Source organism: Schistocerca piceifrons, chromosome 7 (genome assembly GCF_021461385.2).
Source record: "Schistocerca piceifrons isolate TAMUIC-IGC-003096 chromosome 7, iqSchPice1.1, whole genome shotgun sequence".
NCBI lineage: Eukaryota > Metazoa > Arthropoda > Insecta > Orthoptera > Acrididae > Schistocerca > Schistocerca piceifrons.
The window spans coordinates 190,937,627-191,055,291 of NC_060144.1; the positions used below are offsets into that span (position 1 = coordinate 190,937,627).

The 117,665-nt window shown below is 39.5% G+C and overlaps 1 protein-coding gene across 1 annotated transcript; it reads left to right on the forward strand.

Annotated features, from left to right (window-relative positions):
- The first annotated feature begins 42,847 nt into the window (after positions 1 to 42,847).
- Positions 42,848 to 95,136, forward strand: LOC124804878 (cobalamin trafficking protein CblD). Its single transcript, XM_047265243.1, has 6 exons — positions 42,848 to 43,111; positions 52,685 to 52,818; positions 72,414 to 72,477; positions 72,567 to 72,712; positions 73,272 to 73,494; positions 94,455 to 95,136. Exons 1-6 carry the CDS (start codon positions 42,970 to 42,972, stop codon positions 94,520 to 94,522), a joined length of 777 nt encoding a protein of 258 aa, XP_047121199.1. The 5' UTR covers positions 42,848 to 42,969; the 3' UTR covers positions 94,523 to 95,136.
- The last annotated feature ends 22,529 nt before the right edge of the window (positions 95,137 to 117,665 follow it).

The following is a 117,665-nucleotide window of genomic DNA, read 5'->3' on the forward strand; positions in this document are numbered from 1 at the left end:
ATTGATGTTTCTGTGTGTGGTTATACATCTTGCAAGCCACACAGTTTTGTTGCTTAGTATTTTGTGAATTGTTTTTGAGGATGTAGCTTGTGAATTTGTAATTAAATTCTTGCAAAAGATCCTCTTATCTCGTTGTCCAGAGTTTATTTTTCTTCCTTTCGCAGTTGACAGAAAAGAACAGTACTGTTGTGTTCTGCATTCTGCAGCCCATGATGGTCAGTTACTTTTCCTACTGTTGTTCTTGCGAAGTATACCTTATAATTTGTAACTTTACTCAGTTTTAAATGATACTTTCAGTGACCATAAAATCCACTAACGCTATAAATTTGTTGACCACAGTCGGGGTCATACTTTTGTTAATACATTATTCATTTCTTCTCAGATGGAAATCTAACTTTTTGTTGTATAACTACTAATCAGTTGTTTGGTGAAATGGACATCCACATACAATGGCAATAATTTACAGAACTTCTTGTAATGTTGCAGTTATTACATGTGAAAATGTAGTGTGATGTTTAATTGTAATTAATTTCAGTATTCATAACACTAATTCAGTAGCATTTTTGAAGTAGCTCTTATTTCTTTTTAAATAAAACCTATCGTGCTGTTTCTTCTCTCGATTTGCTTTATACTTATTGAAGTTCCCATCATGCTTTCAAAGTAACTCAAACATTTTGTGTGATTGTATTGGTTATAATACAGAAACATCCCATACTTCAGCAATATCAAATCTGTACTTGTTTCAATTTTCGTTGTTTTATTATTTGGTATAAACAGCATTGTAATTTAGAGGAAAGAGGAAAATTATTTTGTGACTTGGAGATTCACACCTTTGTGCAATATAGAAAAAGTACAAGAATATTACATTCTTTAAAACTCAACAATATACATATTTCCAGCAAGGAGCAGAGTATGTTCTTTATTGTGTGTGCAACAGTATGTGTAATTTAGTCAGTCAGTATTTATTTGAGAGAAATGCCTATTACATGTGTTCTTAAGGTAACTGCATTGTGTGATTTTTAAGACAGTGTAACAATTTCGTTGTATGTTTTTAATTAAGGAGTGGATTTGGGAACTTTAGTACAACTTCAAATAGTTATGTCTACTTTTTTTACACAAAGATATTTCAGATACTTTTTGAAAGAAATTATACATCAGGGTGCCTATGACTAGTCACATATAGATATAACTGAAGAAACTAGAGGCTTATGCCAACTTCCAGTCTGATAAATATAAGTAAATGACTAGGGAATTTATAGATGTGTTCTCAACTGTCTCATTTTAATTCTGCACTCTTTTGTGTGTGTGTGTGTGTGTGTGTGTGTGTGCGTGTGTGCGCGCGCGCGCGCGCGCGTGTGTGTTTTGAAAAGCAAGAGGAAAAGAAATTATGTCTATTTATATGTTGTGATAATGTACTTAAAATGATTTTGTACTGCTAACTGTGTTACTGATGGAACTGACACAAGTCTTGAGAGAATATTCAAATGTGGCCACCATACTTGCATCAATTTAATGAAACATTAATAGTGAAGGTGCTCTAATTTGTTATATAGAACTTCCTATTTATATATTTTTGTGGTGTTACATTGAGAATATTCTCAATTTGTTCCTTTTTTTGTATTATAGCATGTACGTCAGTATTCACCATTGTAGTTATTTTATACAAAATACATGTTGTTGTGGTGTAAAAATTTAATTGATGTTTACTTTTTGTTCATGGCACTTTTTTATTTCTAGAATGTCTGAACAAATACTTCTGTGGCTGTGGATGAGATGAATGTAACAAGAGAATGCTAATAAAAGTAGTCTCTGGTATATTTTATTATTTTGCACATTATTTTTTATGTAAAATATTGAGCATAAACTGGTTGCACAGTTATCAGTTGTTTAAATGACCAGCTGAAACAACACATTTACTAATGAAACCCGATAATCTTTCTCCACTTCTCATCTTACTTTTTTTAGGATTATTTGTTAGTGATGTGCTGTGATTGGAGAACTGATTACACATTTTAATTAATGACCCCTAGATTATTCAAAATACAGTAAGAACAATAACTTGACTAAGAGCTGGAAGGAACAGAAATTAATAATTGTGAGAAAGAGAACTAGTGAAAGAGAATGAGAGGAAAATCGCTGGAATAATACGGACACTACAATGTGGCAATCAGCGGTGAGTGTAACACCCAAGGGGTGTGGAGCAGTGCAGGTGAACAAGCCCCACCCCTTTCTTGTAGTGTTGCAGGGTACACCAATATTTTGTGCCTCTACAAAAGCAGAATTGACAGATAGTCATAATGATCACCATTCTTTCTGGTTTTGTGAGAGTTGTATTTAAACCCCACGAACGACCAAGATGAGTCTCTCCACTCACTTAAATAATTGGGGGGAAAAAGTAAAGAGGAGTATGCAAAGCACGTACGATCACATGCTAAGGTTGGCAGTGTCATAAATGAAAAATTCAGGTTCGAGTTCTACCAATGTCTCCTTCAACCATAGTTCAAAACACCTCCACCCCATCTGAAACTCCTGCGTTAAAAGTATCTGCAAAATAGTTAACATAATGATTGCTGCTTATTGTTTTACTGTGTGGAGATAACATACAATTGCTTGTTTCGAATTATTACACAATGTTCTTTTGATCATAAAAATATTGTGGAAGCTAACTTATAAAAAGTTTTGCACTACTTCTTCACATCTCTCCACACTATGACTACACACACTATGGACATCCTGTGGTAAATGCAGGATGACAAACATGCGGCTCTACACACTGCACTCCTTCAGATCTGTACAGGGTACTTAACTTCAGGACCATACACATACTACAGTGTCCCATGCTCATCTCCATATCTTCCATTAATTCCATCTGGAAAAAAGTCTGCATCCCCCTTTTGATGAATGACAATAGTTGCTGAGCTCAGGAGAATGACAAGACAGAAGTAGTAAGCTCTATAGATCTTGGGCACATGATTTGCTTGTAAACTGCGTTCCATTGTCATCATGTAAGTAATCTTGAATTTAGTAGTATCCATTACTTACAAACTATTTTTTAACAGCCTTTGTACATAGAAACATATTAATTATGTTTTTCATGTCCTTGGACAATTTATTATACGATTTTATTCCCTGACAGGAAATGTTTTTAGATTTTTGTCTATTTCCCTTCATAAATACATTTAGGTCCAAACTGGTTTTTGTTCATGTTCCATGATTATGTATAAAACTATTAATGAAATACTTGGTAACGTTTTACCTTATAAGCACAGCAGAGTGATAGAATTGATAGATGCATTCTCTTGGTGCAGGACACCACACACACACACACACACACACACACACACACACACACACACACACACACACACACACACACACAGACAGACTGCAGTTCAGCTCAGCTGATGGAATGGAGTGAGGGTTTGTGTTGGATGGGTTGGTAGAGGTAGAAAGAAGAGGAGCTGGGGAGGGGTAGCTAGCTTTTGCACAGATGGAGGTGACAGGTGTGGGGGATATGAATGCGGGTGGGAGAGGCAGTGTGTGTATAGCATCAGAGCCATTGAGTTCATGTTGCACACATTGGTGGCGACGTGGAGGCATGGATGGCAAGGGGATGACAGGACAGAGAGGCTGTTGGATAGAGGATGGAGATGCAAGCTGGTTAAGCGGAGATAGGTGCCAGAAGGGTTACGGGAGTAAAGGACATATTGCGAGGATAACTGGCACCACATACATTGGTGGAAAAAATTTGCAACACCAAAACATAATGTAGAGGGATGGAATTTCAGGAATGCATTTGAAAAGTGATTAACATTGCGAGATTACAGGTTAATGTAAATGCAAGGTAAGCCACTGCAAATGTGAAATGCTGGTACATTAATAACCAATGCACCATTCAGACTGTTGAATGCATGCATGCATTGCATTGTACAGGTGCCAGATGTCAGTTTGTGGCATGGAGTTCATGTCTGTTGCACTGGGTTGGTCAATACAGGGATGGGTCATGCTGGAGTTGTCGTTCAATGACGTCCCACGTGTTCAATTGGAGACAGATCTGGTGGTCGAGCAGGCGAGGCAGCGTGTCAGCACTGTAGAGCATGTCGGGTTACAACAGTGTTATGTGGGTGAACATTATCCAATTGGAAAACACCCCCTGGAATGCTGTTCACGAGTGACAGCATGATTGGTAGGATCACCAGATTGATGTACAGTTTTGCAGTTGGGGTGCGTGGGATAATCATGAGAGTGCTCATGCCGTCATACGAAATCGCACCCAGACCGTAACTTCAGGTGTAGGCCCTGTATGTCTAGCACTCAGATAGTTGGTTGCAGGCCCTCAATTACCTGCCTCCTAACCAACACTCGGCAATCACTGGCACCAACGCAAAACCAGCTTTCATCAGAAAACACAGCAGATTTCCGACCTACCCTCCAGCCCTCACCTGACACCACTTAAGTCATAAATGGTGGTGGTTTTGGGTTAGAATGCACTTTACAGGGCCTCTGGCTTGGAGCTGTCCTTGAAGCTACCTATTTGTAACAGTTCATTGTGTCACTGTGGTGTAAACTGCTGCTCAAATTGCTGCTGTAGATACAGTATGATGTTCCAGAGCCATACGCTGAACATGATTATTTTCCCTCTCAGGAATGGCTTGTGACTGTTGGTAGCCCAGTTTTCTTGCAATTCTACCCTCTCGTGACCGTCACTGCCAGCAGTCATGTACAGTAGCTGCATTCCTGCCAAGTCTTCCTGCAGTAAAGCAGAAGGAACATCCAGCTTCTCATAGTTCTATTACATGACTCGTTCAAACTCTGTGAGGTGATGATAAAGGCATCTTTGTTGCCTTAAAGGGATTCTTGACTAAGTCAACTCGCCGTGCCCAGTTTCAAAGGTAGCTAATGCTCACAACAGTTACAGCATGTATTTAAAGTAAAACTGATTTGCATCCTCAATGGTGGCATTACTAGCGCCACTCTTATCCGACTGGGGCAAAATTTGAATAGACATCATCTGTCAGATGTATAAGCACACCTACCAACTTTGTTTGTCACGCAACTCATTCTTGGTTTTGTGATTTCTTTTCCATCACTGTAGTTCAGAAAAGCTATTACTTGGAGAAAAATCCAGATGGCACAAGTAGCCACTGAACTCTCACATATTGTCCTCTGCAGTGTGTTCTGTCACTGGGTGGTCATGTTGCTCTTGACCACTGTTTGGCAAGGGTCATTCATTCTGATGAGCTACTGGTTGGTGGTTAAAAAATTGCAGCAGAGCTGATCCATGACATGGGTGCTCTCACAGGTGGCCCTAACTCTGGAGGGACGGAATAAGCATGTGATACGACTAGATTAGGAGGTGCTCTGTGGGTGAATTGGCAGGTTTTGCATCTTGTTTTCCACAGGGATATGACTGCTGTTTCAAGGGATTGCGTGCAGCAGTAGCCGAGGGATGGGTGGCCAGCAAATATCACTTGAAGCCTCTTGGGTAGGGTGTCTCTCATATCTAGGCATGATAGTAGATAGGCAAAGCATCATGCCCAGAAATGAGAGGCATTCTACCCAAGATTCTTCCCACTCCTCCTAAAGTAGTATTCTGCCACCCATCCAATCTACAAAACATTGGAGGATAATGCTCACCACGTCTGTGTCATTTTATAAGCCCCTGGGTCATGCTAAATGATGATAACCTCAAGGAAATTAGCCATCATTTGGTGGTTATAGGTCTACTGAGCTGGGAACTGATGACTGCCACTAGTGCACTGTAACCGTAAGCTATGGGGTTGCTTCATCAACTGCCCTGTGGTGTGATGGTTGAACTTTGTGTGCCACAGGGAAAAGGGATCGTGGCTTAACCATCCAGATCGCAAGGTTGGTAAAATCTCTATTAAAAACCTTCAGTCTGAAGGTGTGTTGCACACTGATGAGATGTATGACTGTTGAAGTGGAATGGTCATTACAGGCAACGTCTGGGAACCTGCTGCACCTCAGTTGTCTAAGGCTTACCCACACAAGTGAGGCTCTGTCTGGTTGAACACTTGATTCCCTAGCTGTTTGTGGGACTGTCATTTAGGCTAACGTACTTTCCTTTACTTTCAGTGATTCAGGTGATCATAGTGCCGTATTAATACCCAAAACCTGAAGAGGTATCTTGTGGCTTGTCTACCTGAGATGCCTGTGAATATCAGTGCATTCAATGACAGTAATGGACCACATCCTGTGGTAAATAGTGAACTTATCATTGATAAGCTTGTAGAAGGTTTGTTTGAAAAATTGTCACTTTTCTATATCAACAAAGTTGTGGAAATAGTTGCGGGACAACTTAAATCTATCAAGAGGCTGATAAATGGCATGCTTCTGATAGACATGCCGAAAGCTACCTGAGGAAACAAGTTCTTAAATGCCAAACTACTTGGAGAACATCATATAAATAGTGAGCTCCACACAGATCTCAGTTGTAAAGGAATTGTGATGTGCCAGGACATTATGGATATGAATACCAAAGAACTCCAACAAGAATGGGGAAGCACAGGGGTCACTGAAGTTTAGAATGTCGTGGAAAGGGTTGGCTCCTGAGCTCCATGAGTCTGCATTTTGTTTTCTGATATTCAGTACCAAAATTGCCAGAATATATTAAAGCAGGCAATCTCCACATGAACGTTAGACCCTGTCCAATGCGGCACTTTAGGTATCAACATTTTAGTCATATCGCCGTAGATTTCAATGGTCAGATTACTTATGGAAGAGGAGAAAAAATTCAGGATATTAAAGTGATTAAATGCATCTCATACTCCAACACAAAGAATACATTTAAGGCCTCACAGACACCAAGTGCAGTTGTTCACCTTGGTATTGAACCAGCTTGTACAAAAAAAAACTTGTGTTGACACCCAGTAATTGACAGCCGAGCAAAATACATTTATCACCAGTTGTCAAGGTAGCTACAAATGTACGCAGCAAGTCAAAAAATTGAGCTTTCTTACATCCGAAATAGTGGTAGCAGCTGAACCTAATGTCAGCAAGAATAACAGTCCCTCACAGCAGGCATAAGAAAAGAACCAAGTACATATTTTTGTTAAAACAGATTAAAACCTACAGCTCAAAACAATCTGGTCCAAAGACATCAGACAATGTAGCCTTGGTCCTGTCTGATAGATTTGATGATGACCATACTATTGATGGTACGGATGACTAAGCCTCCCTGAGGGAACCAGAGTCCCCCCCCCCCCACGAGTAATCTCTCACCCCTCTCTTTCCGGTTCAATCTCCCCACTTTGGGTGAATGACAGAGAGAAAGACAGGAAAACCTCATTGTTAAGATGGCTTCCATAATTCAGCGAAACTTGAAAGGGTCCAGGATACATTTGGGGGAACTACGTCTCTTAGTGTGGTGTAGACCAATGTGTGGATACAGGGTTGCTACAAGTACTGGAAATCAGGGAATTTCAAATGTGTCAGGGAAATTGGAAAAAAAAGAAAGAAAAATCTTGTTTTTATCCTAAATGTTTTGCTTACTGAGACGTCCTGCATCGTCACTGGCTGGGTGCAGCTGAGTACATGTGCCGCTTCCCTGCTCCTTCATTCCTACTGCTTCTCCTCCCTACCACTCCCCTCAGCTTGCTGTCAGCACTGCCACCACTTTTGCTGCTAGCCTAACAGCTGCTGATGAGAGGCCGGGAGGCATGAGGAGCGGTTTATTTGTATCTGATCCTCAGAGACTAGACGCAGCAGCTGAAGATGGCAGCTGTGTGCGTGTGAGTTGTGTCCGAGGGGTCATGTAAATGTGTATGTGCTCTCATTTTCTGACAAAGGCTATTGCTGAAAATTTTGTTGTGAGAGGGTAATTGTCTTTTCTACATATCTGTCTGCAGCTCAGCGATACTCTTTATGGTGAGTTGCTACCTATCCTCATTATTATTGATTCTCAGCGTATTTGCACAAGTAATCTGTTGCCTGTATTGATCACCGCTTTCTCATTTCATCAATGTGCTGTATGTGACTAGTGAATAGCTGGCCACATAAGTGGATTTCAGCGACGGGCCAAACCTGCAGGCCATTTTTGCGGTTATCTCTAATGGATCGGGCCTGCTGATCTGAAGCTCATCATATCCCACCAATGTGCAGGCCCTGCCTTTCGGATTTAGTCTCACCAATCTGCCCGCAGGCTGGGTCTGCTTGTATGTGGTGTAATGCGACTGATTTTCATGGTTTATCCAGGAACCGAGGTCTGCGGTGCTCCTCGGCAGGCCAGATGCCAAGGGTGATGGATTTCTAGAATTGCGATTGTCTCACTGCAAGTACATTGTACAGTGCGGCGTTGTATAAACATTTTATTTATTGGAGTACATTTTGGCACTTTGAAAATAGTTTATATATTAGAAAGTATGGATGATAAGAAGATTGTGGCAGTCACTGGTGGTTTGTACACTACGTACTCGTATGTTTCTTGAAAGAAAAATCTCACAATACCTGTAAAATAATAGATATAACACAGTGGGTAATAACTAATAATAACAAACATAGTAGAAACAATATTTTATTTGCAGTCACCTATGGTGTTGGTTTACACAACTCTTCCATGTCTCATACTCTTCTTTCAAGAGGCCTACTTTTTTCTGAGGTTATTTCTGAAATCACTGGAGGTATTTTAAATCAGTCCTGCGACTCCAAGGAAATGCATATTTCTGCCGAATGTGTTTTGTTTTATTGAAATAAAATAACATAGTGGTCTTAATGAAACACACACACCATTTGACGTGCTTTCTTCGTTATAAAAGATGTTAATGTTAGTACTTGTTTGTAGATGTTTGTTCACATCGGGAAATGCCATCTGCTTGCAATTTTTTTTTAGATTTTTGGTACCATTTTTTAATTCTACTGGAAGATGGATTTGAAACACCTACACTTATTATAAAGCAGCCACATACAATATGACCACACAAAAAAAATTCTGAAACTTCATTTCTGATTTTATTGATTAGTTTTATAACAACACTGTAGTCCACAGTTGGAATACTGTTTGGAAATTTTTCAACATCTCTTCTTACATTCTTCTTTGTGTAGTGTTCGTGTGTCAGTTTTCACAAAGGAGGTATTTCACAGTATAGTTGAATGTTTTTCAATATGGTCACTGGTCCAGCCCCTCCATTGTATATGTAGTGTTTAAAACTTGCTGTCTCATAAAGACCACTCACTCAGAAGCGGCTAATTTCGAATAACAGCTACATTTCTCATGTTTGCTTGTTAAAATTTGCTTCCTTAGGCACAACAAGTCAGGGTTTGCACAATGCAACCACATTACAATCCGAATGCACTTGCAGTTGTGTCAGAATCCTGAAACTGTGGTTTATTAAATGAGTAAATGTGGTCAATTCAGATCAAAATTTTGTGAAAAATCACATTTTTGGTATAAAATAAATGTGTAATTTTGTTACTTTCTTGTTGCAAAGCCACACTAATTCTCATTTCAGCACCTACCAAAAAGATTTAAAAAATTATGACATTCCATTACATAAGTCTACAGTTACTCTTATACTGCGGTAGATAAAGAAATTCCACATGCTTATAATGTAGAAAAATACTCAGATATTTCCATGCTATTATTTGCTGTTTATGAGGCATGAGAAATGCTGTGAATATTTTGCTCTCGCATTCTGTGGGTGCAGTCTCAAGGCCTTCACAAACACGCAGGCAGGATTGCAGGTGTCAGTACCTGCCAGAAATATCTGTGGCTCGTGGGGAAAATTCGTTTTTTTTTTTGTGTACCATCTCGCCTTTAAAGACGTGCCAGTTTTTGATTGTTGCAGGAGTGTTTTCAACAAACAGCTTTCCGTCCTCAGTCATTGGGAACTCACACAATGTTCTAGTAGTAAATCATGGTAAAATCTAGCAAGGTAAAATTCAGTGCTAAATCACTAGGGGTTTGAGGGCATCAAGGCCCACAAGAAGATATCAAGAGTTCCAGCCGTATTGCACAGTATGCAGCAAGTCTTTTGCTCTCAGCAACATAGGGAAGATGGCCATAATCTGCCATGTGGGAGCAGCTAAGCAATCCAAGGCAATCAAGAAGACATTGGATATTTACCTTATCCATCAGTCCTCAGTAAGTTAACTGCTACAGCTGTTAAGTGATGCGTAGACTCTTAAAGGCTGCACAAAATCTCACCGATCATAAAGGAATTTAATTTTCAATGACTGCATTGTTTTTATAGCCTGCTGTGTTGGTGGTGCTTTTGGCTATAAGAGGATATTCCAATAATGCATTGTTTGAACTGGAAAACCTTACACTAACAGAGTGGTGCTGAGAAATGACCAACAGACTTTGGCATTTTCAATATGCCCTTGTGCAGCTTGATGTAACGTATCCTTTTCAAATGTCAAGTTTTGGCATTCATTATGGAAACTTGCCACTGGTTTTTGAATGAAGAGGGAGGATCAGCAAGGTACGACTCACCGTGCTGCTTTCCCAATGTTTCTGTTCTTTTTGCTTCCTCATTAGATGAGGGGTCTGATTTTATTAATCTCTTCTTCATCGTGTGTGCATTCTGAAATCAGACATACCCATCTATTGACAACCACTGTGTTCCCCTGATAGTACATACCTACCCTCTCAATTTAGGCGAGAGACTCCTGATTTTTAGCTTTTTCTCCCGCCTCCAAATTATTCCATTACTTCTCCCAATTTTTGGCTAATGATCATCAAACTTAAGATGGTTGTTTGAAAACCCATCATTTTCATTTTTGGCCAATGTGGAAAGTCCTTTGCTTATTAGTCTTTTTAATCAATGTACTTCTCTGAGTTTGTAGAAATCAGAAAGTGCAACCTGTTGTAGACTGTATTTTTTTCCTCTTTGCTGCACAGTTTGTAGAAAGTATACTCATATTGCTCAGTTTTGTGCTCTATTTGGACTTGCGTTTGTGTGTTGCCATTGTGCCAGTGATGCCGAGTTAGTGGTTTTCCCACTAAATCTGATGGTTTTGAGTACCTGTCTAGTGGCAAGTGGGCATTATGGTAGGTTTTCAACATATTAGCCTGGTTTTATGGTAAAATTACTTTTAAAATCACTTGAACCATTCAGCATACAAAATGTAGCACTATTTTGTTTATTAACTTTTACTAGCTCCTGAATTTATATCACCTAAACATTTACAGTAAATGGTATTCTGTCTTTGTTCTTGTATTGTTCTGCATTCTAGTATTATTAATAAATCTGCAGCTGCATGCATCGTGCATACCTATAATACCTGGACATTGTTTTAGCAGTAAAGTAAAGGCCAGTATGTCCAGAAATGGTTTGCTGAATGGCTACGAGATAGTACATTTGCAAACTGGTTAGAAAGAATTTTTGGCAACGACACAAGAGCGTATTGCATATTTTCTCATAGTACTTCGCTAACGCCTTATGCTGACATATAAGCCATAGTGACACAAAAAACCTCAAGACAGCTGCAGCATCATCAACAAAAATACCTTTCAAAACCTTGAAAGAATCTTACGCTTCACTTGCATTTTTTGCCATTGTGTGATCATATTGTGTGGTCACTTAAGTGAGTTGTATGTAAGTAAATTGAGACAATGATGTTGCCAGAAAACTTCAGATATGCATAACAAAATGTACTGCAGTTATAAAACATATACTAGGTCCCTATTTTGTGGAAAATTTGCAGAAAGATATTAGAATATGAATAAGATTGTAACTGATGAATTAACAGACATTAGTGTGACCAAATTTTTCAAGAATAACAATAATATATTGCAGTGCTGCAACCAATGCAATTATTTCAACATTTTCATTCTGTTTTCTTGGAGCAATATTGCAACAATTTCCATGCATTATTATGCCAAGGAAAGAACCATTGTTTGCATTTAATAATCTTTATCTACATGACTAGCCTGCCATTCACTTGTAAGTGCCAGGCAGCGAGTTCATATACCATTTTCAGATTATTTCTTTACCATCCACCTCAAACAGTGTGCAGGAAAAACAAACACCTAAATCTTTCCATTCATGCTGCAATTTATTTTATTATGATGATACTTTCGCCCTATGTAGGTGTGGGTCTAGAAAATATTTCCCTATTTGTAGGAGAAAGTTGGTGATTGAAATTTCATAAATATCTCTCGTTGCAACAAAAAATACCTCTATTTTAATGATTGGCACCTCAACTCATGTACCATTTCTGTGAAACTCTCTCACCTACACTGTGATAATACAAAACAAGCTCATGTACCATTTCTGTGACACTCCCTCCCCTGTATCGTGATAATATAAAACAAGCTGCCCTTCTTGGTCATCTCTGCTGTTCTCTGTCAATCCTATCTGGTAAGGATCCCATACCATGCAGCAATATTCTCACAGAGGGCAGATAAGTTTAGTGTAGGAAGTCTAATGGATTTGCTGCATCTTCTGAGTGTTCTGCCAACAAAGCACAGTCATTGGTTCCTTTTCCCCACACATTATCGGTATAGTCTTTCCAATTAAAGCTGTTCATAACTGTAATGTGTAGGTATTTGGTTGAATTTACAGCCTTGAGATTCAAATTATGTATCTTCTAACTGAAATTTGATGGATTTCTTTTAGTACTCATGTGCATGTCCTCACACTTTCCTTTATTTGGGGTCAACTGCCACTTTTTGCTCCATACAGATATCTTGTCTTTGCTCACTTGACAGTTGAATTAGGAGCCAAAATAAAAATTCATGAGATTTTGAAAATTAGACATGAAAATAAAATTGTGGTAAACCCTGTTCAGATGTCAAGTTGTTTCAATGAATTCTTCCTAAATGTAGTAAGATCAGATGTGGATGGGACATTCTATCAAGGCATCACAAATTTGGAGAACGGCCAGAACACATCTTTTAAACAACTGCAAAAATCACCCAAAGGGATGTGGAAAAGAAAATATTGTCTCTAAAAAACAAACCCTCACGTTGGTGGGATGAAATAACATCATCTGTAATCAAGTGGGTGTACAATATTACTTCTCAACTACTGTCAATTATTATAAATCAATCTTTTGAACAGGGATGCTTTCCAAATGTATTGAAATATGCTGAGATCAAACCTCTATTCAAAAAAGGATCGACAGAAGATATGGGGAATTTTACTGCCCTCTCTCTCTTTTTGTCGGTATTCTCTAAAGTGTTTGAAAATATTGCAGTAAAACAAATTAATAAATTTCTTACTGTAAATGATATAATTTTTAAAAACCAGTTTGGATTCCAACAGGGTGAAAGGACTGTGAATGTTAGAAATGAGTTTATCCAAAAAATATGCTCCACGTTAGATAAGGGTAGAAATCAATTCAGTGAACCATGCTTACCTGTCAGGTAGGAAACAAAGAGTAATTTCAACTTCAAATGAAACCAATTATTCCTCAGACTGGAAAACAGCTCCCCAAGGAGCCCCACAAGGTTTGATATTGGGTCCCTATCTGTTTCTTTTTTACGTAAATGACATAGCACTTGCTATTGATGTTCATTCAGTCTTATTTGCTGTTGATACATCAGTTCTAATTGAAAATGAGGTATCTGAAAATATTCCAGAAAAAAGCCAAAAATACTTTAGAAAAACTCGACTCTTGGCTCTATCAAAATGAACTAAAACTAAATGTAACTAAAACCAAAATGATGCAATTTGAAGCTAAATCAGTAGAAAGGACTGAAATAAAGATAACTTCCAATGATCAGGATATCACAGAAGCAAACCACGTGAAGTTCTTAGGCCTAAATCTTGACAAAAATTTAAACTGGAAGGTACACATAGATTACTTAGCAAATAAACTGAACAACTTAGCATTTGCAATGTGTATTTTGTCAGGTGCCACAAACATGGATACCAGAAAGATAGTTAATCACTGCTACTTTGAGTCAGCTATTCGTTATGGCATAATCTTCTGGGGAAATTCAGCAAATGTCACTAGGCTCCCAGTATTACAAAAAAAAGTAGAAACGTGTGTTGAAAAATCCTGTTGGCCACTGTTAAAAAATTTAAAAATACTATATATCCCCACTTTCCATTTTGACCACAACTACAGCACTCGCCACAGAGATAACTTTAAACTTCCAACACATTGTTTAAAACTTTACGCCCAAATGCCAGGGTATATGAGGTTAAAAATTTTCAATAAAGTAAAAGGCAGTAATATATTTAAGATGGAGCTTGGTTCACTGAAAAGAATGCTCTTTTACTCTTCTGGTGGAAAAGTGTTGTTAGTTCTGTCAATGAATTCGTTGAAGACAGCTTCGCAGTCTCGACACTGGGATTGTTTTACGTGTATTATTTTATGTACATGTGTAGCTGTAACTTAGAAATGTAAAATATAATTTAAACTTTTGTATTTCTCTTAAAAAAAGAGAAAAAAGTTTCTTTTGTAAACCTTGACATGTCTCCTGTACATCAAATCAAATGATTTGAAAATAGTACGTAATGAAATGAATAAATCACATATCACATGGTGGGAAAATTGATGTTTCAAACCACCAATAATATGTTAAGTTTGTGAGTAATTTAAAAAAATGGAATTCATTGCTAGAAGTAATTAAATCATTAACAGTTTACCAATTAATCTCACTGATCATTTAGTGAACTGATCAGGAAAATGTTACCAGATAGCAATATAGCGAAAAAATACAGATCTCCAAGAATGAAAACTGTTGCAATCATACGAGAAATGGCCAAAAAACATCCCAACCTAGTACCACAATTGAACTACGCCACAGATAACTTGTGTGCAATTGATGTTTTTGTTAGTTTCAGTGTCGTTATTTGTATTTTTATGGTCATTATATAGTTTTTGATGTCACAGAAAAAGACTTACATCAGTTGTCTCAGGGCTATACTGAAAATGAGCTACAATTTTTGATCATTTGTACCTCCAGATTTTTTTTAAAAACTGCATCTCCCAATTTTTTTAATTTTAGAGGTTGGCAGGCATGTAGTATCACAAGGGTCATGTCATAGTTCTATTTGGGTATTTGATTGTTTTAAGGGTGCCTGTACTTCTTGATCACACTCCATGTCATGTGGCGAAATAACTGGGCAGAATGAAGATGCTCCCTTGATGTTTGATAAGATCGCAGTTATTGGTGAATCGAAAAACTGGCAGTTGACGGTCAGTTTGTTGACCTCCCAGCTATTGCAGCCCAGCATCACCTCCACCACTGCCACTTGTGTTGAGTCACTAACAGTTGTATTGTCACTTCCACCACTACCGCTAATGCTGCATTGGATAGCAATCATATTTCAAAGTACCTGATCCAGGATGATGATACAAGGGCTGAAATATTACGGACTCTCCAGGCTGTTGAAAATCATATGTCCTTTCCTATGGCAAGGAAGCAAACTGCTTTGTTTCCAGTCATGTTCCCTAACAATAATTAGCTAGTAAGATGTAGCTTGGGCAGACCAAGACACTATACAGTATTGTTCATGGATTAGCTCCACACATCAGGAAACATGTTCTTGAAGATCTTGAAGGGGATGTTCCTTTTGTAATCTTTATTTGATGAGAGCCTTAACAAGGTGGCCGAGCTGCAGCAAATGGATATTGCTCTCAGATATTGGCACAAAGTTAACGAACAAGTTGAAATGCACTATTTTTCATCTGCATTTTTAGGCCATATCACTGCAGCTGATATGTTGTATGGTTTCAAGATAGAAACTTCTGATCTGAATCTTACCAACATGTTTCAGGTATCAATGGATGGGCATAATGTCAATAGGACATTCTTGAAGGATCTGTGTCTTGATCTGAAGAGTATTCATGGGGACAGCGGTCAACTTTTATTGTTATGAGATCTTGTGGTCTTCGCACAATTCATCAGGGTTTCAAGAATGCAGCCTTAGAAACTAACTGAGGTGTTGTATCTTTTATGAGATCAATTTATAATGTGGGCTCCTTGAAATTACTGCAACCAGTCACCTTTCATTTTGTTCTCGAATTTTTACTATCCCATTACCTGTTTTGAACCACCTAGTGATTTACTGAATCTGCCACAAAATCAGTGTGTAATATAAAACTTGATAATAAAGCTGCTCTTATTCTTGCAAGAGACATGAACTAAGATCATACTGTATGGCCTGAGCTCAGAAAAGTAAAAGTGCCTGCCAAAGATATTTTAACTTATAGGACCGAGTACAGGGACTTCCTGATCGAATCTCCTTCTAAACTCAGTTTTGACATACAGCATGTGTAGATATATAAGCTTTTGTGACCCTGTTGTGATAAGTAATAGCCCAAGAACTAGCAAGTCTAGAATCTTGAATGCCTTGCAGAAATTCTCTTCACAGAATTGATTAAGTGCTAAGGACTGTGATTTAAGTTGAGAAGGTCTTTATGCATCTTCATGATACTGAGGTATTTTTGAATATCTAGGCAAACTATGGGAGGACTAAAATGAGAATTGATCACTTTTTGATGGTAGTACCACCTGTCAGCATTTGTATAGCTTTCTTCAAAAGATTCTCATTCTGAGTCATAGTCAAGTATTTGTAGAGCAAGGTCTTTCCATTAATAAAGAGTGTATGATAGTCAACCAAGAAAGTGGGTCATTGGTAGGCATGTGTCAAATATATGACAACCTGAAATCGAACTGGTGCTGTCTTCAAGATCAATGTTAACAAGAGAATGATTCTGGACTATTGGAATGCTCGAGATTGGTATGGTGAGGCTTTAAAGCAGAAGCAACATGAAGAAGATGAAGAAGCCAAAAGACCTAGATGGAAGACGTCCATCGTCCAGCAAGTTAAAGAACCGAGGTCAAAAAGGTATGGATACTGACCGAAAGGGCCACTGCACTGAGTGGAACTGAGGAAGAGATTCCTTCTCTCACAAAGGAGTTTTGACTGGTTTTCATTTATTGATTTGAATTGTTTGTTTGAGAAAATACAGAGTATTGTTATTTGCTAGAGAAAAGTCACTAAATGTACCCCAGTGCTCTTCTTATTTTTTAAACTTTAATGTTATACAACATCTTTCTTTTATGTCCATTTTGTCTGATGCATCATCTTGCCTAGAAAGTTCGTAAATCCTATATGGTAGGAGGAAGGTACTACCAAAGTAAGAAACCTAATGAAAAATGTGACTGAAAAGACCTCTGTCTACATTTTCATGCTCAGTTTATCAGGCTTGTCAGGATATGAATATGTGTTTTATACACTTTAGTTTGTGTTCATTTTTTTAAAACCCACATGTAACATTTACTACCAGAATCTTGACTGTAGCAGGCAGCCCATAACAATCTGTACTAATTTAGGGAAATAGTGGCCAGGCAGCTTATGTGCCAGATGTAGACTGCATACAAAATAAAGAAAATTCATAAAGAAATTAGTTACAAAATGTCTGACATAAACTGATACCAAACAGAATTTCAATGCATGTATTTTGAAACATTTGTTACTCCATTTCCATTAGTTGTGAAGGAGCCTCTCAATCATTTTGTTTTACTTGACAGCCTTTTCAAGCCCAAGTTGTTACTGACATCACTGCTTCTGTTTGTCAGTATGCATCTCAACTTTCCAAATTCAGTTGAAGTTCTGTGTGAAAGTGTAGATTTGTGTCCTAACCCAATAGACACTCTTAATCTGTCAGGAGGGTGTGTGATAACCGATAATCTTCTGTGAAAAGAGAGATGTATTCTGAAGAATAATTTTTGATGCCATCTCAGTTGCAATATTTTTCCTCAGCCCATCATTTGAAAAATGACATATGGTTTGAGGCATAAAAAGTAGTAAATCAGCATTGTTAATGCATAGGTGAATTTCCATTCCCAGCAATGTGTTACAAAGATGTGTACTATAGTTATGATTTGAATTGTTGTTAAAAATTCTTATTTTCTTCCTTAACAACTTTTCAGATGTATGATGATGAGCAGATAAACATTCAATATAAATGAAACTTAACTTCAAGTACAAATTTTAAATTTCCTATGCCTGCACCTAATAAAATATGTGATAACCCTTGTATACAAAGATGAAGAAATGTACTGTTATTATTTTTATATATATGTCCTCTTCCATTACTTTAGCACTTGTGTATAGTTGTTCCATTTGCTTAGCCCTCCAGTCACAGACGGTAATTATTGGGGTTGCTTGTAATTATCGGGGATTGCAGCTATGTAAAAATACACACACTATCTTTAAGACTGAATATAATGGCTGAATCCTTTGCTCATTTTATATATGCAGTCTGTTTTCTGACATCTTAAAATTTGTTTGAATTTTACGTGAAACGACTGAATGTGTCACATAATTTGCTGAAAATAACAGAATTTTCACATATTGTAACACCTAATGAAACGGAAAAACATTTGTTTCATTTTCATGTAGTCATAAGATTGTCAGCACTTTAGATATAAAAGCAGTTTTGACTAACTTCAAATTTGTTATTGATTTGAATCTCGTGAACAGTTTTCTGTTCATATTAAATTCTTTCACTGTGATTCAAACAATTCATATGTTGATTTGATGTCATCATGTGTGTTTAAAAGTTTTAATTGTGTAGAAAATATGTTTTATCTTTAAAAGCATTGATGGAAGCAATCACATGGTCTGAATATAAACACCTTAAAATCGAAGTGTTCAACATGATGTAAGAGATTTTGTAGTGATAAATTGTAATTAAATATTGGATTCTGCCATAAAAGTTTCCTTTAAATGTATGATTTCATAATATGTCACTGCTATAGCTAATAGATGAAAAACAATACAGTCCAAGTAAAATTTCTGTACACACTTTAATTCTTTGCTTTGATAAATGTGTGTTTTTAAGAATACATCATAGATATCCAGATGTGTGTCAATATTTGTTCTGTACTTGAAGAGGATTGGTATTTTTGTAACATTTTTCTAGAGTTTTTTACAGTATAATGTTCACCATCTGTGTATTTAAAAATTGAATAAATCAACTAAAAAAGTAAGCTAATAGTAACAGAAGGAAAGTTATTGAATAAAATATTTTTGTATCAATTTTTTTTTAATTGTCAGCAATTATGGGATAGCTGTTAATTCGAAGTTAGAATTAACTTGTTGATAAAAACAGAAATTGTTCATCTAAAATGGCCTTCATTTAAGTAACTTACCTGTTTACGTACCCTTCAGACCATAAATCTTGTAAAAGAAACAACTTGCTGTTCATTCAAAACTAGAGGGTTAATAACACATTTAGAAATACAGAAGCCCTTACCATTTCTTGCCAACTTAACATCTTTACTTACCCTTGATATCTCAAACTTTGTCAGGGAAAAATGCTAAAACTTGTCTGAAAATCAGAGAATTTCACTTGGGGAAACTTTTGGCAAACCTGGAATGTATCTAAGAAACAAATTGTAAATTCCCTGACACCCCTGAATTACATGGCTACACACTCTACAAATAGAATGACCTAAGTGGAGAGAGAGCTGAAAGAGGAGTGACTATTTTTTTAAACAATCCATTCCACTTGTTACTTCTCTCCCTCATGACCAGTGTACAAGTGGCTGCTGTAACCATCCATGTGTGTCGTTTGTAGACATTATGTCCACTCTACCTGCCCCCATATGAGGTGCTACACGACCAGGCTCTCTCTGACCACTGTAGTCTGATTCCCCCACTCCACACTGCAGCCTCTGTGGTGATTTTAATGCGTATAATATGCTTTGCAATCACCTACCCCAGGGATTAACCGAGAGCTATCTCATGTGCATGTTTGTTGAACAAGGGACAGAGCATGCACTTTTGTGCTGCAACAGGGCCATTAACTGCTATTGATCTCTCACTATGCTCTCCAGCCCTCATGCACACTACTCTGTGGGAACTGGTTGTTGATTTGTACTCAAATGATCATTACCTGAACTGAATTCAGAGCCAGGCAGAGTGGTGTATGGGGGGGGGGGGGGGGGGGGGGGAAGAAGTCACAGTGGTGCCCTGTAAAGCAGACTGAACTATTAACTACCAACTTGCTGTGTTTCAACATTGTGACGATGTCCAAGAATGACTGGATCATATTACCCAAATGATCCACCATGCCACTGATGCATTCATGTGTTACGCTTCAGGCCTGCTAAAAAGTAAGCTGTCCTTTGGTGGAGAGATGAATACCACATTGCAACAGGTCAACGTGGGTGCCTGTGCATCTGTTCAAGTCCCGGCCAACTGGAAAGAACCATGCAGCCTCTCGGGTAGTAAAAGAGAAATGTCAGCAAATTATTAGGATAGCAAGAAGAGATCATGGCAACAGTTCCTGACCACCACCAAACAGTCCCACTAAAAGTACAATTGTGCGGGAGGCTATGAGGAGGATCTGTGGAAGAGGTGGTCAGTGCCCAGTGGCTGCTGTAATAGGGAATGGAAGTCTCCAAACCAGTCCCCAAGATGTTGCTAAGGCTATGACGGTCTATTTTGCCATAGTTACAGTCACCACCAATCAGGATACAGCTTTCTGTAACTGCAGAGTGACTGCTGAGGGGAGCAGTTGAGACTTCTGTTCCACCACTGATGAAGGGGACAACTGTCCCTTTTACATGTGGAATCTGGATCTGTGCTGTGTGCAGCTTGTGACATGTCCCCCAACCATGATAGGATCCATTACAGTATGCTGTGACACCTGACAGGGCAAAGCAAAGACATCATCCTCTCTCTTTTTAATGTCATTTGGGCATCAGATCCATTTGCAACTCGTGGCAAGAGGCAGTGTTAATGCCTCTTTTAAAACCTGGGAAAGATCACAAATGCCCAAGTAGTTATCACAGAGTTTCCCCTCACTAGCTGTGTGGGGAAAACGTTGGAGCAGATGGTCAACTGTTGCTTGTCTGAATCTTAGACTCCAGGCAGCTCCTTAGTCACTTTCGGTGTGAGTTCAGGAAGTGTATCTCTGCCTTTGATTTTGCGTTTTATTTTTTGACCAGCGGGTTGCAGCTGACTTGCCGCCAGATCTGCCATCTCTTTTAGGAAATACTCAAATGAATGTGTTAAATGTTTTAAAGTTCTGTGACTTGTCCAATGTATGTTTTTACCAAGGTTTTAGGGAGAAGGTCTTAATTTGTTCATAGGGTGACTGGCTCGCCCATATTTTATGTAAGTGGTCAGCCAGTGACAATTTCCTGTGGCATCCTTGATGCTCCTTCCTCATTTTCCTTACATTTTATTTTCTTATACATCATTTTTCATCTTTTCCCACTTTCTTTGCGTGTATGCTTCCATTTTACTAAATTTCATCACATTCGTTTCTTTTAATGTGTGTCAGGGCGCTGATGACCTTGACGTTGAGTGCCCGTAAGCCCCAAAACGCGCCCACAATTCAGTTCAATTCAATTCAATTTTTATTATCACATGACATGCCTTATACAATCAAAGATTGTGATATTGGTGACTTGTCAGTTTTACACTATATATAACAATACTAAAAATAGACAATAAACTAATAATATATATGGTGTAACATCTTCAAAGAGGTATTTTAATTACAATTATAATGCATTGTCACCATTCATGAAATCTTCTACACTACAGTAACATTTATCTTTCAGATATTTTTCCAGGTCTCTTTTGGTACCTTTTACATTTGGGTCATCCATATCTTTCCATATTTTATTTACAAATTTCATGCCCATATAGTATGGGGTTTTTTTCATATGATTTTAAACGGTGGGTAGGTAACATGTAGCTCGTTCTATGTCTAGTATCATATTGCTCGGATGATTCTTTTTTGTAGTCTAAAAGCTCTAAGTAAATTTGTTTTTTCAGGCCCCCATAAAATTATACTATACCTAATGACTGAAACAAAATATGCATTATATACAGTTTTTCTTACAGCTAAATCAGTAATACTATCCAAGATATTCATAATATATATACAAGGCTATTCAGTCGACCCAGTATGTTGTCCACATGACACACACACACACACACACACACACACACACACACACACACACACACACACAACTTAGCCATATTGGAGGCACCTATACAACACACTTTCCTGCATTGTTATCACTTCCTGGGTAATTTTTTGACATTGAGGAGGCATATGATACCACTTGGAGGCATATTATTGTCAGGCAGCTCCAAGAATGGGGTTTTTGAGGATGTCTTCCCATCTTCATATGGTCCTTTACCTAAACCCGCTGTTTTAGAGTGGTGACATCCTCTCTGACTGCTTTGAGCAGCAGAATGGTGTTCCTCAAAAGAGTCCTTTAAGTGTGATTGTCTTTGCCATTGCTATTAGTATTATCACATCTGTTGTTAAATATCCTGTCCAGCGTTCTTTGTTTGTTGATGGGTTCTCTTTCTCTTGATCCACTTCAATCCTTGTAACAACTACTCATTAGTTGCAACTGACACTTCAGTCATTGGATGAATGGAAGTAGAAGAGTTGTTTTAAATTTTCAACCAAGAAGTTGGTGTGCATTCTTTTTAGCTATTCAGACCATGTTTTAAACTTTTCTGAGTTGAAGATGAGGGACACTATTCTTAATTTGAAAGACATAATGGGGTTTTTTGAGCTCCATATGTAACTCTAAACTAACATGGTTGCTAAAAGCACTCATTATTTTAAACTGTATTGGCTACAATTCTTGAGGATTAGATTGGGACTTGCCTGCTCTATTTTTACAGGGCCCTTGCATGATCTCAGCTTGCTTATGAATGCACGGTGTATGGTTCTTTGTGACACGCTTATTTAAAACTGTTGGATGTGGTGCACCATGAAGAAATTCAGCTGGCCACTGTGGCTCCCGCAAACCAGCTCCGTAGTGAGCCTTTGTGCTGAGACTAGTGACCTGCAACTTCACATCAGGCGACAACTTCACGTGGTGCATCTGGAGCAGATCATCACCTTTGCTCCTACACATGAACTGATGAATTTGATGAAAGACTGCACTCGAAATTTGTTTGTCTCCGTTTTTTAACTTTTTTGATACACATCACTGTTTCAGGGTTGTGTACACTAATGAATCACAACAAGGGGCTCCATCATGTGTTCAGTCATGTTCCACAACTGTGTCTTAAGAATTCGCCTTTGCTGTCACTAAACTGTATTTTCCACAGAGCTACACACGACCCTAAAAGCACTGGAGCAGATGAAACATCTTCAGGTGGACATTTTCTCATCTGCTCCAATTCCCTTAGTGTCCTACAATCATTGAAGCACATGTATGCATCAGAGAGAATAGACCATCTCATACATGACCAGCTGTACATCCTACGGCAGTAGGTAAGGAAGTGTCATTCTGTTGGGCACCACGTAGGAATCTGGGGAAACGAACAGGCAGAATAAGCCACCAAGGAGACCCACAGGGCCCATAACATTACAGAATCTGCCATTTCCCTGCAGATTGTCATCTTGCTGGTGAGTCACAGAACCATGCAATTGTGGCAGGAGGAGAGGCTGGCAGCGATGAAGAATAAGCTGACAAAGCAAACTACTGGTGAATGATGTAGGGATGAAGAGGCCCTTGCCCATCACAGAAGTGAGTACTGTCCCTTGATGCATGGCTTTTTACTCTGGTGGGAGGACTGGAGTGTCCTCCAGTCTGTGATGCCTGTGGCATACAAGTTTCTGTATGCCCCATTTTAACTCGGTGCATTTTATTTTGTGATAAGAAGACAGAAGAAAACTTTGAAGGGGATTAGTCCTCTACTTTAGACAAGTGTGATCAAGCTTTCAAAATTTTGTGACTGGTCTTGACTATGGCCTAGCCTTTTATGTTGGGAGAACGAGAGAGAGATCTGACAATGAGATTTCCATGCAAGATCATAAGATGGACTTTTATGTTTTTTATTTGCAGTTGCCTTTTTAATAAGTTTGTGACCTTTACCCACACTTGTCTCATTACAATGTAGGAGGGGCCCTGAAGACCATACTGGCATATCCCCTCACCACCATATTATCATCATCATCATAATAATAATCATACAAAACATCCTTGACCATCCCTACACCACTTCCACTCCCAGGGGACATATTGCAGTGAAAGACCCAGGGTACAAAGACTTGCCTGATTCATCCATCAAGCATATTCTGTTCTAGTGCTGATACAGGCTCATCCTGTCCCATCTGAGGCCAGGCCAACTGTGAAGCAGCCTTGTCATATACCAGCTCTGCTGCAACCTCTTACGACATTTTATGTGGGTATGACCAGCAACCAGCTGTCCACCAGAAGGAATGGCCCATGTGAAACTGGTCTCAATTGCAGAGTTTACTGCCCAGTGGCAGAACATACTCCAAAGCATATCATGCTCAAGTTCAATGACTGCTTCACAAGCCTGGCCATATGGATCCTTTCCTCAGCATCAGCTTCTTTTGAAATACATAGATGAGCATTATCACTGCAATACATCTTTCACTCCTGTAATTCTTCTGGCATCAATCTCTGCTAAACTACTTACACCCACACCCTCTAACAAACAGTCACCCCTGCCTCTGTCCTGTCACCCCATCCCAATCCATACACCTACATCATCACTACTGTGTGTGCAGCTTGATCACTGGCTGGCTCTGGCACACGTGTACCCACTGCCTTTCCCTCCCACATTCCTCTCCCATACAACTTCTACTGATTAATTAATAATTTTAAGAATAATAATTATGATAGAAATTTCGTGGCACTGTACAAGAGGCACAACATAGTGCATTCACTCGGGAGCATTCTTTCTCAGGTAATTTACGCACAGGATGCACACTCCAGACAGTCAGGCTTATGATTTCATATGTAAACAAAAAATATGTAACACATATTGGATGATATTTCTTCTAGTCTTCAATTTATTTAACTCTCCTTCTTCTTTGAAGACAATGTTACAGCACCCTGCTTGCTCTGCTTAAATTTCTTGCTTCACTGCAGTATTACAGGCACTGGTGACACGGATAGATAGATTAGGTGAGATAAAGAACTAATAAATGACATTGTCTTATTACTATAAGAATTAATATATTTCACATTATTAGTGAACTAAACAGAAATTCACGTCCTCTCTCTATCATGGCTGAGAGAAGACAGACAGTACAAGATCAAGGAAACATCCAAGAGGAGTTTTTACAAATCACAAGAAAATTAATGTTCTTCATTCTTTTTTCTCGGTATCTTAACAGGATTGATGACTGTGGATATACAGCATTTTAATCTTTGCCATAAACTACTTATATGAATTAATGGATAAAAATAAACAGAGAAAAATAAAACTTATACCCATACATGAAAACTAGGGTAAGTCCCAATACAACTGCCCCCTACAGCATACTGGTGTCGTCCACAATTACTGGACAACAGTTCACAGTAGTAGTGTCCTTCCACATACAGTCATACCAAATTAAAATTTATTTTCATTTATAACTTACATTGTATCTTTGGCGTGACCTATCTATTATTTTACAGTTTTATTTACATATTCTGAAAGCTTAATTTTCCAAGTCCCTGCCAAGACAAAGAGCATGTTCAAAGTTAGAGCCTGTGGCTCCATTATTGCGGAGTAATCACTATACACCTCTTTCAGGGCAGTGTTCACACACATTAAGTCATTTTTTTTATGCGCGCACACCTTGTTGAGTCTGTTGGTGCAACACAGCTAGACAGCATAGTTTGTATTTACAGTTTTGAGATAGTAATGAATTTCACGTTTTCAAAATAGCTGCTCTGTAGGATAATGCGGTAGGCGACTGCGTGATTGAGAATTTCCGATGCTGCAACAGAAAGGCCATCATTTCCGACCTGTTGCACTGGAACCACATTGTGTATCATATATTTCAGTGTCCAAGGCTAGTCCATACATTCAGAATAACATTGAGATCTCATCAAATTTCAGGTGAGTCCATAAATTTTTTCACCTTATATGGTCCCTTGTAACGAAATCTAGTATCTCTCACTGCTGTAAATGAACTGAAAATATTTGGCTCACTGTAAGCACCCACACTTTCACTCACTATAACATACAGGGTTATTACAAATGATTGAAGCGATTTCGCAGCTCTACAATAACTTTATTATTTGAGATATTTTCACAATGCTTTGCACACACATACAAAAACTCAAAAAGTTTTTTTAGGCATTCACAAATGTTCGATATGTGCCCCTTTCGTGATTCGGAAGACATCAAGCCGATAATCAAGTTCCTCCCACACTCGGCGCAGCATGTCCCCATCAATGAGTTCGAAAGCATCGTTGATGCGAGCGCACAGTTCTGCCGCGTTTCTTGGTAGAGGAGGTTTAAACACTGAATCTTTCACATAACCCCACAGAAAGAAATCGCATGGGGTTAAGTCGGGAGAGCGTGGACGCCATGACGTGAATTGCTCATCATGATCTCCACCACGACCGATCCATCGGTTTTCCAATCTCCTGTTTAAGAAATGCCGAACATCATGATGGAAGTGTGGTGGAGCACCATCCTGTTGAAAGATGAAGTCGGCGCTGTCGGTCTCCAGTTGTGGCATGAGCCAATTTTCCGGCATGTCCAGATACATGTGTCCTGTAACGTGTTTTTCGCAGAAGAAAAAGGGGCCGTATAAACTTTAAACCGTGAGACTGCACAAAACACGTTAACTTTTGGTGAATTGCGAATTTGCTGCACGAATGTGTGAGGATTCTCTACTGCCCAGATTCGCACATTGTTCACTTCAACATTAAGAAAAAATGTTGCTTCATCACTGAAAACAAGTTTCGCACTGAACACATCCTCTTCCATGAGCTGTTGCAACCATGCCGAAAATTCAAAGCGTTTCACTTTGTCATCGGGTGTCAGGGCTTGTAGCAATTGTAAACGGTAAGGCTTCTGCTTTAGCCTTTTCCATAAGATTTTTCAAACTGTCGGCTGTGGTACGTTTAGCTCCCTGCTTGCTTTATTCGTCGACTTCCGCGGGCTACGCATGAAACTTGCCCGCACGCGTTCAACCGTTTCTTCGCTCACTGCAGGCCGACCCGTTGATTTCCCCTTACAGAGGCATCCAGAAGCTTTAAACTGTGCATACCATCGCTGAATGGAGTTAGCAGTTGGTGGATCTCTGTTGAACTTCGCCCTGAAGTGTCGTTGCACTGTTATGACTGACTAATGTGAGTGCATTTCAAGCACGACATACGCTTTCTCGGCTCCTGTCGCCATTTTGTCTCAATGTGCTCTCGAGAGCTCTGACGGCAGAAACCTGAAGTGCGGCTTCAGCCGAACAAAACTTTATGAGTTTTTCTATGTATCTGCAGTGTGTCGTGACCATTTGTCAATGAATGGAGCTACAGTGAATTTATGAAATCACTTCAATCATTTGTAATAGCCCTGTACATAAATGTAAACTTTTTATAGCACGCATCAAACATTTGATAATTGAATAGTTCCTCTTGATGTCTATTTTGTCAATATGTATGTGGTTTCACATAACATATACAAAATAAGCATTACAGTTCAACATCATATGATTTAAACTAAGCATACACTATCTTATATCTACATGTTGCTGACACTTAAAGTACATATACGATACAATTTATACATATTCACATCTAGATTCACTATAACATTTGTAACTTGTGCCTACATAAGCCTATATGTAAGTGTTGCTGACATGTCAGGCACATACAGGGTACAGTTTAAGCATATTCACATCTAGATTCACTATAACATTTACAACTTGTGCAGAAGACATTTCAGTATGAACGTATATCCATCAAGATTTTACTTTCGCCCTTAGCGGACATATATCATCATCTTATAGCATTTTAAATACACAATAAATCTAAAAACAAAGATGATGAGACTTACCAAACAAAAGTGCTGGCAGGTCGATAGACACACAAACAAACACAAACATACACACAAAATTCAAGCTTTCACAACAAACGGTTGCTTCATCGGGAAAGAGGAAAGGAGAGGGAAAGACGAAAGGATGTGGCTTTTAAGGGAGAGGGTAAGGAGTCATTCCAATCCCGGGAGCGGAAAGACTTACCTTAGGGGGAAAAAAGGACAGGTATACACTCGCGCACACACACACATATCCATCCGCACATACACAGACACAAGCAAATGTCTGCTTGTGTCTGTGTATGTGCGGATGGATATGTGTGTGCGTGTGTGTGTGCGAGTGTATACCTGTCCTTTTTTCCCCCTAAGGTAAGTCTTTCCGCTCCCGGGATTGGAATGACTCCTTACCCTCTCCCTTAAAACCCACATCCTTTCGTCTTTCCCTCTCCTTCCCTCTTTCCCGATGAAGCAACCGTTTGTTGCGAAAGCTTTAATTTTGTGTGTCTATCGACCTGCCAGCGATTTTGTTTGGTAAGTCTCATCATCTTTGTTTTTAGATATATTTTTCCCACGTGGAATGTTTCCCTCTATTATATAAATACACAATAATGTGCATCTAATTTTACTTTAGATGTTTACGTATCGCCTTAACTGGAGAAAGTAAAACATTTATTTGATTTGATTGCATCTTTTGTGTAAGGAAAGGTAGTGTTGTGAGAATAGCCACAGGACTGCACAGTTGTGCCTGCCGCAACCAGTGAGCACTGTAAACATCCTTTTGCATGTTTGCGGTCGCACTGTAATGAAATAGCTCTGTCACTTGTGTGGATCCTGTCATGTACCACTGACAAGGCACATGCATTCTGATGAAGTTTCTAAATTCCTGTGGATCCTCAGGACTTAATTCTTCCATTAAGAGGAGGTGGGGTGTTTATGCCCTGCCTTCACCCCTTCTTCCCAGGCAGTGTCTAATCCAATTTGTGCACTTGGCAATACGTCGTCATTCTACCCTTTGCTTAACCAATAAGGGGAACACTGTCATGGCAAATGCTGCAGAGATGACTGTGTCATCAACATCTAAAATGCTGTAAGACGTAAATACAGATAATCATTTGCTAGTACCAGCAAGACATAAAATGAACACATTGTCCACAATTCTGGATAATTGTAGTGTAATTTCATTACAGCTGCACAACATAACAATAACTGATTATTATGCACAAAGTTAGGTTTCTCAGAAGTTTCAATAATGTGGTAGGTGTGTCATGTAATATGATGATGATTGGTTTGTGGTGTGCTCCATGGCGCGGTCATCAGCGCCCGTACAAAGTCCCAGTTTCTACAAAGTCCATTTTCTTTTTCACAATCCAATCTAGTCATACTCACAAATGACGATGATGATGAAATGATGAGGACGCCACAAACACCCAATCCCCAGGCAGAGAAAATCCCCAACCTGGGCGGGAATCGAATCCGGGACCCTATAATCCAGGGGCAGCAATGCTAGTCCCTAGACCACGAGCTGCCTGCAGGCATCGTGTAATATGAGCTTTAAGCTGGTATTACACGATGATCCGCTGTGAATGGTACTGGTCTAACGCAACAGCCATCTAGCAGTAGAATGGATGAAACTACGAAAATTAGCAGACATATTGGGTCATATGAATAAAAATGAGAACACTCTCCAGAGTTGATACTCAGAGCAAAAGCACATTCTCAGAGAAAGTTTTCAGTTTCGTATGAATAAAAACTAGGAAGCATAAACTCTGACCCGGGAGTATTTTCTCTCTAACTCCCCTCCTTACTAAGTAAGTTCTCAGCAAAGAGATTAAAATCAAACATCTTTGGTTCTCAGTTTGTTTCATTTGTGTGTGTTTTATGATACCGGAAATGTTTCTCATGTTATTTCTGTGCTGAAATGGAAGATTCAGAATTAGCCTTCATGAACATTATAAAAGATTATCCAGCAATCATCAGCAAATCACAAACTCCAGCTGCAAGAAGAGAGAAGGCATATTGTATTAAGGAAATACAACACCGTTACAGGGTTATTTTTGGGAAAGAAATTACAGATGGGCAGATTATGAAGAAACTGCACAATATGAAATCACGCATAAAGGCCAAGACGGATATAAATAAGACAGGAAAAATTAAGATTTCCCTGAAAAATTGGGAACAAACATTTTTGAAGTATTTAGATGGAGATGACTGCAACCCAACTATCCAGAGTTCCTGGTAAGCCCCATACTTTCCAATTTTTTTTTACTACGTGCTTAATGCTTTGAAATTGTGATTCAGAAAAATACTTATTTTTAATGTGTGAAAATGAAACAATGTTTGGTAAAATTCGTCTAATATTTGACCACTTTCCTGTAAAAGTATCACAGCATACAATGCATCAAATTAGACAAACCCCTTCCACATTTCTGCGTAAACCTGCTTGCTATATATGTTGTTGTTGTTGTTGTTGTTGTGGTCTTCAGTCCTGAGACTGGTTTGATGCAGCTCTCTATGCTACCCTATCCTGTGCAAGCTTCTTCATCTCCCAGTCGTCATACTGCAACCCACATCCTTCTGAATCTGCTTAGTGTATTCATCTCTTGGTCTCCCTCTACGATTTTTACCCTCCACGCTGCCCTCCAATGTTAAATTTGTGATCCCTTGATGCCTCAGAACATGTCCTACTAACTGGTCCCTTCTTTTTGTCAAGTTGTGCCACATACTCCTCTTCTCCCCAATTCTATTCATTACTTCATCATTAGTTATGTGATCTACCCATCTAATCTTCAGCATTCTTCTGTAGCACCACATTTCAAAAGCTTCTATTCTCTTCTTGTCCAAACTATTTATCGTCCATGTTTCACTTCCATACATGGCTACACTCCATACAAATACTTTCAGAAACGACTTCCTGACACTTAAATCTATACTCGATGTTAACAAATTTCTCTTCTTCAGAAACGCTTTCCTTGCCATTGCCAGTCTGCATTTTATAGTCTCTCTACTTCGACCATAATCAGTTATTTTTCTCCCCAAATAGCAAAACTCCTTTACTACTTTAAGTGTCTCATTTCCTAATCTAATTCCCTCAGCATCACCCGACTTAATTCGACTACATTCCATTATCCTCGTTTTGCTTTTGTTGATGTTCATCTTATATCCTCCTTTCAAGACACTGTCCATTCCGTTCAATTGTTCTCCCAAGTCCTTTGCTGTCTCCGATAGAATCACAATGTCAACGGCAAACCTCAAAGTTTTTATTTCTTCTCCATGGATTTTGATACCTATTCCGAATTTTTCGTTTGTTTCCTTTACTGCTTGCTCAATATACAGATTGAATAACATCAGGGAGAGGCTACAAACCTGTCTCACTCCCTTCCCAACCACTGCTTCCCTTTCATGCCCCTCGACTCTTATAACTGCCATCTGGTTTCTGTACAAATTGTGAAGAGCCTTTCGCTCCCTGTATTTTACCCTTGCCACCTTTATAATTTGAAAGAAAGTATTCCAGTCAACATTGTCAAAAGCTTTCTCTAAGTCTACAAATGCTAGAAATGTAGGTTTGCCTTTCCTTAATCTTTCTTCTAAGATAAGTCGTAGGGTCAGTATTGCCTCACGTGTTCCAATATTTCTATGGAATCCAAACTGATCTTCCCCGAGGTCGGCTTCTACCAGTTTTTCCATTCGTCTGTAAAGAATTCGCGTTAGTATTTTGCAGCTGTGACTTATTAAACTGATAGTTCGGTAATTTTCACATCTGTCAACACCTGCTTTCTTTGGGATTGGAGTTATTATATTCTTCTTGAAGTCTGAGGGTATTTCGCCTGTCTCATACATCTTGCTCACCAGATGGTAGAGTTTTGTCAGGACTGGCTCTCCCAAGGCCATCAGTAGTTGTAATGCAATGTTGTCTACTCCTGGGGCCTTGTTTCGACTCATGTCTTTCAGTGCTCTGTCAAACTCTTCATGCAGTATCGTATCTCCCATTTCATATTCATCTACATCCTCTTTCATTTCTATAATATTGTCCTCAAGTACATCACCATTGTATAGACCCTCTATACACTCCTTCCACCTTTCTGCTTTCCCTTCTTTGCTTACAACTGGGTTTCCATCTGAGCTCTTGATATTCATACAAGTTGTTCTCTTTTCTCCAAAGGTCTCTTTAATTTTCCTGTAGGCAGTATCTATCTTACCCCTAGTGAGATAAGCCTCTACATCCTTACATTTGTCCTCTAGCCATCCCTGCTTAGCCATTTTGCACTTCCTGTCAATCTCATTTTTGAGACGTTTGTATTCCTTTTTGCCTGCTTCATTTACCGCATTTTTGTATTTTCTCCTTTCGTCAATTAAGTTCAATATTTCTTCTGTTACCCAAGGATTTCTACTAGCCCTCGTCTTTTTACCTACTTGATCCTCTGCTGCCTTCACTATTTCATCCCTCAGACCTACCCATTCTTCTTCTACTGTACTTCTTTCCGCCATTCCTGTCAATTGTTCCCTTATGCTCTCCCTGAAACTCTGTACAACCTCTGGTTCTTTCAGTTTATCCAGGTCCCATCTCCTTAAATTCCCACCTTTTTGCAGTTTCTTCAGTTTTAATCTACAGTTCATAACCAATAGATTGTGGTCAGAGTCCACATCTGCCCCTGGAAATGTCTTACAATTTAAAACCTGGTTCCTAAATCTCTGTCTTACCATTATATAATCTATCTGATACCTTCCAGTATCTCCAGGATTCTTCCATGTATACAACCTTCTTTTATGGTTCTTGAACCAAGTGTTACCTATGATTAAGTTATGCTCTGTGCAAAATTCTACCAGACGGCTTCCTCTTTCATTTCTCTCCCCCAATCCATATTCATCCACTATGTTTCCTTCTCTCCCTTTTCCTACTCTCGAATTCCAGTTGCCCATGACTATTAAATTTTCGTCTCCCTTCACTACCTGAATAATTTCTTTTATCTCCTCCTGCCACTGAACTTCACTAATTCCCACTATATCTAACTTCAACCTATCCATTTCCCTTTTTAAATTTTCTAACCTACCTGCCCGATTAATGGATCTGACATTCCATGCTCCGATCCGTAGAACGCCAGTTTTCTTTCTCCTGATAAGGATGTCCTCCTGAGTAGTCCCCGCCCAGAGATCCGAATGGGGGACTATTTTACCTCCGGAATATTTTACCCAAGAGGACGCCATCATCATTTATCCATACAGTAAAGCTGCATGCCCTCGGGAAAAATTACGGCCGTAGTTTCCCCTTGATTTCAGCCATTCGCAGAACCAGCACAGCAAGGCCGTTTTGGTTAATGTTGCAAGGCCAGGTCAGTCAATCATCCAGACTGTTGCCCCTGCAACTACTGAAAAGGCTGCTGCCCCTCTTCAGGAACCTCCTTTTGTCTGGCCTCTTAACAGATACCCCTCCGTTGTGGTTGCACCTAGGGTACGGCCATCTGTATCGCTGAGGCACGCAAGCCTCCCCACATCAGCAAGGTCCATGGTTCATGGGGAAGGTCCATGATTCATATACTAACTAGAAACTGAATTGTGACACACACTACTATTACTTTTTTTTGTGCAGTATGTGGTTCCACCACTATCATCTCTTCTCCAGGGAGTGGGAGTTCGGAGGTAACTGGTACAGACTTCACATTCTAAGAACCAGTATCAATTTTGCAGCTACTGCAAATTGTTGCAGCATATCATACAGATCTGAAGGGGTTCCAAGTCCTCATACCTGCTCAATCGCCCGGTTTGGGGCACGAGAGAGTGTCTAAATGGTGGAGATTGAGTATGGAAACTGATGAGACAGTTAATTTGTCCAATTCAGAGCTGCAAAGCCTGGTGCTATTATACCAGTCAGATATACTGAAAAGAAAGCAGAAATTGATGTGTGAAGATAAACAATAGAACAAATTGTGTAATGTCCTATTACAGCTGCAACTTTTATTAATAAAAACATGTTTCCTAAGTGAATGTTCATTTACATTCCTTATTTACCGAATTCCATTTCCTCTTACAAAAATTATTCAGTACAAATTTCTTTTCAATGAAACAATAAAGAGTAACATAATCCAATGTGAAATGTTAAAAAGTGTATGCACTTATTTATTGTTGTCAGGCAAGTAGGTTCACCACATCCTTGAAACAATTTTTGGTAAAGTAAAGCAAAAAGAGTAACTTGTTTCTATTTTAAGTGCTGCAGTTTAAACAGTTGTGCACTTATTTACTGTAGCGTCTGTCAAATACCTTCACCACATCCTTGAAACAATGTTTGGGGAAGTAAAACAAAAAGAGTAACTTGTTTCCACTTTAAATTGTGCAGGTCAGACAGTTTGTGCACTTATTTACTATAGCTCCTGGGAAATACCTTCACCACATTCTTGGAACAATTTTTGGGAAAGTAAAACAAAAACTTGTGGCCATCAATCTGCTGAAGTTACAGTACAAAAATGATATTAAGGTTCCAGCAATTTAAGTTAACCTGTTATGTCCAAAGCTATTTACTGTAGTATCTGAAAATTCTGTTCCACTTTGAATTGTTACATGTTAAACAATTTTTGTTGAAAGTAAAATCGATGATAGAGGATGAAGAAAAACACTAAACTGTATTTTATGATGTAGCATCAGGGCACTGTTTTTTATTTTCATCAGGAAATATTATTGTAATTACAAAACACACACAAATCAGGTTTAATTATGCGATGTTTTGACAGACTCCCATACACTACGGTTGACATATTACATTAACAATTTCCCGTCTTCTATTTGTTCATAGTACACGTACATTTGCTGCTTCCTCTTCTCCCAATACTGGAAGATTGTTGTCATCGTCATCACTAGGACCCTCAAAATCCTCATCCCCTACATATTTTGCTACGTTGTCCAAAACAAAACAGGCTATTATCACACTGGGGATTTTTGTTTGGGCAAGCCTTATTTTATTTTGCAGAATTGGGAAACGCCTTTTTACCTGTCCAAAGCACCACTCGATTATCACCCTTTCCTTAGAGCAGGGCTTCCCAACCTGTGGTCCGCGGACCCCTTAGGGGTCCGCTGGCTCTTTCTAGGGGGTCCGCGGCCACCTTTCACCAAATCGTGTAAAATAATGAGTAAAATTATGGAATAAAAATGTGAAAATCAAATTCATCACTTTTTTTTTTTTTTTTTTTTTTTTTTTTTTTTTTTTTTTTTTTTTTTTTCCGTGTGATAAACGTGTACTTTTACTTCAATGTTAAACTTGCCTTGTCAGTGCACTACCTTTTTCATAAGTCGATTTTTGACCAGTTTATTACTTCTAACATGGATTGGTGGCTGGAGTCAGGATCATTGAAGAAGGGTGCAGTTTCTCCATCGCCTTCACATCAAGGGAAGATTCCAGTTGAAATGAATGAGGTGGGAGGACGACCAAAGGAAGACTCTACATTGAACATTTTTCTTCCGATTTCACAAAAAACACACACACACACACACACACAACTGTTACAACTATTACGAAATATGCATGCTCCTTACACAACAGTAGCCAAATAGTGGAAGTGAACAGATCATAAGCGACAGCTTGTCAACAGTGAACAGTTTGGACGTGACGTTGATTACTCTCGGAGGAAGAAAGCTCCATCGTGTGAAATTTCAACTACCAAGTAATTTTAATCAGGCCATAGTGTGTTGAACAAAGGGAGTAAATCCACTAGTAAGTGTCTGGATACAGTGGAAATTCAAATTGGATCGTTAATTTCAAGTTGCTTTCATTCATCTCTAAACCAAGACTATCGATACTTCGGGAGGGGGGGGGGGGGTGTCATTGGGAACATGGCATCTGCATTAAGAAGCTTTCAGTTCCCATGGGTTTCGCTCTGAAATTTGAAGTTACTGTGCTCTTGACTGATTAGGGGTCCGCCATGGATTTTTGACTGAAGAAGGGGTCCGCCAGCTGAAAAGGTTGGGAAGCCCTGCCTTGGAGTGAAGTCAGTTGTACGCACTCTCATCAGGTGTTTCGGGATTTTGAAACGCTGTCATTAACCACGGTGCAAGTGCCATATCCTCCGTCTCCTAAAATTAAGGCATTTCACTGGTTCTCTCACAATATATGGTACACACATGAGTTTCTCCTTATCCTAGCGTCATGTACAGAGACAGGCCATGAAGCATCAACACTATTAAACATTTCACTGTTATCTCACGTCGCCTGCACATTTATAGATGGAAAGCCCTTTCGAGTAACGCATTTGTCTCCATGAGCAGAAGGTTTCATTATTGGTATGTGAGTGCAGTCTAGGGTCCTTACCGCACATGGAAACTTATATTTCGATTGCCAGTTCGTTAACTTTTTCGGAAGTCGGATTCACAATGGTACTTTTCTGTTAACCTGTTACAGAACGTATGAAAATGTTAGTGATGCTGTGGTCTGGTGTATTCTGAGACTTTTCCTACACCAATCTGAAAGCCTAGATACGCTAAATAGTGCAAAGCTGTTTTCATTTGGCATTAACTGGAAAGGGCGCCGCCTCTTGTTTCGTGATTTTCGGGAAGAATGTTATTCGCCAGCCTAATAATGTGTTCATTGTTAAATCTATATAAACTTCTACAGTTCCTTTCTTCTGCGTTCCTTCGAACTACATATATCTTTTTTTTTTTTTTTTGCCTTTCAAGAAACATAAATTCCGCCATTTTCACTAAAATGCGTTAATCTGCATAAACTACAACAGGTTATGGGCCCAGGTACTGGATTATAGTGAAATAATAAGCTTTAAGGTGACGTGTATTTGCGCAAAAGGTGCGCGGAAGTTCGTATAAACTTGGATTGTGTACGCTATACGAAGAAGAAAATAACCGTAAAATGAGTACAACACAGATACCGAAAATAGAACGGCTTGCAGGGCGCGAAAATTACGCGACCTGAAAATTTGCCGTTGAGGCGTATTTGCACTTGGATGACATATGGGACGTCATAAACGGTAAATTGGCACCTACGGAATCACCTTTTGCTACTAAGGATCGAAAGGCGAAATCAAAACTAATCCTTTTGATTGATCCAGTGAATTATGTTCACACAGAAAAAGCTACATCAGCAAAGGAGGTATGGGAGAAACTGAAAAACGCATTTGAAGATGATGGTTTAACCAGAAAAGTAGGATTACTGCGTGAGCTGACAACCACAATATTCAGTAAGTGTAAAAGCGTGGATGAATATGTGAATAAAGTAAGTTCAATCGCCTGAGGAATATTGGTTTTGAAATTGCAGATGAATGGATTGAAACTTTATTGTTAGCTGGACTACCAGAGAAATATTCGCCAATGATTATGGGTGTGGAAAGTTCGAGAATATCCATTAAAGCGGATAGTGTTAAAGTAAAGATTCTACAGAACCTGAAGAATGAACCAGATTCTAATGCTTCAGAAAAAGAAACCTCGTTGGCTTTATACACTTAAGTACAAGAAGACGAAGCGAATAAGATGTTTCAGATGCCATAAAATTGAACATATTGCTTCAAAATGTAACAGAAAGTTAAGTATAAAAGAAAAGAAGCATGTTAATTCTAGTAGTCCTGAGAGAAAGACTACCGATAAAGTTAAGGCATTGACTGTTTTTTACTCTTATAATGAAGCGAGTAACGATCATGCAGAATGGTTCCTAGATTCAGGAGCATCTGTGCGCATTACCAAAGCTCCGTCAGGTTTGTATGATGTTCAGTTAAGGACTGACATTGGAATTTCTACAGTTGGCGAATCTAAGTTAAGGTGTGAACTTGCAGGAAAAGTGGATCTTAATTTGCTTATGAATGGGGAAAAGAAATTGTTTCTGCTCATGATGTACATTATGTAAAGAATATTGCAACTAATTTGTTGTAGGTAAGCGAAATAGTAAAGAAGGGTAATAAAGTTATCTTCGATATAGAGGGAGCCAAAGTGATAAACTCTTGTGATGATATTGTAGCTACTGCAAGTCATGTAAGAGGTATTTACAAAGTGAATACAGTTCAAAATACTGCTGAATCAGGAAATCACTCTGTTTATGCTGCAAAAGGTTTCTTGTGGCATAGGATGCTTGGACATTTGAATAGGAAAAGTATTACTTTACTGAAGACTATGGCAACTGGGATGGAAAATTATGGAATGAATAATGTTCAATGTGAGGTGTGTTTGCAAGGGAAGCAGGCTAGATTGCCATTTAAATCAAGTTAGAGCAGATCTACTGCAGTCTTGCAACTCATACATTCAGATCTCTGTGGACCTATGGAGAATGAATCCTTAGGAGGTAGCTTCTATTTCCTGACTTTCATAGATGATTTTTCTAGATACATGCATGTTTATTTTATAAGATATTGCAATCATGGCCATATGGGTAGATGATTTTTTTAAATTTTAACCAAGTGAAAGCCAGATGGCCTTTTTAAAGAACAGTTATGGTCAGAATTTAATATGCATGATTTAGGGGAAAGTAATCAATACTTAGGCATGAAGATCCTAAGGAGTGCCAACAGAGAAGAATTATGGATTGATCAATCTCTCTACACAAGGAATATCTTAGAAAAGCTCAACATGGAAAATTGTAAACCTATTTCTACTCCTGTGGAAAACAATGCCAAACTGCCAATAACTGATGATGGCAATAAATGTAAGGATAGTGTGCCCTATTTGGAAGCTGTAGAAAGTCTACTGTACTTAGCACAGACTTCCAGACCAGACATCGCATTTGCCACGTCAAGAGAATATTCAGATATTTAAATATTCTAAAACTGGAAATGTAAATTTGGAAGGATACAGTGATGCAGACTGGGGAAATAAGGTGGAAAGCAGACACACCATCACTGGAAGTTGTTTTAGACTAATGGGAGGATTGATATCATGGTCTTGTAAGAGACAACGAACTGTTGCTTTGATTACTGTAGAAACTGAATATATTGCCTTGTCCTCCACTATCCAAGAAGCTCTTTGGATCTGTACACTGATGAGTGAATTAGAATCTCCTCCACCATTAAAGCCAACTGTGGTAGTTTGTGACAATATGGGAGCTATTAAACTTGCAAAAAATAATGTCACCAGTGTAAGATCCAAACAGATTGACTTTATAAGACATCATGTGGAACAGGGGAATATAATTCTCAGTTATCTATTCACGGAAAAAAATGTTATCTGATCTCCTAACCAAGCATCTCAGTAAGAACAAATTTCAGAAGCAGGTGAAACATTATTGTTTATCCTGGGATGTATAGTGTTGAGTGTCTGAAAAATATTTGTTCAAGGAGGAATGTTGGGGATATGTGAACAAACATTTTCCAGCGTGCATAGTGGCGCACAAGATATGATGTGCAGAGTGCATTAGACTCTGTGGAATACACATGTTCCGTGTTTGTTGATGGGGCAACGTAATAGAGTTTGGTAGTGAAATGTATTAATATGTGTTGTGCGAAGAAAGCATAAGTTTATTTTGTCCCTTAAACAGTTGTTACATGTCATTTAGCTGCGTTAATCTGCATAAACTACAACACAAACTCGCTTTATTCATGCCAACCAGAGAACTTTCTCTTAACTACTGAGAATAAAGTATGTTCTCCATTTTATTCATACGACCCATTATCCGTGAGCCAGAATAGAGAGCAGCTAAGTCTTGCACAAATCTTGTCTCTTTGCGAAGATCCACTTAACACGCTACGAAGTGTTCGCACATGCAAGTTGTCGTGTGTAAACTGTGGACTAGTGGCAGGCACACATGCAAGTTGTCGTGTGTAAACTGTGGACTAGTGGTAGGCAGGAAATCGGGGTCTAGTGTAGCAGGGGATACAACCCGTCGGCTTTGGACAATGACGTCACAAGTCGCCAGAGAGCAGTTTACCATTTTCGCTTTTTCTGTTATGTTTCAGTTTCGTTTTTTTACTGATTGCTTAATAAAGTGGATCTGTTTATTCTATCTCGTGAGATTTTTTTTAAAAAAGCCAAAAAACACTTATCAGCTACGGAAGGGAGCTACAACACTAAGAAGAATCGCTTCTCGTTCGGCGACTTGTGACGTCATTGTCGAAAGCCGACGGGTTGTATCTGTTAGAAATCACAGTGATTGAGAAGTCACAGATATCACAATAACAACTTTACAAAATCTAACTGCGATTTCAGTCACAGTTAGCAGTCGCAAGTAGCATTTCACATTCAACGCCGTGAGCCATCTGTTGGCCGAATTTCGTACTGCTTTCTGCGATTTCAGTGACAAATCGCGACTAAGGAGTCGCAAGTAACAACTAAAAAGCGCAGTTAACATTCTTTTCCTAGTGCCATCTGTTGACCGACGTACGTACTTCGTTACGAGAGCCTTGTGCCCCACGAGATCGACGTGCTGTGTGCATAACACTGAATATGAAGGGCTTATTTCAATAGTGGTACAAGTCCAGTTTTGTTCATTTTGAGATACAGACTCGTAAAGTTAAATGAGTGCTGAAAAATCTGCAGTTGAGATACCAGAAATATTCAAGCATATGGCTTCTTGCTAGAGATGAACCTTTATTTATGTTTGTTTGGATCATTAATTTCAGAAGCATTATAGACAAAAAAAGTGGAGGTAATGGACTTGTACCACTATTGAAATAAGCCCTTCATATCATATGACGACATGCACATTCAGCATCAGTTATGGTTGGTCAAACACAGCTGTGACTCTAAATGTATTATATTAATAAGAAGCAACATTGCCTTTTTCTCCTGAAAATATCAAGTAACGTAACAAATGTGTTTGATTCTGCTTCCAATATGACAGTTTTGGTTAATACTCCACATGCCTACAGGACTTTGCAATGTTAACACAGCAGAACTCAGACACCTGTATAAGTGTAGTGAAATAAAAACAGTATTATTGTGTCATATGAATGCCTCACTTTTGTTCCGACACAGTTCAAGACTCGGGAGAAAAGTTTTACACCTGGTGTTCTACATGGCAACTTAACACACAAGAACTTTTTGCCGACACTACTACCACCTACATATGTAAGCTTTTCCTGTGTTACTTTCAAGTAATTCACTTAAGCTATTCCTGATTTAACTGTAAGATCTGTACTTCCCACTTCCGTATCAACAGCCTCAAAATGCATATTGTAGACTTAGGGATATGTTACAGGTCAGTGGTGAAGTGTTTACCAATAAATATGTGGCGGAAAATTACGGGTATAGGACGGCTTAACATGTGGAAAATGAGATTTTCATTATTCGCTCACTGTATTTAACATTTATTATTCCTTTAAAACCGCACAACAACTTCAATAAAACACAGTTTAATCACTCATCTGCACACTTATTTCGCAATAATGTCACTTTTAAACTGCAAATCCTCTAAGAGCGCTCTTGAATCTTCACGAGTCTCTCCCAACAGCCTTGATGTGGATAGATACGTACAGCAACCAGAACTGTGTCTGCAAAATCACAAGAATTATTAAACAATTTTTGCTGTCACTAATTACAAGCAATATAATTGACAGAGTATTGCTAATATTTGCTGTAATGAAAGCCACTCAATGGGGTATATTTCACATTTGCAAGAACGATCTCACTTAAGTAATTAAGTCCATCGAAACACTTAGAAACTAACCTCTCGTCTGACGAAAACGGTCTAAAGATGCAGTGGCAATTTCTCCAGATCTGCTGACAATGATATTTTGAGTTACCACTTTACTGAGTGACTGAAATGTAGTTCGGGTACCTGAGAACATAACAATATGTTAGAATTCATTTTCTAAACACGAACTATTACGGTACTGTATGGCTACTTACATATGAATTACGCTATTAATATTTCCACAGTTGTTTCTTTAATACAAGATTAAATCCAACGGAAGAACAAACGTAAAACATACTTACCAATGACAGGTTTGTTGAGATGCAATTTTCTGTGTGGACAGATTTAGCTTTTTCATACGGTGGTAAGTCGCAGAAGTCACAGAAGTCACAGAAATCGCGGAAGTAGCAGAAATAGCAGTGGCGGAGGGATACGCGACTTAGGTTCCTTAACTGCGACAAATTACAGTTAAGAATAACAGATACTGAAAAGTAGCATTCACAGAAATCACTGATATCGGAAAATCGCAGTTTAGCCCAACACTACAGGCCGGTCCACACGCAACGATCTGTCTGCGCAGACATCGGCGCAGATGTCTGTACATGCAAAAGATCGCTGCAAATATGGTGTGTTCACACGACACAAACTCCAATCTACTACTCGCCCGCCATCTGTCGGTGTTGAAAAGAAATATCAGTGGCAAGCGACTACGCTCCCCGTAAACGTCAAAAATTTAATTAAGCTATTTTGAAATATAGAAATGGAGGAAGTTCTGTTGTGGTCTGTATTCGCAACTTGTGTTGCAAAAACCTTCAGACCAACCGCAGGAAACATAGAAAGCGGTCAAAATGGTGTAGACAGTGGCTGCTAAAGCGTAAGCAGTTTTCCCACGTAAATTTACTGCGAGATTTGCAGGGCGATGCTTAAGAAAGCCAAGCAGATCAAAATACCATTACGTTGGCTGGTATACTTGATCTACTCCTACACCAAATCTTCTAGATTTCTGAACTTTGGATAACTCTTTTCGGTAAACAGTTCGCAACAATTTTTTTTTTTTATTACTGTTTCTCTGTTTGCCGAGGCGTCAACTGCCCGCAATTTTTCAATTACAGCACTGTATGGTGCTGTCTTTCTGTCGCGGTCACTATATTCTTTACTTTTAATCTTCCACAAGCATGGGTGGTTTCTATATATTTCAATGAATTCACTATCAAACTCTCGAGAACACTGACGAGTATCAGCCATTTCACTGCCCTGTGCGCACAAATAAAAACACTAGACTGAGCAAACAGCTGTTTCGCGCCAGATTTGGGGCGATCTCCTGTCCACACCCTCCAACTTGTCTGCGCAGATGTAGTCTGAACCCACAGATTTGAGAGGTTTCGCTCAAACCTCCAACTCCAACTTCCAGGTTTGCACACACCTCAGGTTGGTGCAAATCTTCTGTTCACACGCAACGATCTGTCTGCGCAGATGTGTTGTGCGCAGACATTTGCGCAGACAGATCGTTGCGTGTGGACGGGCCTTTACTGTGGACCATGGTCTTTCACGATGACCAAGGATGATAGAACAAAGATATGTTTATCGTGCTGCGTTGAGGATATTTGGATTTTGTTCGGAAATTTTTTTCATGTTTGTTTCGATGCGCTTTTGTTAGAAATAACAAAAGAACTGTTATTTTGATTAAGTATTATGACAAGTTAAAGCAGTAAGTTTGGTTTCCAGATGCAGCAATCGGTGAGGTTGTTTTTGGGTCGGAATGGTTTAAAAAGGTTGAATTGTACGTCTGTTACTCACTATTCAAGTCGGAGCAATTCGGATACGTCGGACGCATATAAAGTAATTAAACCCCGTAGATCAGCAGAAGGTAATACATCGCTAATGTTTTTTTACGCAATAAAAGTATTCTGTTTTCAAACTTATGTTTTTGTGACAGTAAGTAACTATGAACTGCATATTTTTTATATTTTAGTTGCTGTGTAATGTAAACAATTATTTGTACATAGTAGGCTAATATACGTGAGTTGTAAAAAATACAAAGAAATATTGAGCACTCCGCGTTAGTGTGCGATAATGTACTTCCCCAATACCTTGACTATGGTAAGAGACTGATTTGCAACGTAGCACGATGTCCTTGTTGGGTTAGAAGATGATTATTTGGCTGTGAACTCGGGAAAGCAACGAATATGGTTACCAGGTAAAAGTTGTTGTGATAGACTGACCATTGTTTATGTTTGTTTTGTATTCAAACGCACTTTGCCGTGCATATACCGACTGTTCGTCATAGAAACTAAAACTGTAACGTAAACTGAGAAAACTTAATAAATTTGAACAAGTTTTCGATTTGTATTTTAATGCATGTTATGTACGTTTGTCGAACACAAACCCCGAAAAATTTAGAAGTGCTTAGAAGTGAAACTCTTCTCAATAGTCTTTTAGGTAGGCTTACATGTTCAAATGGCTCTGAGCACTATGGGACTCAACTGCTGAGGTCATTAGTCCCCTAAAACTTAGAACTAGTTAAACCTAACTAACCTAAGGACATCACAAACATCCATCCCCGAGGCAGGATTCGAACCTGCGACCGTAGCGGTCTTGCGGTTCCAGATTGCAGCGCCTTTAACCGCACGGCCACTTCAGCTGCCTAGACTTACATTTCCCGCCAAGATGGCACTGCAGATTCAGCAATTTCTGTAGTAATATGCAAGTACTGTTGTTTGTATTTTTCTCATTTAAGGGGACTATGTGGAAAGAAAGATGTATAAGGTGTACATAATTCGTTTAAATAATAAATAAAGCTACTATCAGTTTTAAGTTTGGTTGAAATACCATAGTAGATTACTGGGCATGGCCCTATTGGGACAACTGAACCTGCCAGTGTTGTCTTCTTTCTGTAATTTAGTGATGATTTGGCATGTGATATCAAATGCATGCAAAAAAAAGTGAATATAAAAATAATAATATTTTTTGCATCTATATTTTATTGTATGTAGGTTATGATGACAGCGTGATCTGCAGCGCAGATTTAGGTATAGGTTAGTTGAACATTTGGTTGTGTGTTGGTGGAACAGTATTGACCGCTTCACTTAATCAACAAATTACTCTCCTGCTATCTTTGTTGTCTACACAACTTTTAATGTGTCCTGGTAGTTTGTTTAATATAGTTGTACCCATCTGATAACTTCGTGTGCTAATCTTAGCCACCTCAAAGTCTTCTTACGCCACGCAGTGACCGCACGATGTGAAGCGTCATGTCACGAACTGCGCGGCCACTCCTGCCGTAGGTTTGAGTCCTCCCTCGGGCATGGGCGTGTGTGTAGTTCGTAGCATAAGTTAGTTTAAGTTAGTAGTGTGTAAGTCTAGGGACTGATGACAGCAGTTTGGTCCCTTAGGAATTCACACATATTTGAACATTTGAAAGTCTTCGTAGAGTTTGTTTTTGGTCCTAATGTTATACGCATGCTTGCAGTACTTTTAGTGGAAAGAGAAATATTGATAATAATGAATATGTATCTTCAGAAGGCATAATCCATATTGCTTCAGGCAAGGGTGTTACCTTCATAGTCTCGGATGTTATTGAACTTAGCATATGTTAAAATTTAGGAGTAAGAAAGAATGACACATTTTTTTGCTTTCTTCAAAAAAATTCCTGCCCCAAGATACAGGCCTTCAAAGATGACACTGCAAACACCCATTTTCAAGATGCGAATTTCGTAAAAATTTTTGAAATGCTGTATATCTGTAACAGTTTCAGATATTTTGTTAGAGTTTTTTTTATTTGAAAGATAATTGCTTTATGGTTACAATGGTATCCTCCGTTTGGACATATCTGTCGAAGTTCTGTTACTGTCGCCTTTTGATTTCTTTTTATAATTTACAGAAAAAAAAAATTTCAAAAAGGCCAATCCAGAAATGTTAGATTTTTTTTCTGTTGATTAGTACCATTGGGCAGGTTTTATTATAAAAAAAAATCTTAAAGGATAATGTATGTCTTCACTGAAATTTTTTCTTACTAATTTCTTTGTTACGATGTTTATTTCTGTTGTCTGTGTTGCAGTTATTTCTTTTCACTTTCATTTTCGCAGAGATTTCGTACACTTTGTTGTAGTTTCTTGTCAGTTTCTTTGTCGTGGTTGTTCATTGCAGGTTTCTGTAGTGCAGTTGTTCATTGCTAATTTGCTTACTGCAGAGGCTTCTAAGAAATCTGAGACCATCCAGTGAGTTCTGTGTTTTCGTGATGAATTTGCCAGTTGACACATTTTCGGTATGTTTTGTGAAAAGGACTATTTGAAATGTCTTCTGACCGGGGTCACAGGAGAGTGAAGTGTGCTGACTGTTTGCGTATCCATAAAAGAGTGATATATCGGAAAAACAAATAAATAGACTTTGTTCAGGTTGGGAATAAGTGTTCTCATTTGAAGACTCTGTTTCAAAGTGAAATAGTTTGCAGTGTTGACCTTTTGTGTTCTAAATGTTTTGACAGAATAACAACAGTAATAGTATCTGAACGAGGTGCAGCCTCCCTTGATGCAGATTTTGCATCAATAGACGAAGAATTAAATACCCTGAATCACTCAACTTCAGAGGCAGATGTTAGTCCTATTGAGAAACTGTGGTCATTGAAGTCGAGTCATAAGCTTCATGCATCAAGAAAGTGCAGGGATATTACTAAAGCCATGGATGATTACACCACAGTAAAACTGACCACACTCTTCAAAGTAGAAATTCCATCTTCAGAAGAAAATGAACCAAAGCACTCTTGCACCTCGTGCCAGGAATTTTTCACAAATACGAATTCAGCTGTTGAATATTGTGCATCCTACAGTGAAAATGTGCAAGTTTTAACTATTATTCCAGAGGCATTTTCAAAGAAAACAATTTTGAACCATGTTCCATCAGTTATGCGCAGTTTAGTCGCGTATGAGCAGAAGCTGCTCCCGCTCTTGGCTGCTTGGAAGTACGACTGTTAGCTGTATCAGCAGCTGGCAGCCAGACACTAGGTGGAAAAATCTTCTGCCAGATTTGCGCATGCGCAGAACAGTCTACTTACAACTCTCATGTAAAATGAAAACAAAATGGATTTCTGTGGCCGAGAGCTACCAAGTGAATTAAAATGCCTTGCAGAACGCTAAATTTATCTTTGTCAATTTGCTAAAAAAATTTGGATTTTATTAATCTTTTCTGCAGAGGCAGTCAATTTATTTGAAACAAAATGTTTCATTCCACAGTATTGGCTAGTGTCAACTGTTTGCTGAATTACAAGTGCCCGTTTTTACCTACTGGTACGTACGGCGTTATGCCGTAATAACCAAACACGAGGTAATACAGGACTGGTACTCCAAGAAAATTTGCAGCCCGTAAACCACACTGAAAAGCTTAACATCAGGTTGGGTCCTACTCCTTTGTGAATCTGGACATATGAATGTGTACGTTCAGCCGAATTATGCATTTTAGTCTGGTTTATGAAATTTCAATGCTGTTGGGGTGCCCTCTGATGTTCTGTTTCATTTACGATGTAATGTAAAGATCTCGTAATGCTATATAGGTACAAACATACAGGATTCCTACGTCATCATGGCTGCACACGCACAGTAACGCCATTTTCTGGTGCTCTCTGACGACTGCTGAATTAACAGGTTTGAGAAAAGACAGACGTGAACCCTTATTGAACGTGCCTGGGATAGATTGAAAAAGGCTGTTTATGGGCGATGTGACCCACCAACCAGCCGAATCGCCGTTGAGGAGTGGGACAATCTGGACCAATAGTGTCTTGATGAACTTGTGGATAGTACGCCATGATGAATACACGCATGCATCAATGCAAGAGGACGTGCTACTGGGTATTAGAAGTACCGGTGTGTACAGCAATCTGGACCACCACCTCTGAAGGTCTCGCTGTATGGCGGTACAACATGCAATGTGTGTTTTTCATGAGCAGTAAAAAGGGCAGAAATGATGTTTATGTTGATCTCTATTCCAATTTTTTGTACCGGTTCCGGAACTCTCAGAACTGAGGTGATGCAAGACTTTTTTTTTTTTTTATGTGTGTAGAAGATTCAGATATACTGAAGAGCGGTATGCAACCCGTCGGGTTTGACAAATGTCACAAGTCACCATAGATGATGCATTCCAAAGATTTAAAAGCATAGATGAGTGTTGAGAAACAAACAATCGTAGTACAGAGAAAACATATCGGGACATCCATATTTCGTATGTAATGTTACGTATATCATTTGTTTCACATTAGAAAAGCATAGTAGCCTGTTCCTCAGTTGACCTACTCAGGTCAACTGAAGGATCGGCTACTAGTGCTAGCGAAAGCAAAAAAGAGTGACATACATAACACTGGCATGGAGTACCTCAGTCTACATACATAAAATTTTTTTGTGTATTGGTTTTCTTCACCTTCACTATTACTAGTATCAACTGGAGTATAGGGTAGTAGTACTAATGCAGGCGAAAAAAAGCGTCCGACATAAAATTTGTATCCTGTACTTTAGCTGACAGGATGCCAGTGTTACTACTTCGCTTTTTTTGCTTTCGCTAGTACTAGTATCCTATTCTTTAACAGACCTACATAGTACAAGATATGAATTACTTGCAGAGGAAACAGCAAATGGACCGACTCACTATCAGGAAAATTTATAATTCAAAACATGTCCACAAATGATTTAAATTACCACAAGTGACAAAAAGCGTACTCAGTATCTGTCTCATAACAACATGTTCATTTATTTCTATTTACAATTATGATGCTTTACCACAGAAGATAACTGATTTAGTATCTATGGCTTGAAAATAAACAAATTAATACCTTTGACCAAAATATGATGTCATTGGTCAAAGCCAACAAGAAGTTGTATCCCATTCTCCAGCTGATCCAACGATTCTTACATGATTCTAGGTTCCTTCATTTTAACAATAACGAGAATGCTGATCCTACAAACTGTCTGAACGAGTTGCAACCTGTTACTGACCATCTCGAACAAAATTTGCAAAGTGTTTAATATCCTGAAGAAGATATTACAGTTGATGAAAGCCTCATGAAATTTAGGGGTAGGCTCTGCTACAAGTAGTGGCTACTGTTTAGGATTTGAGATGTATACAGAGGGGGTGGGGGGGCGAGCCAAGCAATAAAGAAATCCTGATTAGTGAAGCTGTTGTTATGGACTTCATGCATCCGTATTTGGAATGGTCGTACAGTGTTTGTTGACAACTGGTACACTTCCCTGTTATTGTTTGTAAGGCTCACTGAAAAGCGCACAGATGCCATAGGCACAAAGAAGTAAATATGCTATCCGTTATCCATACACGTGTGAGTATGACAGCAAGAGGAAAAACTGATAGGAAAACCATAACCCCAGTCCAGAATCTGCAAGCAATTATACAACATGATAATTTAATGAACACAGTTGACAGACAGGACCAGCAGTTGTTAACTTTCCCTGTCATGAGAATATATGCCAGAGGTTATAAGAAAATTTTCTTTTGCCTTATGAACATAGGGATTTTCAATTAATGTGTCCTAATGAGCACAGTGGAAGGAAAAAATCTTGTTTCAATCGGTTTAGAATTCAGGTGGCTGATGACATAATAGAGCAGGTCACTCGACGAGACTACCATAGACGTGGACAGCCCCAATCTGGAATTTCTGCTGTTAGACTGCAAGCAGCAAATTGGGCATGTTTTGTTAGCCTCCCCCCCCCCCCCCCCCCCTCTCTCCTGCCCCCAAATATCATCAAGAGAACACACTTCAGAAACTGTGTAGTGTGCAAAGCAAGGAGGCAGTGACATGGTATGATTGTGAGAAATGCCAAATGGCATTGCACATGCCTGTTTTTGAGTATACCTCCACACCAACAAAAACTTCTGAAAGAGTATCATATTCACTCCTCATCAAAAATAGTAAAGTAAGATTTATAAATAATTCCTATCAAAAAATTACATGATTTTGAGAAAAATGTGTTAGACAAACTATATTGATGTTCGTAAATGTAAATGGTAAACATAGGGTTGACTGTGGGGCAAAAATGTTAGTAAGTCAGTGCTTTAAGGGGGGGAGGGTATAAAAATGGTACATCATTTGCTATCATGTTCCAGCTTTTGACACCCCTGTCAGGCATTGGTGATTGGTCCCCATGGTTTTATATTTACATTGAGTTCAAAACTTATCAATGGCCAATTTCAATTACATTGCAAATTTCCCTCTTGGAATTTTATTTATGTGAATATGCTACCAATCTTTGACACAATGTCAGTCTCTGGAGCATCTTGCACCAGATATGAGGCCCAAGAGAATGACAAAAGCTATAAAAGCTGTCTTGGTAGGCATCCTAATGGTTGCTGCAGCCAAAGAGCTGGATGTACTAAGAGTGGTATTGTGTTACAAAGTAAGCAGCAAAAGTCCCAAATCAGACAACTGATGCCCTTCCACTAGACTGGCTTTTCTCAGCTAAAAAAGTGGACCATCCAGTAACAAAAGAAATATTGGTGCTCAGTGTACGTCAAACAAGTGAAATGAAAAGACAAAAACCCATTTGCTAGAGGAAGACTAGACAGAAATAGCTTACATAATTTGTGGAAAAATCCAGATCTGAAAGAAAGACTGACACACAACTTGATAATGCCCTGTAAATATGTCGCTGAACAAGAAGTCCATCACTGGTGTACAGAAATGGAACCAATTTGAAAGGAAAAAAAATTGAAAACGGCAAATAATGCAGTTAGATTTTCAATTCTGATGGTAGTCCATTTTTTGCAGTCTTAAGGGCAAAAATTGATCTCACATAAGGGTAATAAAGTTGTATGCAATGTTGAGAATGATAGAGAGAAAATCTAATTTACTTATTACAGCAAATGCCACTGATAAGCCTGTTCCTCCCATAATTGTTTTTTCATATATGAGAATTAGTGGGATAATAGCCAACAGCATACTAGGAACGAGGGGGATTATACGAGGGCAGTTCAATAAGTAATGCAACACATTTTTTTTCTCGGCCAATTTTGGTTGAAAAAACTGGAAATTTCTTGTGGAATATTTTCAAACATTCCCACTTCGTCTTGTATAGTTTCATTGACTTCCGACAGGTGGCAGCGCTGTACGGAGCTGTTAAAATGGCGTCTGTAACGGATGTGCGTTGCAAACAACGGGCAGTGATCGAGTTTCTTTTGGTGGAAAACCAGGGCATCTCAGATATTCATAGGCGTTTGCAGAATGTCTACGGTGATCTGGCAGTGGACAAAAGCACGGTGAGTCGTCGCCGCAAGGTCAAGCAAGACTGTCTGATCTCCCGCGAGCGGGCCGGCCGTGCACAACTGTGACTCCTGCAATGGCGGAGTGTGCGAACACACTCTTTCGAGATGATCGACGGATCACCATCAAACAACTCAGTGCTCAACTTGACATCTCTGTTGGTAGTGCTGTCACAATTGTTCACCAGTTGGGATATTCAAAGGTTTGTTCCCGCTGGGTCCCTCGTTGTCTAACCGAACACCATAAAGAGCAAAGGAGAACCATCTGTGCGGAATTGCTTGCTCGTCATGTGGCTGAGGGTGACAATTTCTTGTCAAGAATTGTTACACGCGATGAAACATGGGTTCATCACTTCGAACCTGAAACAAAACGGCAATCAATGGAGTGGCGCCACACCCACTCCCCTACCAAGAAAAAGTTTAAAGCCATACCCTCAGCCGGTAAAGTCATGGTTACAGTCTCCTGGGACGCTGAAGGGGTTATTCTGTTCGATGTCCTTCCCCATGGTCAAACGATCAACTCTGAAGTGTATTGTGCTACTCTTCAGAAATTGAAGAAACGACTTCAGCGTGTTCGTAGGCACAAAAATCTGAACGAACTTCTTCTTCTTCATGACAACGCAAGACCTCACACAGTCTTCGCACCCGAGAGGAGCTCACAAAACTTCAGTGGACTGTTCTTCCTCATGCACCCTACAGCCCCGATCTCGCACAGTCGGATTTCCATATGTTTGGCCCAATGAAGGACGCAATCCGTGGGAGGCACTACGTGGATGATGAAGAAGTTATTGATGCAGTACGATGTTGGCTCCGACATCGACCAGTGGAATGGTACCGTGCAGGCATACAGGCCCTCATTTCAAGGTGGCGAAGGCTGTAGCATTGAATGGAGATTACGTTGAAAAATAGTGTTGTGTAGCTAAAAGATTGGGGAATAACCTGGTGTATTTCAATGCTGAATAAAACAACCCCTGATTCAGAAAAAAAATGTGTTTCATTACTTATTGAACTGCCCTCGTACATTCTGATAGTGGTTGTAAGGGTGGTCTCTCAGTCTGTGAATGCATTAAAATCTTTCTACCATGGATAATTGAATAACAAATCCAACAAAATATTATTTTTCATTGATGATCAGACACCTCATGCGACCTTACACTTGTTAGTTCTGTTCTGAGAATGATGAAGTCCATATTGCAGTGTTGCCTAACTCAACAACACTGGACACACATTCTGGAGGACGATGCTTCAAATCTGCATCTGACCATTCTTCATTGAGTTTTCCCATAAATTGATGTGGAATGGTGCCTTTGAAAGGGCATGGCAGATAGCCTTCCCCATCCATGAAACAATCCAAGCATGTGCTCAGTCTCTAATGATCTCACTGTCAATGACACTGGAACTAATGCTCCTTTCATCCCAACTCAACAAGCCAGTGGATGTTTCTGTATTTTATTGTGATGAAGCAAGATCCCATCCTCAGCAAGTTAAAAGTTATCAGCAGTTGTCCAAGCAGAGCAAGGCTGAAGTAGTAGTTTCACAAGCTTTGGATATATTTGAAAAGGCTTAAAATTTGTCTCAATTGTGAAAAAAATTTCAACACAGCTTTATTGAGCTTTTGTCTGATTTCTGTTATTTTCACCAAAGCTCCTCATTTGTTTCAGTTCCCTCTAAAGTCGTAAAAGTGGTGCAACAGATGTACTTGACAGAGAAAATGGGCCTAAATAAACAGAAGACACATCTGGAGCTAGAATAGCTAGAGATGTCTAGCAGTGTGCAAGGCACCAGGCAATAGGAAACTCAGGCAATCAAACAAGATGACCTAAGAATCGAGAAGTCCCATAGGCAACACAATGTCTCATTCTAACAGAAGCTAAGCATTTAAGTTGGTGGATTATGCAAAACAATATTTTGTTAAAATATTAGTTTATCCAATTTTATATGACACAATTGTATTATCACGGATGTGGCGTAGACTGTGTTGAACTGTATTAAGTTTTGAACTTTTTTTAAATTTACACTGTTTTATGTACACCAAATTTTTTTGATTGCACAGGAAGAAATAAAAGTTATTTCTCTCTGATAGTTTTCAGTTCAGGGTTGTAGCAGATTTGACAATTTGTAGCATTGGTAGCTTTATGTCACGGTTAGTGTTCATCAATGTTTATTTTTGTCAATCTGTATGTTTCAGAAATAGATGACAGTCAGGTACCTAACTGGGAGCTACTAGCACCACGTGGTTATCGCTTCTATCTTCCAGGTGGCCTGGGCCCTGCTTGGTATGATTCTACTTCCACTCCTTTGCCATATGGTGCAATTGCTCAGGTACAGGACTTTCGCAGACTCATATCCTGTTGGTGTAAATGCAGAAACTAAAGAAATTACAAAAAAACATGAGTTTTTATCACATTTGCACCTGGATATTTACATTTTTATCAAAAATTAATGGTACATTCTTCACATATTGCTAAAACCAGGTCTCTACCTCACCTTTGTGGTACATAATTCCCAGAAGCATACTTCAACATATTCTTTGTCCTAGGTGGTAACATTGGATACAGCTTAATGCGAATTACCATCAGTGTCAGCACACAGACTGACTACTGCAGCTACCTTAGGTGTTCACACAAATATCTCATTGCTGTTCATGTTGAAGCTTATGAGATTCTATGTCGATTTAATCTGCTGGAGGCTGAAAAGTTTGGTTTCTGCACAAACAGAATCAAAGCGTATTTTGAGATATTGCATGTTATATGTTTAGTTACATTCAAAGACAAGAACTAAAACTTAAGTAAGACAAAAGAAATTATGTAGTAGACATATCTTTTTAGTAGTACATAAAGAACTAAGTGCAACCAGAATGTGATGCATTCAAAAACACAACAGATAATGTGGTTATACTAATCCTTTGTGAACAGAGTGTTTACACTAGATTCTGTGGCTTATAACTCTTGACATGAAAGCGAATGTATTTTATTTTAATTCATAGTACTGCAGTCTCTTTCTTAATGCAAGTTGTGCAGACTGAAGTGATGAATGAAAATTTGTTCCAAGGTCAGGATTTGAACCAGTGTCTCCTGCTCGCTAGGCAGATGTGCTAACCATTAAACCTCCCTGGCACAGTGGCTTTGCACAACAGCATGGATTATCCTAGCGTGCCTCTGACCTCATTCGAAATTCCCATTCGTGCCTCAACCCACTTGGTATTCCCCTTAAACTCAAACAGCATTTTAGAGGCTCTCCAACTGCACCTCAGCTTCAAACAAAATGGATGCTGCCTGAAACCTGGACTGGCTGTTTTTAATCAAATGAAACTGTATTGTTCCAGAGACCTTTTCGAGTCTCAAACATCATAGATGGAGGCATGCTGGGGTAGTCCGTGCAGCTGTGCAGAGCCACTATACAAGGTTGGCACAGTGGTTAGCACTTCTCTCAAGTGAGCAGTGACCTTGTTCAACCTGACAGTTGGGAGCTCCAACATTAAGTGCGTTGTGGGGCTCCTTAGGGACATGGCTGCCCATGTACATACCGGGTGGAGTCATTCTAGACATTCAGTGGGTCCTTCTGGATGCCTGAAGAGCACAGGGTGCAGCCAACTGCAAGTGGTGCCTCACCTCAGTACCAGTGGTGTGTGTCACTTTGGATCAGAAGAGATTCTCTCTGATTTCGAGCGGATAACAGAAGTGGTAAAGGCTGCCAGTCTTGCTTGCAAGATGAAACCAGAGCTGACCATTTACAGCATAGTCAATAGGACTGATTGCGGACCTCTGGTACAGAGCCAAGTTGAGGGTCTGAATCAGAGATTCAGATGGTTCTGCAACCGTGTAGGCTGCAGATTCCTTGACTTGCTCCAAAGGGTGGTTGGGTTTCGGGTTCTGCTGAACAGGTCATACGTCCACTATACACAGGAGGTGGCTACACGGGCTGTGTGGCATAGACTGGGCAGTTTTTTTAGGTTAGAGGGTCTCAGGAAAACACAAGAAGCACTTCAGTCACAAAGGGTGTAGGCCGAACACAGGAAGAACGTAGGTACAGGAACCATCAGTATAACAGTTGTAAATTGTCATAGCTGTGTTGGGAAAGTACCAGAGCTCCAAGCGCTAATAGAAAGCACTGATGCTCAAATTGTTATAGGCACTGAAAGCTGGCTAAAGCCAGAGATAAGCTCAGCCAAAATTTTTGCGAAGAATCTAACAGTGTTTTGAAAGGATAGGCTAAACACTGTTGGCGGTGGCATATTTGTCAGTGTTAGAAGTAGTTTATCTTGTTGCAAAATTGAACTAGATGGTTCCTGTGAGTTAGTATGGGCAGAGGTCATTGTTGGCAGGTGGAATAAAATAATAATTGGATCCTTTTGCCGACCTCCCAATTCAGATACAATTGCTGAAAGATTCAAAGAAAACTTGAGTTTGATTTCAAACACGTAGGCCTACCCAACTCACACAATTGTAGTTGGTGGTGACTTTAATTTATTCTCGATATTTTGGCGAAAATATATGTTTAATTCCAGATGTCTGCATAAAACATCATCCAAAATTGTCCTAAACACATTCTCCGAAAATTATTTCGAGCAGTTAGTTAATGAGCTCACCCGATTACTAAATGGTTGTGAAAATACAATTGACCTCATAGCAACAAATAATCCTGAGTTAATAACAAGCATCAAAATGGATACAGGGATTAGTGAACACAGGGTTGTCGTAGCGAGATTGAATATTGTAACACCTAAATCCTCCAAAAATTAACAAAAAATATACCTATTCAAAAAAGCAGATAAAAATTCACTTGATGCCTTCCTGAGAGACAATTTCCGCTCCTTCCAAATTAACAATATAAGTCTATACCAGATGTGGCTTGAATTCAAAGAAATAGTATCAGCAGCAATTGAGAGATTTATACCAAATAAATTAAGATGACAGAGCTGATCCCCCCTGGTACACAAAACGGGTCAGAACACTGTAGTAGAAACAACTAAAAAAACATGCCAAATGTAAACAGACGCAAAGTCTCCAAGATTGGTGATCTTTTACAGAAGTTCGAAATTTACCGTAGACTATAATGCTAGATGCTGATAATAGTTTCAGCAGTGAAACTTTGTCTTGGAACTGGCAGAAAATCCAAAGAGATTCTGGTTGTATGTGAAGTATCTTAGCGGCAAGACACAATCAAAGCCTTCTCCGCGCAATAGCAATGGAGATACTATTGAAGACAGTGCTGCCAAAGCAGTGTTACTTAACACAGCCTTCCAAACTTCCTTCACCAAAGAAGACGAAGTAAATATTCCAGAATTCGGATCAAGAACAGCTGCCAACATGAGTAATGTAGAAGTAGATAACCTTGGCGTATTGAAGCAACTTAAATCACTTAATAAAAGCAAGTCTTCTAGTCAAGACTGTACACGAATTAGATTCCTTTCAGTGTGTGCTGATGCAATAGCTCTTTACTTAACAATCATATACAACCGTTCGCTTGACGAAAGATCTGTACCCAATGACTGGAAAGTTGCACAGGTCACACCAATATTCAAGAAAGGTAGTAGGAGTCATCATCAGTTTTCTGCTATATTAGCACGTCCTTTGCCTCTCCATTTTCTGTGCTCCATTGCTTCCTTCTTAAGGCTGCTGTATGTTGTACCGTCCATTATGTCATCTAGTATTTGAAATCTCTTGCTTTCTCGCTTCCTTTTCCCTTTTATGTAGCCTTCTGAAACTGTTTTTATCAGTCTGTCATTCTTTCTGAATATATGCCCAATCCAATTTCTCTTTCCATTAGGAGTAGGAGGAGTAAGCCACTAAATTACAGGCCCATATTGTTAATGTCAATATGCAGCTGGACTTTGGAACATATATATTGAAAAGAGATTTCAAATGGATTCCATATTTCTGGAAGCTTTTGACACTGTACCACACAAGTGGCTTGTACTGAAATTGCATGCTTATGGAATATCGTGTCAGTTATGTGACTGGATTTGTGATTTCCTGTCAGAGGTCACATTTCGTAGTAACTGACGGAAGGTCATCGAGTAAAACAGAAGCGATTTCTAGTGTTCCCCAAGGTAATGTTATAGGCCGTTTGCTGTACCTTATCTGTATAAACGATTTGGGAGACAATCTGAGCAGCCGTCTTAGGTTGTTTGCAGATGATGCTGTCGTTTATCGACTAATAACGTCATCAGAAGATCAAAACAATGTAGAAAAGATATCTGTATGGTGTGAAAATTGGCAATTGATCCTAAATAACGAAAAGTGTGAGGTCATCCATATGAGTGCTAAAAGGAATCCGTTAAACTTCAGTTACACGATAAATAAGTCAAATCTAAAGGCCATAAATTCAACTAAATACCTAGGAATTACAATTTTGAACAACTTAAATTGGAAAGAACACACAAAAAATGTTGTGGGGGAGGCTAACCAAAGACTGCATTTAACTGGCAGGACACTTAGAAAATGCAACAGATCTACTAAAGAGACTGCCTGCACTACAGTTGGCCGTAGTCTTTTAGAATACTGCTGTGTGGTATGGGAGCCTTACCAGGTAGGACTGACGGAGTACATTGAAAAAGTTCTACAAAGGGCAGCAAGTTTTGTATTATCGTGAAATAAGGGAGACAGCGTCACTGAAATGATACAGGATTTGCGGTGGACATCATTAAAACAAAGTCGTTTTTCGTTGTGGAGGAATCTTCTCATGAAACTCCAATCACCAACTTTTTCCTCTGAATGCAAAAATATTTTGTTGACACTGACCTACATAGGGAGAAACAATCACCAGGATAACATAAGGGAAATCAGAGCTCTCACGGAAAGGTATAGATGTTCTTTCTTTCCGTGCACTATATGAGACTGGACTAATAGAGAATTGTGAAGGTGGTTTGATGAACTCTCTGGCAGGCATTTAAATGTGATTTGCAGAGTGTCCATGTACATTTGCATATAATTCCCTTATTCTCTTGGTCTTCACTGCATGTTACTTGTTGCATGACCTTTACTCCTTTTCTCAATGATGATGAGTGAGTGAGTGAGTGAATGAAGGAAGGAAGATTGAATAGGTTGTAACATCTCATCAGCAGTGAGCACCGAGAAAATGAGCGCAGTGCCTAGCACACTGGACTCGCATTCGGGTGGATGACAGTTCAAACCTGCGTCCGGCCATCCTGATTTAGGTTTTCCATGATTTCCTGGTATTGTTTAAGGCAAATGCTGGGATGGGTCCTTTGAAAGGGCATGGCCAACTTCCTTCTTCATCCTTCCCTAATTGGAGCTTGTGCTCATTGTCAGAAGGGCGTTAAACACTAATTTCCTCAACAATGAGCATATTAGAGATAGCCCACAAAAATAAATTGGACAAGGCTCAAGAAGGATATTGGTCTTGCCCTTTACATAGGAACTGTTCTGGCAACCACCATTTTTGTTTTAGTGCAGCCATAGAAAACCTGTCTAGATTTTTGTACAAGGATTCATTGTTTAGCCTACCTTAGGTCACATTTTCTTCATTTATAGGTAACGACTGCCATCTTATAAAAAATGACCCGGAAAGTATACACATTTTGAACTCCGCAGTACATTCATTCTGTTGGACCAGTGAGGCCAAAGTTAACATGGCCGTACTCCACTTTTAATAATAATGGTGGGCACTATAAGATAGTGTTTTGCCGAAAATACATTACAGCTGTAATTTTGGGTCAGATTTTACATTCAATGCATCCACAACATAGAATCTGGTATAGAAATTTGCTATCTAGAATGCTTTGCTATCCAGAATGCTTTGTGCTCATCAGTTTGTTGAAAATACTATTGACACAGGTGGCAGTCCTTCCAAATGTATGGAGTAATGAATTTCCCAGAGTTCAAAGCAATTTGTACTAGTTTCTGAAAGGTAATCAACATCCATTTGCCTGCAAGAACCAGTTGATAGCACTTCCAGCTGCTCAAATAAGAAGTGTGTGTGAATGCACCCTCGTACTCTTACTCACCACACTAACCACAATCACAGTTGCAGTTACTTTAGCATTGGATGCAATGCATAAAAGAACAATCCAGAAACACTCTAAATTAGCCAATAATTAAATTATGAAACCAGAAATTAAGTTTCAAAAATGTAAATATATCAAAAAAAGAAAGCCATTTCTTTGTCGTAACATCAGTTCTTATTAGATGATAGATGGAATTTATTAAGCTAAGAGACATAGCATCAGAATTTCAGAGAACTATCATCCACTCTGAAGATGACAAAGGAGATAAATATGAGCAGTATTATTCATTCAACATAATGGCTGATTGCATCCAAGTTACTGACAAGAACAATATGGAAAAGAATGGAAAAGAAAGTTGACGCTGTGTGAGATGGCAATTGGTTTGCCTTCAGGAAATGTGTAGGCACCAAGAGAGGTTGTTCTAATGTGGTACTTGATAATGGAGGCAAAACTTAAGAAATATCAAGACAGCTTCAGGGGATTTGTCAATATAAAAAAGTGTTTAGCCGTGCTGAATAGTGCAGAACGTGGAAATTCTCAGAAAAAATATGTAGAAACTACACTGACGGAAAAAAAATCACAGCACCAAGGAGGAGTTGTGCAACATAAACGAAAGTTGGTAGGTGTGTTAAAATTAATTTAATTTAACTTATAAGTCCCCCCAATGAACCATGGACCTTGCTGTTGGTGGGGAGGCTTGCGAGCCTCAGCGATACAGATGGCCGTACAGTAGGTACAACCACAACGGAGGGGTATCTGTTGAGAGGCCAGACAAACGTGTGGTTCCTGAAGAGGGGCAGCAGCCTTTTCAGTAGTTGCAGGGGCAACAATCTGGATGATGACTGATCTGGCTATGTAACACTAACCAATACGGCCTTGCTGTGCTGGTATTGCGAACGGCTGAAAGCAAGGGGAAACTACAGCCGTAATTTTTCCTGAGGACATGCAGCTTTACTGTATTGTTAAATGATGATGGCGTCCTCTTGGGTAAAATATTCTGGAGGTAAAATAGTCCCCCATTCAGATCTCCGGGCGGGGACTACTCAGGAGGGCTTCGTTATCAGGAGAAAGAAAACTGGCATTCTACGGATCGGAGCGTGGAATGTCAGATCCCTTAATTGGGCAGGTAGTTTAAAAAATTTAAATAGGGAAATGGAGAAGTTAAAGTTAGGTATAGTGGGAATTAGTGGAGTTCGTGGCAGGAGGAACAAGACTTTTGGTCTGATGAATACAGGGTTATAAATACAAAATCAAATAGGGGTAATGCAGGAGTAGGTTTAATAAGGAATAAAAAAAATAGGAGTGCGGGTAAGCTACTACAAACAGCATAGTGAACACATTATTGTGGCCAAGATAGACACGAAGCCCATGCCTACTACAGTAGTACAAGATTATATGCCAACTAGCTCTGCAAATGATGAAGAAATTGATGAAATGTATGATGAGATAAAAGAAATTATTCAGGTTGTGAAGGGAGGCGAAAATTTAATAGTCATGGGTGACTGGAATTCGAGAGTAGGAAAAGGGAGAGAAGGAAACATAGTAGGTGAATATGGATTGGGGGTAAGAAATGAAAGCGGAAGCCGTCTGGTAGAATTTTGCACAGAGCATAACTTAATCATAGCCAACACTTGGTTCAAGAATCACGAAAGAACCTTGTATACATGGAAGAATCCTGGATATACTAGAAGGTATCAGATAGATTATATAATGGTAAGACAGAGATTTAGGAACCAGGTTTTAAATTGTAAGACATTTACAGGGGCAGATGTGGACTCTGACCACAATCTATTGGTTATGAACTGTTGATTAAAACTGAAGAAACTGGAAGAAGGTGGGAATTTAAGGAGATGGGACCTGGATAAACTGAAAGAACCGGAGGTTGTACAGAGTTTCAGGGAGAGCATAAGGGAACAATTGACAGGGATGGGGGAAAGAAATCCAGTACAAGAAGGATGGGTAGCTCTGAAGGATGAAATGGTGAAGACAGCAGAGGATCAAGTAGGTAAAAAGACGAGGGCTAGTAGAAATCCTTGGGTAACAGAAGAAATATTGAATTTAATTGATGAAAGGAGAAAATATAAAAATGCAGTAAATGAAGCAGGCAAAAAGGAATACAAACGTCTCAAAAATGAGTTTGACAGGAAGTGCAAAATGGCTAAGCAAGGATGGCTAGAGGACAAATGTAAGGATATAGAGGCTTATCTCACTAGGGGTAAGATAGATACTGCGTATAGGAAAATTAAAGAGACCTTTGGAGAGAAGAGAACCACTTGTATGAATATCAAGAGCTCAGATGGAAACCCAGTTCTAAGCAAAGAAGGGAAAGCAGAAAGGTGGAAGGAGTATATAGAGGGTCTATACAAGGGCGATGTACTTGAGGATAATATTATGGAAAAGGAAGAGGAGGTAGATGAAGATGAAATGGGAGATACGATACTGCGTGAAGAGTTTGACAGAGCAATGAAAGACCTGAGTCGAAACATTCCGTTAGAACTACTGACAGCCTTGGGAGAGCCAGTCCTGACAAAACTCTACCATCTCATGAGCAAGATGTATGAGACAGGTGAAACACCCTCAGACTTCAAGAAGAATATAATAAGTCCAATCCCAAAGAAAGCACATGTTGACAGATGTGAAAATTACCGAACTATCAGTTTAATAAGTCACAGCTGCACAATACTAACACGAATTCTTTACAGACGAATGGAAAAACTAGTAGAAGCCGACCTCGGGGAAGATCAGTTTGGATTCCGTGGAAATATTGGAACACGTGAGGCAATACTGACCTTACGACATATCTTAGAAGAAAGATTAAGGAAAGGCAAACCTACATTTCTAGCATTTGTAGACTTAGAGAAAGCTTTTGACAATGTTGACTGGAATACTCTCTTTCAAATTCTAAAGGTGACAGGGGTAAAATACAGGGAGCGAAAGGCTATTTACAATTTGTACAGAAACCAGATGCCAGTTATAACAGTCAAGGGACATGAAAGGGAAGCAGTGGTTGGGAAGGGAGTGAGACAGGATTATAGCCTCTCCCCGATGTTATTCAATCTGTATATTGAGCAAGCAGTAAAGGAAACAAACGAAAAATTCGGAGTAGGTATTAAACTCCATGGAGAAGAAATAAAAACTTTGAGGTTCGCCGATGATATTGTAATCCTGGCAGAGACAGCAAAGGAATTGGAAGAGCAGTTGAACTGAATGAATGGACAGTGTCTTGAAAGAAGGATATCAGATGAACATCAACAAAATCAAAACAAGGATAATGGAATGTAGTCGAATTAAGTCGGGTGATGCTGAGGGAATTAGATTAGGAAATGAGACACTTAAAGTAGTAAAGGAGTTTTGCTATTTGGGGAGCAAAATAACTGATGACGGTCGAAGTAGAGAGGATATAAAATGTAGACTGGCAATGGCAAGGAAACAGTTTCTGAATAAGAGAAATTTGTTAACATCGGGTATAGATTTAAGTGTCAGGAAGTCGTTTCTAAATGTATTTGTATGGAGTGTCGCCATGTATGGAAGTGAAATATGGACGATAAATAGTTTAGACAAGAAGAGAATAGAAGCTTTAGAGATGTGGTGCTACAGAAGAATGCTGAAGGTTAGATGGGTAGATCACATAACTAATGAGGAGGTATTGAATAGAATTGGGGAGAAGAGGAATTTGTGGCACAACTTGACAAGAAGAAGGGACCGGTTGGTAGGACATGTTCTGGGGCATCAAGGGATCACAAAATTAGCATTGGAGGGCAGTGTGGAGGGTAAAAATCGTAGAGGGAGACCAAGAGATGAAAACACTAAGCAGATTCAGAAGGACTTAGGTTGCAGAAGTACTGGAAGATGAAGAAGTTTGCTCTGGATAGGGTAGCATGGAGAACTGCATCAAACCAGTCTTAGGACTGAAGACCACAACAACAACAACAGCTTATAAATGTAAGTACAAAATGCGATACTTGAAATGTATCATGCAGTTCTAAAAACACGAATAGATGAAAATGCAGTAAGATTGATGACAGTGACTTGAATTTCAGTTTTGCATGTACTACTGTTGAAAATGAAGAACAACCAAAATGTGTCATTTGTTTCAAAGTTCTAGCTACTGAAAGCATGTTGCCTACTAAAATGAAATATCTGTTGAGGCAAATCATGGATGTTTGGTAAACAAACCATGAGAATACTTTTCCCACAAGTTAAAAGATGGCAGAACAAAAAACACTTTCACTAAACAAGCTAAGATTCTTACAAAGGCTCTTCTTATATCTTACAAAGCTGCCTACCTTGTAGTAAAGAGCAAGACACATCACAGCACAGAGGGGAGGAGATGTTATTTTATCAGCTGCTCTGGACGTGGAATCTCTTATGTTAGGTGAGTCAGTTGCCAAGCAACTGACAAATATGCTTTTGTCAGGCAGTAATATTAATTGTTAAATACTCAATATGGCTGACAACATTGATGATTGGTTGGTTGAAAAACTCGGAGGTGTTGTGATTTTACTATTCAGTTGTATGAAGCTACGGATGACCACAGTGATGTGCATCTAACTTGTTATGTACGATGTGTATATGGCAGCATATTCTATGAAGCTCTTCTTTTCTGCCTGAAAATAATGCTTTGAACAAAAGGAACAGACATCTTTTAAATACTACACTCTTTTATGAAAGAAAACAACAATAATCCAGACAAATTTTGTAGGCATGTGTACAGATGGAGATTATAGTATGATTGGCTGTTATGCTGAATTGCAAGCTCCGGCCTTTAAATAGCCTCTCTTTGCTGAAGAAGTGTGTTTGAATTCTGAGATTGGATCTTACACTTATCTTGTTCAAGAGAAACTGAGTTCTAAGAAGTTCGTAGACAGTGTCTTTGATTGGAAGCTGACATATATTTGTGACATCTTTGCAAAACTCAATTCACTGAATGTATCTCTTCAAGGTAATGAGACCAATATTCTGTAACTGTGAGACAAAATTTAGACTTTTAGAAATAAGCTACTATTGTGGAAGAAAAAGTTGAGTGATAGAGATGTAAATTATGCTTCCTTTGCTCTTCTCACAGTTTTAAAAGATAGTGGCTTGCAGTTGAGTGAAGACTTGATGACTGTGCTTGTGGATCATTTAACTGAACTCAGTGATTATTTTCTGAAGAATATTATCAAAAGCATAGATTGCTAGTCGCTGTAAAGATGACACATTGAGTTGCAGACAGGCACAACCAAAAAACTGCTACACGTTGAGCTTTCAGCTAAAGCCCTCCTCAGAGAGAAAAACTCACACATTCACACAAGCAAGCACCTCTGTCTCGTGCTGCTCTGGCCGGAGATAGCAGGCAGGTGTTCTTGCTTCTCTCTCTCTCTCTCTCTCTCTCTCTCTCTCTCTCTCTCTCTGTGTGTGTGTGTGTGTGTGTGTGTGTGTGTGTGTGTGTGTGTGTGTGTGTGCGTGCGTGTGTGTGTGTGTGTGGTTTTTTTTCTTTCTGGAGAAGGCTTTGAATGAAAGCTTGATGTGTAACAGTCTTTTTGTTGTGCCTGTCTGCAACTCAATGTGTCGTCTTTATTGTAAGTAGCAGTCTATTCCTACCATAATGCTGTTGATATTCCAACTTGGACTTTCCATTGTTTGATTATTTTCTGAAATAGTTTCCAGAAGTAATTGATAAACACAACCAATCAAAGAACCTTTCAGTAGAGAACTTTCAGGAAACCACTGAAGAACAAGAGCACTTTACTATTATTTCTTCAGGCTGCACAATGAAATTCAAGTTCGATTATTTGTCATTGCTTGAGTTTAGGAGCACGTTGAAGCAGGAGTAACAAAGCCCTACAATGTTTGACATCTTTTGTAACATCCCACTTATGGTAGGTGTTTCAGCGTTGGCAGTCATCGGTACAATAGATCAAGAATGAATGTATGAAAAGAGATGCAAGTCACAATTTTCAAACTTGTGCTTAGATTAAAATGTGTCCTCAATAGTCAATGAAGAAGTAAATATGTTTTTTTTTTTTTTTTTGAAAGAAATGTTTATTAATCCAACATTTTCAGTCAGATGTCATGTGTGAAAGGAGCTACAAGTGTTAACATTCAGGTCATGGGATCTAATGGCCCTAAAGGTTTGAAAACTACTGGTCCATACTGAAAGACAGCATGTACGTATTACTGTGTATTTATTATTTGTGACTGACAGCTGTAGTTTATCAGACACTAAATAGTCTATGAACTGAACTGGTAGGACAAGATTGCCTGTGCATCCTTATCAAATGTTAAGATTATTTTTATCTGTTTGTTCTTACGGAAGCACTTGTTAATCTTTTTTGTGTTTGCAAACATGACTGCAGTTACGTATTACATATCATCTTGCACGGGTGCCGCCATATGATATAATGGCTGTTGCTAGTGGTATTCGTAATGAAGCCACTCAAATTTATAACTAGTAAGGAGAGATCAGTGACCAAGTTAGCTGGCCCAGCTATTAAGACACTGGAATTGCACTCAGTGAGGCAGTGGTTCAAATGCCCATCTGACCATCGAGATGTAAATTTTCCGTGGCCCAGCTATTAAGACACTGGAATTGCACTCAGTGAGACAGTGGTTCAAATGCCCATCTGACCATCGAGATGTAAATTTTCTGTGCTTTTGCTAAATTGCTTAAATCAAATGCCAAAGTAATTCCTCTGCAAAGAACTGTGCCAATTTCATTCCCCCGTCGATGGATTGTTAAACCTTAATCTTCCTTCTAAGGAGAGATTAATATTCTGCATGACATTTGGTTACCTAAACTGAGTGGAATCTGTATCATAAAAGGTGGATTCAATAATTGTCAATAACTACCGACCTGTTTCACTGCTGACATCATTTTCCAAAATTTTTGGGAAGGTGATGTACTCTAGAATATTATCTCACCTTAGCAACAATAATATCTGCAGCAAATCACAGTTTGGATTTTTAGAAGAGATTCTCTTCTGAGAATGCCATTTACGTGTTTTCCCTGACCTGAATTTACAAGCATTGAATAATGAAATAGTGATGGTTGTTATTTTCTGCAAACTGTCTAAGGCATTTTTTGACTGTGTGAATCTTGATATTCTCCTAGATAAAGTGAAGTTTTATAGTATTGTTGGTATAGCCAATCAATGGATAATGTTGTATCTAAACGAAAGAATGGATAAAGTTGTACTTAGTAATTCAACCAATATACTCCATGGACATAATTCTGACTAGAGAGAAATCGTGTGGGGTTCCTCAAGGCTCATTCTGATGTCCACTGTTGTTCCCCATGTATGCTTCTGTCCAATATATTAGAAGCAGAATTAATTCTTTTTTCAGATGGCACTAGTATTGTAATCAGTCCCAGCATGCACACAGAATCAGAAGAAATGATAAAGTGCTTAAAAGTGTCATTGACTGGCTTTTGCAAATGATCTCACCCTCAATTTTAAAAACACACGATGTATTCAGTTCAGCATATCCAATGATAAGTGTAACACATGATGAGGAAATAATAAAAGGGGGTGGGGGGGACTTCAAAATTCTTAAACTTGAAAAAGGACATTTCAGAACTCCTGAAACAACTTTGTCCAGCCACATTGCACTTAGAATCATTGCAAATCGTACAAAAGGAGCAATGATGTACATAATTACAATACCTGAAGAAAAAATGGCATTCATTACTTTGTATTAAGACTGTCTTTAGCCCAAAAACAAAAACTACAGCCATAACTGTTGATCACATACCAAGTGTCGGACAAATGGCAAAGTAAAATTTGAAAACAGACAGAAAGTTTCTTCTTGGCAACACGTTATTCCTTAGAGAAATTTCTATTGTTGTAGTGTGTAAAAGGTGGTTGGTAGGAACTACGAACTCACATCTATAACTATTGTTTTCTTTTTTATTTTTATTTATTTATTTTTTCTTTATTGTTCAGCATGTAATCATACAGGGATGTATAAATTAATATGTGATGAAAATGTAAAATGACTCATTCCACATCATTACGATTTATTATGTAAAATGATCTATGGAACATGAACCTAACTAACTCAGCCTCTGAAGAGAATACCGGCCTGTGATGCTGATATTTGTACAGTTGATAATTCAGGCTGTTTCTATCTGCTTGATGCACTTTTCATTTATCACAGATCGTGTGGCTGTGTGTATTTTTAAGTGGAAAAAGACTGAGGTTGTGTTTTCACATAAGTCCATCACTTTTATTTTATTTCTCCTAAAAAGTTGAAAACAAGTCTGCAATTGAATTTATTTATTTTAAAATTTCCTGCTGTTCTGCTTCTTTCATAGTTTTCATGCACTTCGTTTGACTCGTCTTTCCTTTGATTCCTTCTTTACCACTTTTGCAGTTAACAATATTATGCAAAGGGTAGATTGCTCCTCACCATAAAGATGATTGATGATGCTGCAGCCATGCACAACGAAAAGACTATTACATATTGAGCTTTCAGCCAAAGTCTTCTTCAGACATGAACACACACACACACACACACACACACACACACACACACACACACACACATGGCTGCTCTCTGGCCACTGAAGCCATAATTTGTAACAGTCTTGTTGTGTCTGTCTGCAGCTCAACAATCATCTTTACTGTGAGTAATAATCTATCCCTTACATAGTATTGTTGATATTGCAACCTGGACTTCCCATTGTCAGCATTTGTTAAATATGACTTGAATATTTTAAATTTTTGATATTTGACTACTTTACAAATTATGAGATGCAGTTTATTTGCTCTATAGGCATGTGAATTACTTTCTCATTTACAGTTTTATCTACAAAGGTAGCATATCAATATTTTAATGAAACATTTGTATGTGCTTTTGATTACATATCTTTTTTTACGCAAGTTTGAATACATACATTGAAAAGGTTCCCTTTCTTTTATGAAATTAATGCATGTGTATTGACAATGGCTATTTTTAGTTCATCTTCTGCTTTATATATTCTCTTCCCCACTACCCTTTGTTTCTGAATAAAGTGTTGATGCACAGCTCTGGTTTAGTTCTCTGTACTAATATATAACAAAAGTCATACAGTGTCTCTGAGTGAACTAAGGTGTCATGGGTTTTATTATCTGGCAACACTTCCTCAGTAAATTGTTTGATGCCAGAAACAGCTGATTGTATAAAAGACAACAAAGAATCATAACTTTCGTCAACATTTTGGTTAACTCCTTGACTGCTGATCACATGCATAGGGTTCAGACATGTAATTGTTTCATGCCATACACTTCCATTCATAAACAAGTGGACACTTGTAAAACATTAGAATCCTCCTTGAATTGTGTTCTTACCAATAGTAAAATTATCAAAACTGTTAATTTTCACTTTCTCAATTGCACGATTATTATCTTCATACTTACACATGAAAACAAAAAGATCATTTGCATTTAAGTAAACACGTGGTGAAGACATTTAAGGAATTTTGATATTACCCGTTTACTTGAGTGATTGTAAATTGTGATCAGTCAAAATCTTTTAAATAACAGAATGCAGTCAGAAATTGGGCACCAATGGCACATCCATCACACCTGCTTCAAAGTCTTAAGTTGTGACAACTTCTGATTGTACAAAAAAATTTTACTATAGTCATTCATATTATGCAGGCATGTATGTCAGGAATGATGACTAGGGAAATGAGACGTGGTGGCACGATAGTGTGAGGTAGGAGAAGGATCAAGAAGTGTAAATGGTTAGGATTATGTGGTATTAAAAGTGTGAAGGTAAATCTTTATTTAAATAAAACTTGACAAAATTAACTTTAAAGGAAAAAAAACCTAGTTTGCGTAAGTTAACAGTGATATTCATATATAATATGTCATGTTATTAAATTAATAAATTGTTGTCAACTGCTGAGTATGCATTCCTTCATTAGAAGGCTCGGTCCCTAATTGGCCACACTGCCTGCAGGTGGTGCTCGTTTTCAAGAGTTGTCCTCCGCTCGTGCACATAGTGTTGCTACTGGGTGGGCTGTCAGAGCTGATTATTCTTGAAGTGTCCACCTCCGTAGCTGAGTGGTCAGCGTGACAGACTGTCAATCCTAAGGGCCCGGGTTCGATTCTCGGCTGGGTCGGAGATTTTCTCCGCTCAGGGACTGGGTGTTGTGTTGTCCTAATCATCATCATTTCATCCCCATCGACGCGCAGGTCGCCTAAGTGGCGTCAAATCGAAAGACCTGCACCAGGCGAACGGTCTACTCGACGGGAGGCCCTAGCCACACGACATTTCATTCTTGAAGTACACTGAATTCATGAAATCACATTGGAGAGAAAGTAATTTGTAGGTTCTTGCAAATGTCAACTATTGTAACCTTCACTTTAGGACCGACAACATTTATTGATACAAATAAACTTTTGTAACAACAGATTCAAATTATCTCTTAATCCAAAAACCAAACAGAAGAAGTTCTTAATGCAAACAATGTAAGTAATAGTTCACGATAGAAATGTATATAAATCCAAGCAGTACTACTTTGTTATGCAGATGTACGGAAATTACAATGTAAAGCACAGTGGTGAAAACCCCAGACTCACCAGCTGAAGCACTATCCAGCACAGGAGTAAGTTAGCATATGTAAACAGCATGGGCGCTCACAGTTCACTTGTATCGAATAATAGCAATTGAGGAGGAGTCCACAGCAAGATGGCTTTATATTTGCCCACTACAGAAGTGCACATTTCTGGCCTGTGATATAGTCAGCATTCCACTGCAGGTGGCCTCATCAGATGTGGATGATGTTACGTGTATCAGTATGTCTGTACCTTCCATTTGCATGTCTGGTGTGGCTTAATGCCCATTCTGAAAGAAGTCGAAACCAACGGAATCACTTAAATACACAATACACATGTCCATTCCTCTTCCTTGCCTTTTACAAGGAGTCCTTGCACTGACAAGACTGACCGAGCACAAGTTGGGACCTGCTGTACTTGTAATAGTACCTCTCTCCTACTTTCCAAAACTCACATAAGTCTGCTGGCATACTTTGTGGGAGTGGCTCTCCTGGAAGAAAGGGTATTGTGGAGAAATGTCTTAGCCACATCCTAGGAAATTGCTTCCAACTGAACAGTGAGAAGTGTGTGTACTCGTTTCAAACTTCTGATCAGATTAAGACCGTGTGCCATGTCTTTCATGGGCAGTACTTACTGAGTGAGCTATCTAGATGTGATACATGATCTGCCCTCACATCTTTACTTCTGCTGCTACATCTCCTCTACTTTGCAAACAGGAATTTAGTGTCATAGGATATGCAGAACAGCTTCTGTAAAATAGGAGACGAAGGTACTAGATGAAGTAAAGATGGGGGGGGGGGGGGGGTCGCCACGAGTAATATAGCTCTTTGTCTGTAACTCTGTATGTGTACCCCTTAATACACTTGCAGGATTAGTACTTTCTGTGGGACTAAGTGTTTGGATCACCATTTTTATTCTGTTTATTGACATTACTGGAAACAATTCATTAGCCCATTTTACCTCCAACATACTTGATTTTGGACTGTGACAGTTAAAACATCCTCATTCTGTCGTTTTCAACACTAGTCTTCCAGGGATAGGTCGATCGTGGCAGTGAACGTAGATTCCAATGATATGACATTGGTTTGGAGTACTACTAGGCACAAAATTAACATTTGTGAATAATAAAATGTTCACAGTTGAGATGCTGTGTAATTTATCAAAAGCATTCAGTTATGACAGTCATACCATTCTGTTTGAAATTTTTTTTTTTTGTGAAATACATGTTACAGAATATACTTGATTTTGTTCTTACATAAGGAATAGAATGCAGAAATTAATATTAGTCTACTTAAATATTTCACCAAGGGATACCACTTTATATGAATGGAGAGAAATTACTGTGGTCATTCTGTCATGTTTTTATTTTGGCCATTACTGTTTTCGTGCTATAAATATCCATCACTTTATTGGAATAACGAGTAAGAATTATCCCTTTTTGTTCATGATTTCACGGTCAATATACCCAAAGAAGCATCTGTAGAGAAAAGTTGAGAAAATCGTCCCGAAACACATGTGCTACAAAATGTCACTGTTTCCTGCGCATGTACTCCAACATCAATATATGATATGATCACCATGCACACGTACACAGGTTGCACAATGGGTTGGTATACTCTCGATCAGGTAGTCGAACAGCTGCTGGGGTACAACCTCCCATTCTTGCACCAGTGCCTGTCAGAGCTCCTGAAGTGTCGTAGGGGTTTGAAGACGTGCAGCGATACGTCGGCTGAGAGCATCCCAGACGTGCTCGATGGGGCTTAGGTCTGGAGAAAAGGCAGGCCACTCCATTCACCTGATATCTTCTGTTTCAAGGTACTCCTCCACGATGGCAACTCAGTGGGGCCGTGCGTTATCATCCATCAGGAGGAAGGTGGGACCCACTGCAACCCTGAAAAGGCAGACAAACTGGTGCAAAATATCATCCCAATACACCTGACCTGTTGCAGTTCCTCTGTCAAAGACATGCAAGGGTATACATGCACCAATCGTAATCCCACCCCACACCATCAAACCATGACCTCCTTACAGGTCCCTTTCAAGGACATTAAGGGGTTGGTATCTGGTTCCTGGTTCACGCCAGATGAAAACCCGTCGAGAATCACTGTCCAGACTATACCTGGACTCGCCCGTGAACATAACCTGGGACCACTGCTCCAATGACCATGTACTGTGTTCTTGACACCAGGCTTTATGGGCTCTCCTGTGACCAGGGATCAATGGAATGCACCTTGCGGGTCTCCGGGCAAATAAACCATGTCTGTTCAGTCGTCTGTAGACTGTGTGTCTGGAGACAACTGTTCCAGCGGCTGTGGCAAGGTCCCAAACAAGGCAACCTGCAGTACTCCGTGGCCGTCTGCGGGTACTGATGGTGAGATATCGGTCTTCTTGTGGTGGTGTACACTGTGGACGTCCCGTACTGTAGCGCCTGGATGTGTTTCCTGTCTGCTGGAATTGTTGCCATAATCATGAGATCACACTTTGTGGCACATGGTGTGCCCGTGCTACGACCTGCTGTGTTTGACCAGCCTCGAGTTGCCCTAGCATTCTACCCCTCGTAATGTCATAAATATGTGTTCTTTGAGCCATTTTCAACACACAGTCACCATTAGCACGTCTGAAAACGTCTGCACACTTACTCGCTGCACTGTACTCTGGCATGCACCAACACACCTCTGCGCATGTGGACTGCTGCCAGCGCCACCGTGCGATGACCACAGGTCAGATGCACCGCATGGCCATACCCAGAGGTGATTTAAACCCGAAAATTGCCCACCGGAGTGTTGTTTCACCATGTATCAGCACTATCCTTAATTTATGAACATGAGTGTAGTATTCTACCTTCAGAGGCAGACATTTGTATAGTGTGTTGCACCCTAATAAAAGACCATATGTTGTCGGTTGAGTGTGCATATTGAAGAAAACTTAAGTTGGAAAAACCATGTTCAGCTACTGTGGTTACAGACTTCAGCTTCAGAGAGAGATGCAAAAATAGCAAGTTAAACATATTTTCATTGTGCAGAAGCAAATAATTTGAATTCTATATAGTACTCACAAGTTCACTTACGAGTCTCTCTTTAACAGGTCGAAATATTAACTACAGCCCTACAGCACTTTCAATCACACTTGAAATTTGTTGCCAACAAGCCATGTGATTTTAACAGTAATATAGATATTCATACATACAATACTAGCAGGAGAAATGATCTGTATTACTCTGTTATGAATCTAACTTTGGCTCCAAGAGGTATGAAAGGCACTGAATAAAAGTCTGACCGAGAGCGGTAGCGTTTTTTGACATCTTTTGCTGTACCATAGAGAAATTCTTTAATGGAAATAAGTAGCTACTTACTAGCCCATAAATGATCAACATCTAGTACTTTCTGATCTTTTATGAAATGTGTGCAATTTATGTGTTTCAGACACCAGTAACTGACAGCAAGTTTGATTTCACAGTACAGCGATGCCCAGTGTTACTGAGGAAAGGTGATGAAACTTTAGTAACTTAAAAATTAGTGGAGACTACCTTCTTCAAAACAGTCTAAAGTATCACATATAGTGTGTTTGTTTTACAGATGTGGAGGAACTGTTCTCTGGAGTCAACTTTCGAGGCTTAGAACTTAGTGTTGTTACATTAACATACCACAGAGCTAAGAAACGTACTCTGGGAGGAAATGTCGCTGCAGATCCTGAAGGAGAGAGGGAAACTGTTGTCAAAAGTGTAAGAATACTTTCTTTAATGTATCTTCTTCAGTATTTCACAAATTTGTTGGTAAAACGATCTTGACTAAAATTTCAGAGCCAATAGTTGTTAATGACAGTGTGTGTATTTCAACAAAGAGCATGAACTCTGAATGTGTTGCTCAAATTGTGGATATTTAACAGGCAAGCTGAATGCCTTTCATTTGAAGTTACATGTAAATAGCGTTCTAGAATGGCTTTAGTTGTGCAGGTGTATTTGTACAAGGAGTCATACTTTCTCACTGTTGTGACCCCTCTCCTTTCACTCCACCATGCCACCTTTTTCAGCCCTTTTGTCAGTCTGCCTTATGAGTTACATATTTGCAATGTAAAAATTACTTAATTGAAATGTTTATGTGGTGGCAGTGGTATATATGGATGAATGCTTGCATTTTCTATAATGTAACTGTTGCTGTACATATTTTATTTGGATGCCCAGGTTTTGTGTGTGGATTGCTACCTTTATGATCATGAGAGTATTCATGAACTGTGTCATTTCAATAAGAATCCGAATTTTAATGTTTTTTGTATTTTTACAGTTTGTGGTTGTAGCCCAAGAAGTATGTGCTAAACTGAAGATGGCAGGGTACTGGGCAGACTTTGTGAACCCTTTCTCAGGACGGCCATATTTTGGCACAGGTTTCGAACTGGGTGGAATGCTGTATCGTGTGGATCCTCGCTTCCGCTGCCTGGGATTCCGTGTTATTGATGCACCCACTGGGTGCAGTATTCTTGCTCACTCTGCACAGGCACCACTTACAGGTGAAATTAACACATCCCCTTCATGTAAAATTAACAATACCCAATTATATTGTATACCTTCATTCACTTGCTCAGCCCTGCATTATTTGCTATATAAGATGGATGCTCAAAAAGTATCAGGCTTTTGTTTATAAAATCAGTTTTTATTCAGGTACAATTGTTTGATGTTAGTCACCTTTAAAGTAGTCACTTTCAGCTTGTACACACCTTTCTAAATGCTGCTGCCACTGCTGAAAGCATTGCTGGATAGCCTCTTTAAGTATGGTGCACCACTTCTCCATTGGGTTCTGCATAATGTCTTCCTTGTTCTGAAATCTGATCACTTTCAGAGTCTTTTCCAGTTTAGGTTAAAGTCAGAAGTCACTCAGTGCTAGGTCAGGGGAACAGGGAGCCTGACAAACCACAACCATGTTGTGTTTCGCCAGAAAAATGTACAATTAATTGAGAACAATGAACAGGTGTATTATCATGGTGAAGAGCCAACTGCCCGCTGCCCACAAGTCTGCTGTTTGCGTCTCTGTGCTTCATGAAGGCGACACAGAACCTCTTTGTAGCACTCCTTATTGACCTTAGTACCTTCTGGGGTGTACTCTTGGTTGTTGTTGTAGACCACACCATTGACATGTTCCACATCCACGAGAATAATCTCAATTTTTACTCTACAGAACTAAAACTGAATCTAACCAATAATCTAATCTAATTGAAGTCAAAAAGATATTCAGCTTGGCTTTCACTTTGCTGCATACCTACCGCCCTTCTTTTGGGTTTCGAAGATGGTGGATGCTTCCATTGAAATTATTGGAACTTTGTTTTTGGGTTGTACTCATAAACTCAGGACTTGTCACCAGTGATGACTGTATTAAGAAAGTTTGGATTACTCTTCAGAGTATCTGACGTGTCCTGCGTGATCTCCAAATGAAGTTGCCTCTCGAAAACCTTGGCACAAAATTTTGCTGAGATCCTCCTGAGGTCCACATGTTCTATTAAAATGGAGTGAATGAATCCAGCACTATTATTAACCTCATCTGCAAATTCACAGATTGTGATTTGTCTATCCTGCATCACTAGGATCCTTATGTGATCAATAATAACCTAATTTGCGTGCTGCACTCTTCACTGCTGAGTGCCAACTTTGAAGCAGTTTTCTGTGTGATGCCTATTGCTTCATACAGAAACACTTGTCGAGACTTGTGGATTGTTTCAGCTTGAGAATGACCAAGCTTTAAACAAAATTTGATGCAATAACACTGTTCCACTTTTTCTGTTATTTTGCCCACAACACAAAATCTGACAACTGCCATTTGTTCACTTGTCAACGACTATACAGTGACTGGTTGTTTCCATAGTTGTTAAAAAAATCAGGTATGCCCACCACATATGTCTACAAATGTAAGACCACGCGCAGTTTGATATTATTGTTAGTATCAACAATAAAAAGTAAAGGTGGGTACGTTTTGACAGCCCTCATAATAATTGCTCATATTCCTTGAGTTAATCAGCTTTATAAATCAGTTTGTTGCGCAATAGCACATATCACATGATTTTTGCTGAGAACATTCCAGTCTAGCGACAAAACAAAAGTCTGTAGATATTACACCTCAGAATTAAGTAATTTTTCCTGTCTTCTTTTTATAGATTTGTGTGATATATGATTTCTTCTTATCCTATAGTAAAATTATTGAAATTTCAACTGGTCTGGGCTCTCCTTTGACACAAATGTGAGAGTTCATGCAAAATTAGATTGAAAATTGATGCTGGAATGTCGAGCAATAAATGGGTTACATTGAATTGAACATCAGTTTATCATTTTTCACAGTTAAAGTAGCTGTGGAGTTTTGACAGTGAAAATAGATTTGTCATTTGGAGAGGAAGAATGATTGATACAATTTGTAGGTGAAATTTGATTGTTCGGTGTAGGTTCCGGTTATCACTACATGTACTCAAACTGTGAACTTATAACAAAGCAAGGTGGCTCAGTGGTGAAGACACTTTACATACATGGTGTGAAAGTTTCGACAGAATGTATATAATTCCGGCCTGGATTTTCCATTGTTTAATTTAGGAGTAGAGGTAACAACTCACCCCAATGAGAGAAAACACACACACACACACACACACACACACTCAAGCAAGCATTCACAACCTGTACAGCTACGTAAGAAATACATCATATCAGGACTGTAGTTTGGGGCAAAGGGTTATGTTGAGTGGTATGGGTGAAGGGAGAAAGGAGGTGGGAAGCAGGAGGGAAGGTAGGGGAAGGATGGCTGATTGCTCAGAAGGAGACAGCACATGTACAGGATTGAAATGCGTGAGGGAGAGGCAATCTATGTGTAGGACAGGAATACAACCAAGCACTGGCAGTGGTGAGTGCAGCACACAATGATGGTGGTGTGGTGAAATGTGTTGGGAGGGGGTGATAGAACAGAGGAAGAGGGAACAGGGCAAGATGATGTGGGTGTGGGGTGAATGAAGTTAAGATCCTGGGGCAGAGTGGAGGTAGGTGTGGGCAGGGGTTAGCGGAAATTGGGGCAGGAGTATTACGGGTGGGGACCAAGGAAGTGTTGCAAGGATAACACCCATCTATGCAGTTCAAAGAAGCTGGGGGGAGGGGGGGGGGGGGGGGGGAGAGGATCCAGATGGCTGGTTGTGAACCAGCCTTTGAAATTGTGCATGTTGTGCTCATCAGTTTCTGCTGTGGGTGATAAACTCGGCTCTGGCGGTGGCCTTACATTCAGCTAGGCATTCCCACATAAAATGCTATACAGCAATTGCAGCAGATTCAGCATCTGTCGTATTCAGTGAGTTGTTACCTATATACTTACACGTCAGAAATGGGGCTCAAATCCCTGTTTTGCAATTCAAGGGGTTTGCTTAAATTGATTAAGGTAAATGCTAGGATATTTCCTAAGCTCTAATCCCTTCATCAGCAGGATGTTAAACCTCTCTTCCTTTCCTTCGTAAATGTGGAAGGTCCATATAAAGTAGTAGCCTACTCCTTTTTGATGACTTGGAGTAATTAAATACATTTGTTCAATTCAATTTACGTTTGTACCATATTACACTTACGGGAGTTGGAATGCCCTATCCCGACAATGTTAAATTTAGTGACTTGGTTTTCCTGTGTTTCAGGAACCACTGTAGCCATTGACGTGAAACTTTTACAAGACATTAAACTGTACGTTCTGAGTCTACTGAACTACAATAATTGCATTTCAGCCACTGCTTTCGGAAATACAATTTTTAATTACATGGTTAAAATTTTGTGTACTTTTTTGTATGTGATCCTAAATAATTTTAATTGTACATAACATTATGTTCTTATTTTAGTTCAGTAGACTCAAGATATGTATGTTATTACTCCCTGAAAATTTAAATACTCTACTCAAAGTGGTTTCTGAGATTTAGGGAAAAACGCAACAGAAAATGTAAATTTTTCAGGCACAGCTTCTAAAGTTTCAGAAGACTCTAACTCACTTAATATATGCTTAATTTTTTATTTTTAGTCACTCAGAAGCACCCTGCACCATACTGTATATCATCCTCTTGATCTTTTTCCAATTTTTTGTTATTTTCTTCTTTCTGGACTCCTTAGTGGCCAACTGTGCTGTATACTCTGCTTTATCTATGTGAACCTTGCCCATCCGTTCAAGTTCTCTGATGCAGTTTGCTCCAAGATTAATTCCCTTATGCTGTAGCACTTTCACTGTACCAATGTTGCCACCATTAAAAGCATCACAACCCCCCCCCCCCCCCCCTTTAGTGTCTTCATTCCAAGAAAAACATTTTTTGGTAAGCAAGTCCTTATAAGATTATTGAACGACTCATTGGGATATTGAGTCTGACCATACAGACACTTCTTCACGAATTCAGGATTTTCCAGGTCTCTGTAAATAGGTTTTATGATATCCATGACTGCTGCTGGGATGCAGTGTTTATGACTATATGAACTATATTTAAAAACGATGTGACTTACCATACGAAAGCGCTGGCAGGTCAATAGAAACACAGACACATAGATACATACAAAATTCAAGCTTTCGCAACAAACTGTTGCCTCATCAGGAAAGAGGGAAGGAGAGGGAAAGACGAAAGGAAGTGTTTCTATTGACCTGCCAGCGCTTTTGTATGGTAAGTCACATCGTTTTTTTTTAAATATATTTTTCCCGCGTGGAATGTTTTCCTCTATTATATTGACTATATGAACTGTTTGAGTACTGGACATTGCAGTAATTGCACCATGAATCAGGTCCAGGAGGGCAAAGGTGGTGCACTGGTTTTTCATCAGTTGACAGTCTGTGGAAGAAGGTAGCCCATACTGCCTGCTTTATTTTCAACAAATCCTTAGTACTATTTCTAATGGCCATCCCATAATACTGCTGTAGTTCATCAATCATTTTGTCTGTCAGCTTCATCAATTATTTTGTCTGTCAGCCTTCCTCTTTTGGTTCAATGTGCAATGTGTCTTTATACTATGAAACGATATGATACTGTTTTTCACAGTGCTACCAATACAAACATGTAATTTAACCTTTATAACACAGCAATCCACAGCCTTCTATATAAAAAATTACTGATTTTATTAGATCTTGAAGTAATGCACGTAATAATTTTAACATTTTCAACTAGTGTAGGTTATATTTAAAAAAAGTAAAATAAAATACTTCCCATGTGAGTTACATATACAAAGATGCTGTGACTTACCAAACGAGAAAGCGCTGGTAGGTAGACACAACAAAAAACACACAAACACACACGCAAATTTCAAGCTTACGCAACCCACGTTTGCTTCATCAGGAAAGAGGGAAGGAGAGGGAAAGACGAAAGGATGTGGGTTTTAAGGGAGAGGGTAAGGAGTCATCTCAATCCCGGGAGTGGAAAGACTTACCTTAGGGGGGAAAAAGGACAGGTACACACACACACACACACACACACACACACACACACACACACACACACACACACACACACACACACACACACACATCCTCACATATACAGACACAGGCAGACATATGTAAATGCAAAGAGTTTGGGCAAAGATGTCAGTCGAAGATGTCAGTCGAGGTGGAAGTACAGAGGCAAAGATGTTGTTGAATGACAGGTGACGTACGAGCGGCGGCAACTTGAAATTAGCGGAGGTTGAGGCCTGGTGGGTAACAGGAAGAGAGAATATATTGAAGGGCAAGTTCCCATCTCCGGAGTTCTGATAGTTTGGTGTCAGTGGGAAGTATCCAGATAACCTGGACGGTGTAACACTGTGCTAAGATTTGCTAGCCTTGCGCCAAGGCATGTTTAGCCACAGTGTGATCCTCATTACCAACAAACACTGTCTGCCTGTGTCCGTTCATGTGAATGGACAGTTTGTTGCTGGTCATTCCCACATAGAAGGCTTCACAGTGCAGGCATGTCAGTTGATAAATCACGTAGGTGCTTTCACACGTGGCTCTGCCTTTAATCGTGTACAACTTCCAGGTTACAGGACTGGAGTAGGTGGTGGTGGGAGGGTGCATGGGACAGGTCTTACACCGGGGGCTGTTACAAGGGTAGGAGCCAGAGGGTAGGGAAAGTGGTTTGGGGATTTCATAGGGATGAACCAAGAGGTTACGAAGGTTAGGTGGATGGCGGAAAGACGCTCTGGGTGGAGTGGGGAGGATTTAATGAAGGATGGATTTCATTTCAGGGCAGGATTTGAGGAAGTTGTACCCCTGCTGGAGAGCCACATTCAGAGTCTGATCCAGTCCTGGAAAGTATCCTGTCACAAGTGGGGCACTTTTGTGGTTCTTCTGTGGGAGGTTCTGGGTTTGAGGGAATGAGGAAGTGGCTCTAGCTATTTGCTTCTGTACCAGGCCGGGAGGGTAGATGCGGGATGCGAAAGCTGTTTTCAGGTTATTGGTGTAATGGTTCAGGGATTTAGGACTGGAGCAGATTCATTTGCCACGAAGACCTAACCTGGAGGGAAGCGACCGTTTGATATGGAATGGGTGGCAGCTTTCAAAATGGAGGTACTGTTGCTTGTTGGTGGGTTTGATATGGACGGATTGGGATGACTCCTTGCCCTCTACCTTAAAACCCACATCCTTTCGTCTTTCCCTTTCCTTCCCTCTTTCCTGGTATATATATAAAGCTTTGACATCTAACTCTGATGCACAAACATATTTTTTTTATTGTTTTCACTGCTGAGTTTACATCTGCAAGAGAAGGAACCCATTTTCATCACCACCATCAATAACACTTCGTGCACTGTCATCACATCAATCTCCTGTATACTGTAGCGAAGTGTCATGCATGTAGTGTAGTGTAGTGTAGTGTAGTGTACTGGTTAGTGTCACTGCGTGGTGTACTGAGAGTTGCCAGTTCAAGCCGGGTCACCAACAGTTATTTGTTATTTAGTATTCATCTTTTCTGAAAGGTTCTTGAAATATGTTTGTAATGGTGTTGGTATAAATGGCTGCATTTTCCATCCAAGAATTCAGTTCTGTTCTAGCTGTATGTTTGTGTCTGTAATAAATGTGCTTTCAGTTCTTAGTGTCATACTTTATTGGTGCTCTGCCATCAGATTTGGACTTCATTGTGGTTTTGACATAACATTGTTAGGTAGAGATGCCAGTTATTTCAAAATATCTACAACACCATGCCAATGTAAAAGTTATCATCTTCATGGACTCGAACTGGAAAACAAACAACACATCATTCCTAAGATATATTCAAGAGACAAATGGATTCCAAATCAGTAAAAAGTCAGTTGCTTATGATGCACCCCTCGGTGTGTTCCGGAAACACTGGTTACGACCCAGTGAAATGACTGGAAGGATTTGACCAAGTCACCAAATACAGCAGATTTTTTTCAATCTGAAAAGACAAGTTTCTTGTTTGGAAGAGTGCTCAGAAAGTGATAGGTTTAATATATGTTAAAGATGTGTTTCAGTTTTGGCGGTTTTATAAGTTCTTGTAATGTACCACTCACCTTTTCACTAACCATTTTTTTGTTTGTACTGTTTTTTCGTCTTGTACAGTTTTGCACACTACATTGTACTGCTTCTTGAACCTGTTGATCTGCTTGTTGGATGTGGAGAAGTTCTTGATTTGAGCGCATTGATCAGAGCCATTTTATGCAACATCATACAGTTCATGAGGGATGTTGGAAGCCTGTGTTGTCTGAAACCAGCTTTTCATAATTTCTTCCAGCTTAGCGTATCTAGAATAACTCACTCAGTGGTATTCCATTGCCCACCAAACCTACGCAGTGCCCTTTTCCATCCGCTTGCCTCATGGCTCATATCCCTGCAAGAGACCTAGATGCAAGATCTGTTCTATACATCCCCCTGCCACCACATACTCCAGTCCGGTCTCAGGCATCACCTATCCTATCAAAGCACATTCATGTCATCTATAGCTAAGTTGCGACCACTGTGCTCCACTCTACAAGGACGTGACAACGAACAAGCTGTGTGTCTGAACGAATGGCCACTAACAAACTGTGGCCAGGTGACAGCTGGACCGTCCAGTTGCTGAGCATGCTGCCCATCACAACATTCTTCACTTCAGTTACTGCTTCATAGACTGCGCCATCTAGATTCTTCCTAGCAACACCAACTTCTCTGAATTGCATGTATGTGGGAACTCTCCCTTTAATATATCCTACGTTCCTGTAACCTCCCCGGCCTCAACCTTCACTAACCCCTGTCCTCCACTTACCTATCCCTCACCCTGCTCCCACTCCAGCACAGCACAATATTGTATTCCATCATAGCACCCACAATTCCTTTTCTCCTTCTCTGTTACTCTCCCTCTCTGTCTCTCCCCCCCCCCCCCCCCCCCAAAAAAAAAAAAAATAAAATAAAATAAAATAAAAGTAAAAATTAAAAAAAAAATAAGACAGACCCTCCCTATTGCACCTAGCAGCAGCATTACCCTGTCCTCACCATGTCCATGCAGACTCCCACAAGCAGCACTACACCTTCCACACCCCACTCTGCTATCCCCCCACCACCCCATGCCGCCTCCTTACTCCCCCTCCCCACCACCACCATTGTTGCTCAAATCAGGTGCACAGTTATGACTAATTCTGAGCACAGCACAGCAGCCAGAGACAGTTGTCATGCGTGTGAGGTGTAATTGTGTGGATGTTTCCCACCCCCAGCCCCCCCTACTTTAGAAGAAGACCTTTTGGCCAAAAACAGAAATGCGCAACAATCTTTTTGTTGCACTTTTCTATGACTCAGCATCTCCTCTGTATGTTGAGTAGCAATCTATCATTTTCGTATTGTTGATATGTGTCATCTTTATTGACTTTGGTTCACTGTTACTTGTACTTTCCAAAATAGATTCTTTGTTTTTGACAATGGTGTTCAGCATACTAGGTATGTTCAAAAAATTCCAGACCTTAGTCCACAAAATTTTTTCTACGCCTCCTGTGAAATAGTCTCCTCCACAATTGATACATCATTCCCAATGCCGTTTCCACTTCTAGAAGAAGTCTCGGTATGCCTCTTGCTGGATCACGTGAAGTGCCATCTGCAAATTTTCTTTTATCTCATCTTTCATTGCAAATCTTCATCCTTGCAATGGGATTTTCAATGTTGGAAATAAAAGTAAGTCCACAGGAGCCAGGTCTGGAGAGTACAGAGGATGAGGCAGCACAGTGATTTTGTTTTTTGTGCAATAGCCGTGCACCAACAGGGTTGAATGTGCGAGTGCGTTATCGTGACGCAAGAGCCACATTTCAGGCCGCTCTCACATTTTATCGCAGCCACTGCAGGTTGAACCTTGGTCTCAACAACATAACTGTAGACCCACATCTCATCACCAGCTATGAGTCTCTTAAGGAACATCTCTTTCTCATTTTCACAATCCAAAAGTTCTTCACAAATTGCGAGGCGAAGGTCTTTCTCGTCTTGACCCATGAGTTGTGGGACGAACTTGGCAGTAACACGATGCATCCCAAGATGCTGTGTCAGGATTTCATGACATGATCCAACTGAAATGTTACATTCTTGTGCAATCTCTCAGACATTCAGTCTTCGTTTGGCATGCGCAGTTTCATTGATGCTTCTGGAATGAGTATCGTTGGTAAACATTGAAGGGCGTCCTGAATGAGGGTCATCTCTGTCTGTCCATTTTTAAACTGTGTGAATCATTTGTCACACCAAGTACAGCTTAAGCACTCATCACCATAGGCTTCCTGCATCATTTTGCATGTGTCTGTAAAGATTTTATTGAGTTTTATGCAAAATTTAATGCAGGCGCTTTGCTCCTCTAACTCTTTCATCTCGAAATTCGCAAACTGTGCAACACAACATTCTACTTAATACAGCACTGAACAATAACTAAGAGACATACATCAGTGAAATTTCCGACAGTTACACATCTTACACAGGCTTGTGCAGGATGCTAACCCCATTTCGGTTCAACACACCATTGGCACGAAATTATGAATATTCCAGAATATTTTGAACAGATCTGGTAGACATAAGAATCCATAAACCCTGTGCTAATGTAACATGTGTTCCGTGATGAACTCCAACTTCTGTGATACTTCCCCTGGGCAGAAAGATGCTTTAATAAGGTTTGTGCACCCACACGGGCCAGCAAATTCATTTTGTTGGCTATCAAGAGGTGACAAGTCCTGGATTCCATAGTAGAAAATTATTGCTGTTATTCCAGCACCCTCAGTGGCATTGTCTGGTTGGCTGTATAGTTTTCCTCGTGATATTCTACCGCATATTAATGAAACCAGTAAAAACTTCAAGTAGCTTGAAGGAAAAAGAAACATAACTTAGGGTCCTAAAAGAGATGTCTTCTAACTTTGTCCTCTGACACAAAGAAATGTTTCATCAGGCATGGGATCCTGTGTAAAGAAACCCTTATTAGGCTTGGAAACATCCACCGGTGGCTGCTGTTGCACAGCTATTGGGCCTGCCCCCATGTCAATGGGGATACTGGTTTTCTCATTTTAAAATCAGCAGTGGCTCAGCAACCATGGACTGCAGCAACACATTTACACAATTTTTCATCGGTTCACATAAACTGCGAACTAAGCAAACTCAAAATATGCTGTACTTTAAACTGGAATTAAACTAGCGTGTCGATAGCATTGCACAATAAAAAGACACACAAAATTCTCTATAACATGATTTTTCCCTAAAAATCTCAGGTAGACTGCTAGGAACTTCCCCAAAATTTACAAAATGTGACAATTGTGTAAAACTTGAAGTCAGTTTAGACTGTTTGTGTTTTAGCTGTTATGTTCAGCCTGAAACAGGGAGACCCAGTTATATATCAGATAACCTCTAGCATGGATATATTGAGAGTTCTCCATATCATTTCATTTATCCAAGTAACTACTTATTGGTAAATAAAGAGAGTCTCATAAAGACTGCAACTTTCGAGTATTGTGATGGTGTATGAAATTTGATATTACTCAAATGCTCTCCACAACTCGGCAGACGTACACATAATAGTCGTTCCTTTGATGAAATTTTCCATACCTTTTTGGCATACTTGTTCCTCTAGTTCTGAAATTACATGCTGAATCTCAGCCTTGAGCTCTGGAAGGGATCATTGTTGGTATACACACAAGATCCCAAATACTGCAACAGCAGACAGGTGGGCAGGTGTGACAGGCAAGCTAGCCTGGCTGTCACTGTGTGTGTGTGTGTGTGTGTGTGTGTGTGTGTGTGAGAGAGAGAGAGAGAGAGAGAGAGAGAGAGAGAGAGAGAGAGAGAGAACTTTATAACATAAAAGAAATCTGGCAAATTTAAATTGCTTCATGTGACAATGAGGTATAAATTATTGCTTCAACTTACTAGTGATCAGAGACCGAGAGAACACATTGAGTTATCAGTTCACACACACCGCTTTTGGTTGTGAAAACTGGAATGCGTTTTTCTTCTTACTTGAGCTCTATGATACTTGTCCACAGCTCGTGGTCTAGTGGCCATCGTTGCTACCTCTCAATCACGGGGTCCCGGGTTCGACTCCTGGCCTGATTGGGGATTTTTCTTTACCCAGGGACTGGATGTTTGTGTTGTCCTCCTCATCCATGATCGTTCGTGAAAGTGCTCAGATTGGACTGTGTGCAGATTTGGAATTTCTCTGGGCTCTGATGACAGTGCAGTTGAATGCCTCACAAATCAAAACATCATCATCACCATATCTATGATACTCCTCTTCATTATAATCAGTCTCTTTCACACAGAGTTTTGTCCACCAACATCCTTCATATTGTCATTTAAGAAAAAGACTTTTCAATTTCAGATTGCAATAAATTGACATAATTGACTCAATGCATTAGGTGTTACAGCAGTACTGATGAATTTCTATTCTATACAGTGGAAATGAAGCAATGAGAGAACTGTAGAAGTCAAACAAGGGGGGAAAAGGTGCAAATTTTGTTTAACTGTGAAGGAATGATATTCCACATAATTGGTATGTTGGAAGCTTCGTGAGGCTGTTTACAGACAATGCTGTGGTCTGTAGGCAGGTTGCAGTGCCAGAAGATGGTAATGAAACCCAAGAGAGTTAGCAGAGGATCAATAGTTGGTGCAGTGACGGGCAGCTGTCAGTCACTCTCAGAAACAAACTTCCACTTTCATACACTACTTCAAGCAAGCAACAAATTATTTCTCTAGTTCAGTCAATGAATGAAAATCAGGGAAAAATATGCAAGTACTTACAAATTTTTGTATAGTATTAGGGGAGAGTGTAATGAATAACATACTAAAAATCTTGACCAGTAGGGTGTGTGGGCAAGGGGGGGGGGGGGGGGGGTCGTTTAAAGATAACTTCTTAATATTTTTCCTGTCTGTCTTCAAAACCATGGCTTCTGGCAAAAAGTTTCCCAGTGCAGACTTATACTACATTAAATTTTCTACTAAAAAGGTCCAATTCATCTTTTTTCTCTAGGACTGATAGTTTCTGTGTTGCAGGGGAGGAAAAATTGCACATTATTAAAAGTATTATTTTAATGGTACAAAATTAATGTATACTGTTAAATAACATATGTTAAGAACAAATATTAAATTGTGTACCACATCTAAGTGCCATAAAACCTTACTAAGGGATAAATTGCATTCTGGGAATGTAACAGGATGGAAAGACGGGGTGAAGGTGAGAAGTGTGATGGAAGATGGGTTGCCAGATTGTGGCCATGCAGTGCCCTCTTTTAGAGGTCTGCACTATACGTTACAAAAAGCAACTACAGGATGTTTCGCAATGTTATACCAACCCATTTGCAGCTCACTTTGGGAATCACTGCAACGAAGTATGCAGAAGTGCCAGAGGGTGTTTATTTTCCACAAATTGTATTAACTATACATGGAATACAGGCATGAATTACTAATGGTACCAATGCAAGAAACAGATATGGACAAAATCTGCTTAAATCTCTGCGTACTGTTCTACAGTGCTAAAGAGAAGTCAGCCTGTTAGGCAGCTGTACAATTTTTCCACGAAAGGTGACATCCCCCACCATGAGTACTGCATGCCCTACAGCTTACAGACTGACAATACCTCCGTGGCATTTCATGTCCAGTTTTCTCATGTGAGTAGACAGAATACCTTCACTGAGCTTGTGTGTGTACAGTGAAGGTATTTTCTGTTTATTACGTAGTTATTTTCTGTTTATTAAGTATTTATTTGCAATTGTTAAATGGGCTGTTATGTAAAAAAGCTCAGCAGCCAAAACTGTTAACTGTGTACCACACTGATGAGCCTTCCCCCAAGTGTAATATACTGTCATTATGTATCCGACAATGTCAATGTCATTGTCTCCACCATCAATGGCCGGAATACTTTTCACAGCTTAAGAGTCTCAGATGCTTCGCTTCAGCCTCCCAGCATCTGAAGAGGCCCAGAGGCTTAACTTGGCTCCCTCCATAACAGAAGTAGGTCACTTAGGTGTTATGAAATTTCAGATATATCAGTTCAAGTCAAACAACGTGTTACAAGAGATTACTGCTCTAGATTTAAACATGATCAGTCCTATTGCGTCAGGCATATTGACACCCACCTGCAAGATATGCTGTGGATGTGTGGTAAGTGGCACCACTCAGTGCAACCCACTCTACAGGTGCCAGCAATACCTCAGTGGAAGAGATTTATACAGTCTGTCAGTAACAGTATTACTTGTGAGAGTAGTGCAGTAACTTCCTAGTCATTCATTAATTCACCACCAGTGATTACAACTTGGTTACATGGCTTTACAGTATGCTGTCAACAACAGCCAGCAGCAAGATGCTGCTTTTACCACTCCAATTCCGTTCCCACCAGAACTTCAGAGATCACTGACAGCACACTTACAACTTAAGCACTTCTCAGTCATTGTTAATAGGAATGTATTTTACATAAAACTCTCTCATCAACTGCAAATATGTATTCACTTAATAATCAAACAATGGAAAATTCAGGATGGAATGGCAAGGTTCAATATTGGTCTTCCATACAGCCTAGCCACCCGTGGTGGTTGCATCTGCAGTGACGAGCACTCCCTCTCGGAATATACAGAGGGTGTAACTGAAGCCTTCACTAACTGTAATTATCCTCCCAACCTTGTACAAAAACAAATCTACCGTGCCTTATGTTTCCAGTCTCCCACCACCTCCCAAAGTCCCTTCGTAACTCAGTACCATCCAGGACTGGAGCAACTGAATTATATTCTCCGCCAGGGTTTTGTATACCTCTCGTCGTGCCCTGAAATGAGAAATGTCCTGCCCACTATCCTTCCCACCCCTCCTATAGTGGTATTCCACTGTCCACCGAACCTACACAATATACTCGTCCATCCTTACACAACCTCTGCTCCCAATCCTGTACTTCATGATTCATACCCCTGTAATAGACCTAGATGCCAGACTTGTCCCATACATCCTCCTATCACCATCTACTCCAGTCCGGTCACTAACATCACCTATCCCATCAAAGGCAGGGCTACCTGTGAAACAAGTCATGTGATTTACAAGCTAAGCTGTTACCGCTGTGCTGCATTTTATGTAGGCATGACAACCAACAAGCTGTCTGTCCACATGAATGGCCAACGACAAACTGTGGCCAAAAAACAAGTGGACCACCCTGTAGCTGAACACGCTGCCAAACATGATGTCCCTCATTTCAGTGACTGCTTCACAGCCTGTGCCATACGGATCCTTCCAACCGACGCCAGCTTTCCTGAATTGCGCAGGTGGGAACTTTCCCTGCAATACATCCTACGTTTCCATAACCCTCTTGGCCTCAACCTTCGTTAGTCACTGTGCTCACCCGTCCAGCCCCCTTCTTGTTCCCATTCCAGCACTACACAGCAGTCATTTCACAGCCACACCCAGTCTTTTAATTTCTTTTTATTTCTCTCCTTTCCGCTTCTTCCCCCTCCCTCCCCCCTCCCCACCTTCTCTCCTGCCCTCTGTCTAAACTAAACTGCAGCACTTCATTGCCTGCCACCCCCACCATACTATCCCTCCCCCTTACCACCCCAGCCTCCTGATTACCCCCACCCAGTTGCCATTCCCATCACGAACTAGTGCTGCTGCTCGCAGCGTGGTTTCAGTTGCCTGAGACTGCAGACGTGTGCGTGTTGCATTTGTGTGTGTGTGTGTGGGTTCGTGTGTGTATGTATGTGTGTGTGTTTTTGACAAAGGCCTTAATTATTGAAAGCTATAATTATGTGAATCTTTTTGTTGTGCCTGCACCATATGGTGAGTAGCAACTTTCCTTCTCTAATATTATTGTATTATTCACTTAATAAACTAAAAATAACTCCATTATATAAACACGAGCTCAGTGAAGTTAATTTTTCTATGTGTATAAGAAAACTGGACAGAAAATGCTGGTGAGATGTAGTGTCTGTAAGCTGAAAAGCAAGCAGTGATCATGGTGGTGAAAGTTGCCTTCCCAAGAAGAAAGATGTGACTGTAATACAGGATGACTAAGAATCAGTTTCCTCAGCAGCATGTAGAACATTCTGCAGAGAATTATGTAGATTTTATTCCATGTGCTTTTATTGTATTTGTATTACTGGCAATTCATATCTATATTCAAGGTAGCGTTAAAAAACACATTTTGTGGAAAATAGTCCCCTCCCCCCTCCGCCCTCCCTCTGGAGTGTTTGTGATTCAAAAGTCGATAACTCAAGCTGTAGAAGTATTGGTATAACTTTATGTAATACCCTGTAGTTGCTTCTTGTGATGCAATGGGGTAGAGAGAAAGCGAAGAATCGCATACTCTTCATTTTGCAGATCTATGAAGGAGGGAAGGGCATGACCAAACTTTGGCAGCCTACCTTCCCTCATGCTTCTAACCTTCTTCCCTGACCTTCCAACTTGTTACACTCCCAGAGCACACATTGTGCCTTAATGCAGTTCTACTGCTCTTAGACATGGGTGTTGTTGTTATCAGTCCAAAGACTGGTTTGATGCAGCTCTCCATGCTACTCTATCCTTTGTGAACCCAGTAACCTCCGAATAACAAATACTACCCACATCCTTCTGAATCTGCTTACTGTATTCATCTCTTGCTCTCCCTCTATGATTTTACCCCCCCCCCCCCCCCCCCCCACACACACACACACACTTCCCTGCAGTACTAAACTGGTGATCCCTTATGTCTCAGAATGTGTCCTATCAGCCAATCCCTCCTTTTGCCGATGTTGTGCCACAAATTCCTTGTCTCCCCAATTCTATTCAATAACTCCTCATTTATATGATGTGACCATCTAATCTTCAACATTCTTCTGTAGCACCATGTTTTGAAAACTTCTGTTTATGTCTAAACTATTTATCATCCATAAAATTTTGTATTTGTGGGGATCCACAGCCTCCAGATGCTTAAGGGGCTCCGGAACGCCCTATACTTGCAATGTTAAAATAACGCTTATAAATTACATCTTTCCTCACAAAGTATTTGAGGTAGGAAGTTGAACTTTTTACAGATTATTTATTGGAATATGGGCTACAACTTAACACAGGGATTTTACAAAATTTTAGTTCAGTTATTAAAGATGATTTTTTTTCAATTGTAATGAAAATTCACAACATTTTTTTGCAATTTTTTATTTATATATTCAAAAATATACAGTTTTTTGGAAAAAGGCTGTGTTAAATTATGCAGAAGGTACTGTGTAACATTTACTGAAAGTTTGAAACAAATATGTTTGGAAGATCCTTAGAAAACATGTAATTAGTATGAGAAAATAAAAGTTTTGGGAATCGAGCGACAAAGATTGGATTAACTTTTTAGTGCATTCCAGGTCCATAGGATGGATTATCTTCATCCTCTGCAAACTCCTCCTCCAGCTTCCTCTTGTTCCTCCTCCTGTTTACTCTTGCTTGTATTTCTAGACTCTTTACAGCCCTGTCTGCAGCCCGAAGGCGTTCCTTGTCTAAAGCAAGCATCGCTCGTTGTTGTGTTCGTAGATTTTGCTACCATTTTCTTCAGTTGCAGTTACTGCAACACTGTTCCAAAAAGTGGTCATGTATGAACACTTATCACACTTCAGTTGTATTTCACTAGCAAGTCCTACGTGCTTTATTATGGAGAGTTCCAGACCAACTTCACTACAATGAATACATCTTACACAGTTTGAAAAAATTCCTTTGAGAACCGACATATCAAATATTTCATTCACATCCGATTCGCCCATAAAACATTCATAGTTTTCACTCATTGAACCAAGCTTCTTCTGTGAAGTAGTTTCTTTCCCACTTTGACTGCTATGGGCAGGTGTACTTGAGAGGTTAGGTTCACTCACTTGGTTATCGTCTTTATTGTTTACAGTGATAACACATACCTTTGGCTTTCCAACATTTCTCCTTTTCTTAAAAGCCTTCAGAGGATTTCTAATAACTTTACTTTTACTCATTATTATACTTCAACAAAACAGAGACTCAAGAAACAGAATTAATTACGAATGTTTTCGAGATAACGACAGAGTAAATAAACATGAAACAATCGACAATCACACCAGCGATATATATTGAACCATCACAGGTTAGCCACAACACATACTTTATCTCACATCACTAAAATGTACCTGATGAACACGGACGTTAATAATAACACCATTTGGCAGCAGTTTAACAGCGCCACAGTGGGTCATGCCCATGTAGAACACATTTCAAAAAATAGTTGTAGTCTTCGGAATTGAATAAATTATATATCTATTAAAAGGTAATAGTCTGCAGATTCAGAAAACGCAAAAAAGTAAAAATTGAACTTTTCATGATTTTGAGCCTTTCCTGAGCCCCTTAATAAACGTAAACATGGTCCATAGTAGGGTGGTAATGTGATTTTTATTTAATCATGTGATTAGCTAATTTTGACTACTTGTCACTGTCAAGCACTTGTAAAACCAACATGGAAAAGCACTAGATTTTATGCATGCATGTAATGCTTTTCCATGCTGGTTTAACAAGTGCCTGACAAGTAGTCGAAAAAAGCTAATGGCACGATTAAGTAAAAATCGCATTACAGCCTATTACGGAACACGTTTATGTTTATTATGTTTATCATTGATGTTTCACTTCCGTAAATGGCTACACTCCAGGCAAATACTTTCAGAAAAGACTTCCTAACACTTAATCTGTGTTTTATGTTAACAAATTTCTCTTTTTCAGAAATGCTTTACTTGCCATTGCCAGTCTACATTTTATATCATCTCTGCTTCGACCATCATTAGTTATTTTGCAGCCCAGATAGCAAAACTCATCTACTGCTTTAAGTGTATTGTTTCCTGATCTGATTTCTTTAGCATCACCTGATTTAATTCGACTACATTCCATTATCTTTTTTGTGCTTTTGTTGATGTTCATCTTATATCCTCCTTTCAAGACATTCATTTTATATCCTCCTTTCAAGAAAATGTCCATTCCATTCAGGTGCTCTTCCAAGGCCTTTTCCATCTCTGATAGAATAATTTTGTCATTGGCAAAGCTCAAGGTTTTTATTCCTTTTCCCTGAACTTTAATTCCTCTTCCAAATTTTTCCTTGGTTTCCTTTTCTTCTTGTTCAATGTACAGATTCAACAACATTGGGGATATGCTACAACACTGTCTCACTCCCTTCTCAACCACTGCTTCTCTTCAATGCCCATCAATTCTTATAACTGCCATCTGGTTTCTGAACAAGTTGTAAACAGCCTTTCACTCTGTGTATTTTACCCCTGCTACCTTCAGAATTTGAAAGACGGTATTCCATACAACATTGTCAAAACCTTTCTCTAAGTCTACAAAAGCTATAAACAAAGATTTGACTTCCTTAACCACCTTTTGAGATAATATGTAGGGTCAGTAATGCCTCATGTGTTCCTACATTTCTCCAAAATCCAAATTGATCTTCCCCAAGGTCAGCTTCTACCAGATTTTCCATTCTTCTTTAAATTATTTGTATTATTATTTTGCAACCATGACTTAGTATAATGACAGTTGGATAATGTTCACATGTGTCAACACCTGCTTTTTTTGGAATGGCAATTACGACATTCTTCTGGAAGTCTAAGGGTGTTCCGCCTATCTCATACATCTTGCCTACCGGTTGGAAAAGTTTTGTCATGGCTGAGTCTATCAAAGCTATCAGCAATTCTGGCAGAATACTGTCTACTCTTTGTTGTACACACGTTTAATATTTATTCTTAACTCGTTTCATTTAACAAAAAACTACGATTTTGTACTGTTGAAACATTATTTTTAATAATCTGCAATTTTTCAATCAATTGTGATAACATATTAGTCCTAGAGGAAAAAAGAAATAGGACCTATTTCGTTGGAGATTTAATGTAGTTTTTGTACTGGTAAACACTTCCACTAGAAGCCGTGGTTTTTGAGGTATTCTGGAAAAACATAGAAAAGTTACATTTACATTTTAAAATAAATTCCTGCTACAGAGACTGCCTTTTTATTTGAAAATGGTATTACTGTTGCTAAGTCAGTCCAGAAATGGGGTGGAGAAAAATATTTTGACTCACAATAAGTTATGCGGTATTGTTTCTTGATTGGGCATAGTTGATTTACCATGAGTTATGCAAGCTGTGATGACCTTGGGCATTGTTAAGATACATTATATCCACTCACAGTCTTAGCCTGAAATAACTGGGCTACTACCTTATGTCCTCATTGATTGAGAGGTCTTGATATTTTCCTCATTGGAGTGTCCGATAGTGAACACACAATTTGCCATTGCATACTAACACCTTCGTTGCATCCTGCAATAGAATGATCTCCTGTTAACATCCACAATAATTTCAATCATTATTTGAATATTGCCTCTTTTTTCCATAATTTTCCTTTCAAATTCATTGTAAGGTTATTTTTTGATCATCCCCATGTTACATATTACACCTTTGTGGTGACGGAGGCAGTTTTTGAGAATGTAGCCTACTAGAGTCTAGATCATACAGTCAATCTCAGGCTGTTTAATATGATTGTTGTTAACTTTTGTTGTGTTAGTTTAGTGTATGTAATTTGGTCATAAGATCTGGGCAGCTCTGATCTCATCTAGAAGGATACTCTGCAAATCATACTTATGTGTCTGGCAGAGGGTTCATCGAACCACCTTCAGAGTAATTCTCTTATTATGCCAATCTTGAACAGTGCAGAAAAAATGGATACCTATATCTTTTCTTGCAATCTCCGATTTCCCTTATTTTATTATGATGATTTTTTTCACACCATGCAGGTCGGCGTCAACAAAATATTTTCACATTCGGAGGAGAAAGTTGACAATTAAAATTTTGTGAGAAGATTCTGCCGCAATGAAAAACGCATTTGTTTTAAAGATGTCCACCCCAAATCCTGTTCTTGTCAGTGACACTCTCTCCTCTTTGCATTTTCACAATGTACTTCATTAACCCTCTCTGGTAGGGATCCCAGACCGTGCAGCAGTACTCCAAAAGAGGACAGACAAGTGTAGTGTAAGCAGTCTCTTTAGTAGATCTGTTACATTTTCGAAGTGTTCTGCCAACAAAACCTAGCCTTTGGTTTGCCTTCCCCACAACATATTCTACATGTTCGTTCCAATTGATATTGTTCATAACTGTAATTTCTAGGTATTTAGTTGAATTTATGGCATTTAGATTTGACTGATGTTTCGTGTGACTGAAGTTTAACAGATTCCTTTTAGCACTCGTGGATGACCTCACACATTTCATTACTTGAAAGTCAATTGCCAAGTTTTGCACCATACAGATATCTTTTCTAAATCGTTTCACAATTTGTTTTGATCTTCTGATGAGTTTACTAGATGATAAATGACAGCATCATCTGCAAACAACCTGAGATGGCTGCTCAGATTGTCTCTTAAATTGTTTACATAGAAAAGGAGCAGCAGAAGGCCTTTAACACTACCTTGGGGAATGCCAGAAATCACTTCTGTTTTACTCTATGACTTTCCGCCAATTACTACAAACTGTGATTTATCTGACAGGAAATTATGAATCCATTTGCATAACTGAGACGATATTCCATAAGCATGCAATTTCATTACAATCCGCTTATGCAGTACAGTATCAAAAGCCTTCCAGGATTCTAGAAATACTAAATCAATGTGAAATTCCTTGTAAATAGCACTCGGCACTTCATGTGAGTAAAGAGCTAGTTGTGTTTCACAAGACCAATGTTTTCTAAATCTGTGTTGATTGTGTGTCAATAAACCATTCTCTTTGAGGTAATTCATAATGTTTGTACACAATATATGTTCCAAAACCCTGATGCATATTGATGTTAATGAGATGGGCCTGCAATTTAGTGAATTACATGGTTTGTGAGATCCATCACATGACAAAATAAGCCTTTGGTTCGTATCTGTCTTCACGTATGCGATACTTCCATGGAGATCCTGAAACAGACCTGTGGTTGAATTGAAGTGTGACACTTAGATTGTTGCACACATTCTTTTGACTCCTGAAATTGCAGCTAAATTATTTTAATAATATTTCTGTCATGTAACCACTCTTAAAAGTAATTTTTTTGTTCTAGGAAACCTATTCACCACTGCCCCTTCGAGTGCGGATCTGCTGACAGAGATTTTAAACCAGTTTTCATAGATAATAAATTACCTACATAAATTTGTTGTCTGAGTCTGTGATGTATCTTTAGGTTTGTTGTTAAATAAACTAGAATTTGGACATTAAAAAAAATCAGTATGTTTTTTATCATAATCAGTTAAATTTTGACTCTACAAATACAGAGAAATTTCAGTGCTTCACAGTATATATATTTCAAAGTGAGAACTGGCATTTTAGAAGAGAAGTGCTTTTACGGGCAGTAAGTGTAAGTTCATTTGATATTTTACGCACTAGAACTGTTACTCTGGATGTGCCTAGCAGTTTTTGTAAACACTTCATATGATTTTTATGACTCATGCCATTGACAGTGACATACTGGGCCTGCAAGTATAGAAAATTTCAACTAAGATACATATTTTTGCAATAAGAATGCATTTTGTTAATTGTTTGAAGAATACGATTATCCAGAATTTGATGAATGAATAACTCGCCTAAAAATATTGCAAGTCCCTTTTGTAAAATATTTTCTCCACTTTCACATTGGAGCACCATTACCTCAAGGTGACTTCCCTTTTTCCATACCTTAAATGATGAAGTACACTACATATCGCAATTTTTGCAATATTATTATTTTTATTATTACCTGTCTGTGTCTGTGATTCACCTCCTGAACTATTATACAAACATTAAAAGAAATCTTGGAATGCTTGTACAGTGTTGTCAGTTACTTTGCCCCCTAGTACCTCAAGCGACATACTGTTACACGTGACATCAGGCTTTTATTGATTTGATCAGTCATAAGCCTGTGCCCACTGTTACACATTTGTACAAGCCATGCTCTACTGTGGAAATTTTATCTTTGGCTATGTTTGGAGCTTCTTAGGGGCATCAGTCCAGATGTTAGCTAGCATCATGTCACACAAAGTTTGTGAGATCCATTGTTTATGAGGATAATGTTTTTAATCAGCACATATTAAATATTTTCTCTCAAAGTATGAACCAAGGGACAATGTTTCTTGGTTCTGTACATGAGGCATGGAATGAAATGGTGTTACATGTGTGCAAGACTGCGCATTTACTGTTATGTTCATGAATATGTGCCTCTATGACATTGAGGTATTTTATTTAAATTTCAGAAGATGAAATGTAGGAATAAGAACTTCAACAGCCAAGATCACTGATTGCAATTTTATTTTTAATGACTAGTTTTGGCAAATCTAAGTTGCAACATCAGATCTTACGCAAAATATCCAACGATGGCAACTTGGATTTGCTGGAATGAGTCATCAAAAATAAAACTGCAATTAGCGATCTTGGCTGTAGAAGTTTTTACTTCCATATTTCACATAACTGTAGATCACTGCCACACTTGAATGATGTCAAGAATGTATAATTTCAATAAAGGTTTGTTGGCATTATTGGGGTTTTAAATAATCCCAGTGAAAGTGATTTCTTTGTACTGGATAAAGCTAATGTTGGTGGTGATGAAGGAAGTCTGGTAAATTTTAGCAATTTTTGCAAAGGTAGCACACTCCTGAGATGGTGAAAGAGCCAGCTGTTTTTTGTTCAGTATGTCTTGAGGATGGCCTAAAAGACACAAAGTTGTGATGAATTGTGGTGACTTTTCAGTTGTTCAGCTCCCAAGAGATGAACCTGAAGAAACACTCACCTCTTTGGAGCGTGTCAGATCTCCTACAAGACATAAATTGCTAGCACTCAGTATTTGACAAACGTGTATTTATAGTGCTCGGAAATAGGGTACATTTACGCTGTCAGATCAGAAGTATCAAGACAATTGTTAGCGAACATTGATACGGGATGTGTCCACCCTCCACATGTATGATGGCTTGAACTCTGGTGGGGACACTTTCAGTGAGATGTCAGGAGGAATGGCATCCCTTCATTCCTCAAGGGCTAGAACCAGATATGGGAGTTGTGTTGGATGCTGGGGTCTGGAGCGAAGTTGGCTTTCTAATTCATCCAAAAGGTGTTTCCTTGAGTTCTGGTTGGGACTCCAGGCAGGCCAGGAATGTTATTGTCCACAAACCATTGCCTCATAGATGCTGCTTTATGACAGGGTGCATTGTCAGCTGAGACGTCATCATCTTTGAACAGTTACTCTACTGTGCGCCTTACACAATACTGTACATTATGTTTGTATTCTTCTGCATTTAGCATTTTATTAAGCAAAATAAAATAACAAAATCCCAACTACAAAAAACACCCCCAGACTGTTAACACCACATCCTCCATACTTCACTGTAGGCAATACACATGATGGCCGGTAAAGTCCTCCAGGCATTAACCAAACCCACCCCCCCCCCCCCCCCCCCTCCCCCGTCCCAGGGGGCTCATCATTTCTTGGCAAGTACATGCCTGGCTACCATGGGCCCCCAGTCTTTGCAGCACTACTTCCCTTTCCATGGTGCACATCTATCTCCTGCTCTGTTGGGGACCAAGTTACATACCTTCTTCGGGAAACCAAAGTTCTTGGTAAACTCTGTATGAATTCATCCTGTCCACCCACCTTTCTTTCCCTGTCCTTCCTTTTCTTACCCTTCCTCCACTTTGACATTTGAGGCCTTTCCTTTTCCTTTTCTTCTTCTTCCTCCCTATGCATTCCTAAAGGCCGGCCCATGCATTTGGCACATAATTTGCAGCCCGGATTGACAAGTAGAGGTTGTACATCCCCCCTGGTAAATGCCAGCCTCAGGGAGGGGTGATTGCCTGAGCTGTTACCTTCCTCTATGCCAACTGGTCCCTCTGTTTGGAGTCCGGGAGGTGTGACCTGAGGTGTGGACAATCACCTAAGGCAGAGAGCCCGCCTGAGGGGGTCCCCGGCAGGAGCGAGTGCGCTATCGGCAACGCTGGCAATCGTGGGTGACTTCTCCGTGATGAGTTAATCTTCTCAAAAACATAAATGGGTTGAGATGAAAGAATTGACGCCTCTCCTAGCTGCACCCTGATACCTTGTGGTATCACACATGGAAGATGGTTACAATTTCATGACAGTGAATCCATTTGCTATTCAGAAGGGTGTAGATGCCATTGCTGGTCCTGTGAACTCTGCTCTCGGTTGTATAGTGTGACCTGCTTTTGGAGACCGATAGTGCTCTTCAAGCACAGAAACTGATTAATTTAACACTTCTCCACAGCTGTCCTGTTAAAGTAGAGTCCCACCACACTCTGAATCCCTCCCACGGTGTCATGTACACTTGGCTACTTGATGGCCCGATAGAGGCTGAAATAACAGCTTGTCTCACTGACCAGGGAGTGACTGCAGTTCACTACGTCATGAAAAGAGTAGATAAAGAATTAATGCCAACCTACACTCTGTTCCTCACATTTGAATGTGTGGTACTTCCATCAAAAATTAAGGGTGGCTACGAAGCTGTTATTGTGAGCCCATATACCCTAAATCCCAAGCATTGCTATAAATGTCAGTGCTACATCCACACCCGTGAATCTCGTGAAAATGGAGCCATATGCGTAACCTGTGGCAGGGATGCTCATGAGGGTGAGTGTCCACCTCTTTCCCGTCACTGTATCAGGTGTCAGAGTGATCATGCTGCTTCCTCCCAGACTGTCCTTGCTGCCTCAATGGCATATCCATTCAGGAGATACGGATGAAGGAAAAGGTTCCTACTCATATTGCTCAGAAAACGTTGCTAGCCGCAAACCTTGTACGCCACCCTCTGGCAGTTATAATACTGTTCTCCCTACACTCTAATTTACGAAGGACATGGCTATGCAGACGTCCAGTTTAGTGCCACAGTTGTGAAATTGCCCAGCTCCTAGATTTACCCTCATCTCCACATGCTAGGGGTACACACCATACCAACAAACTTTCGGATGCCTTGCACACAGAAGTACAGAAGTTCAAAAAGGAGTTCTCCCATGATGACTTTTTGGCACACATCTTGCCAGCCAACCTCTGGGTCTGCACCTGACAAATGCCAAGATTCTAAGCAATCAAAGAAAGTCAAACGATCTTCCCCTTTTCCACCTCATACCACCAACAACCAGTCCACTGGCCAACTGAAAGCGAATACTGACACCTTTGTTGAACTAATGGAACAGGATTCTCCAGCCTCTGAACCAGGTCATCGTCCATGTTCAAACTCTGGTACTTGGCAGCCACCACAGTGACTGCCCCCTTATTTGACCCATCTCCTGTCTATTGTCGGGTATGGTTATCTCCAATGGAACATTTGTGGCATCAGATCCAATATTGTTGAGTTACAGCTCCTCTTGCAATCATACTTTCCAGTTGTTTTCAGCCTCTAGGAGACAAAATTACGCCCTCATGATCACTTTCATGTTCCACACTTCAATTCGTTTTTACCTTTCTGCTGAGGCAGGGATGCTGGTTCATGGGGGAGTCATGTTGCTCATTCTAGATGACGTCTATAGTCACACCATTTCCTTGCACACCCAGCTTCAAGCTATGGCTGTTTGACTTGCCCTTCGCGGTTTCTCCTTCTCTCTTTGCAACATCTACTCACCCTCATCTTTTGGTGTCACCAGGGCAGACATTTAGCAACTTATTGCTTAACTTCCTCGTCCCTTTTTGCTGCTCAGTGACTTCAGTGCCCACCATCCCCTTAGGGGGTGTTCACACCCCTGTTTGAGAGGCTCTCTCGTAGTAGATGTCTTCAGCCAGATCGATCTAATCTGTTTGAACATGGGTACACACCATAAGGTTCCCTGCACTCCTTTTCCCACTTGGCTTTTTGATGTTCACTGCTCAGCTTGCTCATTGTCTCAAGTGGTCCGTTCTGTCAGACACACAGTTTGGTGACCATTTCCCCTGTGTTATTCATTTGCTAATGTCTATCCCATCCGGGCATCCAACCAACTGGCAGCCTTCCAAAGCTGAACAGTGGCTCTACTCCTCACTGCCCATTTTGAATAAACACCATTTCCCTTGCATTTATGACCAAGTAGAGAACCTAACAAACACTTTCCTTACTGCCACAGAATGTTCCATACCCTGTACCTCTTCCTTGCTGCGACATGCTTCCATTCTCTGATGGACTGAAGCGTGCTGCAATGCAGTCTGTGGTTGGAGATGTGCTCTCTGTGTTTTTAAACTCCATCCCATGATGGCAGTCTGTATCCATCATAAACAGCTACGTGCACAGTGTCGCTACATTTTCAGGGATAGCAAAAAGCTAGTTGGCTTTCTCATCAAAGCTCTTTTAACAGTTGTATTCTCTCCTATTTGTAGTGAACAATGTCATTGTAGACCCCCTTGGTATCTCGAACACCTTGGACTGCTATTTTACAGACATTTTGAGTTCTACCCAGTACTGTCCTGCCTTCCTCCCTCTAAAATGGGTGGCAGAGGCAAAGATGATATCTTTCTCCTTCCAAAATCGTAAATGTTACAGTATTGCTTTTAATATGAGGGAGGTTAAACATGCAGTCTTTGCCCCAGTCATACACTCCAGGACCATACGGTGTTCACATTCTGATGTTGCAACACCCATCTCTTGAGGGCCTATGCTATCTCCTCCTTACATATAACCATGTTTGGACAGATGGCACATTTCCCAGTTGCTGGCATGAGGCTATCACCATACCCATACCTAAGCCTGGTAAGGACAAACACTTTTCTTCCAGCTACCACCCAATTTCCCTCACCAGTAATGTCTGCAAGGTGATGGAACACATGAGCAATGGTCAGCTGGTGTGGTGCCTTGAGTCTCGGAATACCCTCACTAATGCCCATTGTGAGTTCTGTAGGCACCGCTCTGCAGTTGATCTTCTTGTCAACGCATAATATGAACATTTTTTTTTGCAGAATTGCCAAACTGTGGTTGTGTTTTGTGATTTGGAGAAGGCGTATGACACCTGCTGGGGTATGGGTATCCTCCATATTAAATACTAAAGGGGCTTCTGGGGCTGCCAGCCTGTTTTTATTTGGGAGTTTTTAAATGACCCTTTTTTTAAGGTACATGTGGGCTCGGCTCTATTGGACACTTTTATTCAAGAGAATGGGATGCCTCGGGGTCCTGTGCTCAGTGTTTTCTTATTTACCTTAGCCACTAACCATATTAGTGACTGTCTGTCACCAGGTATCTCGGGCTCTTTTTCCATTGATGACTTTGCGATCTATTGCAGTTCTCAATGAACATTTCAGCTTGAGCGGCATTTTCAGCAATGTCTTGATCATCTACTCGTGGGTTATCAACAATGGCTTCCACTTTTCTGCCGAGAAGACTGTCTGTATGAACCTCTGGCGGCATCAGGAGTTTCTTCCCCTGTTCCTATGTCTCAGCCCATTCCTTCTTCTATTCATTGACACAACAAAATTCTTGGGACTCATGTTTGATAGAGAACTATGTTGGTCTTCCCACATCTCTTACCTGGCAGCTCGTTGTACTCGCTCCCTCAGTGTTTTATGTTTCTTAAGCGGTAACTCGTGGAGAGTGGATCGGACCATCCTCCTCTGTTTATACCATTGCTTTGTCCGTTCGAAACTGGATTATGGGTGTATTATATATTAATCCGCATGTCCGTCTGTCTTACGTGTTCTTCAAACCATCAAAAACTGTGCGATACATTTAGCCACTGGTGCCTTCTATACTAGTCCCATTGAGAGTCTTTAAGCTGAGGCTGCCGACTTACCATTCTCCTACCGATGAGAAGTTCTCCTCAGTCGTTATGTGAGCTGTCTGTCTTCTACGCCTGGTCACCTATCTTTTGCTCCCTTTTTTGACAATTTCCTTGACCTTCAGTGTGAACTGCTCCCATCCTCTCTGTTGCCTCCCAGAGTCCGCTTTCATTTGCTGCTTCGGACTCCATTCGCTTCCTAAGGACACTGATCCTGGCCTGTGTATCGCAGTGAGTTTCTTGCTCTTTGCACGTGGCTTGGGGACATTGTCTTTGTCTATACAGAGGGTTACAAGACTGACCATGGTGTCAGGTGTGCTTTTGTACTTTGCTGGATCCTTTTCAATATTGGCTTCTTGACTAGTGCTCGATTTGTACTGCAGAGCTTGACATCTTTTATTAGGCCATCCAGTACATCCAGCAACACGGGCTTTCAAATTGTGTCATCTGCTCATATTCTGTCAGAGCTCTTCAGAGCCTTCGCGCACTGTGCTCAGTCCACCCTTTAGTACAATGGATCCAAGAATACCTCCACTCACTCACTGTGGGAGAGCCAACGTGGTATTCCTGTGGGTTCCTGGTGACGTCGACATGCGTGGTAACAAGGCTGCTGATGCTGCTGCAAAGGCTGCAGCTCTCCTCGCTCTGCCTGCTAGTCATTCTGTTCCTCACATGATCTTTGTGTCGCTGTCTGTCAGCACGTAGTATCTCTTGGGAATGCACAATGATCGTGTCTCGAGTGGAACAAACTCTGGGAATTAAACCTTTCCCAATAGCATGGTCAACTTCCTCTCCACCCTCTTATACAACACTGTTGTTTTAGTCACCGTCATTTATTAAGTGGTGACCCTGCCCCACTCTATGCCTACTGCTCTCAACCTTTGATGGTGCGCCACTCTCTGATCTGGTGCCGACTTTCAGATGTTTTAGTGGATGACACATGTTCTGTCAATTGTATCCTTCTTCTTTTTATTTGCTGCAGCGCCATGGCGAACTAAATATGAACCCCCCCCCCCCATGGGGATGTCTGCCATCTCAATGATGTTTCGAGAAATTTTCCCTAGGGACATCCTTGTCCCTGGATGCTCCTTATTTGAGGTTGCTTGGTTGGATTTTTGCCTCAGGTTTTTATTTAGTGCTTGTTTTTTTCATACATTATGATACGGGTGCCTATGACTTTAGCAGTTTTGTGCCGCAAAGCATCAACCGACTAACCAAACCCAAACCCTTCCTTTGGATTGCAACAGGCTATAGCACAATTCAGCACTCCAATTCACTCATTTCCAGGCATTCATTCTCCAGTGGCGTTGCTCTTCATATCATCTCAAGCATTACAGAGCACTGACTACAGGCGTGTGGCTGCTTGACCATTGTATCCCATTCTTTTGAACTACCTATGCAGGCATTGTGCTATATGAACTGCTAGTGTGACTAAAGAGGGGTACCTTCCATTGATCACGTGTGAATTTTTAAAACAACCCTCCACAATACTTGACTGTCCAGTACACAAGGTCTGCCTGGTCTTGGTTTAGCTGAAGTTGTTCCCACTTCATAGTCACATCACAACAGTCAACTTGGGGAGATGACATCCAAAGGCGAGTCCATGTTTGAAGTCACTGAGCTCTCCTGATGGAGCCATTCTTCTGTTACTGCTTGTGTACTGACAACATAATATTCCTGACCTCCTTTTATACTGATGAGTCCGCCTCTCACGATCTTTGGTTGTCAATTCTGCTGTTTGTCAGGATAGATGTCAGGAGCAGAAAATTGTGGGTGTTGCAATAATTAAAAGTAATTAAGCTGGAATGGACCCTATTTATTCATGTAAAGATGGTACATGTGTGCCTACATGGTGCTGAGCAGCCCAATGAGGGGTTACCGTCTGTTCGTCAGGAGGTTTGAGGAGAGAGGCATAGTCTAGAGGAGCGACTACTCGGGGCCGAGGTCTGAGGCTGAGAGAGCACGGAGCTATTTCCGAGCCGCCCTCGCCACTCCGGGGTGCATTCCCATGTGATCACACGACTAGTCTTTGATTGGAGGATTGATTCCGCCAATGCCCCTTGCTAGTAGCGTACCCTCGTCAGCGCAACCGACCCGTGGGACTAGAGCCTGACCGAGGAACATGTGGCAGGAATGTGCCGACCACGGTCTTCCGGCCAGCACATTCCACCACAGTACGCCCAAACTGGCTACGGCCGTACATTATGAATGGAAAAAATTATTTAATAAAATTTTATTGGCAATGATCCCTCTTGGGGGTTCTCCTCCCTGCACATCCTTTCCCCTTCCAAAGAAGGCTCTCTGGAAGAAAATGAATGAGCTTATTCTAATTGATTATTACATTTAAAAAAATATATGATCATTATGAAGGGCCACAGAAATTAACATCCATAACATAGTGATATCAATATGTGCAAAAGTTACAAAGTGGCCTGAAGGGCCTGAAGGAAGGCTCTTGAATAACAAACCTGTGAAGTTGGGGCGACGGCAGAAGGGTGGCGCCACGGTGTGAGTGTGTGTGTCGGCGGTATCGGTGGTGGTGGGTACCCAGGTGATGATGAGGGGCACCGGAGCGCAGCACACTGAAACACTCCACCCTCGTGAGGGGGAGGGAATGCTCCCAGGCCTGACAGTCACAAGGGGGCTTTTGCCCCGTAATATTACTTTGAGTTCTTAAATCTAGGATTACAATGGTAATTACCCAAGTGGGTGAATGAGAGCATTACAAAATGACAATAATTTAAAGAGAAAACAAAATGACTTACTTGAGTGTTAAGACTCGACAATTAAATTGGGATTCCCTAGACTTTACATAGTCTATGGATAGTCAGATAGTGTATTAACATTACCATAGGTGAGTGTGAGCAGCTTTTAGATATGTATTTGTGAATCTGCTTAAGTCAAGTGCCTAATGTATGATGTTATGGGCAAATGAATGTGGTGTATAATAGAGTTTCTAATATAGTGACTTGAATTACTTTCAGAAAGTAGTACCTCTGTTGCATTTCTGTGACGATCGTACTGTTACTAAACTAACAAAGAAAGAAGATAAGATGTGAAAATTTTGACTTTCTCTTACTGTGGTCACATAAACTTGCCTGAGCCAGGTCACCATGTTGACAGAAGAACGATTCCTTTGAAAGGATGCAGTATTCTTTGCCACTGTGTTCAAAACAAACAGACCAGATGAGGCTTTAAAATATGGGCAAGAGCTCGATCCTCGTGATATTTGTTGTCTACTGAGGTGCAGCTTTTAAGGCAACAAAGAAAGTACCAGAAAAGGTCTTGGTTACAATATTGTAATGTAACTAACTGAACCATCGGAATGAAATCACTTTTTTTAGGGTGTATAGAGACAATTTCTTTACATCATACCATGTTGCCCGGATCCTATTGAAGAGGGGCATTCATTATTCAAGCACAATAAGATCTGGAAGATCCTTACTGACAAAAAGGAGACGAAAGCACAGAACTGTGCTACTAGAGCTTCACAAGTTGATACAACTGGCAAATTCATCACTTTAAAATAGTATCTGACAAATACATTACATTTTTTGTTTGCCGACAGGAATAGAGCCAAAGGACATGGCAAAAACATGAGATAGAAGTAAGAGAGAGCATAATCTTGTACCCAGACCATGCATTGTTCAAATTTATGATCGTAATATGGGAGGAGTAGTCAGTCATGATGTACTAACATCACTATACAAATATATGTACAGTAAAATCAAACAAATAGTAGTTTTTTACCTTCTGGCACATAGTAATGATACTTTATGACAGTAGCTAGCTGAAATGTAGAGAAGATTGCAAGGCCCTGACTAAAAAGCATGTTTTTCTTAGAAAGTTTTGGGTTAATCTTGTGATGAATTGATTGAAGAGGGCACGACCAGAAAATTCATGAAACCTGCTAGTACAGTAAAACTAGCTTTATACTGCCAGTAGGATAAAACTGACCACTTTTCTCAGTGGAATGAAACAAGGTGCAAAATTTGCAAGACTCTGAATACTTTCATTCAGGATAAAAAATGCAAATTTTTTTCTTTGCTTCAACAAAGACAGACACTGCTGAGAAAAATCCAACTACAAAAAAAACATTTCTAAAAAATTTGTTGTATTTTTTAACATTAAGCTCATTGATAAGGCTGAAATTTGATCGTACATTTGCGTTTCCCATGTTGATAACTGTTACTCGGAATCTGAATGTTACACCGCTGCAAGAAAAGCGACACGAGTCGAAAAACAGTAATTTTAGTTTATGTCAATGAAAAAATGTGTGAAATGCCCCAACGTGCATGAAAAATATAACGGAATTTACTGCCAACTATACTTAATTGAAATTTAAAGGAAACTTATACTATTTCATTATAAGTTCTATAGAATTCATTCTTTAAATCCAGTTTTTTCAAGTATTGTGTTTCTTAGTTGCGTCCATTCTTTCTAGTGTGTGATATGTGTAACACATTAAATGAAAAAAGCTAAAAAATGTTTATTTGTCCTCCACTCAGTAGGCCACTGTAACTAATTTATACTCTGCTAATAACTGTGTACGATAAATATTAATTATCATGGTTCCTAATAATGTGTGGTGTCTACCCAGCATAAATTTGTTTTGTTTTCTTCAAATGTTTGTTATTTGCTGTAGTTTTTATTACCAAATTTCCATGGTATATTCTCCTGTCCTCCTGCAGATATTTACAGATAGTTTTATGTAATCTAGTATATTCTATCGTAATCATTTGCCTGGAACTCTCACCTTCTCTTTAACAAGTGCCCATTTATATTTGAGATTTTCTTTTCTTTGATTTCTTCATTTCTACAATATATTTTTCTGTTTGCGTAAATACCTTTGTTTAATAATTTCACTTTGTTTGATTTGCTGTTGCCAAAACTTGCCAGAGGTTAAATTTTGCCCACAGAGGAAAGTTTTTAACTTACTTTACCATTATTCAGTAGTTTGCACTCATGATAAGAATAATACATTTTGAGATTGTCAGCTTAAAAAATGATGGTTTACAAGAGGGCATTTTGAGAATGAGTGTTGTTTAAAGAGTCATATTAGAGGTATATTAAGAATTTATTCTGGTAGTACGTGGACATGGGAATAAATTTTTGAAACTCCTACTGCTTTTCACAAAATGCATAATTAAGTGTACAGCCATTTATGATGTTGTATTGTGAGCATATACTGACCTCACGATAGCTATTAGTAAACTCAACACTATTTTCTTAACATATACGATTAAATTTTTTAGCAGACAAATAAGCAAGATTGCAATAATTCAATTTTAGTGTCTGACCTGTAATTATGTATAATTAGTTGTAAGTTTTAAGTGCAGGTGGGTTTCTAGATAACTTGATGTAGAATTAAGATGGGATCTCAGTGTTACATATATATAAGAGTACAGACCACCACTCGGCAAATAGGAGAGATAGTGAGCGACAGAAAGGCACTTTTTGTACAGTGCAACTGATAAGGAGAGAATGTGATAGGGGGCACTTGCTCCAGGAGGCATGGAGAAGGGTAGAGACAGTTAGGAGAAATAAGTAGTGGACAGACTGGTTCTATTTGGAAGATCAAGATTAAGAGAAACTGGTAAGGGTTGGAAGGTACAGGTTTACTATAATGCAGTAGAAAAGGAACTGTGGTTGTGAGAGACTGGCTTGGGTGTTGGCTAGTGGAATTGGGTAAAAGCAGATGAGGTGGTAAAGGCAGTTATAAAGACTGGGAATAGCAGTAATTGAGGCCAGGATTGTTGTATGAATGAAAGGTATATTGCAGGAACAGTTCACACTCGTGCAATTTAGAAAAAAACTGATGTTGAAGTGGGAATCCAGTTGGCAGGAGTTGTGAAGCTGCTTGCAGCTGTTTATCAACCACATGATGTCAAGCAGCATTCTTTGCAATTGGGTGATGTAGTTGCTCCTTGGACTCAGTATGAGGGTAGCTAACTGAATGGATGTTTGTGGATGTACCATGTGGAATGTTGTGCAGTGTTTTCTGTGAATTTGGCATTTCATGTGGCTGCTTTCACAGAACATTTTCTTCTATTGGCACAGAGAGGAGGTGGCGGAAGGTACAGTGATTTTTGTGTTGTATGCTAAAATAATAACAATAAAAATAAAAATTAGTACAGTTATCAATATAAAATAAAAGGAGAGATGGAAATAGGAAATGAAAATGGTTGCAAAAATAATTGTATACTTTCTAAGTAGTTTTCTTAAATTTATGTTCAGTTACAGACCTTCTTTACTGTTCTCTGCACAGTGCATGCCACATTCAAATAAAGAAAATCTACATGTTTATATAGTGTTTGTTGTAACTTGCTTAAAAACCTTATAAAATCAGATGAGTTATTTAAGCATAATTCTCAATTTTAATAATTAAATGAAGTTTCTATAGTTTTTATTTGCTGGAATTCACACTGCCCACGAAAAACTTTTAAGATGAGAACACTGAAGACAAAAACATTTTAAAGGGTTTCGATGCAAGCATCTTGTTACAGTTGATTCCTATGGATGGTACTGCAGCTTTGCAGATAACAAATTTTCAACCAGTATGCTTAGAACTACGCTAATCTTTTTGCACACCTAGTAGTAGGTGTGTGCATTTCATCTCATAGCTGTGTGACTTTACACCAGCGTTCATGCTGATTTAGTTCTGATGTGGAGCAGTGGAGAAAGGAGGAGAGAATAACCTGTGAAGTTTTAATGGGACCCATGCCATGCAAAATGGAAGATGGTATTTTAACGTACACAAATTTCAACTTTTCTTTCCACTTCATCCAGTGAAAAGACACATTTAGGAAGCAAAATCATGAAGCCATTTGCTACAGTCGTGGATACATTGGTTCTAAATTTTACAGCAAAACATAGTCCATGAGACAATAGCATTATGGAAATTCTTTTTCATTTGTTTATTGTATTTCATTTCTAACATTGGCATTTGTGCTTGTAATTATATATGTATGTAACTATATGTTAAGTGAGGTGTGGAAATGAAGTCTAGAAAGACAATGGAAAACTTAAGAACATTTAAAGTTTATCTTTGTCATATAACTGTGTGAAAATCAGCAGCAAGTTGTCTTTATGAAAGAACAAAGGAACAGTGCGCAACATCATGGGGAAACAACACACTTACATACAGAATGGTTTCGCCGTATTCCACATTGTAAGTCTGAATATGACAGGATTCGCCAAAATTCGCACTTGACAAAAAGAGTCACCAAATGTATGTACGCAGGTCTTCTGGTAAAGGACGCCACGATGACAGGAATTCATCAAGTGGTGCCAATGCCTCGAAAAATGCAGCACAAGAAGAATCAGATGAAAGAAATATGACCGACTCCTGAATAAGTAACTATGGTTGTTGTGGAAGGCAGCTGTGACTTTGCCTTTTTCGTACGCCATGTATTAAGAGAAGAGACATGGCCATTATAGTGGATAGGACTGTCACATCAAGTAAGGTAGGAATTTAAAGCCTCGCACCAAGTAAGCAAGAGAGAGCAGCATTATGTCAACCCCATAAGTCAAGAGGTAACATAGAATGTTGAAGAAGAGGTGTATCGAGATTTCGAACTAGTCTCCACCACCTGTCAGACTCTTTAGGAGGAAGGGACATGGCCACTTATGACTTGTGCCACGGCCGTCAAACGGCAACCCAACATTTGGCCAAACAACTCCTCCACCAAGTATAATGCTCCGCAGGGAAGAGACATTTGGAGACTGGAGGACAACATGCCATCATGTTTCCACTGTGGGTACCCTGGACATTTTGTATGATACTGTAGAGTGTTCAACGACTACCACACCGTCAGATGTGAACTGTCACAACAGATCTAGCCGTAAAAGAAATCTAGATTTCAGTGCTAATCATAAGCATTGCTGGTGGTTGTTGCTTCAAGATCAGAATTGAAGAAAAGATAGACCAAGTGGCCCTTGCTGAAACACCATATCAGCTTGAGTGATCATCAACCATTGAGCCAGCACTTGAATAGGGTGTTGCTGGCTGAATGATGGATAACCTGAAAGGAATTTCAGAAGGTGCTGCAAAATGACATCATTGAAGCTATGAGAGTCCTTGATCTCTCTTTTGCTCCTTGTGAAGCATTGACTACCAATGACTGAACAGAATCACGAAGAAAGATGTCTACCCATAGCCAACATTGCTCACACCCTAGACTATTTGGAAGGAGCAGAGTATTTTTCAACAAGGGACATGCAGACAGGATACAGGCAAATTGAGGTCGATGAGGCTGACTAGGAAAAGATGGTGTTCATAACACCATATGGCCTCTGTGAGTTCAAAGTAATGCCATTTGGACTATGTAATGCTCCAGTTACCTTCAGACATATTAAAAGAATTACTTTTTTATCTGGATGAGACTTATCATTTTTAAGACATTTGAAGAACATCTAAGCCACCTGTTGACTGTGTTGTGTGTTCAGACTGCTGGTCTCTGACCAAATTCAAGAAAGTGCCTCTTCATCACCCAAGAAATAAAAATCTTGGGGCCATCTAATTGATAGCAATGGGGCCTGACCTGATCCACAGAAAATACGAGTAGTCAATGATTTTCCAAATCCTCTGCATGTTCGTGATGTAAGAAATTTTTTCACATGATGCGAGGAGTTTTTTCGGAATGTGCTCTTACTGCTGGCGACTCACCAAGGACCTCTGTACCAGTCCACAACCCTTGCAAGCACTGCTGCCACGAGACACCAAATTTTCCTTGAATAATCTTTCCTCATCTGTAAGGAGGTGCCAACATTTCTCCAGTCCTATCATTTTAAGACAATAGTGCCAAGATTGATCTTCACACTGATGCTAGCAGGTGTGGAGTTGGTGCAGCTCTGCTAAAATTAATAAGGAAGGGGCTGAAAAGGTGATAGCTCATGCATCTAGAGTACTGTCCAAGTCCGAGAAGAACTACTGTACAACTGAGAAAGACAGCCGTGCTGTTCTACAACTGAGAAAGATAGCCTTGCAGTTATCTGGGCCATTAACAAGTTCTAGTTTTTTTTTTTTTTATTTGGCAAAGTAGTCACTGTTGTGATGGATGATTATTCTGTATACTGACTCATAAGCCTGAAGGATCTGGGCTTCTGGAGTTCAGTGGTACACAAAAGCGGTCACAACCACTATGATGCCGACCTCGTTTCAAAAAATCCTTTGTGGAGCACAGCAGCACGAACAAAGTCTTAGTCATTGATGCATTAAATGAATTGCTGCTAAACAGAGGAATTGCTGAAAACCATAGAAGGGTCGGAGGAGGATCTGGCCAAAGGAGAATTCCAATTGTTATAGTAAGCAGAACATTGTATATGAGGAACTAGAATCCATTGGGACAGAAATGATTGCTCATCATCCCAGTTATCTACAGCCAACTATCCTGAAGTATATTCTTGGATCCATCAAGGACTTGGGACAGTAGCTGATCAAACAATATATAGAGCAAAAACCAAACAACAGCTGTATGTCAGTTTTAATTCATTTTTCTTTAAGCTACCATTTTGTCACTTCACTGATGCCATCCTCAGGCCCCTGTACACTGTACCATATAGCTTGGTGCAAGACAACAGGAGCCATCAAATAAATGTGTATTCTGTGAATATTTTTCTGAAGTGTGTACCCCAATGACTAGACAACTACTAGTCAATTAGAAACAAATTTTGCAAACTGTTTTAAAAACAAAAAATCACTGTGTAACTTTCCACTTTTAAGTTTGCCATGTGATGGACTACTAACAGGGTCAGATCTGGAAAATATAGGAGATGAGTCAAGAATTGAAATTTTAGATCTGGAGAAGACTAGGAAAGTCACAAAAGTATGTGAATTACCACACAGAAGAAGGAAGCCTCTAGAAAGAATCCTGTAATAACTGAATTGCTTCCATAACTGAATTGCTTCCTTCGCAATTCTATCTAATACTATGAAAGGTCTTATCTTGAGTGTTAGAAAAATTGGTGTACGGGGTGGTCCATTGATAGTGACCAGGCAAAATATCTCACGAAATAAGCATCAAACGATAAAACTACAAAGAATGAGACTTGTCTAGCTTGAAGGGGGAAACCAGATGACGCTATGGTTGGCCTGCTAGATGGCGCTGCCATAGGTCAAACGGATATCAACTGTGTTTATTAAAGAGGAACCCCCATGTTTTATTACATATTCGTGTAGTACATAACGAAATATGAATGTTTTATGTGGGCCACTTTTTTGTGATAGATGGCGCTGTAATAATCACAAACGTATAAGTACGTGGTATCACGTAACATTCCGCAAGTGTGGACAGTATTTGCTTCGTGATACATTACCCGTGTTAAAATGGACCGTTTACCAATTGCGGAAAAGGTCGATATCATGTTGATTTATAGCTATTGTGATCAAAATGCCCAATGAGCGTGTGCTATGTATGCTGCTCAGTATCCGGGACGACATCATCCAAGTGTCCGGACCGTTCGCCGAATAGTTACATTATTTAAGGAAACAGGAAGTGTTCAGCCACATGTGAAACGTCAACCACGACCTGCGACAAATGATGATGCCCAAGTTGGTGTTTTAGCTGCTGTCGCGGCTAATCCGCACATCAGTAGCAGACAAATTGCGCGAGAATCGGGAATCTCAGAAACGTCAGTGTTGACAATGCTACATCAACATCGGTTGCACCCGTACCATATTTCTGTGCACCAGGAATTGCATGGTGATGACTGAACGTCGTGTACAGTTCTGCCACTGGGCACAAGAGAAATTACGGGACGATGACAGATTTTTTACACGTGTTCTATTTAGCGACGAAGCGTCATTCACCAACAGCGGTAACGTAAACCAGCATAATATGCACTATTGGGCAACGGAAAATCCATGATGGCTACAACAAGTGGAACATCAGCGACCTTGGCGGGTTAATGTATGGTGCAGCCTTATGGGAGGAAGGATAATTGACCTCAATTTTATTGATGGCAATGTAAATGGTGCAATGTCTGTTGATTTCCTACGTAATGTTCTACCGATGTATGTATCAAATTGGAACAACCGAAATAAAATGTTCAAACGTACCTACATTTTGTATTTTAATTTAAAAAACGTACCTGTTACCAACAGTTCGTCTAAAATTGTGAGCCGTATATTTGTGACTATTACAACGCCATCCCCTATCACAAAGGGAAAAAAGTGGTCCAACTAAAACATTCATATTTCTTTACGTACTACATGAATATGTAATAAAAAATGGGGGTTCCTATTTTTAAAAAATGCAGTTAATATCCGTTTGACCTATGGCAGCACCATCTAGCGGGCCAACCATACCACCATCTGGTTTTCCCCCTTCAAGCTAGACAAGTTTCGTTCTTTGTAGTTTTTTTGTTTGACGCTTATTTCGTGAGATATTTGGCCCGGTCACGATCAATGGACCACCCTGTATAAGTAATACAGAACAATGTCTACTCAAGTTTTTCAACACTCAGAACAGGACAATCTTTTCTTGGCTTGACAGAACTGTGACATCATTCTGAGAATTGTTTTGCCATATTATGACTTACGCATATCTAGGTTTCATCTTCAGTAAATGAGAGATTATTTTCTTCTCATTCCACGGGTACATAAACATGTGCTACTATGAATAACTGACCAGGCTGACTTCTACTACATGTTTTTCCATAATTATCTTGAGGGTGAAGCTCTTCTGACCATGTTTGCCTATAAATACATTTATTTTTGGGGAGGGTTCACCTTGAGCAAAACACAATTTTTATCTTTAATTTTATTTCCCAATCATGTTTCACTTAAGTTTCAGCAACATCAGTGGGCTTTTATTATCTTTCTTGTTACCACATGCTGTGATTTTCCCGGATTTTTATGTTTTTTCATTACAGTTGTTTTCTTTCACATTTTGTCATTTTTTCTAGAAGTTTGTAAACAAGGACACTGAATGTGACTTAATGCAGGCCTTCACAGAGAAGATAATGGTGACACCAGAAAAAAATTACAAACTGTGAAACAAAACGATTGTAATAAATAACATAAAAATCCAGAAAAACTTCAGCATCAAGTAACAAGGAAAATAATAAAAGCCCACTGATGGTGCTGAAACTTCAGTAAAACATATCTGGGAAATAAAAGAAAAGATAAAAATTGGGTTCTGCTCAAGGCGGGCCCTCTCCAAAAACAAATCTTTCTGCATCATATTACTCATACAAATTCCAGCCCATATAAATTTGAGAGTAACATGTCGATTCTGTGGAATAATATGTTCCACTTTTAAACATGTAGACCGATGAAAGGTGTTCACGGAAATCAGAAACAATGTTTAGGTAGTTGTTAAGTGTGGAACATCCTATTGTGTGCACCCTGGTTTGCCATAAGTGCAGATTTGGTGTCAAAGACGCCAGTTCAGAACATCAACAAGACCTGATACCGAGTGCACGTCCCTGCCTGCAGTGGAGGCTAGTGTATGCTTTGGCATCACCGCTTGGTAGTGCCAGCGAGGCCACAGAGGAAAGGGCATGGGCGATAATGTCAGTGCCAGAACAGTTGAAGGTGACAGATGTGAACTGTCATTCTGTAATATCAAATGAGTGCAGCAGTACTTGTTCTGATCTGTTGTGAGTTACAAGTTATGAGTGATCTATATGAGCCTCAACTGTAAATGAAATTGTGCAGTGGAAACATTGTAATTATAATACAGAAGGTTTATTGCAAAACTGATTATGTTATTTTTGTAGCTTGGATAGATTGAATCTGTTTTTCAGCCTCCACCCATGGCAAAAGGCGTGTAAGTCAACACCTCATGGTCTGGTGGCACTGCATAGCGGTAATAATAATAATAATAATGATGATGATAATACGAGGGCAGTTCAATAAGTCATGCAACACATTTTTTTTCTCGGCCAATTTTGGTTGAAAAAACCGGAAATTTCTTGTGGAATATTTTCAAACATTCCCGCTTCGTCTCGTATAGTTTCATTGACTTCCGACAGGTGGCAGCGCTGTACGGAGCTGTTAAATTGGCGTCTGTAACGGATGTGCGTTGCACTTGAGAGGAGCTCACAAAACTTCAGTGGAGTGGACTGTTCTTCCTTATGCACCCTACAGCCCCGATCTCGCACCGTCGGATTTCAATATGTTTGGCCTAATGAAGGACGCAATCCGTGGGAGGCACTACGCGGATGATGAAGAAGTTATTGATGCAGTGCGACGTTGGCTCCGACATCGACCAGTGGAATGGTACCGTGCAGGCATACAGGATACAGGCCCTCATTTCAAGGTGGCGTAAGGCCGTAGCATTGAATGGAGATTACGTTGAAAAATAGTGTTGTGTAGCTAAAAGATTGGGGAATAACCTGGTGTATTTCAATGCTGAATAAAACAACCCCTGTTTCAGAAAAAAATGTGTTGCATTACTTATTGAACTGCACTCGTAATAATAATAATAATAATAATAATAATAATGAAGAAGATGAAGAAGCTGATTAGGAGGAAAATCATTGCATTTATAAGTTTCAGAACAGTTGTTCAAAATTTAATATATTTAAATTGTGTGCTACAAAACAATGTTTTTAAGTGTAAAAAGAAGACTAGTGTTTCAGTGTTAATCCTAATCAAAAATCATAAAATTTGCACAAAGAACAAGAAGTAAGGCTCGGAGCTCCTGTGAAGCAGATTTAATCACACCCTCCATATCAGCATTCATAATAATGATTTAAAAGACATTGTAACATAAAAGGATATCTCTTCAAAGTATATTATAGACAAAGTTGTGATACTTTGGTAGTGACATGTATAGAGTTTTAGATAAATGAGAAATGATATGATCAAGTAGAGGTGATAACCATCAAAGAGAGCCAATTAGTTACTTGGAAGGTCTTATTCCTCAGACTGTTGAATGTTGCTCAAACAATGGAAAATCCTGGATGGAATGTAACAATATTATGAAAAGAATAGTTGCTGCTCACCATATAGCAGAGATGCTGAGCAGCAGGTAGGCACAACAAAAAGACTGTCAGAAAGTGAGCTTTTGGCCAACAAAGCCTTCATCAGAAATAGATTACATACACATGCAGACACTCATGCAAATGCAACACACACACACACATATGACCACAGTTTCTGAGAGTCTCTTTGTTGTGCCTATTTGTGACTCAGCGTCTCTGCCATGTGGTGAGGAGCAACTATCCTCTTCATACTATTGTTTAATGTTTTTCATAGAAACAATGACTGAGGAAAGGCTTTAGTCTATCTCCCTTTATAGTTCAAAATAGTGGTCACCAAAGACAGAATCTTAAGCAAAGCTGTTGTAATCTGAAGACTGTTTTGAATACCAAAGTGGAGTACTGGACATGGTCATGTTGGAGGTAGTATGCCTTTAACCCTCACATGCTGTCTGGACTCGTTTAACTACAAGTAAACAGTTTTAATGTGGGTGTAGACTACTCATTTCCCAGATATGCTATTCACAGACTTTTTATTATAACTGGGTAAAATATTTATGATTTTAACACAGTCTGTAGTACAGTAATTTGAAATTTTTGTAGTGGGGTCAGAAAATATCCCAAGTATACAATATGTCATTTTCAGTATTATATGTAACTGTCATTACGAAAATAAATCTTGGCAACAATGCATTTTATAAACTGACATTCATTTGTACATTGTTGTAAACAATGAATATAGAAAATACAGTCACCTGAATTGTTATTACAAATTCACAATCCGGAATTGAGTTTTGTTGAAGAAAGATGTGTTGTTACAGTTTATTCGTCCTGAATGGTGATATACATTTTGCAACGGGCTACAGTCATGAGCAGGCTTTGGCAGATTTACAGAAGGGTGACAGTGATAATGAACCAATTTTTGGAAACGAGGATGACAGTGATGTTGATGGAGATGTGATAGAGTAAGGTACGCAGGTCGGAGATGAGGTGGATATGACTGACTGAGGAGAAGGTGGTAATGGTATTCAGGTAATGAGTGCATCTACTTTTGTGTTTAGAAGTGGACAGATAACATGTAACACAGTAACACGTGATGTGTGCAAGCAGGTTTCAAGGAATGTGATATGTGAAACTGCGCATATTCCACATCACCTTAGACCACAATTGGAGACAAGGACAGATTGTTTCGGCCTTTTTATCACCAATCACATGCAGAGAGTAATAGTAATGCATACCAATAATCATGCAAATGATGATAAAATTCTGTACCCAACTCTTGAATGCTGGATTGAACTGCATGCACTCTTTGGTCTACTAATAATGCATGCATAAGGCGTGTGGGAAACCCTTGAGTGAATTTTGGTTACCTATTTTTCGAGCCACAGTGAGCATTTCAAGATTTTGTGATATTTTGATGTGCCTCCAGTTCAATGATAAACTTACGAGGGAAGAAAGAAAAGTTGCTTCTGGATCAAAAGCTGAACCTATAAGGGCTGTATTTAAAATGTTCGTTGAGGCATGCATTTTGTCTTATGTCCTTGGACCTTATATTACAGTTGATGAGCATGTGTGTACATTCAGGGGACAGTGTCCATTCAGTATGTCATAAATGCACAAGAGTATATGGGGAAATCTGGTGAAAGAAGAGGAATAAATCAAGGGAAATGAGTGATACATGATTTAATTGATCACCTGAAGGGAAGTGGTAGGAACATTATGACTGACAACTTTTTTACAAGTTTTGATTTGGTACAAGAACTTCTTGTTAATACATTGACACTTGTGGGAACTTTTCAGGTCAACCAAAAAGAGATGTCAAAAGACATGTTGCCATCAAAACAGAGGCATCCATCGTCAAAAACTTTTGGGTATGCACAGAAAACTGTTTTAGCTTTGTGTGTTCCTACACAAAATAAATCAGTCATTTTGCTGACTATTCTACACCAAACATTTGATGTAAGTGAGAATGAGCACAAAAAACCTGAAATAGTAATGTTCTACAACTCAACAAAGTCAGGAGTTGTTACAGTTTAAGGTGGCTAGACATTATTCAGTGAAACATATAACAAGAAGGTAGCCACTTGCTGTATTTTTTGATATACTAGATTTAGCTTGTCTCAATGCTTACATTCTGTATTGTAAATTTTTATGTGATATGAGAAATAAAATTGAAAGAAGGGTATTCCTCTTAGAACTAGGAAAAGACCTAGTTAAATTTCACATTGAATGGCGAATCCTGTCGCCCCAGTGCAGAACACAACGTATTTGTTCGGCGATAGTATCATCAAGCTTCAAGGATCTTCTAAAAGAAAAACAAGGCGATAAACAGGAAGCTGATGTTCCGAATCTGAAAAGAGAATGGTGCGATTCCTGCCCAAAGTCTAAGGACAAGAAATTGAATCAACAATGTGATGGGTATCACAAGTTTATCTGTAAAAAACATGCTAGGATGTGTGTGTTGTGTAATGATTGTTCGTCATAATGCATGGAGAGCGAGTAGGAGTGTATTTCTAATAAAATTCCATGTAAGTGATATTATACATACTATTAATAAATTTCAGTATTGTTTCATAGTGTGTGGGTTATGAATATTTTGTGTTAAAATTTTTTTTGGAACTAAACAAACTAAATA

Excerpts from the sequence above, each read along its gene's own strand:
- LOC124804878 (XM_047265243.1), top strand. The coding sequence starts at position 42,970 with ATGCAGCAATCGGTGAGGTTGTTTTTGGGTCGGAATGGTTTAAAAAGG. Across the intron at positions 52,819-72,413 it reads CATATGGTGCAATTGCTCAG|ACACCAGTAACTGACAGCAA; the intron begins GTACAGGACTTT and ends TATGTGTTTCAG. Across the intron at positions 72,713-73,271 it reads GGGAAACTGTTGTCAAAAGT|TTTGTGGTTGTAGCCCAAGA; the intron begins GTAAGAATACTT and ends GTATTTTTACAG.